The 138,035-nt window shown below is 48.7% G+C and overlaps 9 protein-coding genes across 22 annotated transcripts; 5 read left to right on the top strand and 4 right to left on the bottom strand.

The window, feature by feature from the left end:
* Positions 1-25,975: 25,975 nt before the first annotated feature.
* On the top strand, positions 25,976-36,642 carry LOC308039246 (epoxide hydrolase 1-like; the record flags this gene model as incomplete). The annotated part of the gene is made up of 10 exons (XM_080342418.1): positions 25,976-26,004; positions 27,259-27,282; positions 28,196-28,409; positions 29,145-29,325; positions 30,112-30,342; positions 30,723-30,852; positions 32,022-32,236; positions 34,939-35,047; positions 35,373-35,498; positions 36,441-36,642. 10 exons carry the CDS (start codon positions 25,976-25,978, stop codon positions 36,640-36,642), a joined length of 1,461 nt encoding a protein of 486 aa, XP_080198544.1.
* A 1,984-nt stretch (positions 36,643-38,626) lies between these two features.
* On the bottom strand, positions 38,627-40,087 carry MAD2L1BP (MAD2L1 binding protein; the record flags this gene model as incomplete). The annotated part of the gene is made up of 2 exons (XM_080342343.1): positions 38,627-39,157; positions 39,737-40,087. 2 exons carry the CDS (start codon positions 40,085-40,087, stop codon positions 38,627-38,629), a joined length of 882 nt encoding a protein of 293 aa, XP_080198469.1.
* A 1,361-nt stretch (positions 40,088-41,448) lies between these two features.
* Positions 41,449-52,514, top strand: GTPBP2 (GTP binding protein 2; the record flags this gene model as incomplete). 2 transcript variants are annotated; one of them, XM_080341711.1, is made up of 12 exons in its annotated part: positions 41,449-41,631; positions 43,966-43,992; positions 44,635-44,819; positions 45,125-45,233; positions 45,755-45,952; positions 46,231-46,405; positions 47,039-47,255; positions 47,710-47,845; positions 48,262-48,320; positions 49,221-49,392; positions 49,671-49,835; positions 50,246-52,514. In XM_080341711.1, 12 exons carry the CDS (start codon positions 41,449-41,451, stop codon positions 50,441-50,443), a joined length of 1,824 nt encoding a protein of 607 aa, XP_080197837.1. In that variant the 3' UTR covers positions 50,444-52,514. The 2 variants fall into 2 exon arrangements, with proteins under 2 accessions (XP_080197837.1, XP_080197836.1); XM_080341710.1 differs by having other exon boundaries at positions 47,036-47,255.
* Positions 52,515-53,678: 1,164 nt separating this feature from the next.
* Positions 53,679-64,331, bottom strand: POLH (DNA polymerase eta). Of its 2 annotated transcripts, XM_080342814.1 has the most exons (11): positions 64,176-64,331; positions 63,951-64,085; positions 63,657-63,868; positions 63,119-63,288; positions 59,789-59,892; positions 58,671-58,790; positions 57,927-58,050; positions 57,213-57,278; positions 56,383-56,546; positions 54,811-55,601; positions 53,679-53,912 (listed from the first exon to the last, which is right to left on the bottom strand). In XM_080342814.1, the coding sequence occupies exons 1-11, from the start codon at positions 64,310-64,312 to the stop codon at positions 53,902-53,904; spliced, it is 2,034 nt and encodes a 677-aa protein (XP_080198940.1). In that variant the 5' UTR covers positions 64,313-64,331; the 3' UTR covers positions 53,679-53,901. The 2 variants fall into 2 exon arrangements, with proteins under 2 accessions (XP_080198940.1, XP_080198939.1); XM_080342813.1 differs by lacking the exon at positions 53,679-53,912 and having other exon boundaries at positions 54,641-55,601.
* Positions 64,332-64,572: 241 nt separating this feature from the next.
* Positions 64,573-94,142, top strand: XPO5 (exportin 5). 11 transcript variants are annotated; one of them, XM_080342998.1, is made up of 33 exons: positions 64,573-64,689; positions 65,002-65,123; positions 65,706-65,778; positions 66,363-66,500; positions 66,820-67,002; positions 68,021-68,062; positions 68,933-68,959; positions 69,261-69,446; positions 70,133-70,209; positions 70,642-70,741; positions 72,045-72,128; positions 72,540-72,665; positions 72,904-72,994; positions 74,451-74,579; positions 75,339-75,454; positions 76,385-76,540; positions 76,969-77,010; positions 77,620-77,709; positions 79,041-79,240; positions 79,834-79,933; positions 80,752-80,933; positions 85,769-85,869; positions 86,940-87,036; positions 87,591-87,727; positions 88,341-88,438; positions 88,942-88,988; positions 89,177-89,271; positions 90,112-90,174; positions 90,649-90,731; positions 91,364-91,471; positions 91,651-91,788; positions 91,949-92,113; positions 92,452-94,142. In XM_080342998.1, the coding sequence occupies exons 1-33, from the start codon at positions 64,585-64,587 to the stop codon at positions 92,590-92,592; spliced, it is 3,642 nt and encodes a 1,213-aa protein (XP_080199124.1). In that variant the 5' UTR covers positions 64,573-64,584; the 3' UTR covers positions 92,593-94,142. The 11 variants fall into 11 exon arrangements, 10 of the variants coding, with proteins under 10 accessions (XP_080199124.1, XP_080199122.1, XP_080199127.1 ...); XM_080342996.1 differs by having other exon boundaries at positions 77,602-77,709; XR_013922031.1 differs by lacking the exon at positions 92,452-94,142 and having other exon boundaries at positions 77,602-77,709; positions 91,661-91,788; positions 91,949-92,089.
* A 1,893-nt stretch (positions 94,143-96,035) lies between these two features.
* Positions 96,036-99,589, bottom strand: POLR1C (RNA polymerase I and III subunit C). Its single transcript, XM_080342801.1, has 9 exons — positions 99,269-99,589; positions 99,109-99,180; positions 98,912-99,019; positions 98,277-98,409; positions 98,046-98,165; positions 97,664-97,816; positions 97,333-97,482; positions 96,666-96,782; positions 96,036-96,350 (listed from the first exon to the last, which is right to left on the bottom strand). Exons 1-9 carry the CDS (start codon positions 99,335-99,337, stop codon positions 96,232-96,234), a joined length of 1,041 nt encoding a protein of 346 aa, XP_080198927.1. The 5' UTR covers positions 99,338-99,589; the 3' UTR covers positions 96,036-96,231.
* A 60-nt stretch (positions 99,590-99,649) lies between these two features.
* On the top strand, positions 99,650-108,264 carry YIPF3 (Yip1 domain family member 3). 2 transcript variants are annotated; one of them, XR_013922009.1, is made up of 10 exons: positions 99,650-99,783; positions 99,869-100,075; positions 100,153-100,259; positions 101,505-101,550; positions 101,967-102,059; positions 102,389-102,520; positions 103,053-103,166; positions 103,632-103,755; positions 104,722-105,043; positions 108,129-108,264. XR_013922009.1 is itself a non-coding variant. In XM_080342324.1 (9 exons), the coding sequence occupies exons 1-9, from the start codon at positions 99,712-99,714 to the stop codon at positions 104,841-104,843; spliced, it is 1,017 nt and encodes a 338-aa protein (XP_080198450.1). In that variant the 5' UTR covers positions 99,650-99,711; the 3' UTR covers positions 104,844-105,207. The 2 variants fall into 2 exon arrangements, 1 of the variants encoding a protein (XP_080198450.1); XM_080342324.1 differs by lacking the exon at positions 108,129-108,264 and having other exon boundaries at positions 104,722-105,207.
* A 1,680-nt stretch (positions 108,265-109,944) lies between these two features.
* Positions 109,945-116,316, top strand: LRRC73 (leucine rich repeat containing 73). Its single transcript, XM_080342567.1, has 6 exons — positions 109,945-110,425; positions 110,904-111,064; positions 112,055-112,177; positions 113,380-113,480; positions 114,143-114,326; positions 115,939-116,316. Exons 1-6 carry the CDS (start codon positions 110,154-110,156, stop codon positions 116,007-116,009), a joined length of 912 nt encoding a protein of 303 aa, XP_080198693.1. The 5' UTR covers positions 109,945-110,153; the 3' UTR covers positions 116,010-116,316.
* A 1,676-nt stretch (positions 116,317-117,992) lies between these two features.
* On the bottom strand, positions 117,993-135,314 carry TJAP1 (tight junction associated protein 1). The gene is made up of 9 exons (XM_080342723.1): positions 135,235-135,314; positions 133,611-133,664; positions 131,540-131,698; positions 128,272-128,300; positions 126,970-127,131; positions 126,257-126,323; positions 124,417-124,524; positions 123,621-123,704; positions 117,993-121,966 (listed from the first exon to the last, which is right to left on the bottom strand). Exons 3-9 carry the CDS (start codon positions 131,663-131,665, stop codon positions 120,650-120,652), a joined length of 1,893 nt encoding a protein of 630 aa, XP_080198849.1. The 5' UTR covers positions 131,666-131,698; positions 133,611-133,664; positions 135,235-135,314; the 3' UTR covers positions 117,993-120,649.
* Positions 135,315-138,035: the final 2,721 nt, after the last annotated feature.

Here is a 138,035-nt window from a genome sequence, read left to right as displayed (position 1 = left end):
GGCTCTTCTTGGAGACCTGCTTCAGGGGGTCAAGGTGTCGTGCCCCAGCAGTGCACAGCAGCTCCTGTCTTTGCCCAGAACAATGCACGTACCCTTGTGCCAAACAGCTTCAGCTCCTCGCAGCTCCTCCATCTTTCTGGGTGAGAAATCGAACTTGGGTTCCCTCACACTCATCTTAGGGAAGGTAGTGAAGCTCACAAAACTATTTGCAGCATCAGAGTTAAGCACCTTGAAATACATGTAAGTTACTGCTGAAGTGCACAGGGGCTCCTGTATGCTTGCATGTCTTTACAAAACAATTGAAAATACTTTTACTGATGTAGTAGGAAATGAGCCCATCTTCCTTCATGTTCTTTAGTATATCTCATCTCAAGAGAAAGAAAAAATAATTATTAATCCATGTCATCATTTCTGCTGGTACAGAGTAAGAGGGCTGCCCTCAAAGTAGTCATGCAAAACAACTGCTGTACTATCTCAAGTGTCTGTTAGGCTGACACTGCTCGCAAGTTATACTGCTATTGGTCGTCCGGATCACTTCTTTGTACGGTGAGGACAGTCTGCAGTTAGTCCTGATGCATCAAGAAATAGATCACACAATCATAGAATACATTGGGTTGTAAGGGACCTTCAAAATTCATCTAGTCCAACCCCCCGGCCATGAGCAGGGACATCTTCAACTAGATCAGGTTGCTCAGAGCCCCATCCAACCTGGTCTGGAATGTCTGCAGGGATGGGGCATCTACCACCTCTCTGGGAAAACTGCTCCAGTGTTTTACCACCCTTATTGTAAAAAATTTCTTCCTCATGTCTAGTCTGAATTTCCCTTCTTTTATTTAAAAACATTACCCCTTGTCTTGCCACAACAGGCGCTGCTAAAAACTCTGTCCATCTTTCTAACAGGCTCCTTTTCAGTACTGAAAGGTAACAACAAGGTCTCCTTGGAGCCTCCTCCAGGCTGAACAACCTCAACTCTCTCAGCCTTTCCTCATAGGAGAGGTGTTCCAGCCTTCTGATCATCTTGGTGGCCTCCTCTGGCCTCTCTCCAACAGGTCCATGTCTTTCCTGTGCTGCAGGCTCCAGAGCTGGATGCAGCATGCCAGGTGGGCTCTCACTGGAACAGAGAGACAGAATCACCTTCCTCGACCTGTTGGCCACGCTCATTTTGATGCTGCCCGTATTGGCCTTCTAGGCTGAAGGTGCACATTGCCAGCTCATGTCCAATCTATCACCCAGATAGGGGTTATTCCTCCCAGGCATGAAGAATATAAACTCATTCCTCCCAGATGTGTTGAATATAAAGTCTGATTCTCCTCCCAATTATCTCAAAATTTCAGACTCTCTCTGGCTTCAGAAGCATTGCAGCTTTGAATCATTTTCATGCATGTAAGTTATTACTGTATAAGGCAAATAAGATAGTAAACAAGAAAGGAAAGTACGGGGGTTTTCTCAGTAAGGAAGATATGATAGATGGCTGCTTGACAGAAGGGGAGGAGATTGTGGATGACAAACAGTTGAACCAACTTCAAGAACTGCAAAGTGAAGCCTTGAGCTCGCTGAGCATAAAGCAAGGAACTGGAGCCAAGTAACAGTTTAACAGCAACAAAAGAGACAAGGGATGTCCCTACCTGGCACTTCCCTCTGTCTTGGAGATTGTACTAAATGTGACAAAACTCTTGGAATATTACAAACTGTTCGAAGAAAAGCGATGTAGGGCTTCTGGCTTGTCCGTTTTCTCCATTGGTGAGACCTGAGCTGGCTGTGAGCAGTCACTGGGAGACTTGGAGAAGAAGGGATGCAGGTGCAACATATGCCGTGGTCTGTGGTTCTCCACATCTGGAATCCCTGCAGTGGCTTCTCAGTAACAAGACAGCAAGAAATCAGGCTGGTAGTTCAGGGTGGAAACAGCTGTGCTGAGATAAAGGGGAAATCTGTGGGATAACTGTGACAAGCCTTTGCTTCCGTAGAAATTATCTTGGGCATAATCTTGGGCAGGCAATATGCCCAAAAAAGAAGCGGTTGTCCTGCTCGACTGAGGAAAGACAGGTGCAAGAGCCAAAGGGCTTTGTTGGTTTTGTGACTTGAAGTTTTCTGTGTCTAAGGTTTATTTCATGCTTTTCATCACTCCCCTAATAACACCTGTTCTCTTGACTGCTCTTGGCACCAGGGACAGATAGAGAGTTTACTGGGGTAAGAAGTACCAGTGTGCTGATTGTATCATCTTGCCTGGGCATCACATGAGTAGCTGTGACTCTTTCAGCTGGTAAGTGAACACACACATATTTCTTTGTGTTTTTCAGGTACCCAGAGGGGTGATATGCAGCCCTCTAACCTTGCACCCACCGTGCTGCCAGTCAAACTGCTGACAGTCTGAGCAGGAGGATGCAGTTGGGGAGCCCTGGGAAAGACAAAACAGCGTAGTGAGAAACTGCTGTGTAAGTTTAGTCCTGGCTGCAGTTAGGCTTCAGGAGGATTTAATCCATCAGTGTAGGTATTATCCACATTCCAAGCTGCCCATCATCCTAGTGTGTTGGCACTAGGGGTTAATATGTTCACAAATAACAAATACAGCTTTTTTTTAGACAACCTAAGCAAGGACAGGCACTGCATGAAAGATTGCCAAATTGTTTTGGTGGTTCCCTGGAAGTAGCTTGGTGACGATCATCCCTGATTTTTGCAGGTTCAGTTTTTAGGACTGACAATCATCTTGTCTCCACAAGCTGCAGTTGCTACAGTGAAATGGTGATGATGGGATGAGTGTTTCTGGCCAGCCGCTTGAGGGCCCAGAGCAGAAGCGAAGAAGTGGATCCAGGGGAGCTCTGGGATCAGAACAATTGGCATATCTCATTATTCTCATTAATTAAAGATTACTTTTTCAGAAACATCCTTCTTCTAGTAAGCTTTGCTCTTACCTAGGCAGAGCTTACTCTTGTTGGAGAGATCTGAGTCTCTCCCTTTGCCAGACAGAGATCACTGGCCTCTTCTCATGTCACTTTCCATAGTGATTGCTGTTTCCAACACCTTTTTTTCTTTTTTTCCTTGGGAAAACACTTCCCAGTCTGAAATTTCTGCTCAGTCTTAAGCACCTGCTTAGAGCTATTAACCTCTAAAAAAGTACAGGAGCCAGAGACCAACTCTGGTGGGGTGGGCGGCTTCAAATGACTGTCTGTGCCCTCGAAGCATCAAACACCCAGAGAGGTGTTTACATCCTCATCTCTGGGGCACTGACTCTTGTCAGCAGAGCTCAGCCATCCCCTCAGCAAGCTTTTGGCCTTTGTGTAGATTTACTCTTCCCACCTGCTGCTGAATTACTTTGTTTGAACAACCCAGCTGCGTCATGCTGACACTTTTGTGTGGTTTCTTTTCCCAGTGATAGACTGGAGCCAGGTAAATTAAATCTGAAAAGGAGAGAGAAAAAAGGCTCCCTGCACAGCATCTGCTTTGGAGTCTGTCCCTCCACATGCATCGTGTGGCCCTTGCCCAGCCAGCCTTGCAGTTGCACTAACAAAGGAGTTTTCCTCATTTTTACTGCAAAACTGAAAAATATGTTCTTTCTAGTTCTGGAGAAAAAGTTACTCCTCTGAAATTTCCAGCCTTTCATTCCTGCCTGCACTCAGTTCTGGGCAGAGATTGAGGAAATCTGAGATGACCCAGGAGAGGGAACAGCAGAGACCTCTGCCTAAACTGTTTGAATAGCTAATACCCTTTCCAAATACTGGCACCTGGGAATCCTCTAATGACTTGGATGGTGCTTTGGGTAGACTGAATATCTCCTTTCAGAAACAAAGATTATTATTATTATTTATTTATCTGCCCTAAATCTTACGAGCAGTTAGAAAGTAAGGCTTTCTTGTATTATATTCCCACCCCTATGCTGGATATCATGAGGCCAAAATGTGCTCTCATTTACTCTGATTTAACAACAAATGAAAGTCTATATTGGGGCAGATACTTCAGAATTACATCAAATTTTCAAAGAGCAAAATTTATCCCTATTCATTTAGTAAAATCTTGAAAACACACACTACCCATTCAGGAAGGAATTATATGTGAAAAATTTGAAATATTAAATGGATGTGTGCATCCAACATAGGTATTGAAAAGCTAAGTAATCATTTGTAACTGAGAGAAGGGTTGTCACTGAAAGAAGTAATAGACCACCCTGTAAAATGTATTTTATCCTGTGTTGGGAAATTGTTTTATTCAAATGAAACTTTATTGACATTTCTTTATTGACAGAGCCCCAGTAGGATAAATTTTTCCTTGTCTGCTTAGACATTCCTCCTTGATCTAAAGAGAGAAATGCAGTCTGTGGTTTCGTGGGCATGCATGAAGACTTTTCTTAATAACCTGAACCAGAGTCATAATCCTTTGAAATTCATTTCCTACCTCTCTCTATCTTGCCTTGATTTGTTTATCATTGTCTGCATCACTCCCAAAACCTGATTAACTCTATAAAATCATAATTTGTAGGCTTGAGACACACAGTTCCTTGCAGACTCCAGCCTTTCTTGGTTTGATCTCTTTTCCAGTTCTCTGATCTTTAAAAATGAAATAATTTATAGCAAAAAAATGAACAAGTAAATGCTGCAACTTTTGAGATTTTCCTTTACATGAGACTGGCTTACAACTGTAAAAGGCAATGGTGGAGGGTCACTCTGGATTTGTTCAGCACATAGCAGAGTTAATCCTCACCCCAGTCTCACTTGTGGTCTTTAGTCTGTACAGGAACACAAGTCATGTAACATATAATAATGACTATCAGCTTGCTTTCCTGCAGTAACTGTTACATTTGCTTTTGCTTCTACCAGCCTCTACCTCAGAATTTCTTTCAGCCCAGTGGCATCGGCCTTGTCCAGCAATGTCTGGAGGTCACTGTAGATCTGAAACAGGGAAGTTTCCACAACAGCGGTAAAAGAAACCACATGCCCAAGCCTCCACTGTGAGTTTGTCAATGCAGCAGCACAGCACTATGCCAATGGAAAATGGGGTGTGTCTCCCACAGTCAGTTGCTTGGGCATTATAGTCACCCACAGGGCAGTTTCATGCTCACAACCTTTGAGATATAGAGGTGCATCTGAACGGCGAGGTCTGGGACTGCTTTTCAGCTCAGAGACCCAAATATGCATGGCAATCATATCCTGCTTGCTTGTCAGGAGGCAATCCTGCTGTGTAACTGTCTGTCCTCCCTTCCCTTCCCTCCCTGCCAGGCTTCCTGGTTTCCATTGGAAAGATAACAGGATTGAGGGCAGGGAAGTGGGTGTTGTTGTGGACAGCCATAGTGTCTCTTATGGTTCACTTCAGACTAATAGCAACACATCACAAAGCTTGACTTGGGACAGTAGAATCACTGTGGGATGGGCTGTTGCCAACTTCTATACACCTGAGACATGCAAGCTCGGACTGCAGTGGTGCTTTTGAACCAAATTTCCTTTCCCAGAGAACCACCACAAGGCAACCTCAAGCACTGTTAGTTTTACAGCTACCACTAGCTGCGGGGGTGAGTTAAGGTGTAATTGTTTTGGGAAAGAGCTGCTCAGGTCAGTACTGACTGATCTGCATGTCTCACTTTAGGACTTCAGTGAGTGTCTGTGTGTAAAAGCTTAATCAGTTTCAAAATACAAAACAATTTAATATTTCCTTTTCATTTGACCACAGCTTTGTTTTTGCTCCTGTTAACCCAGAATCACACCTTGGCAGCTTGAGATCATTTGTCTTTGAAATTATGAGCCACAGCTGTATGAACTTGGCTGAGGGTAGGTGAAAGCTGCAGCCTATTTAAAAACATTGTGTACCTGATGTAAGCAGAAATAGGAGTTCAGGTAGGTTGTTAGATGTGTGTATTGCAGAGTAGTTAGAAGCATCATGCTAGGAAAAAAAGCTGAAGCTGGAAACTGAATCAGGATCTCATCTGTAGAGTATAAATGAGGAGCCACTGGGACAGTAGTTGCAGGAATGGCAGTAGAACAGTTGTGGTAAGGTTGGGTGTGATGCTTGATGTTTTACATGGAGAGGCAAAATTATAAACCAACAATATGAACTTGATGAGAAAGTTAAAGTGGTTGTGAGGTGGCTACATGATCTGAAGAAAAGCTGTAAGATAATATCATGGGAGATGATTAGAGCATGACCTGGGCTCTGGTCATTGCGAGTACCTCTCTCCCAAAGAAAGCTCACAGCTGCTCCACATTACTGACTAATGTGGACTCCTAAGGGGAGAGATGCCTCACAAATTACTTGTTGTGAGGCCACAACAGCACAGTTCAAACTCCCAAAGGACTTCTGGTTACAATTATATAACAATGCTAAAGTCTATTGAACTGATTGCTTAAGCCAGAAGTAATCTTGGCTGATGACTAGCTCCCTTGTATGCTGTGGAAATCCTATCTTGTAAACAGTCATAGACTTCGTACCCACCAGAGCAGCCCCTCTGCTCCCTCAGTAGTAAGAACATCAAGGCACTCAGCCCTACCCTAAAAGAATTGGTTTGGGAGAAAGCAGCATGCAAGAAATCTCTTTTCTGTTTAGTTTAAACAGTATCTCCTTTGGGTGCTATGAACAATTCCTGAATAGTAACACCATCATTTCTCCTCTCCTCCACTGTTTTTAAACTGAGAGATTCAATGCTAATAGAACCTGAAAGTAGCAAGGGAAGCTTTTGTTTGTGCATTTAGTAAATACATCTCTTTTAAAAATCATATTTTACAAGAATTCCTTCTTTGCAGGGTAATAACTGTAGAAAAGACCCAAGGTGGATGAGTAAATCTATCTCTCTCCTAGGTGCTGTGTTCCAGAAACAGATGTGAATTGTGTTCTATGGGTAACTCATGTTGATTTATTTTATCGTTACAGTGGTTGGGGTCAGAAAAATAATGGGTCTAGTGAAGGCAGCCGAGAAAGCAGGCCTGCGAAAGTAGGGAGCAGACAAGCAGCAAATGAGAATTTCACTTAAATTATTTTGTACAGCAAAAGCTTAGTAAACAGTGCCCTCTTTGTTCCACAAAGAAGAATGCATCCCTCTGAACCTTGCTGTTGCAAGAAGTAAGCAAAATTCTGGCTAAGAAGTATGCTGAAGAGATGCCAGCTGTTCAGCCTGACCTGCTTAATCTTTGTCGATTTGGAAATTCTGTGCAAGTCAGGACTCCTCCAGTCCAAAGTGGAGACCGCAACAAATATTTGAGCATAGACTTTTGTGTCCCTGCAGAGAGATGTAGCAGACATGGACATGTAAGCCTTTGCCAGCAGAAATAAAGAAGGGCTTTGACCATCTGTAGGAGCATCAGAACTGTATCTGCTTCAGATGCTCTTTCTTTTGAAAGGCTTTTGGAATTTGGAGCCTTTACAGGACCCAAATGCATCCAGTGAGATCTTCTTTCATTGTATTCCCTATGCCTCTATTAGAGTTCAGCCAGCCTTGTCACCAGCTGCAACTGTCTCTCCTAATTTTGGTAGCTACAAGAAGATGGGTCTTTTTGGAGAGTGCTCCTGATGGAAAGAAATGCAAAATGCAGAGGTGCCAGGGGCTAAGAGCAGAGTTTTCACACTCCAGGAAAACAGGAGGTTTCTGGCCTTGGAAACAACTCTGCCTGGGAAGGATCTGGAGGTAGCCTATTGCCCGGTGGTGTGGAGACGTGTGGCGGACAGGCTGCTCTTGGCATCGGAGATGGGGCAGCTCCTCTGCCTGGTGCACCCACACAGGTGCTGTAGGGGCCTCAGCTCCTCACAGTTCCAGGAACTGGAGGAAGAGGCAGCCAGGAGAAGCAAAGAAAACACAGACTGAATAATCAGGAAAAGAAGATAAACTGTTCTGAGTGGCAGCTGGCCTTTAGAGATCAGGCTGTGTAAATACCCCAAGAGCCTTCTGCATCATCCCTGGGAAGCCAGTCCCCAGAGAGGGACTCAGCTGGATCACCACACCACTCCACACTGGAGGTATGTTTACTTCTGCACAACCTGCAGTGTTTCCTGTGAGAACATTCCTCTGCTCATAACCAATATATGCTGACCTTTCAACAAGCAATGTTTCCTTTCTGTGTCTATACACATCTGTCCGTGCCAGAAAAAGCCTCCAAATAAATTATTTACTGCTCATTCTCTTCCAGGCACAGAAGACAGAGGTGCAGTCCAGTCCCACTTTTCCCACTGTCGAGTGGGAAGACAAGCCACCAAATAACAAGAGTCTTCATTTTGTTTTCCGCGCATAGGTGACATACAGTGTAGTTTCCATACCTGTATGTTCTTACACTGGAAGCAGTTTGTATGAAAAACTTACTTGGCGTAACTTTCAGCACCATATATACTTACATATCCACACTGATACTGTTGCAGTGGTCGAGATGTGTGAGTTGTGGAAGAAGAATGCAGCTTGCCAGCACAGGAACATTTCAGTGCCTGCTGCTGTCAATGTTGCTTCTGACTGTAATTGTGCAAACCATCAGTCAATGAATATTTAACAAAAGGTGTCACCAGTTTGCCCTTCTAATTGACCCTTAGGTCACTTTTGTGTCTATTATGTCCCTTTCTTTTTGTCCTTTGCTGTGTCTCCCTCTTCTCTCTCTGTCCCTACCCCAGGTTCCCAGCAATGCGCCTTGTTATCTTAATTTCTGCAATTCAGTTGTCCCGGTAAACTTGCCAGTGCTGGAGGCACACACTAGTTTTAGCACTGACTTTGACATGATTTACAGTGATCTTGGCAAAAGAACTGACCCCAGCCTGGAGCTGTGGGTTTCTTCATGAGACTCTATATAGGCCCCATGGGGCAGAGATGGCCCAAGGAGAGGAACAGCTGAAATTACTTACTATCAAACAGCTGCTTTGTAGAAGCTAAGGTTGAAACAACACTTAGGTGCCTTCCAGTCCTGCTTGGTGCTTGGGTTGTAGTTGTAGCAGTGAGACCTTTGGTCTTGCACCAACCAAACCCTTGGGCTCTCTTCCACTGTCCCTAGGCTGCAGTTTTCACCCTCTTCTCCCAGGCTTTTGGTACCTGTCATCACCTAACACCTGGCTCAGCAAAGGACCCATCTGACAGAAAGCTTTCAGTTGCTGATTTACTCTAGGAAATTAATAAATAAGAAACTCTTCCTACTACAGTCTACACTAACAACTTGTTGAGTGTATTGCAGTGCTATAGGCACACTGGGCTTGCTCCCTGGCACAGCCAACATCCCTGCTCTCAAGAAATAAAATGAAAAATGAGAAGAGACAGCAAGGAAGAAGAGAGAAGAAGTGCTCCATGGCAGGGATCTCCTGTCTCTCCAAAGCACACACATTACTTAGAGTGTTTATTTCATTCAGGTGAAAGGAGGTGGGGATTAACTGTTGTCTTTACAAGCAAGAGGCAGGTAGTAGAAACAAACCAGAGAGTGGAAAGCAAGTGTAAAGAAAGAACGAACTTGAATGTTCAGAAAAATAGGCAAAAGGGATGAATCACATGGTGAGTCCTGAGATCTGCTTCTGACCTTACTGTCGCACTCCTTAGTTCTCAGTGTCAGTTAAGGATCTGAGTCATCCTCTTGTTTATTGGTTGTTGATGGTGCCCCCAGGCTCTAAATGTGAACAGATAATTATTTGCATTTACTGCAGTACCAGGGAACTTCTGCTGTGGATCAGAATCTAATTGTTCTAGGAATACAAATAAACACAAAACACAAGACCAAAGGAAAAAAAAAAAAAGGGGCAAAATAGCTTTCAGTTTAAGTAGTTAAAAGAAAAAGCTGGAGAGAGAAAGCATTATCACCCCCTTTTCATGGATGGGAACTAGAGCATTAAGAGATCAAATAACTTGCCCAAAATCACAGTGAGGGTGGGCCAGGAAGTGAACCCAATCCCAATCCATCACGACCCCTTGCTTGCAATCCCATCTCTTCTTTGCGTAAGGACTCTGCTCCACCTATGCAGGGAATGTGGTCATTTAGCTACCAGGCAATAGTCTGAAAGGGGGCATAAAACTTGCATTTTTGGATGTAAGTTGTAGTCTTTTATAGGGTACAAGTACTAAACTTTGGAATTTCTTTAATAACTGATGCTGCTAATGACTGGCTACTCAATTCTGTGGACCTATGGGAACGACTCAATCAAATTATTCCTGTGTTTATACTCACTTGCACCTGTGGCTTGCCTAAATCTGACAAGTTACAGGAGGCACAATAACTATCTAAATACTAAGGTCAATGTTTTAGGACAGGAAAGCAGGGGAATTAAATACTTGGAAGAAAATTCTGGTTCGTGGTGTCTATTTTTAATGGAGGGATGGAAAAGACAGCTTGTTTTTCCAGTGGCTGAAGTGGTCATAGCCACTTGTTGTATTGCAGGTGGGCAGCGGGCAGGCAGCTGGTGGCTCCTGTGAGCCCATCAATTTGCCACTGTCATCACAGCTGCTGGAGATCCATTCCTGCATCCTGCCCTCTGTAAACAGCAGCTCATAACCACAAAGCACTGATCATCTCTGGTCCAGCATCAGCTTAGGGAGCCAGAGAGCTGCTTGCTGAAAGCTGCCTTCTGTTTGCTTGCAGACATGTCAATATTTACTGAGTGAGGCTCCACTTTTGCCCAGCTGGAGCATGACAGCTTTGCCACTCTTGCACTCAGTGGCCCTATCTTCCAGCATTAACATCAGGAGGTGATGAGTGACCAGGCTGGGCTGATAAATGAGAAGAGATCTGCAAACAGAGAAGAGCAAACACTTCCTGGGGGTGCTCAGGACACCTGCTGAGAAAGATGTTCCTTTTTTTTTTTTTTGCAAGGATCAGGTAGCATATGATGCTGTATCAGGTGAGACATGGGAAAGGTGCTGTTGGTGGTGTTGGGGAAGGCCCGGCTGCGAGCAGGTGTGCGCAGGGAGCTGTTAAGGTGTCCCTGCAGGGAAGACTCCGTGCAATCTCAGAGCTGTAGCCATGTCACTGGGCTTTCAGCCCAGCCCTGTGAGCACAACAGCCTGGAGCATGTGGCACAGAGGGAGGAAGGACAGTCCCTGAGCTGCACCAGCAGGTCTGACCCCCCTCTCCTGTTTCTGACTCTACAGGAGGTGGGGAAGGCAGGACACAGGATACACATGCAGGGAAGGTACCGTCACAGGCTGGAAGGCGATGAGCTCCAGCTGCAGTTCCTCAGTTACCAAATGTGTATGAGTGAGCCATTATATGCAAATAGAAATTGAGAGGCCAGTTTCTGCCATTAAGTCTTCAAGCTTAATTCACTGGGATTTCACAGGTGTTTGTGGATACTGTAGTGGTAGGTACATTACAACTAATGGTTTGAATTTGGCTGGAGCTTGCTGGCGTGTTCTGCTCTACGTTAGGCAGACAATAGCTCCCAGTGGTGGGGACTGGCTGAAGGGAGAGATCAGTAAACAGTAGAAAGGGCTTAGAGATACTGAGGGAGAATATTAAAAAAAAAAAGGATAAGCTGTTCAGTTTGGGCTGTTTCTTCTTGGTTAAGTTTTTTTCATCCCTCTCCTTCAGGGATGATGGAGAAAGGGGAAAGAAAGTAGATCACTGAAGAGTGAGCCTGTTTGTACTAAGGGACACAGGAGAATAAGTTATCTAGAAGTTGCCTGAAGCACCTTCAAAAATCCTTCGTAGGTGTCAATATGGGTGGGAGCATTTCTCTGAGGATTTATGAAAAAAGAGAGTGAGCAAGGAGGATGTGAGGAGAGGAAGACCAGCCATTATACAAGCAAGTCATGGGTCATGGCTTGATAAAACAGTGTGCAGAATAAGGGAGGCAAGGACAGACAGAATATTGAAAAAAAGGCTATGGACAATGAAAGGAAGGCAGGAAAAAGATACAAAAATGGGGAATAATGTGGTTTATGCACTGAGGAAAACGAGTTTGGCAGCTGAATTGTGTATAGGGTCAGGCAATGGCAGTAGCCTGTTCTGGGTTTTCTGATGGCAAGCTTTGCATCACAAATGGTTTAACGTGGCTTGGGACTAATGACCCAGTGGTTCAGATCTCCTTTTCCATTAGGGATGGGATGGTTCATCTCAGTGGGGCTCAGCATCCCACAGTGAAATGCTTATGTCTTATGATCACAGGGATTCATTTAAATGAATTTTTACAGAAAGGTCTCCCCATGAAACAAGCTGCCACAGCAAAGGGTAGGAGCAGGGCCATACTCAGTACTGTCCTCTGTAGAGCAGTGCAAGGCTGCAAGGATCCCTACCCTGCTACCCTGAGCTAGTAGAGCCTGGGGCAGACAGCAGCTGCACCAGGCCACATCCCAGGAGAAGGGTGAACAAGATCAGCCAACATCTGTTCCCCTTTAATCTCTTGTTCCTTTATGTTTTGGTATAGTGCTTTTGTGCGTAATGAGTTGCATGCTCTGGCACATCCCCAGCCGCTCTCCTGGATGGTTGTTCCTCAGGCAGGCAGTGCTGCTGGGACTGAAGGTTTCTCCAAGGCTGGGATACATCAGGAGATGGTGCAAGCTACAGACTCAAGTGGGTTTCTGATTGCCCAGCTCCTCCTGTTCCAGCAGACTCATCAGGATTCCCAGGGCTCACCAGACCCTATCAGGAAGAGGCTGAACTGTGCAAGTTGGTTTCCCCTCATGTCTCTGCTTCCAGTTGTTTTGATTACAAGGGGTTCATGTCAGGACAACCTCCAGGGCTTCCTTTCACCCACACCCCATTACACAGTTGGTGTCTGCATCTGCAGGGCCTGCTTGCCTGGAGCCACCAATGCTTTTAACCTCGTGCGTATGCCATTGAACATACTCAGTTGTGTTAGGCAAAATGGATAGAAGACAATAATGTAGTAACAGTCTTCCACAAAGGCCTTATGCTTTCTCAGCTTCCACCACTGCATCCAGAAGCTCACTGCAGTCCTGGGAAAGGAGCCAAAGATGGTCTCCTGCTGAAGAAAAGTCGTCACAGATACTCTGTGGCATCTCTCTCCATTTAACTCTCTGCTGAAAGAACTCATAAAGCAGCATCCAGGCCAGCAAAGTGGAGGGTGAATGCCCCTTGTGATACAAAGGATTCAGACAGATTTCAGGAGGGGAGGTGCTTTTCTTGCCAAATAATGTATGAAGCTCTAGAAAACTTCCTTCTCCCTTGCTGTTTGATGGCCTCCCTGTAACTTCTCCAGGCCAGGAAGCACAGGAGGATAATATTAATTAGCTTCCACCACTGACCCTTTTGAAACATGAGGACTAGGATCCATGCAGATATTTGTCATCCAGGAAATCACCATCAAGAGGACAGAACTTAGCTGAAGTAGTGGGGCCCCAGCTTCTGCATGGCAGCACACTGCAATCAGGAACAGTAAAACTGGCAGTATTGCACATGATAGAGCAGTTCATATGGGAAGGGGATGTCACGAATATGCAATGGGACAGATATTGGAGGCCCCTGAACTGAGAGCAGCTCCAAAGGATTGTGAAATGACCCTTCTGCATGTCTAGCTGTAAGACAAAGCTGGCTGGATCTATATTCCCAAAACTCAGAGCAAGGGAGGATGAATAAAGTGTGAGGCCCTAAGCGGAGCAGGCTGCTGGCTTCCAGATTTCTCAGACCAACACCATTTCACGCTGGCTAGTGTGTCTCTGCTTTGGTGCACACATTCTGCTCCTCTTTAAGTCAAAAGGGGAAAATGTAGGATAACGGCACCCTGCAGCTAAAGTAAAAGAATGAGAGAACACCTGGAAAGCTGAGCTGCTGCCCTGCTCACGCATCCAGGAGGCAGGAGCCAGCCATGGCTGTGACCTGTCAGTGATGCACCAGCAGGTATTTGGTCACTTTTTCCTCTCCCCATCTCTGTGCTAGGGGGACAATGCTGGACTTTCTCACATCTCCTCTCTTGGGGTCTGTGCAACAGGAAGGCACTTTCATGATAGGGGAGCACATACAGCCGTGGAAGCCATTGCTGTTCCACGGGTCGCTGTTCAAGGGCTCAACCCTTTTTTTTCTGTCACGTTCATAACAGCTTTATTTTCCATAAGCCAGTGAAAACAGAATATGATGAAATCAAGTAAAACTCTCTGCTTCTCACAAGAAAACAGCCTATGGGCAAGGAAGGACTTTAAAAAGCCAAGAAGTAACTGCCAGGAAAAACAAAACAGACTGCTGGAGGTGACTTCCCCTCCAGCTAGGGGGACCTCTGCCATCAGAGAACAGTTTGTATCTCCCTCTTCATGTCACTGCACAGGTCAAGTACTTGAAGGCGTTGCCAAATACCCTTTGCATGTTGCTTTGCAACAGTGAAACCTAAGGGTAGGAGATACTAGAAACCAACATGGAGCAATAAGCACTTCAGTACTGGTCTCCTTTCCCCTTCTTATCCTCAGCTAGGAGATACCAGTTTGGGAACCTGCAGAGGACACTGGTAAAGAACACATACATTGCTGGAAAAGCCATGGGTTAGTGCCCTCTATAGGAAAGTCACTTTGCTTTTTTTTTTTTCCCTAACAATTTCTTCTAAGTTTGCAGGATAGAAGCCTGTCTTACAGGCTTACATGCTCTGGATCCGAGCCATTGTGCCATGGAGGCATGAAAGCCTTTTGGGCACAGAGCTGCCCACACCAGCTACCCAGAATACGAGAAGAGAAATTTGTCCTCTTTCCTGGGAACCAGTGGTTCTCAAAACAAGTGAACACTCGCTTGGTTTGTTTTTGCTTGAACAGAGATCCAGGCTTGAATTGGTATTAGAGTGAAAACAAAAAGCTGTTTGCTCTTTGATTATGAATCTTTAACAGGAACCTGGAAACAGCAGGCTGTGAGGATAACACTCTAGCAGGGCCGGTGCATTAGTCTGCCTCCAGGTCTGAGGTAGGCTGATGTATTTGAGTGTTGACTTCTTGATCTCAGGGAAAAAAAATATTGCTGCAAACAGTAGGAAAGGGATCTGGTTAGCCATATTTGCAAACAAGCCCTCAGATAGGAAACAGTAGATTTGCCCATTTTTTTTTTAAAGACCTGCCATCATTGGTACAGTTCAGTCCTATAACAGGACTGTCAGAAGGTTAGGATTTTCTTTCTTAAATAAGAGGTCTGGGGAGGGGAGGAGGGGTTGCTGTCTTTCATTTTTTTCTGTTTGGAGTCTGGAGTCAGTTTAGTTATTTGAGCTCGTTTTGCTTCCCAAATTTTCAGGCTCCATCACACTTAGGGCATGCCTACCACAGCATCAGTGTTTAATTGCAGCATAGCAACTGAATATAAATTCTAACAATGATGAAGTAACAGCAAGACAGGCTTCCAGGAAGGCCAGTTAAGTCTAGTCAGGGGTCTGAGCAAGCTTGTTGGACCCCGCTGCTGCAGCTTCACTACTGTTGACATCCTAACTACTTGGAGCTATATGAGTCTCCCTGTGCAGCATTCCCTTCTCCAATTGCATTTTAAATAAGGAACATCTTGTGGATCCTTCTGCAAAGTCCTGGTGTAACTAGGTGCTCTGCACATTGGACAGGTCCAGAATTGCTCCTTTTCCAGGGCTCTCCAGTGGCCCCAAATCACCCCTACAGCTGCTAATCATTTCCCTTCAGGATTAGCTGAGCTTGCTCCATGTCTGCCTAGGGGCCAGGCACGTATGAAAATTCTGGGCGGCTTTCTGCAGTTGCAGGAAGCTCCGTGCAAGGAGCTGATTTTCATGCTGGCATGTTCCAAGGGCTGTTGTGGCCCCATCAGTGGCTAAAGGAGAAACAGGGAAGAAAGGGAGAATCTGGCATGGAGATGTTTGAATTTGGGTGCCAGGCAGATGATTAACAGCTGACTGAGGGAGAAGTGGGGAAAGAGATGGCTGTCAGCTAGATCAGTGTCACTCAGACTTCACCAGCAAGGGATACTGAGAAGGGAACGGGGCAGGAAAGCTGGGGGTGGTGAGGACTAGTAACTCCAAGACCTGCTCACTCAGTGCCACCAGGAAGCTGGATACAGGGCAGAAGTGCAGACTGGGCTTAGACAAGCAGACAGGAGATGCCACCCCTGTACTGTCCTGGTTTGTAACACTTGCTTTACATGCACTGTTAACCCCAGGCAGGCAAGCAGCTCCTACCAAATGATGCGCCGTGCCTCCACCTTAGCACCATTTTCTTGTGTTGTGCTGACAGCCGTACTTGGAGCCCCCTGAGAGCGCTGCCAAAGCTTTTCTCTTCCTCAGTAGAGGACAGTTGCTAACTTACCCTCAAATGCCACAGCTTTAGCTCTGCAGCTTAGCTCTGCCTTCAGCACTGGCACAGCATGATCCTGCCAACTATGTATGTTCCCAGGTTGCTAAATCTGCTCTTTGTCCTGAAAAGGCTCGGGCAGCACCAGCACTTGTGGTGCCACAGCTCTTATAGCTCGCTCCGTACATCCAGCTCACCCTGTCCTATCCTTCTTGGCCCCTTACTGGAATCATAGAATCACTTTGGTTGGAAAAGGCCCTCAAGATCATGGAGTTAAAGCGTTAACCTAACACTGTCACTAAACCATGTCCCGAAGAATCTCATCTACACATCTTTTAAACACCTCCAGGGATGGTGACTTCACCACTTCCTTGGGCAGCCTGTTCCAATGCCTGACAACCCTTTCCATGAATAAATTTTTCCTAATATCCAATCTAAAGACTCCTTAAACCTCTCTCCCACCTTGTCAGGCAGCTGGGGAGGGCTGCCTGCTCCTCTTCCATCATGGCCATCCCACAGGCCATTAGAGTTGCTCAGTTGTGTCCACACTGCATGGTGCCCTTGAGCCTCAGACCCCTTGAGTCCCTCTGGCACAACCATCCCAGCCCACAGCTCACTACTGGTTCATCAGCATGGCCAACACCTCATCGCCCACCATCATAAGACTCTGCTGTTGTGCTACAGTAGAAAAACCCATGCAGTGAGGAAGCCAAATCTGGACTGCAGAGCATGCAGGATTTCTGTGTGCCTTCTCCAGACCTGTCTAGACATGTAGGTGGCAGTTCGTGTCAATACTGTAAATCAGTGTTCCCTTCCATGCCTTGTTCTGGACACCAGCTCAGCATTTGCAGGAAGCCTGCCCTCCCCCTCCCCACCTGAAAAACAATTCTCCAGAATCAGGGAAAATGGGGATGTTTCCCATGGGCTGCCTCCAATTACTGTCATGCCTGGTCAAGGGCCCAAACTCCTGATTCCTTGGGAAGGTGGAAAAGCAGCCCTGCTTGAAACCAGTGTTGTTCTAGAGCACGGCAAAATATGTCATAGGCCAGCAGAGAAGAAAGGTTCTCTTTGAGACCATATATATTTTGAAAGTTGTGGATGGTGGAGAATAGTTTGAATTTCTTGGGAATTCTGACGCTTTTCCTGGAGGAATGACTTCTCTTTTTCAAAGGATTTCTTACTTCCTGGTACCCCTGCCTTCCTGCCCCCACAACACTCATGTATTTTACCCACTAGTGATCTCCTGATGATCACTTGGACCGAGCTGCTCTTCTTGATCAGAAGTCTCTAATTCTGGCCTGTACTATACTTACCAGGACAGAGCCTTGGTCTTTCATTAGAGGATCAGAATATGAATACCTCCAATTCACAGCCCAGTATCTCACAGGTAGGAAAAATACAACAGGAAGACCAGGCACATTTTCCTTGCCTCATTTCCACCAATTACTCATAGTTCTATCTTCCTTTATTATGCTGAATAATTTCTCTTCACTCTTCAAATATTTGGAGGCCTGGATCCTGCTCCTAATCAATCATCCCTTAGGGAAACTAGATTTTGCTTTTGCAATGTTTTTCTGCATAGTAACTCCAGGCTCCTAGTCATCTTTGTTTCTGTTCTTTGAGCTGTTTCTCGTTTGTCATGATTTTTCTGGTAATGCGGTTCCTGGAACCGAGTGCAATATTCCAGGTACAGGAGCCCTGCCTGTCCCAATGCATGTGTGATGTTGCCCTCAGGTGGTAACTCCAGAGAGAAGATGCAGCTTTAAAAAAACCCTCAGATATCTTCGGGACAGAGATTTGGAACTGCATGGAAGCTGCAGAAATGATAACTCTGCGCTTTCTTAAGTGATGCCTTTGTGAGAGAAACCAGGATTACACTGGATTTTTCTGGCTGTCCATCTACTCTAACTCTGCATTTTAAGTGTATTTCCCCATTTGGATGCTGCTGGGCTTAAAGAACAGCAGGAAGAATCTCAGCTTGAGTGAGCTACACACAGCTGAATGGGAATCCTAAAACCAGAGGCGCAGGAACTAACAGACTTTCACCATCAGCAACTTTATGAATACTAATTTTATTACTACAGCTACTTGGTCACATTTTTCACCAATTCTTTGGTCTCAAAATTATATGCATCATAAAATAAGATTTGCTTTCTTTATTACACCAGGTGTTCTGTAACTCCTAACTTATAATTCATATAAAGTCAGGAAAGGTGCTCAGAAAGTGACAAGAGTCTTAATTAAAGGTCAAAATAGAATTTCATTGTGCTTATCTCTCCTTTAACTCAACTATTGACAAAGCTAAGCCATCCTGCTCACTCATTCCCTTTTCCTATCACAGTCTCCGCTGTCCCAATTATTATAGTGCTGTTTTATTTTCTGCCTTTTCTACTCTTCTTTGTCCCTTTGTTGTGGAAGTGATCACACCTAACACCAATTTCAAGGTTGAGATACACAGCTGAGGTATTTAGGAATTATTATTATTATTATTGTTGTTGTTGTTATTATTATTATTGTTGTTGTTGTTGTTGTAGTATATACATTCCTCACCTATTTAATATGTGATGTTTTATTTTGGTTTTGCTTTGCTCTGCATTGAACTTCCTCTCTCAACACTGTGCTGTCTACAGAGATGCCCAGAGCTTTTCCCTGAGATCGGCTCTATTTCTGATGTTTTCTTTTAAACATTAGGTCACGGAAATATTTTTTTCCAGCTTCCCTTAACTTATACTGGCATACAGAAAGCTCCATTTGCCATCACTTTGTCCCGCTTATGTAACTTCTGGTTCATTTCTGCTACCACCAAATGCAAACACCCAAACATGCATTTCGTTTAAAAGAAGCAGCCTTTACTAGGGCCTTTTGAACTTTTTCCCAGTCATTTTGCATCTTACATAGATTTGGCGACGTCACAGAATGCTTCATCCTCTGAATGTGGTGCAGAAGTAAGTTGTGGTCTCACTGATGGCGCTGAAGATTTTGCTATTGAAACCAAAGAAGCTGGACTGCATCATTCTTGTCTGCTGTACATCTCAGCGCTGATCATGTGGGATGCCTTGCAACTCTTGTCAGTGCAATACTGCTAAGAATTGGATGTTTTCCTGGGGCTTTTTTCACAATTTCACTTTGGTTCCTTGCTTCCCACAGAACCAATGCTTGTACAATCACTTGGTGTGTCTATGTGTTCTCCCAGTAACTTTTTGATCTGTTTGCTTATTTCAACAACTTCAGCAAGCAGAGATTACAAAAATAGTTCTGAAAGGTGTTTCTACAGGTTTCATGAAAACTGTTTGCTTTGGGAAGTGCAGGGGGGAAGTTTATAAACATACCTAAAGAAAACGAAGTCCTAGAACAGTTCAGTTAGAAAGTTTCTGTGTTTGTACCTGGAAAATACAAATTCTTTATCTTTGCAAATAGTAGCTGTATTTTGCAAATACGTGTAGGAAATCAGGCTTTATTAGTTCTGCTGCTTGTGGAACTGCTTTTTAATCTTTGGCAAGGATTCGTCCTGCAAGCTGTTGTTGCCAAGTTTTCTTAATAGCCACTTGCAAAGGGCTTTATCCTTCTGCCTTTGGGAAGGACCAGTCAGTTACATATGCTGGGACTTGGCTTAGATAAGTCTTTCCAAGAATGCTATAAAGCTGGAGGAGAAAAAAAAATACACTTACAGATTTGTTGATAGAGTCTTGTTTACCATGTTCAGACTGATATCTTAAAATACAATAGCTAATTATTTTCCCAGCTGTATTTGTGGGTCCTCTTATAAGGTTCAAGATGCATAGAAGTATTTTATTTAGAAGAGATATCTGAAGTACTGGTGTTACATTATACCCAAATATCCCTGGTTTTCCAGACTAGCTGTTTTTAATGAAAAAAAGAAAATCATATCCTTATGTTAGAAATTCAGCTGATTCAGTCTTCATTTTCTCAATGCCTCTGGACCTGAGGAGCTTCTTCATGTTACTGTTGTTGTTGTTGTTGTTATACAATGTAGGCATAACAACTAATAATGGACAGTAGGAAAAAAACAGAGAATAATTATTTAGAAAGGAGGCCACAGAAGTATTTCGAAATAGCTAGCACAGCTCCCAAAGAGGAAGGAAATAACGCAGAAGACCTGAGCAGAAAATTTTCCAAATTTTCCAGTGAACTGAACACATAATGAGCCTGATTTCTCAAAAACTACATGTCCTCTTGCACGTCTCTTCAGGCCTGCAAAGCGGGGCTCACCCGCTGCAGCATCCCCTTGGCTGCCTCCTGTGCCCATTGTGGGAGCCCTGTGAGTGGCTGATGTCTCTCCAAAACCCATGCTCAGATTTGGGCTTCTCCTTTTCCCTTGGAAGCCCTTCTTTGTCAGAGGTTTGCTTGGCTTCGGGAAGTGGCCATGCAAATGCATGGCAGAGCAACAGGGCAGAGACAACTTGGTCCTCTCCCGCAACGCACCCACCCCTGCAGCCGCTGGGCACTGATGTCCACCAAAAGCAAGCCCAGGAGTTTGCCAGGGTAAGGATGGCAAAAAAGAACTTGGGATCTGGCCCATGATAATGGTCAGCATTACAGGATCCTCAGCAGTGGTCATTGCTACTGAGAAGGATGGAGATCATTCTGTGCCATTTCTTTTTGCCTCATCCAAACACCATAATTGCTTTTTTAGTTATACTAAATAAATTATTGAGAACAGACACCCCCACACACGCATACTGATTTATCTTCATTCTTTTGTTGAAGGTAAGGCCTTTGTTTCTGCCTCCAATGCTTCTGTCACTACACTAATGACAACTGACCCAGGATATTCTTTTCTATAAGATATTTATATCTATATTATCTTAAGACTACTCTCTCCCTCATGTGCCTTTGCTCAGTTGCATCCTTTTTTTTTTTTAATGGTTCTTGCTTCCTTTGTAAAATGATTATTTTACATGCCTTGGAGCAATGGTTGTGTGAGTACACACCACGCTCCTGAGACTTTAAGTCAACAAAAACTGCATAACTGTTCAGGGTTTTAAAACTGTATCTATACTGATTGTATGGAGTTTCCTTCTGAATAAGAAATTCCTCCTGTCCAGGGTGCTGGGACCTGGGTTAGCAGAGCCAAGCCCGCAAGCCCCTGCCACACTCACCAAAACTCCAGTGATGTACACAAGCCCGACAGGGCCCTGTCTCACATTATGCTCCAGGATGAACAGATGAATACTCCTAGTGTGCAGCACAGCAGGAGCCGTATCCCAGAACCCAGAAAGGACCCATACACCCACTTTTCTGTGCGCAGCTGGGTGCACATGTGGGGACCGTCACGTTCTGTGCACCCAGGCTCTGAGCACCTATTCCCCTTGCTTGCTGTCTGCCTCCTCTCACCAACATCCCCGAGATTATCCCTGGAGTATCAGCGACCTAAATACACTGTTTGGGACTTGAGAGTTGCTTTTGTTTTTTAATGTTGCTGAGTCTCTAAAACCAGCACACGTAACAAGCTGCCTGTTTCCAAGCAGCTGTTGTGTAACTTTGCTCCCCACCCCCAGAGATGTTGCCTGCCATTTAGTTAATGAGCTCGGTTTCACTGGGAAGTGCCTGAGGGAACCTCTTAGCTCCCTAATTAGCAACAGAAGGGGCCAGTTCTTGCTGGAGGTAGCACTGAAACATTTGTGAGGTCTCCTGAGAATAAGCAAGGCAGACAAGGGGCCACTTCCAGCTCAGAAAACACTAGTTTTTATTCAGCGTACAGTACAGAGAACTAAAGAGAAGGTGTGTGGGGGAAGGTACTTGCAGAAGAGGATGATGATGGGTTTTCTAGGTAAGAAAAGAGCATTTGTGAAGGGTGAGAAGGAGATCGGAGAGACTGGCCCTGGCCCTCCCCAGCTGTTCATGGCTCCTTGCAGTCTGAGTTTTATATAAGATATGGTGGAGCAGCACAGAGGCCTCGTGGGGTGGCTGCCCGTGGAGGCAGGAGCAAGGTGCTGCTGCCATCTGCTCTCAGAAGTTTGAGCTGGCTCTCATTAATAAGATTCAAGAATTAACAGCTTGGAAGCTCTTAGGAGCTCAGTGTTTCCTCCAAGGTCATGATCACTGAGGCTGAGCACAGAGCCTGCTATTCAGGGCTGGAGTAAACTTCGGTGGAAAACAAATCTCCCGTCTAACAGCTGGATGTCCTGAGACCTCACTGGGAAGGTGAAAACTTTGCTTACACATTGCAGGTAGGGTGATGTGCTTGGAGCTATTCCTTAATGTCCAGGACATAGACACACCTGGTAAGACCTCAGTTTTTTCCCATACAATCCCATTTCTGGGCAGGGCTTTTTTCATACAAAACCTATTGAGAAGAGGTCTTGGCTTGGACCTGTTGGGCCATGGGGACCATTCGCCTTTAGAAGTCATGGAGGGAAATACAGCATTCAACACCTTTGGCCTGCAGGACCAAAGATCCAGTCATGCAGAGAAAAGTCTCTGTAGCCTCAAGGACCTTCCTTAAAAGCAAACGGAGAATGTGGAGCTCAAAGACAAAGACCATGGAGCAAGCAGGGTTGCAGGAGCCTGAAGAAACACAGGGGAGATCTGAAGCTTCCAGATTTTGCCCTGCCCTGCAACACTACCTGCCAGCATCACACAGGTGGTGGCCACTGACCAAATAAAAAGCAGAAAGCTGGTCCCTGATATAAATCAGGAGGCCATATTAGTGAAGATCTGTTACTGAGCACAATTTGCTCTCTAGTAATATTCTTAAGACAGTGACTCTGATTTTGTTCATGCAAAAGGAAAATTATGCAGCAAAGCCCTCACACAGTAAGATGAATGGCAGAGCATTGCAGCTGGGCCATAAATCCCAGCAAGGGGCTTGCAGTAGCTCTAAAGGTCAGAATAATAATTTCTAAGTTGCTGCAGCATCTCAAGCTATAAAGGGGCTGTGTTCAAAGCTTTTATGCTCCACTCTTATGGAGCATTAGCTCATTTCATAACCAGAAGTCACCAGTTTTCCTCCCCATGTCTCAGGCTTCAATATGAATGGTATTTCTGAGGCTTGGATTATGATTGCATGCAATGGGCAGTGAGAAAAAAAAAGAACACAACAACAACAACAAAACCACAAAAAACACGCAGAAAGTCCAAAGTAGAAGGGGAAAAAAAGAAAAAAGCCCAAATAGAGGGATTAAAAACAAGTATCCTGTGAGCGCCTCTTTTCCACTAGAGGGCATCCAGGATTTGCAGAACTGCTGCTTGGCCTTTGGGTGCTTTCTCCAGCAGCAGGTCATGCTACGCCAGATTTAGGGAACGGGCCTGGGAGAGCTGGCAGGTTGTGTTGTGTTTGGCACTTCTTGCTTGTATCCAGCTGCTAAACAAGCTGAAAAAAATACATCATGGTAACACTTCCATGTGCACATTTTTTGTCATTGCTGTAGGGGTGATCCTGCAGATCAGTGACAAGAGCAAGAAAAAAACACAGGAAAAAAGCTCTGTTAATATATAATTTGTGCAATGGAAACATATGAAATTCCTTTATAAAATTATGCCAGTCATAAATGGACTGCAGGATGACAGCAATTGGAAGTTTAGACAGAAACACAATAGTGAAATATGGTATATGAAATGTTTTTCTCTCTTTTTTTTTCTTCTTTTTTTCCCCATGCCAGAATAGCAGCAGCAGAATCACAGCACTAGGACAGAAGCAGAAAACTTTCTATTGGTGCTCTGAGGAGGCTTTTTAAAAACGGGTTTGCTAAAACATCTGTCATTAAGGGAACCTGCCACACTGCAGGGAGATGCTCTGAGACACTTTTGCAGGTCCCTTCCTGCGGGATTCCCGTTTCCATTTATGTCATATGCATCGAAATCCCGTGGGAGGCGGTCTTCTTGTCTCCGGCAAGCAGTTTCTGCCTGGATTTGTGCATTTTGGCCACTAGAGGTTGTAAGAGAGAGAGGGGAAAAAAGCTTGTTTGCCACAGGCGAATCCCAGGGCAGGATTTCCTCTGGGATCCTTTGGTCTCTGCCCACCAGCAACTCACACAAAACTCCTGCACATACCCTGCATTTCAGCACATGGGATCGTGCTATCTCAGCTCTTTCAGATTTATCAGTGGGGTTTTGTTGGTTTTGTTGCCTTTTAGCCCCAGTGTCTTAACGGCCTTGGTGTCCCCTTATATCTTAAGCAAAAGCTGTTCTGATTCTCTCAAGTCTTCTAGACAGAGAGCAGCAATTTGTATCTTTTCTCTGCAGCTTTAACTATCTCTGCTGGCTCTTTTTCCACATTCCTAGTATAGATAATTTCACTCTTAGATGTTTAAGCCAAACTTTCTGCTGCCAGCCTTTGTGCTTTTTCCCAGTGCATGGTAAGAAATACAATATTCTCAAGGACTCTTTTATATGCTGGAGACATCACAATCTGGCATCTTACAGGAGTTTCTGCTACCTTCCGTGTGGGTTGTAATTATTTCTTTCTGTTGCTAATAATTCTCTAGTCTTCTGACTACCGTCCCTCTGCAATCAGGGATACCATCTTCCAAGAGGCCTCAAGAGAGATGTTTTTCTTTAGGAAATAGGACCTTAAAGTTAAGTAACCCCAGACAGACATAACCAGAAATAGCTATGGTGGAGCAATAAATGGAATTTTGACCAAATGAAGGATTTACAAGCTTTTCTTCCTGATGGCTCTTTGCAGTACCGTAGTAGTTGCATATGAACTCATGGAGTATGAGACCTGATCACCACAGATCTCACTGGTGATAATACTTCACTTTGGGCATTGCATGGAGATAGGAATCATTTCCTCTGGCAGTAAAAATGCAGCTGTTCCTGGAGTGAAGCACAGCAAGGACATTGAGCAACAGTTTAGGAAGAAGAAACCTTTATCCAGTAAGATTTTACTGACCATGGGGGAAATGCAATCTACTTCCCTGAATTAAAGCATTGATTTATGTGGAAAATGAAAAACTTAACTTTTCCTTTTTGTTTTGACTGCTGCAATTCCAGGTACACATGGAATAGAACCACACCATACGGAGGTTGGAAAGGACACCTAGAGGTCAGCTCATCCCTCCTCCTGCTCAGAGGAGGTCCAGGTAGGGCAGGTTGCTCAGTGCCTTGTTCCTGTCAAATTTCGAATGCCTCTGAAGACAGAGAACCCACATCCTCTCTGGGCTCCTGGCCCACTGTCTGAATACCTCCGTGGTGAACTAATTTCTCCTCATATATAACCAGAATTTCCCTGTTGCAATTTGTATCCTTTTGCCTTTCAGCTCTTGCTCCTCCAGGCTGCCTGGGTCCATTTTTCCAGCACTCTCTACTAGGTAGCTGTAGACAGCAGCCTGGTAGACAGTGTAGACAACAGTGTAGACAACAGCCTTCTCCAGGCTGAGCAAGCCCAGGTCCCTCTGTCTCTCCTCATACATCACGTACCCTAGTCCCCTGGCAGTTTGGTGGCTCTACACCACCAAGGGCGGGCTCACTCCAGTCTTTACCAGCAAGGCCAGAACTGGAGATAGTACTTCAGATGTGGTCTCACAAGTGCTGAACAGAGCAAAGGATCACTTCATTCAGCCTGCTGGATAACATGCGTGCTATATAGCCATGTAGGCAGCTGGTCTTTGCTGCAAGGGCACCTTTTTGGCTCAGGCTCAGCAGAACACCTCAGGCCAGTCTCCCTAGAGTTGCTTTCTTCGCATTTGGCATCCAGCCTGTGCTGGCACACAGGGCTATTCCCTCCCCATGCAGGACTTTGCATTGGCCTTTAACTTAATTTGCAAGTGCAAACTTAGGCAATAGGTGGCACTAATTGGATGATGTAGCTTGCATTGTCACCAGGAGAGCGTCACAGCCAAAGAGAAAGCCAGAGGAGGAGACACCTGGGTTGCTTTGCTCAGAGCAGCGGCCATTCAAGGAGGAGCAGACATGTGGCAGGAGTTCCTTCCAAATGCCTGGTGAGATCTCCTCGGCGTGGGGCAGAGAGACTCTGAAGAGAGCTCCCTGGGGCTGGGGTGGGAGAAAGCCCCTCTGGGGTCAACAAGCCATCAGAGGATGGCTGCATGTGGCTGAGTTCTCCCGAGCATTTGTGTGGAGGAGGTTTTATTAGACTGAGCCTTGTTTTGTGTTGCTCAGAGAGCCGCTTCTGGGACATGCTTGCTTTGTTAACAGTGCAAAGTTTGTGTTACTGCCATGATAACTGGTCACTAAACTCCAGGATGTAAGTGCAGGGGGCGTCTTATTTCCTGTTGCATAAGCTGCTCAGTCACCAGAGAGCTGGAGCCTGACACTGCTCTTAGGAGCCCTGTTCTTCCTTGTCTGGGAGGGGTTTAAGGAGATGATACATCCTTAAAAATCACACATAGGCTGTTTCACAGATCTTACCAAATTTCCTTGGTGACTGCTGGGGTCTCCAGTAGAGGCACTGGGTTCTGCACCACAGGCAGCAATAGGAAACCATACTAGGTAAAAAGAGACAGCCAACAGACTCCATTTTTCATGGAGTTTAATGTCCTTTTTTTTTTTTTTTTTGGTAGACTTGAGACTGTGCTTTTCTTGCAAGAGAATCTACCAGACTAAAAGAGAACCAAGGGGGATGTTTCATTTATCTTGCAGACAGATGGGATCTAGAAACTTCGGTATCCAGTCAGTAGTTAGGAGTAGCAAAGGTACAGCAGACCATTGAACTCTGCACAGGGAAAGGTTCCATCAGCCTCTCTTCTGGCCAGCACAACCGCACAACAAGTGTCAACCATGTGGCTGGCAGCAGAATAACCCTCGAGCTTCAAAGTCCCCTGCCAAGGCTGCGCACCTATCGCTGCACAGAAGTCACAATAAACTATTCTCTTGGCTGAAGCAACACAGCCGCTTGTAGTAGGAAACACTACAAGGACACCTACCCAGTTGTTTAGTGCCTTTTATCTAAATTGTGCGGAGGGAGGGAATATTATGGCAACAAATTATCTAGGTAAAACACAGCTCAGAAACACTGTCTCTTTGTGCAGAGACACTTGTTCTAAGCCCCTCTCTTTCTGTCCCATCCAAAAAGTAGGAAAAATAATAGCAGACGTTGTTGGGTGGCTAAACAGCTTGCTGTCCCATGGCTGGGCACTAAATGGTGCTAGCAGGTGACATTCTTTGCATCATCGCCTAGACAACACTATCAGACTCTAAGGATCTTCTTTTTTCTTTTCTTTTTCCCTCTTTTCTAGGGAGAGCCTGTTGTCCCGTATCAGGTGAGTAAAACAGCTCTTCTGGGATGAATTATCCACTTTTATCAGCACTCTGGTTGGGGCACAGCATAATCTCTTCGCTATTCCGTATGACAACAACAAAATCTTCATTCATGGACCCCTTGCAGCCCACCTGAAACAGCCCCAGACACCTCTACTAATCCCCAAGGGAAGCTGGAGAGCTTGAGGCACAGATCATAGGGATGGGAAGGTATTTAGGACTGATTGCTCAATCATTTGAATGACTTTGAAACATGCTACATGTCTGTTAAAACCAACTCTGGTGACTTAGCTGCCATGCCTCAAAAGAGTCTGAAACTTTGCTGTCTAGAACAGAAACAGGGACACTCAACAGACAAGGTGAGACACCCATGGAAAGCTATGGTGGAGAGCCAGTGTTGCCCTAAAAAATGACTTAATCTGTAGAGGAGCTATATATAAAGCACTGCCAAGAGGGGCACGCCCAGCACATCCAGATCTCCCCAGCAGCTGAAGACCCTTATCTCTGCTCCTGCTCCTCAGCCCATTCTGTCTGTGCAATTTTTATTCCTGGAGGAGTTCAGAGGAGTTCAGCTGCTACTATTGCATTCACTCCAGTACTTGCCTTAAAATAGACCACCCCATATCTTATTGACCTTGTACCCCAGGTCACCCTGGTTCACAAGGAGAGTGGCAAAGAATCCTTGTGATCAGCAAGTCCTTATCATCAAGGACTTGAGGTCTCTAGGAAGCACCGTTAGATGTAACCCTACCCCAGATCTTGTCTGTGACCTCCAAAAATAACAGAAAACCCCATACCCTGCTGACTCTATGGGATTTGTAGGCATTTGTCACTGCTCAGGCCCAACTGATGTGAACACATGCCTCAGCATAGTCCCTTCTGTTGTTGAACACAAAGAATTTTATGCCTCCCTAGGTCTTTTGAATTTTCTCAGAAGAATGCAATCCTGGTCCCTGTGGCTGCCCTGGGGGTTGGAGGGATGCTGGTTTGCTGGCTGAGGTCTAGACACAAGATCAAGACTCTTGAAATGGGAGATGGATGGTGGGGCTCAGGTGAAAGACCCCTGAAAGGGAAAGAAGATGAAAGTATCCGTCCTTTCAAGATTGAAACATCTGACAAAGAAATTGAGGTACTGGTGGCTGGGATGTAGGGAGGGGCAGAAAACTGTGAGATGGAGCTAGTCCATCACCCACCTTACTGCTTCAAGGTGATGTCTTGGGTGCACTTATATACACCAGTGCAGCTACCTAGCACCGATAGATGATGCTCTGGCTTAACACCCTTTATGAACAGGATTTGAGCTCAGATTCATTATAATGCCCCGTAAAGACTTTCTGAGACCACAGACCCTCCATGCAACCTGGGGCTGCTCCTGCAGAAATGTCACGCTTTGAGCAGCAGATTTTGACAGTGGGGAGTGGTGGAAGGGTGTCAGGACAGCAGTGGCACCAGTGGGGCATGACTGAGTGGCTTCCACAGGGGGAAGGGTTGGAAGGGTGAAGGGGGATAGGATCTTGACTGAGTTGCAGCACCTCTGTCCCTGCATGCCTGTCCCTAATTATCTGACTAACTAGCAGTGAGCAGCTGATGGTGCTGGCAAGTTCCTAGCACCAAAAACCCTAAAGTGGGTTGGCAGCAGGCAGGAGTAGGATCCAGTACTCCTGGGTGCTCTAGAGGAATTGATAACCTATAGAAAAATATATTCCCCTTATAAACAATTTAGGGGGTCATGCAGAGCACACAACTGCTTCAGGAGGGCTCCTGGTGTCCCAGATAGTGGCACAAAAGCTGGCAGAGCCAGGAAGGCCCATCCATGCCTGCCCTGGCAGCTGGCCAGCCTCACAAGAAGGGCTCTCCTCCACAGGACCTGCACCATCGCCTGGACCGGGCCCGCTATGCTCCACCACTGGAAGAGGCTGCCTTCCACTATGGCTTCAACTCTGACTACCTGCGGAAGGTGGTGGCCTACTGGAGGAACCAGTTTGACTGGCACAAGCAAGTGGAAGTCCTCAACAAATACCCCCATTTCCTAACCACCATTGAAGGTGAGGGGGTCTCTGTAGCTTCAGCAGGTCTTGATCTGAAATGCACAGGGAGAAGTGGCGGATTTAAGAGTTCAGTATATTTAAGACAACAGTATGCATAACAGCCTAGTGATATGAGTGAAATATCACTAGTGGAGGCTATATTATTAACAACCTTCTCTAGATTAAGACCATTACACAGTGGCAATGAGATTAGGTCTTCTTCAAGATGGACTGGCTCTGAACCCGTGCTAACTAATGATGAGGATTTCTTCTGCTATTGTTTTGAAGCCACCTTTGAAAATAGCAAAACTTTCTCTGACTCTGAGGCTAGAATTTCCACCACCTCCACCCACTTTAGCCAGGTGAGGTTAGCCAGACTTTAGATAAGTGATCTGCAGGTTAAACTGCTATCTTGCACTTACTTTTTCATGTTTCTCTTTTTATCACCCGTGTACTTTGTAATTTTGTCATGTTTTTGCATGTGTCTTACCTGCATTATGCCATTCATTCAAGCACAGCTCTACTTACATGCTGTGAGACCAGTTTCTCAGGATATGGATGCTCAGTGTCCTGTGACCCCAGTATCTGGGGCTGGGATCAATATCTCTGTCTGTATGAAAAAGATGAGACATAGATACAATGCCGGGCTTCCCCTTTTAGCTAGACATCTTCTTGCCATGGGCTGATTGTGTAATTTCTGCTATGAATGCTAATTACAGTTTTGCCACCCTCCTTCTTCAGAGTCCAGAGCAGAAACTGTGATGAAACCAGAGCTTTAATTTATCTGTCTTGGATGTGTGGCAGGGATCAATATCCATTTTATCCACGTGAAGCCGTCCTACGTCCCTCACGGTCGAGCTGTTCAACCTCTGCTGATGGTCCATGGCTGGCCTGGCTCCTTCTATGAGTTCTACAAGATCATCCCTCTGCTCACAGAGCCGGCCAAGCATGGCCTGACAGAGGGTGACGGGGTATTTGAGGTCATCTGCCCATCCATTCCAGGCTATGGCTTCTCGGAGGCACCACACCAGAAAGGTAAAGATGAAAAGACTCTGTTGGAATCACAAGGTTTTTGGAGAAACACCTTAGCCACCCCAGGTCCCCTGGGCACTGGAGTTTGTGAATGCAGATGCTTGGCTCTGCGCTAACACCCACGTGGCTGAGGCTCTGAGGCTGGCTGTGGAGATTTCGAAGGCAATGGCAACTGGAAGCCAGTTCTGCTTTCCACTTTCTCCACTTTTCACTGAATTTCCACCATCTTGTGTTCACTTTATTACCAAGGAGTTAGGCAGAGCAGCATAGCACGCTGTGCCTTAACACAGTAGCATACTCACGTGCCTCTGCCAGGCCATGATCCTTGGTCAGGGGATGAACACTAGGACAAATAGGTCTCCTGTGTTTATCTTTACGTACAGGCTTTGACACTGTAGCAGCTGCTCGTATATTTCATAAACTGATGAACAGATTGGGCTTCAAGGAATACTACCTACAAGGAGGAGACTGGGGATCTGCTATAACCACAAACATGGCCCAGATGCTGCCACAGTGAGTAGCAAAGGGAATCAGTGCAGAAAAGCTGCCTCTAGTTCTTGCCTTCTGCCTTCTGTTTGCCCTGCCTCTCAATCCCCTTCTGCTTTGCTTCCTCCAGGGACATCCCCACTCCTCTGCATTCAGTTGTATTCATATGCTTTGCATTGATATTAGCACAGTTCTCACGCGTCCCAAATTTCAGTGCTGTGTGGCTTCTCTTTCATTAGCTGTGGAAGTTAAATCTGCTGCAATTTCATTTGAGACCTCAAGGAGACAGATCATCATTCTAAATCAGGAAGGAGAGAAATTTTAAATTGGCAGGGAGAAAAAGGAGCTCAGCCCTTCAGCAGGTGAATAGTATAACAGAGTATAGGGCTTTCTTACCTAAAATACAGAGTTGAGACTGATCAGAAAAGAAACACAATACCTTCCTTAGAAGATGGCATCACAGATCATTGTTTAGCATTTAATGAAAAGTGGGCATTGCAGCCATGCTTAGGTTGGAGAACAGATAAAGTGGAAAGCTCTGAAAGCAGTTAGATTGCAGGCTGAGCAGCTCACTGTTCCCGGTTGCAGCTGTGCTTCACGGCACCCAGAGCACTGTGTCCACATGTGGTACACTCAAGCTTTTCAGAAAATAATCAATGCAGCCTGTTCTCTACAGCACAGAACACCACAAAATCAACAGCCGGAGCTACCAGGACGGATATGCCACGTGCAGAAACTGCGTAGCTAAAGCTAACAGCCTGCCAGTGGAACAGCTGGATGGAGATGGCACCAGTTGTACCATTTCTAACTCCCATAATTTTTTTTAATCATGATGAACCTAGGGCCTTTATGTATTTGGCTCAGTGAAATGCTTCTATCACAGCTCCAGTCAGACTTAAAGAGGGCAAATTCACGCTACACATGAGAAAAAAATTTATTATAATGAGGGTGGTAAAATATCAGAACAGGTTGCCCACAGAGTTGGTAGATGCCCTGTCCCTGGAGACATTCAAGGCCCGGCTGGATGGGGCTCTGAGCAACCTGATCTAGTTGAAGATGTCCCTACTCATGGCAGGGGGGGTGGACTGGATGATCTTTGAAGGTCCCTTCCAACCCAAACTATTCTATGATTTTCTAGGAAATTTGGAGACAGAAAATTGCTTGATTAAACCTTCTGTTCATTAACTTAATTTTAGATCTGTGAAAGGGCTTCACCTGAATATGGTCTTCATCACCATACAAGGTTTGGGAAGGATGATTTCTGTGATGCTTGGGGCTTATGTACCATGGCTCATAGGCCTCACTAGGGAAGATGTTCGACGTGTGTACCCTTTTGCCCAGAAGAACATATATAATATTCTGCGAGAGTCTGGATACTTACACATCCAAGCCACCAAACCAGACACTGCAGGTAATTAACCTTGTCTATATTGCTTTATGAACATTGTATACTAACTTCTTATGGTATATAAAAACTTATAATTGCACAAAGGCCAACCATGTTTGAAAAGCAATGAGTACTGGTGACTGAGTGCAAAACATGGGGACAAAGAACTGGGAAAAAGGTAGTCGAAAGGAACAGGTTAAAAATTATGGAGACTACAAATATCACTTTTCAAACAGCATGCCACTTTTATCATGCTCTTGGGGAAAGAACCTCTTTGCAAAATGCCTTTTAAAGTGAAGCACAGGGTCTTGAAATTGAATCTTCTAGACATAAATATGAGTGAAAACAAGAAAAATATAATAAGCAAGTGCAATGTGAAACAGGTAGACAAAGCTTTAACACCTGAAAAGACAGAAGGCAGATACAGTTAGTGAAGCCAGTAGATAAGGAGCCTGAAGAAAGATATGGCCATCTCAGAAAAATTAAATTAATTATTTGCCTCAATCCCCACTAGTGAGGATTATGGAGTGTTTCTTTATTGAAATAATCCGTCACCAGGAAAGACAGTGGAGCTGTCTCTGTCTGGTGTCAGATGTGGAGACCATAGAATGAATAGTGCATCATCCTGGCAATTCAGTGAAAAAGAAGAAACTCAGATTGAAATGTCAACTGATGCCTAGTCTGTTGCTTGAACTGATCACCATACCAAAGAAATAAAAGGAGACAAAATACCAGGCTGGGATTTTTTGTTGTTGTTTTGTTTGGTTTTCTAAGAGCCAAACAGTGAAGGTAGCCCCAGAAAGACAAAGACCAGTATGTTTAGTCTTTGATCAGAAAACTAGAAGAACTGTTTTAAAGAGGAGAATTGATTTACAGATGGTAAAATCACAGGGAAATCATGCTTCAAAAGTCAGAGCTCAGGCAGAATCAAAGAGCTGTGGATCCAGTAATGGAACATATTTCATTTCCAAAAAAGTTTTTTTGAGGTTCTTCCCCCAGTGTTCTTAAAGAAATTGAACTGCTTCAAGAAAAAAATTAAGTTCATGGATTAATAACTAGTCAACATGAGAATCCAAGCGCAGAAATAAGTAAGCAGGTTCCAGGGGAGGGACAGTATCACAAAAAACTGTGCTTGCACTTGTACATTTCAACATGGTCCAAATTTCTCTACAGATAAAAGTTAATGGTTAAGTGAAAATTTGGCAGCTTTCCAGGATTTAGTTTAACCTAGAGATAAATGTTTTTGCAACTCTCTGCACTTAAGTGACTGTTTCATTAAATGGACCAATAAAAACTGATGTCAACCAAGTCCAAAGCAATTTTAGTAGAATAATAAAATAACAATGGGCTCTAGTTTGGCTGCTGCCACATGAGAGAATCCATGAGTCATGGATAGCACTTTGAAATGTCAGCTAGCTCAGAGTTTAAGGCAATCTTAGAAACTCTTAAAAAAAAAAGCAAAAAGAGACCAAGACAGAACACTAAATACATTATATTCAGAATCTATTGCACTCCCATTTACCCTGTTTCATAAATATATTTTAGAATCAGAAGAATACAGGAAGGGGAGAAAAGGAAGACTGAAGTGACCAAGCAGCTTCCATACACACACTGTACATAGCCTAAGACTCTTTAACGTGAAAAAATAAGAGCAGGAATTTTATAGCACACAAAAATTGTGACATATAGAAAATGAATAGGGAAAAATGTTTTCCCTACTCAAGAAATATCTACATTATCAGTTTAAGTTCTCATTAGGCAGGCTTAAAGCAAAACTACAGTATTTTTACTCACCACAGGTTGTTGTACCTAAGATGTGGTACAGGTTGAATGACTAATAAGCTACAAACAAGACTGGTATTTCTGAGCATCTAATCTGTGGATATTGAATACAGTGGTTCAGAGGCAGCTTTCAGCCCAGAAAACACTCATCTCCAGACAAGTCATGTGCCAGCTGACACATCTTAGCCTGTCCTACCATTGCTGGTCAAAGCATTTACATGACTTCGATCTGCAGCAAATCACTCTAGGCTTGCCAGTGCAGGGAAGATGTTGTGCCAGTGCACAAACCTACTTTGCGTTAGCTACATCCACTATTAAATTGAGACTGTGTCATGATCATCTTCTACAAAGTCACTCAGTGCTTAAGTCACACTAAAATACACTGGAAAGCAGGCAACACTGACTATACTGTAAAACTACAGCCTAGGTTTCCCAAGGCAAACCTCTATCCCTACTGAAGTAATCCCTATCCCTCTTTTATGGGTAAGAACGCAAATCTGATATGCCACATACCTGCTGTGTTTATAATGTTAGTGTTCCCCAAAGGTAGGAACAGATAACAGATACACAATGCTCCACTGCTTAAATTAGATTAAAAGTGATGCACAGCACTCAGGGTCCTGGTTATCCGTAGTTTATCTGAAATTTATTTTCAGAGTGTAATCCCTTTAGACCTGAATTTGCTCACTCTGTCACACATTACCAAAAAGCCAACAGGACTTTCTCAGCTTTTTTTTGTATAGGAATTGCCTGAGTTTGTAGTGCTGTCAGTTACAGCTGGAATTCCATTGGGGTACAATTTGTCAAGAATATAATACTACCAGATCTAGTAGAAAACATACAGACTCTCTACGGAACTCTATTTGAAAACTCTGAAAGTTCAGTTTAACTTCTGAATTATTTCAGGCAACTGCAATCTCTCTCCTGTTCTCCTCCTGAATTAGGTTGTGGACTGAATGACTCCCCTGTGGGTCTTGCTGCATATATTTTGGAGAAATTCTCTACCTGGACAGATGATTCATTTCTGGACAGAGATGATGGAGCCTTGGAAAGGTAAGAAAACAGATGCTCTTTCACAAGAAGACTCATTAAAAGAATGAGTAATGATAACTAATGAGGAGACAAGTAAATGACTGGCCAGTCAAGGCTGAATTTCAAGGATGGAAGATTACACATGACAAGTAGTAGTTTAAACTTACAGCAACTGCCTGAAAACTACTGCTTCAGTACTGGCAGTTTTGCTCTGGGCACACAGATGCTGATTAATTTGCTGCTTCTCTGTGAAGAACAGAAGGAATAACGGTTCTTCAGGACATGAGGCCAATACAGTATATTGAGAAACAGCTTCCAATGAAATTTCTTCTTTCTCTCTCAACAGCAAATACTCTCTTGATGAGCTTTTGACCAATGTGATGATTTATTGGGTGACATCCTCCATTGTGTCCTCAATGCGATTCTACAAGGAGAACATGTCCAAATTCCCTGGTCCAGCTGCTGATCCCAGGTAATGAAGTGGTGGGTGCAAGACAGATTTTCAAATGAGATTGAACAACATTTGCCTGTATAAATATTTAAATCACCTAAAACAGCAAATTTAACTAGTTAAAAAAAAAATCCAAATTCTTATTTTCTTTTGATAAATATAGTTAAGGGTCATTTTTGTTTTGAGCCTATAATTTATTCAAGGTATCTTGTGGCCAAGACAATGCAGAAGACTTATCAAAGTATGTTCAGTCTTGTGTTCAAAATACAGGTCTACATACACTTGTTTAGTGATTAAGTAATCTGCAGCTCAGTTCAGTAAAAACAAAACAGAAAATCATGAGCATCTGTAAGAGAGAAGTTTAAACTGAATTAGGAAGGATATGGCTTACTGGTGGATAAACTAAGAACTATAAATGTAAGCACAAACTTGGGGAAGAAATTTGGAGAGCAGTACTTGAAAGCGCCTTCTAACAGCTGCTGGCTTTAAGATCACTGTAGGAGAGGCTGACCAGGAAAATGCTACTGAGCATTCTCCAAGTGATTGATTGTACAAATATGAGTCTCTTTCTTTGTAGACTGAATCAGTTTACCTTTCCTCTTGAGAGAGTCATTTCTTACACTGGCACCATAAATTCTAAAGTAAACATGAGCTAGCTCATTTCTGAATTTCACAAAAAGGTGTGGCATCTTGCCACATATCACAAAACCAGGTAAGCTTAAAAATCTGAGACACTTCAAGATTGAACTGTGGGCAAAATTGTCTCTAATTTATGTATCTTGGGTATAACATTCTTAAATTGAAGGAGATCCAAATACAAGTGAAGCTCTTCACCAGAGTACAGACCACAAAATAGGTTGCTGTGGGGAAACTTTTCCAGCTCTGACGGTTATCAAACCCAGAAGGCTTTTGTAGACTTTCCCCAGCCTTCTTTCAAAAATGCAGTTAACTTGTATCTTCTAGGCTTGGAGTACACGTTCCTACAGGGATTGCAGCTTTTCCTCAGGAGCTAACACATACGCCACGGACCTGGGCAAAGGATGTTTTCAAGAACATAGTCACTTACTCCTACATGCCACGGGGAGGTCATTTTGCTGCCTTTCAGGAACCAAAGCTTCTGGCACAAGACATCATGCACTTTGTCAGAAAGGTGGAACAGCTGTGAACCTGCAGTTTAGATACATAGAAGAGAAGCTGTTCTGCCACCGACAGAACCTTTACTGTGAGGCATTAAATAAACCCAGTGTAATCACATACAAAAGCCAGCATTTTATTTTGATAATGATTATAGTACTAACTTGTTAATTAAGCTCTAAAGAAAAAATAAGAGGCATCTTGTCTTCTTTCATTCCCGGCACCATATCATTGCTGCATTCATAGTTCAAGTATAACAGAATGTGTAAACAGTTTAATGCAGTAACATTGCACTCATTTGGGGAAGAGAGTAGAAAGGAATTGCCCCCCTGTTCCTCAGAACTAAGGCTTCTGTTCAAAAGCTTCTTTAAATACTTGGCTGCCAGCATTTTAAAATATGCATTACAAGCACCTTTGGTAGAAGTGTAAAGGGATTTGATCTCCTGAGTACAAACACTCCTACGTTCAAGTTATACTTCATTCAATGGAGCTGTGATTATATATTCAAGTGGGCAGCTGCACACAAGGCAGCTTTCTTCATTCTAGCAGTTTTTCCCCCCTAGCGCTACCTTTAGCAGTTACTACACATTGTAAACAGTTGTTAATGGATAATGAGGCAGAGACAGCATTCCTAGTGTTCTTCAAGCTCAAAAATATCAATTTCCTCATAGTTCTAGAATCTCATTCCATTCCAACACAAAGTTAAAATACACACCAAGTGTAGAGGGTTAGTTCAACCTTTGACCCATCTTTCAAAGGATATTTACCATCCCATCATGCAATTTTTGCTAGCAAGAAACTGCAAGCAACCTCACCACTGGTAGGCTCAAGTTTCTCTTCAAGCAGAATACAGCTATTCAGAGGCATTAAGCTCCTTGCATTACAGACACATACCCAGCTGACTGAAGATAAGTACAGCAGCTATCTGACACACTGCACTCTAAGGGCGTCTCTCCCTCCTTCCCTCTCCCACTCTGCACTAGACACCAGGCCAGAAGAAAGGGCTCAAGTTCTGCTTTCAAGTAGTACATTCTGACTGAGAACAGGAATTTGACAGGTAGAGATAGTGCTGAACTTGAACACACTCCCCTCACCTCTTCTTCACATTTCAGAAATATTTAGAATCTAAGACCTTAAGACTTCTAAGAGATATAGTAAGCAAGAATGAAACTTTGTTGTTGTTGTTTTAAGTGAGAGTAAGCTAGCATATTGGGGCAGAAGTCCTAACTTCCTCTGAAGAGGGTTAGAGCAGAAACTGCTCATTTTTCATTTTAACTGTATATCTGATTGTCAGGGCTGTTGGACTAAATACTAGTGAAAAAGGAAAATAGGAGGAAGTGCTGCCCTGCCTCTGCAGGACTGCTCAACCTCTTTTCATCACCACTACAAGACAGTGCTGGTACAAGGCCTCCCAGCTGCTGAGAGGTCCCACTCTTTGGATTATTAAGTAACTGAAACTGAGTTATGGGGAAGTCTAATGTTATCAAATAGATAGGCAAACACTTGAGTACTCAAGCCTGATCAGACTGCAGGGAAAGGTCTCCTTTCACAGGAAAAGGGTAGGTAAGAATGGTTATGTCCTTTATACTGAAGGCCAAGCTTATTAATAATCACATAAATTATCTAGAGTCCCAAACAAGCAGCCAATACTAGTAATGATTAGCAAAGAAGTGGCCACATTAAAACTCAGGAGAGAGAAGAGCATACCCAGTATTTGCCAGTTCAGTGAGTATATGGCAGGAAAGCTTTACTCCCACCACACTAATTCATCCCCTGTGCCACAACTCTGGTCCCTAAAGAATCACTGTGTCTGTGTGCAACTGTGCCTCAAAGGGTATTCGCTTTCAATGACTGAGATGAAGAGAGATGAACATAGTTGAGCTATGGGAAGGCAGCAGATGCCCTGAAGACATCCAGATAGAAAAGAATACGCAGTTACATTTGATAAAGTTATTATCACTTAAAGCAGCACCAAAGGTTATTCAATATTCCATTAAAGTTCTACAGAGCACAGGTCATTCATGAAATCCTTTGAGTGTGACTGGTGCTTGAAACCAGACATAGTCCTCCCAAGTAGAAGTTGCAGGCTGAGGAGGTGAGGCACTTAGGTTGATGTCTCCATCACAGGACAAGTTAACAGTTAGTTTCCTTCCTCGGGTCGGCACTTTATAGTTGAGCTTGGGCCGGAACCAATCAACACCACAATCACGGTGTCCTTGGAGCATCACAACAGTGTCTGTGACAGGCAGAGCCTTAAGTTCACTGAAGACATCCGCAACGAAGAGTGAGTGAAAAAGCTTGCGAACACAGGATGCGGTTTTCAGGCTCTCCTCAGCACTGCCCTCATAAATACCCTCCAAGTTGAGCTCATAGAGCTCCTTGGGGCTCATGACATTGCCTCCAAGTAGAATAAGAACTCGGGGAACCAGCGTCAAACTAAACATTACTTCCAAGTGCTGGAGCACTCCCTCCAGATCCATCAGCATCTGCTGGCATTTCTTGCTTGCCAGGTCCACAGAGGATGACTTCTTAATCACATCACCACCCTGTAAAACAAAATGAAAAAAGGTTAGGACATTTAATTATTGGGACAGTGTTCCGAAATTCAATGAATGGCCAAAGGGTTTTATGATCCTTTTAAGAGATATAGGTACCCACATACAGAATAAGGAAATCCAAGAGGAACACAAAATGCTTCTCTATAGCCACTCAGTTTGAACATGAGTTGCAGTGCTGATTAATTACCACAAGAATCAGAAGTCCCATCTTTTAAACATCAGCTATCCCTCTAAAACAACCTAACATTTATTTTTTCTTAGAGTTGTTTGAGTAACAAACAAAAGTGACACACTTTGAGCAGACAGTAGGTCAACAAGAAATAAACAGCAACTTCTTGAAACTTTCAACCACCTGACCTAAAATTACTAAAGCTATTTTTTTTAAGTGAAGTTCTGATAACACTTAAGGCTACAGCTACGAGCGTTTCACTTCAGACCCAGTTGAGAGGTTAAAACACGAGTCACTGAGCTAAAGCTGTGAGCTGACAGGCAAAACTCCAGCGGCGCGGCCGCCTCCGGGCCCAGGGCTCTCCCGGCCCCCTCCCGGCTCCCACCCGGCCCCCTGACCTGCGCCGCCCGCCGGCAGAAGTAGACGAGCTGCTCGTAGGGCAGCGGGAGCTGGTGCCGCTGGTGCAGAACGTGCTTGAGGAGCTCGCAGGCGAAGCGGCAGCAGCTCTCCCGGCTGACGGCGCCCGGGAACACCACGGACACCGAGGGGCAGGCCGCCGCCGGCCCGCTCCGCCGGGACCTCATCCCGCCACCGCGATCGAGAGCTGGCGGCGCCTCAACTATGAGGAGCGGGGACGCGGGAGAGGCCGCTCGGGTGGGAGCGGGAACCACCGTAACTCCGAGAGCCGCCATTTTCTGGCCAACGGTAGGCGACCGGCTGGGATTTGAATGGCCGCCGCGGGGCAGCATGGGAGTGGTGGTGGGCCTGTGCGGCGCGGCTTCCGGCGGCGCGGCTTCCGGCGGCGCAGGCGCTGTGTTTGATGATGGGGAGCGGGATGTCCGCCCGGCGGTTCGCCCCGCCCCGGCAGGAGGAGGTGCTGCGGGCAGCCCGGTCCTGGGGCGTGGGGCGAGCTGACTCCGTCCCCCCGCTGCTCCTGCCCCAGGCTTGGTAGCCGCGCGGGGGCCGTTGCCGGGGTGCTGGGTGGTGTTAACGGCCGCCGCGAGCCCGGGTGCCGTGAGGGCGGGTGCCTCTTGTAGGGCTGCCCAGGGGGCTCCGGAAAACAGATCCACTGGTTCCCCCACCTACGTGCGGGGCCCCGGCCAGCGCACTCCCGCGAAGTGCGCGGCACTGAGGAGGCAAAGCCGCCGCTGAGCTTCCTCCGCCCGGTAGCCGTGTTGGCTCCGGTCCCTGGCAGAGGAACCGCCTTCGCCCCGCGGCGGGGAGGCGGGGGCGTGCAGTGAGTGGGAGCTGCCGTGTTTGGAAACAACGTGGCCGCAGCCCCATTGGGTGCAGCCTCCAAAACACGGCGAGGGGCGGGCGGTCCCTGCCGGCGGGTGGCGGGACGAGCCGCTCCCCGGCGAGCTGGCTTTACAGCAGGCTCGGCTGCCTGTTGAAAGCGCCAGACAGCGTGAGAGCTTCACAAACACTAGTCAAGCGTGGCCCCCTTCCCCGGGGGTGCGGTGGAGAAAAACGAGGCTTCGTGGTGGTGGCGCTGGAGACTGGCAAAGCACACGGTGAGGGACGCGGGGCACGGCAGGAGGGGCTTTTGCTGTTGCCCGCCGTCAGCAGGAGCGTAAGGCGACCTTGGGGACAGCTGCGCACCGGGCTGCGGCCGCCGCCGTGTAGTTATGAGGTGCCTCCAATGCCAAACACCTTTACAAACACTCCGGCTCCCCGACGCCAGTCAGAACGGGTGCAGATAGTTCGCTGTCACTGAACAGGGAACCTGGGGCTCTGCCCCGTCGCAAAGCCTGTGAGCCGCCAAAGGGGAAGCCCGCGGGCACCGGCAGATCCTGGAGGGGAGGGCCGGGAGGGCGGCGTTGCCCGCCGCGGCCGCCAGGCGGCGCTCCACCCACCGGACTCCAACTCCCGCCCGCCCCCGCGGAGGGAGCCCGTACGGAGCGAGCGGGGTGCGCCGCGGAGCGCGCCGGGAGCGGTAGTTCCGGGCGGGCGCCTGGGAGCTGTAGGCGGGCGGGACTCGGTTTCCCGTGGCGCCGCGCGGCGGTTTCTGACGCGGGGGCCGGGGCAGCGGGGCCGGGGAGGGGAGCCCGGGCGGGGAGCGGGTGCCGAGCGGGCGCCGCACCAGGGCGGCGGGGCCGCGCCGCTCGCCATGGACTCCCGGGTGTCGGAGCTGTTCGGGGGCTGCTGCCGGCCGGCGGGCGGCGGGGCGGGCGGGGCGCTGCGGGGTCGCGGGGGGCCCGCGCCCGGCGGCGGCGGCGGCTCGAAAGCGAAGAAGAAGAGCGGGCGGAGCCGGGGGGGGAAGGCCAACAACCCGCCGTACCTGCCACCCGAGGTGAGCTTCCCCCGGCCGGGCCCATGGTCGCCGCGTCCCGTCAGCCGCGGAGGTGGGGGGGTCCCCCGCCCCGGGCCCTGGCGCCGCGGAGGCCCGAGCCGCTCCTGTCAGGGGCGGGGGGCGCTGCCGTTGCGGGGCTGGAGAGGGCGGAGGGAAGGTCGCCCCCGAGCCGCTCGGTGAGACGTGGGCTCGCTGCCCCGCACCCTGGCAGGTTTGGTGGTGGGTCAGGCTGGAGAGGCTTGTGAAGAGGCTCCGTCGAGGGTCCTGGCGGTGCTGGTGCAGGTTCGAGCCGGGGTCGGGCTGCCCGGCGGGGTCTCTGCAGCCGGCAGCCCCGGGAGTGGTGTGCCCGCCTGCCCTGGTCTCTGTGCTCGGGTTTGACGTGGCAGCGCGCAGTGTTTGTGTCCCCAGTGCCAGAGAGCTCCCTGCATGGTCCACCAAACCCTGCGCATCAGTAGCATCTCACTGCCTGACATCCATCTGTGGGTGCTTTACTGTCAGGGAGCTAAAGAGCTTCGGAAATAAAGCTTTGCTCAACTTGTAGTCACAAGCGTCCTGTTCACATCTTTCCCTGAGAGCTGATCTGGTGGGTGTAAGTCCCTTCCCAGCTGCCAAACTCATCGACGTAGCTCAGCAGGTTCTAGTGACTCCCTTCCCAGCTAATTTGGCAATTGTTTTCTTACATAGAAATGCAGACGGTACTAACGGAGTGCAACACGTTTGCCTCTTGCAGCGGGGAAAAAATGTCATTGGTAGTAAGTGGGTTTGTTGATCAGGCAGTTGGCACCATGCTAATATGACTGCCACTGTGGGGCATTACATTGCCCCAGAGTCAATTGCTTGGCTCCACTCAGTGAGCTTTCTGTAAAATGTATAAGAATCTGTGCTGGAGGGAGCAATTCCTCCACAAGGCAGGGCTGTGACACTTGGCAAGAAGGTAAAACAGTGCTTTGTTACTGTCAGATCTCCATGGGCAGGATTGTCCCCAGCAGCTGCTGTTTAGTTTTTGTTCCTTTCAGCTGGAGGCTGGACAGCCCCCTGTGGTTTCAGCACAGCTTCCTCTCCCCAGCTGCCCTCTGCAGTATGTGGCCTGGCAAGTCTAGGCTTGTTGCTTTTCTAGTCTCAGCTGACTTGAAAGAGACCCACCCCCTTATTTAGAGGACAGTGCAATATGTGAATGCAGTGTTCCTCCTAGAACTAAAAAACTGGCAGATGGTAAGAGAGGAAAGCCTTCCGCAAGTACGCTTTTCTCATTGCATAGCTCTGGTGCCTGAGAGCTGAGCTGACAATTCAGAACTTCCGTCTGTTGGCCTTTTGCCACCCTAAACACTGCTGTGGTTAGGAGCTGAGCTGTAAGGCAAGGAGAAGGCTGTTGCCTCTCCTGACATGCAAACTGGTGTCTGGAGGAAAAGGAAGTGCTTAGTGTTGGTAGCTTGATTTAGTCTGTCAGAGTACTTGGCTTCCTGCAGGCTCCAGCCCTTTCTCAGTGGTCCTTAGACTGAATCAGTGGGAAAGTTATTTCAATATGTTCTCTTCAGAAGCTGAAGCCTGTTGTAGTTGGAGTGGGCTTGACGAGTACCTGGGCCTTTCTGGTTTGGGCTGTGGCAATCCATTCTGGCTCCAGCCCTTCCTGGCAAAGTTCTCTTTAGCACGTTGTGCACAGCCAGCCACAATCAGGTCTGGGTCTCCAGAACTGCCAAGCCAGTGACCAGCTTGCTGGACTTGAAAGAAGTCAGTAGCTTGCTTCTTTATGTTTGTAGTCCTTCTCTCTTGCGGAGAGAAGATATGCAAGTATATGAGAAGATGTCAATGAAAAAATAATTGAGTGAGTGAGGGTATCAGTGTGCAGGATAGGAGACAGCAACTTTTGATCCCGGTCCTCTGATTCTGTGCACATTAGGTGGATGGAAGCTGCTGGGTAGGGTGGGAGTGGGATGCTGTGGGTGACAGTATAGGTCATGGATGGGTGACGTTTGATCATCTGCTGGCCTGTGCCTTTTTGAAACTGGAACTCTCTCTGTGACTGTTAGATGGCCCTATTCTTTACTGACAGTAAAACCCCCAAAAGCAGTATTACCCCCTGTGTCACTCTCTAGTTTTATCCTCTGGTTTTCATCATGTGGGATGCAAACAGCAGAAACAAACCTAAAGTAAGTTCCAGTTGAGCATAGGAATGAATGGCAGAAGAGGCTGTGACCTAACACAGTGTATTTCAGCCACTTTTCCTCTCTCTGAAACTACCAGCACGAGCTGTAGAGTATCTGGGCAGCTGATGCCTATAGCAGTTCCTGCTGGCACAACATCTAACCTTTCTGTCTTGTTTCATTCTCTGACCAGGCAGAAGATGGAAACATCGAGTACAAGGTGAGCCTTTTGAGCTTGCAAAAGGAGGTCTTCCTTCCAGAGGGTTATTTTGCAGTGAGTAACTTCACTGTCACAAGACAGCACATGGGGAGCATGTCCGAGGAAGAGACAGATATGTGGACACTGTACTAAGGAACTCTCAGTCATCTTTCATGCCTCCGTGCCTAGTAATACCCTGTATGATGAGCTGCAAGAGTTTCATCACAGTACTCATTTTTAGGAAACTGTTTTAGGAGATGAGACCCACTGCGTTTTTACTAAAATCTTCTTTTCAAGAGAGAGCTGCACGTGTCCCTGATAATAGTTTTTCACTTTCTTGTGGCTGTTATGCCCTTTGCACATACTTGGCTCCTGTGTCACAGATAGGTCCCACAGCACTTTCTTTACCCCCCCAGCAGGCAGTGTACAGATCCCTTTGGCAAGGTGCAGGCAAGTTCTGCTACCATATGTGGTACATTTGTGAAACCCTTTCTCACCTGTCCTACGGTTTCTGTGCAGACACTGACTTGGGCTGTGTTTTCTAGAGGTGGGTCAGAGTTGGGGGCATTGCTTCATGGTGTGGGGTTAGGGAGTTGCTAGCTTGGGCAATGGGATTCCCTCAGCATCCAGGCTGTGGCTATAACTACCCCCTCTGTTAAACAGCTAAAGCTAGTGAATCCCTCGCAATATCGCTTTGAGCACCTGGTGACACAGATGAAGTGGCGACTACAAGAAGGCCGAGGTGAGGCCGTCTATCAGATCGGCGTGGAGGACAATGGGCTGCTGGTGGGCCTCTCAGAGGAAGAGATGCGTGCCTCACTCAAGACACTGCGCCGTATGGCAGAGAAGTACGTGTTCCCTTTCATCTGCAAGACCCACAGGCATAAACAGCCTTCAGTAGAGAGGCTTGGCCCCAGGATTTCCCTGAGGAGCCGGTGGCTCCATTCTACAAGCGCTTGTATGACTAAAATTCCCTCATCGTGAGGCTCTGGAAATAGGAAGGCAGTTATAGGGCTTTTGGCTGGAAGCTGGAGGCTCCTTCCCTGCTGTCCCCAGCTTTCATCCCATTCACTTTGCCATCTGTTATTCTAGAGGCGCAAGAGCTGCTGAGTACAGGTGTGTGTCTCACTCCTTCCTTTCGTGTTTTTGGCAGAGTTGGAGCTGACATTACGGTGCTACGGGAAAGGGAAGTTGATTACGATAGTGACGTTCCAAGGAAGATAACGGAGGTGCTTGTCCGAAAGGTGCCTGACAACCAGCAGGTAGGGACCTGTGACTTGGCTGTCCTCTCCTGCTGGAGACTTGGAGACTTCATACAAGCAGCTTCCTTTTGGGATGGGAGCCCAAACCCTAAAGGCACTTTGTCATCTGCCCATAGCAGATGCTTTAAAGAGCTGCCAGAGGGAGACTTGATAATGCTTTTCATCTCCAAGATTGTGGTTGAGGAAGATACCAGTAGGGAAGATCGCCTGGATTAGAGGTGAAAAAATATTTCACTTCTACAGCAACAGTTCTGATGCAGGCCAGCGTGCAAACAAGGAAGGATTTAGAGTTCTTGCTGCAGCAAATCACCTTTTTTTCTGTTATCAAAGCCCGATGTGTCACATCACAACTCCTGGGCAGTGTTTTGATGGTAGTAAAAGCAGAATCTAAGCAAGATTACACTGCACAGTGTCCATCATGGAGAAAAGCTCCCTGAGGCACATCTCCACTGCTATGTAGTTTTCATGCACACCCAGCACAGCAATGGTTAAGTTTCGTGATTTCTCTGTTCTTCCTGTAGTTCTTAGACCTGCGAGTAGCTGTGCTGGGGAATGTGGACTCAGGGAAGTCAACCCTGTTGGGTGTCCTAACACAAGGAGAGCTGGACAACGGGCGGGGCAGAGCACGCCTCAACCTCTTCCGGCACCTCCATGAAATCCAATCAGGAAGAACATCAAGCATCAGCTTTGAGATCCTCGGCTTCAACAGCAAAGGAGAGGTGAGGGAGCGTGCTGCTGAACTCAAAAAGTTGGAGAACAGGACTGCCTTCCTGTTACAACTGTGAGTGGGACACAAGGGAAGAGAGGTGGTACAGTTCAGTGTCCCTTTAGCTGAACCTGAGTGCTACTTGCCTGTTTGCAATGGAAGTTGTTTCTTCCACCCATGGTGAATGATCTCTCCTCACTAATTCTGAGGTCAAAGTGAATAGATAAGAGCTGGCTTTTCTTCACTTGCCTGCTGGGGCTCCTTTTCTCACCAAGTCCTTATGTTCCTCAGGTGGTGAATTACAGTGACTCCCGAACAGCAGAAGAGATCTGTGAGAGTTCTTCCAAAATGATCACTTTCATTGACCTGGCTGGTCACCACAAGTATCTGAAAACAACCATCTTTGGCCTCACCAGCTACTGCCCAGACTTTGCTATGCTGGTGGTTAGTGCCAACACTGGCATTGGTGAGTGTTGCCTTGCCTGGGTGGATTGACAGCAGTGGAGAATGGAGGGAGTGGGTCCTTGTTAGCTGGGAACAGTAGTCAGAAAAAAAAATATTAGTTTGGAAGCATCTTTTGAGTTTTTGTAAGCCTTTGAGTGCCTGGGAGGGGAACAGAGCTGGGATCCTCTTACCAGCTGTACACCTCATTAAACTGTACCCTGGGCAGAGAGGCTTCATTTGGAATTTGAGGCAGTGTTAGGAAAAACAAAACAAAGCTAAACTAAAACTTTGACATATTCTTAGGGATGCTGAATCCTAAAGCCTTGTAAGAAGGCAGTTGGAGTTCTCCCACATCTTTCCTTGACATTTTTGTGGCTGTTTTCTGGCAAACTCTTGCCCAAGAATGAAAACTACTGCATCTTTCTGAAGCAAACAGATCAGTCACAAAAATTCTTGGTGATTTTTGTTTTTCTGAACTGATGTTTGGTTTTGTTTAAAATAATAGTTTTGCTTTTTCATTGCCTGATGAACTAAGCAGTTAGGGTGAAATCTCTTGAGTGGGCCTGTGGGAGAGCCAGAAGACATAGCTGTGCCAAATATAAGCAACAGTGGTGACTGCTAGTGCACCTACACTCTCACTTGTCTCCTGCAGCAGGCACAACGCGAGAGCACTTGGGCTTGGCCATGGCCCTCAAGGTCCCCTTCTTCATTGTAATCAGCAAAGTTGACTTGTGTTCAAAAGCCACTGTGGAACGGACAGTGAAGCAGCTGGAAAGAATACTGAAGCAGCCAGGCTGCAACAAGCTCCCCCTGCTTGTGAACTCAGATGACGATGCTGTTACAGCAGCACAGCAGTTTGCACAGTCTCCCAAGTAAGGGACTATTCCTTTCTTCTGCTGGGAGCAGGCAATTCAGATGGGGCTGCTGTGTGGAGCTGGGGAAGGTGGACCATGGCAGGGCAACCACATCTTGAACATTCTGGATTCTCATGAGTTTTCCTACCCTTGCTTTGTCCGAGAAGGCATTTTCACCTCCCAGGCCTTTTTCTGTGCTCTAGGAGCAGAAGGTGCCCAAGGCTGCACTGGAGTTACTTCTCCATGATAGAAGTGTGGGTTGGCAGGGGACTGGTGCCTTGACCAGCCACAGAGCCATGGGTTACTGCAGAGCTGTACCTAGCCCTAGCCCTAGTACCTGTGCCCTCCTACTCTGGAAATTTATCTTTGTAGTCTCTTTCTTCTTACTGGATTGGGTCAATCCAAAGTTCCAGCTACATTATGCAGCTGTGCTCTGGCATTCTGCTTATTCCTGTCTATTTGTGTCTGACAGCATCACCCCAATCTTCACACTGTCCAGTGTGTCTGGGGAGAACCTGGATCTCTTAAAAGTCTTCCTCAACATCCTCCCTCCACTTACCAACAGTAAAGAGCAGGAAGAACTAATGCAGCAACTCACAGAGTTTCAGGTATGTAAGTATAGTTTGCTTCTAGTTCTGGTACTGCACTCATTGCTGTGACGTGTGACAAACATCCCAGGGCTCTAGAAACTGTGGGAAGGGATGTGGTGACTCCAGGAGACTATCGTGAGACATTAAAGAGAGGACTCACTCCTTGTAAAAAGCCTCTTAGGCTGGGCTCTCTCCTAACCAAGGGATACCCATGTCAGGGATAAGATTGTTTCTCTGGTTGCCACTTAAAAGGCAGAGGTTCCTCTAATGGGCAGGTAAGTGGGAGCTGGCAAAACCTCCAACGTGGTGTCAACACCATCTGATGACCAGCAGAGAGCTCACCTCCCTCCACACAAGTAGCAAGCACCTTGTTCTCATTCTGGAGTGCTGTTTCACAGCTGTCTGAGCAGGTTATTCTTGTTGCCTTGCTGCAGGTCGATGAAATTTATACTGTGCCAGAGGTGGGGACTGTTGTGGGAGGAACTCTGTCAAGGTAAGTGAGGCCACAAGAGCGGGTGTGAATGGTGGCTGGAGTTCCCACAAGGTTAGAGTCACCAACCGCAGATGGACGCAGTGTGAGGCTCAGTCCTGACTGCTGCCAGGTGACTGACCAAGTGAGGGCAAAGCCCTCCAGGGTATTGAGTGGTGCCATAAGCAAACCATTGGTCATGTGGTAGCAAGCAGGGACTCTGCTCTAAACTTGCTGGATTAGGAATGGGACCTGTAGCGTGCTGAAGTAAGGTGTGCTGGCACCCAGAGTTGGCAGAGGTTATCCGTGATCCCAAGGCGTTGCTTTCCTCCTTCCTTAAGCAGGGGTAGGAAATGTAAAGACCAAGTCCTCTGATTCCAGCAGAGGTTAACTGCATGCTACCCCATGAGAAGGCATCTGTCATAGAATGGATTGATTTGGCAGGGACCTTAAACATCAGCTAGTTCCAATCCCCCTGCCATGGGCAGGAATACCTTCCATTAGACCAGGTTGCTCAAAGCCCCATCCAGCCTGGCCTTGAACACTTCCAGAGATGGGGCATTCACATATGTCCCTCAGTGTTTGGGAGTGATCAGAGCAGTTTGGCTACCAGCACATGCACACAAAGCAGGTGTCAGCTGCAGTCTCTCCAGCAGAAACAATGCAGTGTGGCAGAGCACTGGTGACAGAATGGCCCCTGTCTGAGGGATATCTGGTGTTCTTAGGAGTGATAGTGTAACTTTTGGTCCTGCTGTAGGAAATCCCTCGTCCCACCAGCTATGCATCCCTGTTAGTTAGTCCTGAGTAAGAGTCCAAAGACACTCACCTCCTTGGCCCTAGAGAGTTTGTGCAGGTTGATCTTGGAGAGTGAAATTTCTTCCTTGTCTCTTGATGAACTCTGTCCTGCTCCTCTGCTCTGGGCAGTGGGATCTGCCGAGAAGGGGAGAACCTGGTGGTTGGTCCCACTGACGACGGGAAGTTCCTTCGTCTGAAAGTGTGCAGTATCCAACGCAACCGCTCAGCCTGCCGTGTGCTGCGGGCTGGGCAGGCAGCCACACTGGCCCTCGGACCCTTCGACCGCTCCCTGCTGCGCAAGGTGAGTCCTGCTGTTGGCAGGTTGCTTGCTGGTCTGGTGAGCAAGACTGGAGGCTTCCCTGGAGATCCCCAATTGATAGGGTGGGAACAAAGTAGAGACTTTTGCAGGAAATTTACTGGAAGGAGAGGAAACGGCCAGGCTATGAAGCAGGATGAGTACAAGGCTGAGAATGGGATGCAAGCCCAAATCGCAGAGTGGAGATGTGTTTGTGGTTTGGGGGGTTGTGCAGAAGCAAGGGTACTGGCCCTAACTGGTCTGAGCTTTGGGTTGTTGTGCAGGGCATGGTCATGGTGAGCCCAGAAATGAACCCCACCATCTGCTCAGTGTTTGAAGCCGAGATCGTGCTTTTGTTCCATGCCACGACTTTCCGGAAGGGGTTTCAGGTGACGGTGCACGTGGGGAATGTGCGACAGACTGCTATTGTAGAGAAGATCCATGGAAAGGTAGGCATAGGAATAAAGAGGAGGAGGGTGGACCTCCCTGTGGGGCCCCTTGGGTAAAAGTAGGGGCTACTGGTACCTTGAGTAGCTCTGTCCCTTCCTAGGAGCATGCTCCACCCCTTTATCCTGCCCATTTGGTTGTTTTTCCTCCCAATATGTTAAAGAATTCCCTTGTCACAAAACAAGCTGCATGATGGACTACAGCAGAACTGTGAAGGGAGGTGAACTCTCCATTCTCCAGATCCCGTGTCTTCCTGTCTGCCCCTATGCATACAATAATGAGAAGAGCTCAAGGAACACAGTCTGAGGGAGGCAACCTGCTCATTTGCCTCATCTTCTTAGCATACACATGTACCTCCCCTGCATACATCAATATGGTAGATGGGTCTAAGCTCTCCTCTTTTTCTCGTCAGGACAAGCTGCGGACAGGAGAGAAGGCAGTCGTCCGTTTCAGGTTCATCAAGCATCCTGAATACTTGAAGATCGGAGCCAAGCTGCTTTTCCGTGAAGGAGTCACCAAAGGCATTGGGCATGTCACTGACCTCCAAGCCATCACCACCAAAGAAAACGGCCTGGAGGAGTCCCTGGGGCCTGGACAGCTGAGCTTCTGACTACAACTAGGTCAGAGAGATCTCCACTCACCAGCAAGCTGGGAGAAGGATGGAAGCTCCCGTGGCTCTCTGAACGATGCCTGGAGCTGCTGCTTTCCCGTTCTAGCGTGGGTGTCCCTCCTCCGCACCGTGGGATGGAGCCTGAGAGAGTTTCTTGCGTTCAGTGCCGTACCTGGAGCGAGTTAAGCATGTTCTCTGCATTGCCTGCAGCTTTTATTACCCTGCCCTCTTTCAGAATAGATCAGAGGCACCTGCAGACCTGGGCAGGCAAGTTCTGGCTTTGTTTACTGTTTGAAAATTATTGGTTGGGAGGAGCAGAACCCTTGAAGACTAGCAGTAAAGGGATATTTTGCCATCTCCGACACAAGATCTGGTTCCATTTCTGCTCTCTGAGCACTGGGTTGATAACAATCCTTTCTTGAGTTATCCTGCAGCATGTCCCTCTGGGCAGGGGATGGAAGAGGCCCTGCTACCCACAGCAGGAACTTGGTTGAACCTCTCAAAATGCATTCAGGACGCTTTTTAACCGTTTTAATCTTGGTTTGTGTGTTGGTTTTGCATTACTCCAATCTGAGTGTCTTACTGTTGGACAAGTGTCCTGTTCCCCACTCACATACACACTCCTTCAGCACCCTGCTTTCTGACTCCTGGGAAGCTGTGGCTGCTCCGAGTGGCACAGCTTCCCACTGTAACGGCACAAAAGCAGAGTTTGTACTCGCATCTGTTCCTTGCAGCACCTGGTCAAGTGGCCGTTCTGTGGAGCAGAGTGGGGCCTGGGCCTGTGCTGGCCTGGGCGGGTTATTTCCATGAATGTTTGGCTGACAGTGTCACCTGCATAGTGGCAGCAGTGGTTTGCAGTAGGCTCCCTGCTGTGGCTGTCCCAGGGCCCAGCCCAGCTTGCACCTCGCATGCTTGCCTTAACGTGTGAGGAGGACAGCCTGCATTACTGACACAACACCAGGTGACTTCTGATGTTTAGATGTGATTTGACAGTGGCGTGATTTTATTTGTTTCTCCTTGAGAAAGACTTATTTTTCTTTCCCATGCCACTGGGGTTTGTTGTCAGCGGAAAGCTGATGTTGCCGGCAAGGACTCTGTGCACAAAGAGCGGAGCATGTTTGTCTCCTGCTCACTGTCATGCAGCTCCCCTGTGGACTGTTACTCCAGGCTGCTCATAGCCTGGAGTGTGCAGCAGGGGCTGTACAGCTGTACATATGCTTTTGTTTGTATTGTTGACTGTTAGACCAAATGTGTCTGCTCTGTGCAACATGGCATGGTGGCCTGCCAGCCCTAACCAAAGAGAATGGCGAGGGCCTGTGATAGCACTTGGACACCCAAACAGCCCTTCTGCTGTCCTGAGAGCAAGTTCTGCTTCTGCGTAGCTGACACAGGCAGTGCCTGTGGGGCCACATGGCCTGTGGTCATCTGCGAATGTCTCGAAGCAGTGCACTCCACTGTGCTGGGCTCCAGCAAGCAGGTGGGGAGGTGGTAGCTGCACCCTGCGAAGAGCATGCTAAGGTGTGGGGAATGCTGTGAAATGGTGTATATGAAGAGATTCAGAGGCAGCTCAGGAGCGACCTGTCTCTTGTGGGGAGCACTGATCCAGCTGAAAATTGAAAATCTGTTTCTTCCGCATTGTCCCAGCAATGAAAAGGAGCCATTGGCTCAGGGTCGCTGTTCAAGCAGGATCACTCTTTCCATCCTGACAGTGGTCTGGGTGTTACAGTGACATTTTCTTTCACCCATGCCTGCAAGAGCGACAGGCCCAGCTGCCAGCAAGCTCTTCCCTTTGGTGCTAGTGGGTCACAAAGAAAGCTGTCTGGGGGGTGCAAACTGTTTGCAGCAGCCCTGGTGTTTTGTGCCCCAAAATGGGCACGGGGTTCTGTGACCTCTGAAATAGCTGATGGCTGGTCTCACCTCATCCCTGCCATCTGTGGCATGACTGTTCTTGGTGCCATGCTCTTCATAATTGCTGTTTTGTTGTCTTTAATTTTTCTAGTGCTTGGAGTTGTCCGTGTTCCCCAAGCATCTATATATAAATGTACAGAATAAAGATGTTTTATTGAGCTTGCTGGCTGAGTTGTACAATGAGCGAAGGTAGAGCTGTGCTCTTACCCTGCTGCCCTTGGAGCAGGGTCACGGTTAGAGATGGCTGCCCTTCACCCCCTTCCTAAGCTTCCTGCATTCAGTGCTATAAATACCATCCTGTGGCGTGGAAGGAATGCACGCACGCGGCTGTTTACAACCGGGCTCTCCTGGCTTATCTGAGCAAGCCTGAGTGTGCAGCCTGGGGTGACAGGCAGCCATGTCACCCTGAGCACAGCACTTGGGGCTGTTGTGGGCAGAACAGGCTGTGGTGAGTGCTTCCTCAAAGCCACAAATTCCCCCAGGCCTAATTAAAGGGATGCTTTTTAGGGCACACATCTAAGTGGTGGTTTGGTTTTAAAATAGCTTCAACCTGATCAAGGGGTCTGCAACTGCCTTCTCTCCCTGAAAACAGGTCATTCCCTTGGGACAAGCAGAGGCAGAATGGCTTCCCTGTGGAGGTGACTTGTGCCACTGAGGGGATTTGCTTGTTCTCAACTTGTTTTTGTGTCAGGTAGTGGCATCTGCAGAGTCCAGTCCTGCCAGACACCTAGGAAATGAGACATGCTGCTGTCACAGGAGCGTGAGGCAACCCTGCCAGACTGGTTTCTATTTCTCTTTACATGAGGACTTTGGGAAATTTGTCACTTTACAACATGAAGACTGTCATTAATGGGAGTGACTCTGTAATTTCTTCCCCAGCTGATTACCAGCAGAGCTACATGCACCAGAATGAGCTTCTTGTGCTTCCTGGAATCTCACAACTGTGTTGTCAAGTACTAGATGCCGCCTGGCAGCAACATAGCAGCTTCCCAGCACAGCTTGTCTGCTGAAAGAAGAGCAACTCAATAGCTACAAGGAGGATGGCACAGTTCAGGAAAGAAGGGGAAACAGCACATGCAAATGCAACTGCATTTTGCATCATTATTTGTTGCCTGAAAGGCTCTCGCCCTGCTCAGGGCGGGGGAGCATGCAGCTGATGAAACACTCTGTAAAGCACGTTTCCAAACTCCACCCAGCACTGCCTTGACGTGGCAGGTTCCTCCACACACACACACACACACCACCCACACCACCCCCCCAGTCCTAAAGCTGAGTTCAAATTATTGGCAGCAGCACTTCTGGAAAGAGGCCAGCAGGTTGCAGGCAGTGGTGTATTAGGGAGTTGAGCCCTGCCAGGCAGCTGAGGGCAAGCTCCTCTCTTGCCCTGGAGCCAGTCTCATACCTCTATGATATTCTGCTTTGTTGGCTCTGTTGAACATTGTGGAGCACTGGGGTAGCAACTCTGATGTGAACTGTGGCCCAGAGAGCTGAAGAAGTTATTTAGCAGAGCACAATCACAACAGATACCTGTCATCAAGTTGCATGTTGTATCACCAGGAGTCTGGGAAGGAGGAAAAATGTGGTTATACACGCTGTAATGGAGTAAAGCTTTCACAGAGAGCTGTGTGACATCCCTTCTCTAAAGACTCTAGCAGTGGACTGTTTATGTATCAATAGCAATTATCAGGAACTAGTGTTGCAATTTCAATAATCCCACCAACAAGTATGCTGCTGCAGCTCCAGCTTCCTCCGATCTCATTTGACAGGATCAGCCTTTCCCATGCACTCCAGAGCTGATGATAAGCATCATGCTAAGGCCTGCTACACAGGGAATTGCCAGGCTGTCTCTAACGAAAACCTTGAGGCCAAGGGGGGATAAAAATCAGTGTCTACCAGGTAGAGAGGGGAGAAGGAACCACAGGGCTTATAAGTTATACAGTAAGGGCAAGGCCTGCAACTGCAGCCAGAGGAGAACCACCATGAGATGAAGTCTTCCTACTAAGTGACTGGATAGGGGTTCAAGCCTAGACTTGGCTGGAGATTCCCTTGGATAAGCCACATACATAAAAAGCAGGATACACTGCCCATTTTTACAGCAGAAACAGCTGTAGGAACAGAATTACTATATGCTATAGAAATATCCATGGCAGGAGCTACAGGCGAGAGTACGAAGCAGCTGCTGGTAGCATCAAGCAGGCAGAGGCAGGCTCGCTGCCAGCAGCTAAACAGAGTACATCCAGCATCACATGCAATTCAAGACTTCCAGTTCTTCTTAGACTTGGGGTAGAGATAATTTATTTGTTTTTTCTGCATTAAAACCTGACAGGCAGTATAAAAACTTTTGAATGTATTTAGAAACACTGATTCTTTAAAAAGCACTGATTATCTAAAAACTCCTAGCATGGCTGGGAGTTAAGGAGGTAAACGCTTGAAGAAAAAGTCTAAAGTTCTTGTCACACCTTCTCTGGGGCATTTTGCACTAGATCCTGCTGGAGTCTTGGGCTTGTTCTTTGCCTTGGCAGGAGACCTGGGAGCTGGTGCTGAAGCTGTGGGAGCACTGGGCTCTAGGAAGGAGCTTTGCAGCTCCAGAGCAAAGTGGTAGTCCATGTGCTCCGGGAACTCCCACACCAGCACGAGCTGGCCACACTTCTCACAGTGCTGCTGGTCCCCTGGCGAGGCAGGAGGGAGCAGGGCAAGCTCTGGAGAGGGTGGTAAATTCTGGTCACTTCCCTCCATAGCTGGCTCTAATTTCAGAAAGGTCATGGAGCCGGGTGGAGTTGAAGGTGTTTGCATAGCATCAGACAGCGACTTTTCACAGGGAAGCCTCTTGTAAGGAGAAGTAGGGCTCCCATCTCTAGGACTCTGCTTCACAGGGGATTCCAGGTCACGCTGCACAGAGGCAAGTCCAACGCCATCTGTCCCTTGGTGCTCTGGTGAGCTGGGTACAGGTGGCTCTGCAGCAGTAGCGGCAGGTAGGCTGGTTGCTGCCACTGTCTGTGACTGCTGCCTTTCTGCCGCCTTTTGGAAGAATGACTCAATAGCGTTAGCTGGCTTCTGCCTAAGCTCTTTGCTTGGACTCCTGAAGAACTTGACCCTGGGCCTCTTAGAAGATGTGCTGTTTTGGCTGGCAGTGGCAGTGCCATCAGGCTGGGCATCATTCGTCAGGAAGGTGGCGATGCCTGCAGAGAGGAGCGTGGCAGGCTCTGAGAACTTGTTTGCTGAGAGAAGCACCGATATGAGCGGTGGAGACCTGCAAAGGACAGACCAACATCAACTCAGACACCAGCCTGGGAAGCAAGAAGTCTTTCAAGGTAAGACTTTAAGCAACATAAAATGTTCACAGATAGGGGAATTGCACTCTGGGTATCTGGCAAGGGATGAGAGAGATGCTTCCTCTGACAAAACGTTAGCATTGCTATCTCCAGAACAGTCTCACCGACACAGCAGGCTGCATTCGGCAGAGCAGAAAACCTCTTTGCAGAACAGCATTTCCCAAAGGAATGGGCACTGGAGCAGGGGCAGCCAGCTGCCAGCCTGGACTTTCAGTCCACCACAGGCTGGAGCTACTGTGAGAATCCCAGGCAAGGTGAGAGGGCCTTAGGGGAGCAGCAGCCTTGTCAGAGCCTAACAGACAGGACTTCCATGCCTTAGCTATGCCTCAGCCTCACTGCAGAGCAGGAGGAAGGAAGTAACGTTGAGTACAGGAGCTTGCGCACCTTAGTGATCCTTCCTGCCCCGATGGTGTCCTCCCAAAAAGCACGTTTGTCCTTAGGGGAGGAGAACAAGGCGTCACTAGTTTCTCCAGCCCAGGAAGGCAAAGACTGCCTCGCTCCAGCTGGACACCCCTCTGCCAGTAACAATCAGCTCCAAGTATGGAATTGAGAAGGCTCTGGCCAGATGTGGGGCAAGGTGGCTTTTCCTACCAGTCAGCATAATACTATCATTCCTTTCTGTAAGGTCCCCGGCTCATCCTGCAGCCCCTGCAGCAGAGCAACCCCCAACCATCACACAAACACCCCTTCTACACTCACCAGGCTGCCTGGTGAGCCCCAGCCATGTTGCAGGTTTGGATGAGGGCAAAGGCATCATTGCAAATCTTCTGGGCATCATAGCGCGTCAGAGCACAATGGCGTGACACCCGGGTGTCTCCCTCCATGCGGATGACCACCATCAGCTGCTTGGCCACTCGGTGGTTCTGTAGAGAGAAGAGGTAGTTGTGTTTCAAGCAAAACCAGCAGGAAAAGCCAAGGAGATGGCCTTGCTGCCCAGAACCTTGTGCTTATCAGCTACCACCTCCCAATGACGCTATGTGACAAGTGGCAGCTTGTCCTGCCTGGCCTGATCTCCAGGGGATGACATACAGGACAGCAAGCGCTTGTGCCATGCAGGATGGAAAGCAGTTAGTCCTTATTTTCCTCAAAAGACAGTTGTGCACCTTTTTATGCCCTCCCTGCAGTGATGAAGCTTGCAGATAAACCTCACCCTGGTCTGCAGTCTGCTGTCTGGATTTGAGCATATCACTTCCTCTTACAGCCTACAGCACAGGCAGAGCTACATCAGCAAAGGGCTTGAAAGAGAGATGGTGTGATCGCTTTCAGGTCCCTGCATCCTAAAGCATGGGACAAGGACCATCCTTAGCCCTGCTGTGTTGTGGGGCAAAACCATCCTTCCTGGCCAGGCTCCTGCACACCTCTTTTTTGGGGCACCTCAACACATAGGCACACATTTCAGGGCGAGCAGATTTTCTTCCCAACCACACACCACCCTCAGCCTCCTGCAAACAGCTCTCAGTGCAAACATGCTGTATGGTTTCCTGACAGCCAGCAGGGAAAAGGCTGTCCCCCTGCCACCCCCTCCTTACCTGGCTCCTGTCCTTGATCAGTCTGGATTCCAGCTCCAAGGCCAGCTGCAGGAGCCAGTGTTGCACCTGGACAAGACAGTGGTAACAGACAGGTTGGGCCTCTGCTCCCAGCACTGCCCCCAGCCCAGAGCAACACTCTGTGCATGGGGCAGTGCTGGAGAGGGATCAGACTGGGATGGACACAGACTATCACAAGGCCTCATGTCTTGAGTACTCCTGGAGAAATTGGACACTGGAGGGAGGGCACTGTAGATACCACACAGGTCCTGCAGCATTAGTGCTAGATTTTGCCAAGTAATCTGGGCCCCCTGCCCTGGATCTCTCTTGGTGTCTCCCTACAGCTCTGTGGGAACCTCTCCCAAGCTAACAGGTAAGGTGCACTCTCCCTCTTTCTTTGGGTTAGCTACCTTCTTTCTAGCAACCAAGTCCCTGAATCTTGGCACCATGAATACCTTTTGAACAATACAAGCCCACAGTTTCCCTCATGGAAATTACACCAAGGTTGGACCTCTTTGTGCAGGAGTTTGTCAATGCATTTCTGTCAAACAGGGATTTCCCCAGTTTCCCCAAATCACCTCCTTGCACTGAGCCCCCTAGGCTGAATTTTAGGACACCGTGGCACAAAAAATCAGCAGTTTTGCAAGCTAGTCTCATCTTATAGTGTTCTCTTCAGTGAAAAGGCCATGCCTTGTGCTAGGTGTAGGCTTCTTTTACCTCCTTCTGTGTGGCCAGGGCTGACCTCCCAGGGAAGTTCTTGCTGCAGCCAATGGACTGAGGCAGGTACCGGTTTTTGACAGGTTCATCTTCAATTCCTCTGCACAAGTTATACAGCCAAGACCTGAAAGCCACAGAGGAAGCAGGAGGTGAAGGCAGCCACAGACAGGCAGGCATCGCTGGGCAGCAAGTCAGCCTTCTGCTGAGCCATGCTTTCAGCTCTGTGCACGCTGTGACTCTGCCTCTCATCCCCACCTCTGCAGTTGCAGCCACAGCTGAACAGGCAGGCTTCCTTCAGGCCACAACTGCCTGTCAGCACAACTCCTCTGCCTCTTCTCCTGAAGTGGCAAGAGTTCAGCAGTCTGCAGGGCACCTCAGACGCTGCCCTGGGCCCAGAAGTGGTGTTTCAGGCTCCAGTCCAGCCTTATAATTTCCTCTGTAATGAGGCTGTTAGGCCTGCCTGCTTCCAAGCCTGCAGGGAGCCCTTCCACGGCTTGGCCCATCTTTACACGCTGTGGAGGAAGGCAGAGGAGCTGGCTGACAGGCAAAATATTATCCTGTGGAAGGTGCCTGGGAGCAGACAAGACTGGAAACCTGTTTGTAGGCCTGCCAGACCAATGCTTCTCAAAGATGTCACTCAAGTTTTACCTTCCAGCCATCCTAATCACAGCAGAACAACCTGTGACCAAAAGGAAGTCTTAGTTCCTGCCAAGAGCCAAGTTGTCGTGAGTGGTTTATCATTACCCAGTTTTGTCTCCAAAGTGAGTCTGGAGCTCTGTCTCACTGAACCGTGTCAGCTCCCCGATGTATTCCACTCCCAGGATGTCTGTGATGGCAGTGCCAAGCTTGCCTCCCAGGTTACGGCTACAGCAGAGAAAGAGAGAAACACAAATGAAGTATCACATGGAGATTATGCCAAATCTTTATGCAGCAGCTCCCCCTAGTTCAGGAGTGCTAGAAGCAGTCAGAAAATAGTAGGACAAAAGAGAGCACTTGGTGGTACATAATAGCTCTTTTGCTTGTGGAAAGGCACACAGGAGTTGCAGTGAGAACTGCTCCTTGGCTCACCAAGTTTCAGTGCATCTCCCTCAGCTCCATCTTGATCTCAAGCCATGCTCTGAAAAATGGCTCACAGGCTCCCTGCTTCCTGCTACACAGACAGGACCATTCTCCACCTATCTCCTCATCTCGAGATGAAAGGAGGACCAGGGTTCCATTCCTCTGGAGCAAAGGTGCTGGCAACTCTTCCTCACACCAGAGAAAGTACTTGGGCATAGTGCAGATGTTCAAAACCAAAGCACATCTGCTCTCTGAGAACACAGCTCTGTCGCTCATGCTGGGGCACCGCTACAGCCACCTTCCCCACAGTTGCTCCAGCTTATACCTGCGGACCCCAGCGGTCATCCTGAGCACAGCTCTACTGAGGGAAGGGCTGCCCAGAGGATGTTAGTGGCCTCTTCCATGGGGGTCCCTGCACCAGCAGGCTGCAGCTCCCCCTGAACTGCCACTCACAGCTGTGAGGGATTACTGGCAGGACTTCCTTTCCCTTTCTTGCAAGCATTGATGAGCTGTGGAGTTGAAAGCCTTTGCTTGTTGCTATCAATTAGCATCAAATTGCTCTCTGCTGAGTTGGCCAGGAGCAGTTTCCTACCCCCAAGTCACTTTAGTTCTGCTCACACAAGCAATGATGACAAACCAAGAGAAGCAAGTACCACAACAACAAAGACAAACAGGGCTCTCTTCCTGATAAAAATCTGGATTGCAGAAGCACAGCACCAGCACTTCAAATATGTGCTCTTGCCACAGAGCAGCTCAGCCTGAGCCCCAAGCTGCACAAAAGCTGGCAGCTCCCCAGTACTTACATGTTGCTGACGGGCAGTTGGCTGAAGAGCTGCGGGACAAATCGTGAAGATATGAGTGTCTGGCGGTTGGGCTTGTTTAACCCACAGGCCAGTTTTGCCAGTGTCTGTAACACAGAGGAGAGTGGAAACCCGTTATTACAAACTCTGCACCGGCTCTATTGTGGCTCAACCTAACAGCTCCTGCTGTATCACCTCTAAAGGCTGCCTTTGGAATAGCTGCAAGAAAGGACATGCAGGTTGCACCATTGCTTGCCCCCAGGTACCACCCACCTTGGGACCTGGCACAAACTGGCTGGGTGCTCTGAAAGCACTGCTGCTTCCAGACTTCTGGTTCTGCAAAGGGATGGACTCCTGCTCCAGGCAGCTTGGGGGATCTGGGTCTATCACCTGCTCTGGTTGGATTAGTTTTCATCAGGCAAGCATGCTAGAGCTTCCTGTAATCCTCCCCAGGCTACTTCTCTCACTATGTCTTGCTCCTTCATCTTCTATGTTTGTCTTGCTTTTTCTCAATGTCACTATTTTAATCTTCTCTCTGTGAGGTCCACAGCAGGATAAAGCTGCAAAAGCAAATCTGCAAAATACAGAAATGCTGGCCTGGAAGGGATTCTCTAGCCTATCTGCTATATAGCTTCCCCTCCCACTCTAATCTACAGTATCAAGAATACACAGACCAGCCTGAAATAAATTTAGCTGTGTGTTTTGTTCTTTTTTTAAACAAATGTAATAATTCCCTCTTTCACTGCTTTACCTCCTATAACTAAGGAAAATTTCCTTCCTGCCTGTTGAGCTATGATCTTTATTAACAGCCTGTTTTACAGGCTTACATGCATTCCCACTCTTTTCTACATAAAGTAGATACCTTTCCTTCAACTTTTCATATCTAGTCATTTTCCAGATGTCTAGTTATTGTTATTCTTTCACTGGAGACTTTTCTAAGTTTATCTGCACTGTTCATAAAGTCAAGTGCTGCAAGCTCAACCAATCACTGATTTCACAGGGAGAAATAATTTACTTTTTCTGACACCTTCTCCAATTTGCACATGCTGAAACAGGACTGGCTATTTCTACCAGAGCACTCACATTACTGACTCATCCTGCTGCTTGGCCACAAGTAACTCCAGGCTACATCTTGACTTACTATGACTTAGCCAAAAAGCCTGCTGGTTGCTTTTTTCCTATAAACCACTAAAACAGTCAGTGAGGAGCATAAGAAGCACTGCTTAGTGATTTCAGTCTGTTTCTGGGCTTTTGTAAGCCCAGAGTTTTCATCTCCAGTTTCACCACCCAGAACTCTCACAGCCTGGGCCCTTAGCCCCATCTGTGCTTAGCATCACCTGAATACCTACAACTGTTCCCTCTCTACAGGCTTCCTTGAAAATATTGGCTTCAAGCGCATCTCAGAGAGACCCCCAGGATCCCACTCTAAACATCCCAATTTCCATGTAAGTCATTGAGCAAAATTCTTATGGAAAACAATAATGTTTTCTTCAGCTAGACACACACCTTTCAGACAACCTCAGTCATGTCGTGTTTTGCTAGGGTTTCATCTTCGGCTTATGCAACTCAGAGCGAGGTGCATTAGAAACCTTAAGGTAAATACCTCACATCTGCAGTTTCCTGTGTACATTAGGCCACTCACACTGTCAAGGGGTCACATAAATGAGTTAGGCACAAGTGGTTCTTGACAAAACCATGCTGTTGTCTCATTTATTTAGTCTCATTTATCAGCTGGGTTCTGGTGGACTGTGAACAAGTTAGCTCACTAGGAAGAAAAGTCCCTCAGGAGAGTTTTCTTCAGGAAAAAATAGAGCTCAAATCAGGTAAACTTGAGTTTTAGGCAACAGTGGCTGTAGCAAGAGAATGGTTTTTAATTCCCAGTGACTTGGAGGAAGAATACCAGTTTGGTGCACTGAGGTGAGTCAGGTTGCTTTTCCTCTGTGGTCAGTCAGTCTTTACCCCCCTGTTTGCTATATTTTGGGTGATGCTCAGCCAGCTGCTGAGAGCAGCCACAGGAGCACTTGGTGCATGACAGCAGCTGCAGAAACAAACGGACTTTGATGCTGCAGCTATAGAGGGTTTCCTGCTGGGTGAAATGCAGAGTTGTTTGCTGAGAGCACCTACTACCTCTTCTGTTCTTTGCAAAAGGGGCTCATCTGTACAGTTATGACTTCAAAAATGCAGGCTCTGACCAAAACAGAAATAGGATAAAGACTAAATGGATGCTTTGGATCTTAAGGGAGACACATTTCATCTTAGACTGCTGCAGAAGCAACTGAAACTATTACCAGCAATACACAGGTACTGGAGCTAGTTCTGCACAGGATCACCTTGAGCAGACTATGATGCAGGGACAGCTGAGGAAGATCACTGGTACAGAAATTTCCAGTGAAAGGGATGTTCAACTTGCTTTTTTGCTCTCTTTAACCAATAATAACAGAGAACATTCCTGCTATCCCTACAGCTTCTCCCAGCTTCCATTAAGTTTCTATGCCAGCATTCTTATTTCTTTGTTTTAAAAGAAGCAAGGAAATGATGACGTACTGTGCTATCCCTGAAGAACTGTATATCTATACTAGCAAGCAAAATGCAAAGATTACCACATCAGAAGCCTACATATGGCTGTGCAGAACACACTATAGTGCTCTATAGGTACCAATCTTTTCTGCAAAGGTTGAAATAAGTGCTAGGTGCTCTCAGTAAACCACTCTGCATTTCACCCAGCAGGAAACCCTCTATAGCTGCAGCATCAAAGTCCGTTTGTTTCTGCAGCTGCTGTCATGCACCAAGTGCTCCTGTGGCTGCTCTCAGCAGCTGGCTGAGCATCACCCAAAATACAGCAAACAAGGGGGTAAAGACTGACTGACCATAAAGAGGAAAAGCAACCCAACTCACCTCAGCGCCACCAAGCTAGTATTTTTTTTCTCCAAGTCGCTGGAAATTTTTGTCAGTAAAAAACTATTCCCTGGCTACAGCCACCGTTGCCTAAAACTTGGGGTGGTGGTGATCTGTTTTAAGCTCTTTTCTTTTCCCCGAAGAAAACTCTTTTCAGGGACTTAAAACCTTTCTCTTCCTAGTGAGCTAACTTCTTAGAGTACACCAGGAACCCAGACAGTAAATGAATTAAACACTGACTGCGTAAGTCACATCTCTGGGAAAAGATTTCTTCCCCTTCCCAGATGTCCTATAATTTCCTTGAAAGCGTGCTCACATATGGCTGCATTCCCTGCTCAGCTCATCTTGCATAGGACATAGAAGAGTACATGGAAGACCATCTACAGCACGTTCTGATTCTGCTACTCAGAAGAAGTCAAGCTGATGTATTGCACATACCTTATTGTGTGAAATCCCAGCTGAACACCTGAATCCAGTGGCTGCTTCCACAGCCACCCTCATTTCTTCCACAATTACTGCACCCATGGTGAGCTGCAGGTCAGGACAGTCGGGGTTATCAAAAGACAATGACGCCAGCCACTCCTGCAAGCCACGCTGCCGCAGCTCCTCTGGAAAAGGGACACAAAGGGGATCAACGTTGGCGTTTCTTGCTGAGCCCAGCAAAGGGACTGGCAGCATCAGGGAGCCACGGGAAACAGCCACATGCTGCTCTATCTGCGTGCCAACAGCCAGGAGGAAAAGCAGGCACCCTAAAAGCCATTCAGCGGGGAAAACAGAGATCCCATTTACCGCGCTTTCACTTCGGGGGACACACAGCACCCCACCATCTGTTGATGTACGGGGGGTAAGAGTGACGGAGCGGGGGAGGGACGGCACAGGGGGAGCAGCATCACCTTGTGTGACCCCAAGCAAAAGCCGTTCGCGCCGCGGTACGCAAAGAGGCCGAAGCGCCGCGGGTCGCCGGTCCGGTGCGTACCCTTCCCGCCGGGCTGGGGACCGGGGTCGTCCGGCAGCCCCTGCACGAAGGTGGTGGGCAGCAGGGCGGCCGCCAAGGGGCGCCCCTGCAGCGCCCGCAGCCGCTCCCGCGCGCTGCCCGTCAGGTCCAGGTACGCCTCGTCGATGCTGGCCCGCTCGATGGCGGCGAAGCGCGACAGCACCTGCATCACCTCGGTGCTGGCCTCCCGGTACCTGCCGGGCGGCGGGCACAGCCTTCAGGCGCCACCCCGCGCAAAGGCTCCCCCCGCCACCGCCCACCCCCGGCCGCACTCACCGGGTGAGATCAGCCTTGCCCCGCGCCTGGGGCACCCGCGCCAGCGCCAGCTCGGGGCACAGCGCCCGCGCCTCCGACGCCCCCATCCCGCGGGTCACGCCGAAGGCGCGCGCCTCGTAGCTCACCGCGATGATCCTGCAAAGACACGGGCGGCGGCTGCAGGGAGGGCGCGGCCGCGGGTGGAAGGGGCCGCGGGTGGAAGGGGCCGCGGCCGCGGGCACCTACCCGCCGCCCTGCCACTCTTTGTACTGCACCACGGCGCAGGGGCGGCCGCGCAGCTGCGGGTCGAGGCGCTGCTCCACCTGCACGAAGAAGCAGTCCATATCCACCAGGGCCACCACGCGCTCCCGGCCCCGCGACATGTCCCGACCGGCGCTGGCGCCGCCGCCTCCCGCCCGGCCGTGGGCCCCGCCCCACGGGAGCGCATCCCCGCGCGGGGCACGCCGGGAGTTGCAGTTCTCCCGGGGAAGGCTCGCCGTGACGGCGCGCGGCGCACGCGCGCTCCCCCCCGCCGGCTCCGTCCCCGCGGCACATGCGCAGAGGCGCCGCGGTGCCGCGCGTGCGCCGCGTGCCGGCCGCCCCCTCCTCTCGCCCGTCGGTGGCCGGTGGCGCGGGCCCGGCCGGCGGCGCCGCCATGTCCGCCGAGCAGGTGAGCAGCCTCTGCGAGCAGCTGGTGAAGGCGGTGACGGTGATCATGGACCCGGCCTCCACGCAGCGATACCGCCTGGAGGCGCTAAAGGTACCCGGGCCGGGGAGGGGAGGCGCCGGGCTCCGGCCACGCGGGTGCCCCGTCCGCACGGCCCCGGGGCCCGCTCGGGCGCGGCGGGTGATGGGGGGTGTCCAGGCGGCTCCCGAGGCGCTGGAAGCCGTCGGGAAGCAGGGGAGGGCGGCGGGAGCTGCTCCTGCGCGGCGCCGAGGGGGCCGGGCGGATCTCCCCGGCGGGCCCCTCAGGAGCCGGGGCTGCGCCCCCCTGCCCAGCGCCCCGGTACCGGCCGCCCCGTGCCCGCCCCCGCGTTTTAACCGCGTGTGCCTGTCCGCGGTTCTTTCCCAGTTCTGCGAGGAGTTCAAGGAGAAGTGTCCCATCTGCGTGCCCTGCGGGCTGAAGCTCGCGGAGAAGACGCAGACGGCCATCGTCCGGCACTTCGGCCTGCAGATCCTGGAGCATGTGGTCAAGTACGGTCCCCTGCCCCGGGGAAGGGTGCCGGCCCCTGGCCATGCAGCCCCTGCCGCGGGCTCTGGGCCCCCTCGGGGCTTTCCGCTTCAGGGAGGCACGTTCAGGACACAGAGAATCTGCTCTGCAGCACGGGACGGCTGCTGTCCTGCTCTGTGCTGCTCTCTAAAAATGCTTGGGAAGGTTAATTCACCGAGCTCCAGGACACATTGACATCGCAAGATGTAAATAAGCGCGCAGGGTTATCAGTAGGTCTTTGCAGCATTCTCCATCGTTAGCCTCATGCTAACAAAGAGGCTTTGTAGTAGTTCAGTTCTGAGACTCTGCTCTCTCTGCCGCCTCTACAGACCTGGTGCTTTGTGCTTTTGCTGCTGCTTCTCATGTCTGTTGGCCTCAGTGGTGCATGCTGATTTGCTATCAGCAGTTTTTTAACTCAGCCTTTTCATTAAAGGGTTGGGCACTGGCAGAGTCAGTGAGCTGTAGTGTTCCTAGTTTAGGTGAAGAAGTGATAGTTCGTTGGGAAGTCAAGAGATCTTTCTGAATGTTTTGACTTGCTGTCTTTTTTTTTTTTAACTTTTGAACAGGTTCCGCTGGAACAATATGCCTCGCCTAGAAAAAGTTTATCTAAAGAACAATGTCATGGGCCTCATATCCAATGTAAGTACCTATTACTCCAGACTTTTTTCTGAAGCACAGTTCTTTCACTTGAAGATAGAAAGAAGGAGTGAAAAAGAAAAAAAGACTCCAGTTAGTTAGCACGGAGGACCTAAATTCAATTCTGCATTTCGTTACTTTCTTGCTGTGCATCCCTGGTTGTTCCAGTGCCTTTCTCTGTCTTGTAGTCAGGTTGATGACCATGTCGTCTCACAGGGAAGGAAGTTGTGAGGCTTGTATAACATGTATAAGGTACTTTTGCTTTTCGTAGGAGGAAATTCAGTAAATATGGATGTTCTTGTCTTTTGCAACAATACTCAAGTCATTATATTAGTTGTGTTTTCTCTGTCATTGTGCTTGTGACCAAGTAACCTTTTGAGGAAAATCCTTTTGGTTCCTGGAGTTTGCTGGCTACAGGTGCTTGGGAGGGTAGGAGTGTCATCCCAGGTAGCTGGGATGAAGAGCTACCCAATGTTGGTTCTGTTTTTTATTTTTTATTTGGAACATTTGCAACCACTGTGCCTCCTGGGTGAGAAACCCACGTCTTGTGTCTGTGGGTTTGTGTAACTGCCCCTTTCTTATCACAGGGAACTCAAAGTATTCTAGAGGAGGAAAGTCACATTAAGGGTGTTCTGTCTCGCATTGTGGTGGAGATGATCAAGCGTGAATGGCCTCAGCACTGGCCTGACATGCTAAAGGAGCTGGATACTCTCTCCAAGCAAGGGGTATGAAACACATCTGTCTGTTCTGTTCTGCTTGCACATATTGTGGGTTTCAGTGTTCCATCGTCCTGAGGAAAGCCTGACTGACTGACTCATGGTCAGCTGAGACAGGCTGATAATGGACTCAAAAATCCTTGTAAAATTAAGTTACTCTAGCAGATTATTTTAGCAGAGAGAGAATGCCATGCTCTTGTCTTGTTTTCCCAAGGTGTGACCTGTATCTTCATGCATGCTCATTTTCTCTCTGCACCTCTGAGCTGTCCTCTAGTGATTTTAATGTTTGAACTGTGCTGATGGAGTGTATTTCGTTCTGGAACATCAGGAAACTCAGACAGAACTGGTGATGTTCATCCTCCTACGTTTGGCGGAGGATGTGGTGACTTTTCAAACTCTGCCTACCCAACGGCGACGAGATATCCAGCAAACCCTCACCCAGAACATGGAGAAGATCTTCAGCTTCCTACTAACTACCCTGCAGCAGAACGTCAATAAGTACAGACGCATGGTAAGAGCCCCCTTTCCTTGGGTTCAGTCAGTGCTGGAGGTGTTTAGGAACCGGGGTACGACTCGTGAGTTGTTGGGGAAGCAAGTGCAAAAACTGTGTGAAATACATCACTGTTGCAGGGAGGTGGGGATCTGCTGTGGCTTGGGGAGCTGGTGCTGATCAGAGAGACTGATCACACCAGGTTGGCAGGGTTAGTGTTGATAGTTTGGATTTGCTAGTGTAAATGGCTTGCGTGGGTGCGTACCTTGTCTGTGCTGTTGGAATGCTCCGCTGACACTAGGGGTGTACGGCTCAGCAAAAGAAAGGTGTGGTTGTGGCAGAAATGGGTAGATTTGGGGTCATTTATGCAGCGCTCAGCAGTAAAGAGATGCCGTCCTGGGTTTGCATCTGCTCTCTTACGCTGCCGTGGTGTCTTTGTCGTGATGCACCAAAACACATGAGTTTTTGATGTCTCAGTATTGCATCTGGGCCTCTCTGGTCCTTTTCTCCAAGAGCTCAGATCAGGAAGCCCTTTTTTGTCAAGTTGTGAGGAATGCTCTTCCTTTTTGTGTAAAGAGACTTCGTTCCTGAATTCTTACATAGAGTCAGAGATGTGCGGGTTGGTCAAGGTGGAAGGTGAAGGCAAGTCTCTACCCCTGTCTCTTCCTGTGAGAAGGAAGTGGATTTGGGAGTGAAGCAAAACTGAGAAATCAATGTAGAAATAAGTTGTTTAGGTGTGTCTCTTATTCCTTTTTTTCCTGTGAATTAAAATCCAGATTTACACTAAGTGTGAAACTGTGAGGCAAAAAAAACCCATCTCCTGCCTGACTTCTGTTCATTTTCCTGATGCACTGGCAGGCTGAACGAAGCCACCTGTAGAGCAGACAGTTCTCTGTGCAGTTCGTGGTGGTGGGTGGGAGACCCTGGTGCATTTTGTAGTCTGGTTGAAATGCATTTCCAGGTAAGGTTTGAATTGCAATGCTTGAGGCTCTGAAGTGTGGCTGCTTCTGCTAACGGTGGAATCTTTCTGATTGGCAAGGTTGGAGCACCCCAGGAACAAGAAGCCCTCACCACTCCACAGGTTAGCGGATCTTTGGGATGTTTGTGCACAGGGTAAATTTTGAGGGTTGGGTGTTCAGTTACGTGTCTACACACTGAGACTGGGGGAAATGATGGACACTTCCCCAAGATCACGGTAGTCTGCAGTGCTAATAAGTATGCAGTTCTGGTGTGCTGGCTCAGTTATTAGATGTCTGGGATACAACCAGATTAACTTAAAACTACTGTACTGAATACAGTGATGGACAGAATTTCCAAACCAAAGCCTTGCAGCAGAAAGAAACACTTGTGGTGTCTTTGCATCTGAAAAACAAATCAAACCTGAGTGTCTGAGGGACTTGTTTTATAACAGCAGCAATGCGCTGCTTGCACCAAGTGTTTGGAGCTGGGAGTCAAGCTGTAAGCTCTTGCCTCGGCTCTCGCTCCAGCTGCCTTTCTGAACATGGACAAACCATTTTCAGACATCAATCTCAGGATGTAAAAGCCACCAGCATCTTTCACAGTCTGGCTTTTGGATGCAAGATGCTTTTAAAGGTCAAAACCTTCTTCCCTGGAAGCTTCCAGGAAGCAAAGAAATGCCTTTCCTTCTCGTCGCCTCTGTCTCCCTGGTGTCTGCTGACTGGAGTGTCATCTTTTGGATGAGAAGGAAATTGTGGCTTAACTTGCAATTCCAAGTCCTGGTGTCTTACCTGGCAGGGTGCTGCTGAGGTGGTTATGATGGCCACGGCAATGTCATGAGCAGCAGACTCTGTTGCGGCCTCTGTCACCAGGGAGCTGCTCTGTGAACCTGCTGCTTTCTGCCTGCATTCTGGAGAATAGGCACGTCCAGCAGTGGCTGGGTGCAAGTGTGTGCTTCAGTTGCTCACCCACCATCTCTTGTTTTCTTTTGCAGAAAACTGATCTGGCTCAGGAGACAAAGGTGAGTGGAGCTATGTGGGAGTTAGTGCATTAATGATTCGTAAGACTAAGATTACTTAGAATTAGGCTTTTCCCAGGCTTCGGAGTCTATTACTTGCAGTTCTCATTTACAGATGGATTTGTTCACCCATAATACAAGCTCCTTGAGAAGAGAGAAGTGAGAGGTGGCAGCAGAAGGGTCCAAGTCTCTCACTCTCTCAGGGTGGTTCCTGGTACTGTTCTCCTAGGAAGTGGATGGCTTTAGATGGGAATTTGTGTTTCTCTGTGTCTCTGACCTCTTGCCTCCTCCTCTCTGTTTGCAGGCCCAGGCAAACTGCCGTGTGGGGATAGCAGCACTCAACACTTTGGCTGGCTACATTGACTGGGTGGCCCTGAGCCACGTCACAGCAGACAACTGCAAGCTCTTGGAGATGTTGTGTCTGCTCCTAAACGAGCCTGAGCTCCAAATAGGAGCAGCAGAGTGTCTCCTGATTGCTGTCAGCAGGAAAGTGAGTTCTTCCTCCTCAGCTCCTCTGGCTCCCCTTTGTTTTCCTCCTATTCTCCTGTATAAATCTTCAGATTGAGCAGTGATATACTTGCACTTTTATTTAAGAAACAAAATTCAAATTTGGCCACTTTTGTGAGTGATATTGAGCGTGAATGTCATGCCAGCACAATACATACAGCAGTTGTTGGAACCTTCTCCAACTTCTGTGCTCACTTCTCGCAGTTTTGAAGTTGGAGGTCCCCATTGACTTTTTCCCCCACTTTCTACAACTGTGAAGTGGCAAATAGTGTCAGCAGCTGTGTCATCCGGCAGCTCAGAGAAATGACAGCACGATCTAAACAGGTGATTTCACCATTATGTTCACAAGCAGCTTAGTGTCAAACCTGAGTGTTTAGCAGCTGGCTTTAACTAGCCACTGTGCTGTGAAGAAGAGTTAATGTCTCAGGGCCAGTTTTTTGGTTTAAAGTTTCTGTGTTGAGATTGCTTGGGGAAATTTCTTGAGATCAGGAATACATTAGATTTTTTGACAAGTTTTTGCTGAAATAATTTGTGGACTGTAAGCTGCACCCCAGATGTAAGGACAACTGGAGATCTCCTGATTTCACTTGCAGATGGAAATAAATAGTTATGTAGGTGGGAATAAATAGTTGTGTTCTAATTGACACATTTGGTGTATTTTACATGTAGGGTAAGCTGGAGGATCGAAAGCCTCTGATGGTCTTGTTTGGAGACGTTGCCATGCACTACATTCTCTCCGCTGCCCAGTGAGTACCATCCTGCTGCTGTAATTTCACACAAAACTGCATACAAATGGCTTCACAGATGTGATTTGCAAAAGGTATTGCTGCTTAACTGCAGGAAGCTGGGGCTGGGTTAGGAGAGAATAAAATTGAACATTTCTTTTGCAAAACCTGAAAAACTGCGAGTTTTTTCAAATTCCTTAATTAAAGGACAAAGTGGTGTAAATATCCCAGCTTCCCCAGCTTTCTTTTTAGCCTGAAACTGATCAGGAGGGCCTCTTTCAGAGATTTTAGACGCTAGTAAAGCAGTACTACTTGATAATAGCAAAGAAAATTCCACTGCAATAAAATCAAATTGCTCTAGTCTCTTTTTATCTACAAGATAGATAGCAGTGTGCCTGGTACCTACAGCGTGAGTAACTGTGATCCTGTTTTTCTCTCTCCCCTCGCTCCCAGGACAGCAGATGGAGAAGGCCTGGTGGAGAAGCACTATGTTTTCTTGAAGAGACTTTGCCAAGTTTTGTGCGCGTTGGGCAGCCAGCTATGTGCGTTGCTAGTAAGTCTGTGCTAATACCAGCAGCAACCCTGACAAGGCTAGTTTTTAGGGCTTGGGGGTGAGGCAACCCTGATCTAGGGTAGGACCAGGGTTCTCCACACATTTGGAAAAGGCAGAAATGTCTCTGTTTGCAAGTCGGGTAACGATATCTTGCCAGCTCATAAGAATGTAGAATGGAGGGACCCTGACTGATTTCAGGCCTCTGCTGTCATCAAGAATCATCTCCTATGACCTCTGTAAAATGCTGAAGCTTCATTGAAAATTGCTCAAGTTGATTGCTGTCTACTGCTACAGAAAAACTACTTCAGGAAATTATTGCTGTGTTGGAAGCCTTTTAAATTTCCCTGCTAAAAATAACATAAAGAGTATACCTGTTTGTTCTACCAAGATTCCCTCAAGCTGAAGGAAGAAACAGGATTTGTTCCTGCTGTTGATTTTTCTGATGCTTTGTATCAATGCTGAGATGAAGATGCACACCGATACTTTGTGTACTGTGCTGGTTGCTGAATTCCCGCTCCCTCCATTCAGCACAGTGCTTATGCCAGGCAAGGTTTAGATTGGACATGAGGAAAAGGTTCTTCCCCCAGAGGGTGCTGGAGCACTGGAACAGGCTCTCCAGGGAGGTGTCACAGCCCCAAGCCTGACAGTGTTCAAGAAGAGACTAGACAAGCCCTCATGGTGTGAACTGTGGGGTTGTCCTGTGCAGGGACAGGAGTTGGACTTGATGATCCTTGTGGGTCCCTTCCAACTCAGGACATTCTATGATTCAATTATATGGTTACTGAAGTGCAGCAAAACCTTGAATTTATGGCTCCAGGCAAGACCTGTTTTCCTAACAAACTTCCCAGAAAGTTATCAGTAAGAGATGTCCATACATTAAATGCACAGAACATTTGGAGGAATAGGAGTGAAATAATCTGGGTGTACTTGTGAAATTCTGCAGTCATTAATTCCTCTGCTTTGATACTGCTGGGTGGACTTGACCCAGTAGGAGTAAAATTGTGCCTCATGGCAGCAGCAGCGGTTGTTAGGAATTTTATTTTAATGGAACTCTAGTGTCTGAGAAGTCACCCTTTTCAATGAGGATGTGCTGTCTCTAGCACCCCCAGGCTGATCACCAGACTTGTTACTCCTTAGGCTATACTGCTGTCAGAAAAAAATCAGGTTTTCATTTTTTTTTTTGTCTTGACTCCATTATCATCTGTGGCCTTGGATGTAGTGTTCCTGCGTTACCCAGAAACACACCAGTTGTGAGCACAGCATGACACAGTTTGCATTTTGTCTGAAATTGTCTTCCTAACAGGGCTCAGAGTGTGATGTGGAAACCCCAGCCAACTTTGGAAAATACCTCGATGCATTTTTAGCCTTCACAACCCATCCCAGCCAGGTATGTAAAGGACTGGAAGTCTCATGTATGTCTATGTAAGAATGCACATGTGCAGAACTGTGCTAACCTGCCGGAGACTGCAGAACTTCAGCTGCCTGATATTGCTCTCCAGGCTCTCCGTTTCAGCCAAAGACGTGGAAGGCAAAGTGGTTTCTCCTTCATTATCACCCCGTTAGGAACAGTGCCCGATACAGAGGTGCTGAGTAGAAAGTGCAGAATTTGCGATCAGCCCTAGTATTTAGCTAGAGACTTTCGGCATTCTGGAAGTTAAGGTTGTGCCTGCAGGGTGCCTTGGCCTGGCCTGAACCGTTGGTGTGATTTGCTATTGCCTTCTGGTAGAAAAACGTAGTGGTGGAGATTCCAGTACTGAAATCCTTCTCTGTTCCCCTGTTTTTCCTCTTCTCTCCCCAGTTTCTGCGCTCTTCCACCCAGATCACATGGGGAGCTCTCTTTCGGCATGAAGTTCTGTCTCACAACCCCTTGTTGCTGGCCATGATCCCCAAGTACCTCCGTGCATCTATGACCAACCTAGTGAAGGTATGGGATCGCTGTGGCCAGGGGAGTGTGAGAAGGGGCCGAGGTGAACATGGCCTGTGGATTGTGGGGGAGAAACTACATTTTTATTGAGTCTGCCAGAGAAATGATCCCCAGGCTGCCGAGCAAACAGCTCTATCTCAGCACTGTCTGCTCCTTGCCTTCGATCTTCATCTCCTTGGAGATGGTGTTAGGTGTGATAGGTGACCTCCCTTCCTGACATTGTCTGCTCTGTCTCCAGGTGGGCTTTCCTTCTAAAACAGACAGCCCCAGTTGTGAATACTCCCGCTTTGATTTTGACAGTGATGAGGACTTCAATGCCTTCTTCAACTGTAAGTTCCCATGACCCTGCGTGGAAGCTGTCATCTCTGCCTTTCCTCTTGTTTTCAGTTGCTGCCTGAGCATGGAGCCTACCATGTTGGCTTGCAGCTTCCATTTGTGTCTTGGCTCTTTCAGTCTGGATCCTGGAGTTAAATTACTTTAGGATTTTCCTGTGACAGCTCAGGAGTTTTGTTTTACTTACATTTGTTATTATTTTCCTTGCTGGCCAGGTAGGTGGCCAAGTAGCATTTGCTACCTAGTGTCAAAAAATATGCACCTCTTGGTCATGTAGAGGAGGAAATTAAACAGCCTGGAGTCATGCTCAGGTTAGGACAGGAAGGCAGCTTACAAGACTTCAAATGTCATTCCAGAAACAAAATCTGTGTTGGCCCTGCTAAGAAGCCTCAGTACCAATAGTAAAAGCTGAGCAATTAAAATAGCCAAATTTGACCATGATCTTAAACCAGCTAACTAGGAAACCCTGAGTATTAAGTTTTTTCTTTCTTTCTTTTTGTATTTTACTTCTCAAAAACTGAGGCTGGTTCTCAGTGGGTGGCATAGTTTAGTACTCACTTGGTGGCTGGGAGGATATATTTAATAAATCACTGAAATTATTAGTTTTGACATTTATGTTTGAAGATATTAGGTGTTACTTTTTTATTGCTTATTAGATAGTTTATTTTTTACTTATTGTAATAAATCTATTTGAATGGAAATAGAAAAGTAGCTAAATGCATAAAGCCAGAATTTGAAATAGCTTTAGCGAGTTAAATGATATTGAAAGTATTACAGATATCAGAAAATAAAACAGATTTGAAACACAAAATAAAATTACTTGATAAAACAACTTTTTTAAACAATGCAGGTTTTATCTGTAGTCAGCAGAGCTGATTCTTTCGTATGATCATGTACTGGAATATTTTAGAACAAAGGAAATTCCTGTTCTGTCCTTTGCTCTTCATATCTTTGAAATCAAATACAACACTTTTGGATTTTTTGAGTTCACATTAGTTAGTTAGTCTAGAATCTGAACTGGGTTAAGTTGAATAATCCAGAAAAAGTGTGTTTAGCTGAAGGAAGTGGTAGTTATACTGTTTTATCTGTCTCAGTATCTCAAGGTGTTTTGTAAGCAGCGAACATATAGTTTGAAGAATTTTTAAAATGATAAATAGAGGTTTAATTGTAGTAAATCTGGCTTTACCATAGATTTTCATAATTCATATTGCATTGTAATTGCACTTCTTTTTATGTTAATCCATCATCTTTTTAGTCCATTTAAATGGCTTTTAAAAGTTGCCCATCCTGTTACGCCTAGTTTACTGACTGTATGTCTGAGCTTACTACACAGCTATTGCCAGAGCAACAGTCCATAACGTTCCCAGGTCTGCAAAGCTGCAGGCGAGCTTTTGGGAAGGGAGCTTTTGTAACACCAGCTTGTTGCATGGTGTCTGATTTTTTTCACTGCAGCTTTCCGAGCCCAGCAAGGAGAGGTGATGAGGATGGCTTGTCGTCTGGACCCTCGAACAGGCTTCCAAATGGCTGGTGAATGGCTGAAGTACCAGCTGACAACTCCTGTTGATACCGGACCTATGAACTGTAAGTTACCTGGGTAAAAAAAAAGGGATATGAGGGTTGTTTTTTAATTCAAGCCAAGAAGAAACTTTTTTGCCTTTTTTTTTTTTTTTTTTTTTTTTAAGGGAAAGCCAGGACTCAACACTTAAGTTTTCAGGCTTTTAAGATCTTTGCAAATTAAAAGCAAATCAAACCCACCCCACCCCAAATTTAACCCTTTGCAGTCTATATATGGAATAGCCAAGGTAAAGCCACTGGCTCCTCTTTTCCCTCCCCCAGATCTCTGTGCAAAACAGATGGAGCTGTCACTCCAATGCAATTTTACAATTACGTGGGCTTTGTTATCTCCATAACATACTTTATTTTTGTCCAGGGAAGTTCTGCCAGTCTGGCAAATCCCTTTGTCAGTGACCTTGCTTTCCTCCCATGAAGGAAGGCCACATGGAGCTCTGCAAAGTCACACTGAGGGCAGTCTTGCCTGCAGTGCTGAGTCTGGGCATGTGGTCTCCCTCCTTTTCTTTTCCTTGCTGTGATTTGCTGATGTTGCTCCCCGTAGTATCTCAGAGATCGGATGTATGTCTCAGCAGCCCTCACTTGAATGAGGCAAATCACACAGGAGTACTTTAGTTGCTCCCAAGGCATCCCTGCTAGGCATCTGCAGGGATTGCTGTCTGACTAGAACACTTGTGAATGCTGAGGTGTTACAGTGCGGGTGTTTGTCAGCCGGGTGTTGTGCGTGGAAGGAGGAGCATCGTGAGAGCTCCAATGTTCTCTTCCTTTCAGCTAGGACAGGCGAAGGTCTCTGCTCCATCTTCTCTCCATCCTTTGCACAGTGGGATGCCATGACCTTCTTCTCAGAGAGCGTCATCAGCCAGATGTTTCGAACCCTGGATAAAGACGTATGTGTACCAGATGCTCATGCCTGCTCTCCTGACTTATTCTGGGTTGACACGAGTGGGTTTTTTTCAGCCATGTTGTCCTTGAAAAGGCTGTAGTAACTGGTTACCTCCATGCAAAAACCCAGATGGTTTGTTGAGTGATTCTTACGAGGAGTAGTGACCCTTCTTTAGAGGGGGCCAAACTCATACTGGCTTACTCTGTCAGGCATGTCTTGGTTCTGGGTGCTATGCCATGAGAAGTCACAAGAGAGCACTCAGGTGGCGTGCTTTGACATAGTGCCTTGCTAGAGAACAAGAGGACAGCTTAAGCACAAATTTCCTAAATTTATACTTCTAATTTTATTTTTAACTTTTAACTAAATGAAAGAAATTCATGCTCAGAGAGTGCAAGACCAGAAGTGATTTCCTTCTGCTTTTTGTTCAGCAACAGGCAAATCAGAAGGAAAGCATTTTCTTTCTCAGCCTAATGCAGACTAGCGTGATTATTTTTATTAGATTAGGCTGCTCATGCACTTGAGTTCATCATTCTAATCGCAGTAAAATAATTGTGTGGATTGATACAGTTGGCTAAGCGTAGAATCTGTTGGACAGAGTCAAGAGAACTGGGAGCCAAACCGAGAGGAAAATTGCCTTTCCCAGAGGTGCAAGCAATATTATGGGGGCTTGAGACTGGCATCTCAAAATCACCCTACCAATGACAATGCTGATGTCCTTTTTCCCTTCAGCAAGTGCACGTAGTGCACAATTAAACCGAGGTTTCTACTGCTTTTCTTTCTGCTTTGAGAACAGCTGTGTTCAGCTGAGAGGCCTGATAAGAGCAGCAGCTCCATGGCCTGGCTCTAGGAGTTGGAGGATGAGTACTACAGGCTGAAGTACTGAGTGTTGCATCCTTTCTTCTTTCCTTCTGCTTTCCCTTTTCTGCATCCGTAGGATATTCCAGTGAATGATGGCATAGATCTGCTGCAGCTTGTCCTTAATTTTGAAACAAAGGATCCTCTCATCCTGTCCTGTGTGCTCACCAATGTCTCTGCTCTCTTTCCATTTGTCACTTACCGGCCAGAGTACCTACCACAAGTGCTTTCCAAGGTAGGTACTTGCAGACCATGCAAAAATCAAGGAGGCATTGTATCAATCAGTCAAGGCCCTTGTATTACACTAAACTTCAGGAATTAATCCTGTAGGTGTTACTGTCACGGAAGAACTATTCTTTCGTGATGGGGAAAAATGAGACTGAGTCTTGTTCAAGAGGAAACCGTGTAAAATAACACAAATTTTGCAGTTCCTAGCCTTAAATCTGAACATTAAGTGTACACTCTGGCGAGTAAACACCATGTTTTCTTTCAAGGCCTCGCTGTGTTGATGAATCATCTGCCAACTTAGTCAATGGTTCTTCACTGATTTTAATGAAATTGCACTAAAGTCTTATGATCTATTCCTTGAGCTCAAAACACATGTGGGTGCTAGATACTTACAAATTAGATGAGGTTTTTGATTTTTCCTCCCCCTTTTCACAGCTCTTTGCTTCAGTTACCTTTGAAGTTATAGAAGAAAGTAAGGTATGTCTGAATTACTCTCTACTAATAAGCTGTAAGAATTGGATCAAATCCTATTCTGTTTGAGAGCATGCTGAGTCTGAAGACTCCGCTGTAGTAGTGTTCTCTAGTATAGGGCTGGGAAGTCTAGATATAACTGATCTGTTCTTGGCTGACATAGCCTAAAAAGCTTTGGCTCACATACTTAGGCAGCCACAGGTGTGGTCTCAGGCCAGTTCACTTAGTCCCAGAGTTTATGCTGGTCTTCCTGAGAGTGAAATCCCTTTGCTAGCTGTGGGTGCTCTTCAATGGGTGGTATATGTGGCTGTGAAGGATGGCTGTAAAACTGCCAGCTACCTAGGGAGTGCTTGGGGTCTTGAAATAGGGAGTAAGCTCCATAGCATCCACTCCCCTTGAACACAGCTTGTTTGAGTGTGCGTTTCTTGGGTTGGCTACTGCTCCAGGGGAAATTCGATTATTGCATGATTGTTTGGGGTGAGGGGTGTGGAAATGCTTTTTTGATCTGTACTCAACAGTGCAGAAAACTGTGTTTAATGCATTTGTTTCTTGAGGATACCCTGCGCTTGTCTGAACTTTTGTTTTATTGCATTGAAGTTTGTTGTGTCTGTCCAGGCTCCTAGAACTCGAGCAGTGAAGAATGTAAGAAGGCATGCATGCTCCTCAATCATAAAGATGTGTCGGGATTACCCTCAGCTTGTCCTGGTATGTAAATTCAACTCCATCATGAAGAGTCTTGCCTCAGTTTCAGCTAGATTTTGTGGGATCTTCAGCTTCCTTGGCTACAGCCTCTCTTTCTTCCAAGAAACATCCCTGCTGTGCAAATGGCAGCATTTTATTCCATGCACCTCCCTTCTTTTCCCCCGCCCCTGAAAAACCTTTTGGTTTATGATTTAAATGGTAAAGTGATGAGTTAAATGCAAAAGGGATGAGGAGGAGGATACAAGCAGCACTAGATTTGTTTTATTGGAATGTTTGCTGAATTTCCAGTTTGTCACTTGTGGTGATCTCAACTGATTCCTAAGCTGTAGACACTAGCAAAGACTAGTCTCCAGGTGTTCTTCTGTTACTTAACAGAATGTAGGAGCAAGAGGAGAGTATCTGTTTTCTGGATTAGCTTGAGAAAGTCAGAAAAAACAAACACATTTTAAATCCATGAGTCGGTGTTCTGTTTGGTTTTGCTGAACTGAACAGTCTGCATGCAACATGTGTAGCTCTGAACTGCTTTCTTTAGTGGCGCTTGTGTGGAGAGGCTCTAGGATTATTGGAGCACCATAAGACGTTGCTAGTTTAAACAAAGGCATTTTTTGAGGATGCTAATTAAGGTAATTTAGAGGTTCCAGTCTGCATTCTGCAATAGCTGCTAAGAACTAGGGCGTTTGTCTCAGTCCCACTCTACGTGTCCTTGAGCTACAGTTCTCTCTTGCCCATGGGCAGCCAGTCATCTTCACTGGAAGAGCCAGGGGCCCACATATGCCCCAAAATATGTTCAGATGACTTTGCTGAATGATGATTGCTAATGCTTTTACAAAGTTAAAGAAAGACACGGTTGCAACTAGTGTGGGGAGAAATTCAGCTGTTCCTGTGGAGATAGTGATAACCATAGGAATTGTTATTAACATAGTTGTGAGTGAAGAGGTGGAACAGTCCTAAGTCTGGCACTTGAGAGCCAAATGAGTGAGGTACTTTCTGCAAGCAAATAAAAGCACCAGCACTATTTTGAAGTGTGGCACTACTGTAAGGGATATGACTGCCTAGAAGAGAGGGATTTCCTCTGCTTATTTCAGTCACTCTGCAGACTAAAGTAAACTGGATGCAGGATGATGATAGAGGAGTGGGGAAGAAAAGCAGTTCTTTTAGACTGAACTTTCACAGAAACTTGAGACTGAGAAGGAAATGGCTATGTAGATAAAAGGTAACTTCGACATGCTCCTCCAGCTGTTCCATGTAGTACAGTATGCCCCACCTCTGCCTCCCCCAGCGGCCCTCCTCCACACCAAGTGCATAACGTTCTTCCACCTGGATGTGTTTTCTAGCCAAACTTTGAGATGTTGTACAACCACGTGAAGCAGCTGCTCTCCAATGAGCTACTTCTGACGCAGATGGAGAAGTGTGCTCTTATGGAGGCCCTTGTCCTCATCAGCAACCAGTTCAAGGACTACGAGCGGCAAAAAGCTTTCCTGGAGGAGCTCATGGCTCCTGTTGCTGGCTTGTGGCTCTCTCCAGAGATGCAGAGGTATGGGTCATTGTTCTGAGCTTTGAGCTGGAGATGTTGCAGAGGTAATATTGTGCACAATAAGGAAACATGCAAACCAAATGAGGGGGGCACCTCGTCACCTCCTGCGCTCTGGGCAGTTGTGGTAATAGCTCTTCTGCATTTTAGAAACTGCCAACTGAGTTTAAATGCTGTGTGTTGAAAATCACTGGGTAGGAGTTGTTTAAGATGATAGAGGAACACTTCCAAGAATCCTCAAAGCATTTGCAGAAGATTAGAAATAAAAGATGTTTTAGCTCATCTTCAGGACCAGGTAGGAAGCTGAGCTCTCCTTACTAAAGCTGAGGTGTCCTGCAGCATGCACAAGAGTTTACCAGCAGGGCTATCTTCATAAGAGATTCAAAGGTTATAGGTCCCCATGGCCCAAGAGAACTGGAGAGGTTTGGAGAGTGCACACGTCTCTGGTGCTTTTTATTATGTTCCTACGTATAGTGTAGACTAGCTTGTTTCTCTAGCCTGCTGTATTTGTTAAGACGTTTAATGCCAGTGCAAAGCTCTACTCAAATTCCCTGGTACAAACAATATTCCTTGTTGCTGTCTTTTGCTGCTGCCAGAGTCCTCTCGGATCCTGAAGCCTTTATCTCCTACGTGGGTGCAGACAACAAAATTGCCGATCCAGTCTTGGAAGATCCTAGTGGCCTGAACCGCTCTAGAGTGAGTATCATTACTAGAAGAGGTGTAATCCTTAGTGAGATGACACTTGCCTTCTTCCATCCCACATTGCTGTTGTGGTTACACACAAGATCTCTTCTGAACATCTGCTTCTTCAGGGTGTGGATCAGCAGAATAACAGGATGGCTTTTGCCTCTTTAAGCTATAGTAGCGAGCATGTAGGCCGTGCAAAACCATATTATTCAGCAGAGTGAAGCACACTGTTCCCTACTCTTGATGTGGCAGAGTTTAGTTTTGGAGGAGCAATTGGTTTACATGATTTTTGGAAACAGGTGCAGTGAAATGTGCTTTTTGAGCCAAGCAGTAGTGAAAGCATCATGCTGAGACTACAGCATGGAGTATAATTAAAATTAATCCTAGGAGATTTGTGTTGTTCAAGTTGTTAGTGAAATGTCTTCACTTCTTGGGCAGACTGCAAATGGAGTTGGTATCTTTAGGTCTGTAAAAGACACTGAAATGCAGTCCACAGAGCTGCACTTGTAATTTGGAGCTAATGCAGTTTGACCACTGTGTCATCACAGATCTCTGTATTTGTCCCAGCACATGAAGGACATGAGGAACTGATGGTGCAGACCCTTTCTCTTTGGAGGGTAACCTGCGTGGTTGCTTGCGTACTCATGAGACTGTATGCATTGATTGTTTGCTGTATTTTATTGGCAGCAAACCCACCAGAGTTTGTTCCTGTCACCAGATTAGGCTCAGTGTAGAGCGTTCTCTTTGAGATGGGGTGATGATGGGGTTTCTCTGTATTAAGGTCGTGCTCTGGCTGAGAAGCACTCTCTCCACATCTCTTGCTGCAGATAAGTTTTTGTGTCTACACCATTCTGGGAGTTGTGAAACGAGCTCGTTGGCCTGCTGATACTGAAGAGGCGAAAGCTGGAGGATTCCTGGTGGGTTACACACCCAGTGGAAATCCAATCTACCGTAATCCCTGCACTGAGCAGGTCCTGAAGCTTTTTGACAATTTACTCGCGCTTATAAGGTGGGTCAAGTTGACTTGAAATCATTTATGTTGACTTAATCTCTGAAAGCCAAACTGTGATAACGCTCAGGGCATGTTCTCCCAGTGAAGCCAGAGGGAACACAGGCTGGTGCAGATGCCCAAGTACTGTTCCTGACTGTTCACAGTGGGGAATGGCACTGGGCAAACTGAAGCCTTCTGAATGTTCGTTGGCCTGGCCTACAGGAGGCCATAAAAGCCAATGGGAGCTTGGGCTGGGGTTGTCTCCTCCACCTCCACTGCTATAAATCTGCCACCCAGTTAATCGTTTTTCAACTAACATCTCTGCTCTGCCCTCAGCCCCTGCAAGGCCACCTCTCCAGTCACCACCAGGGCAGTCCCAGCTCTCATCGCATCCTGTTTGCGTTGTTCTCTCATCAGTGTTAAATTAGGCTGGTTTTGCTGGACATGAACACCCCCTCCTGAAGCGCTGTCTGCTACTGAAATCTGTGGATGCATACTCTCAGGCTGTTGCTACCTTGCAGTGCCTCTCTGCACATCACTGGTGTTGTGTACATGTGGGGCAGCCAGAGGAGGGAGCAAGAGACGGCAAAAAAGGGGAATCCTGAATAACTCAGTTCCTAGAATTATTATGGAGGAATCTGTCTCATGGTAACTGCTGGCACTGAGATGTTGCCAGGCTGATGGGGCAATTTTGTAAGATAATGCTACATGTTAAGTACTTGAAAGCTAGAGGCTCTGTCCTTGGCAGGAGCCAAGGAGCTGTTGGGATAGAGCATTGTCATACCCACTTAGACTTTTCAGCTCCTAGGTCTGTGAGAAGAAGTGCCCTATTACTCAAGCTCTGTACAGTCAGGTATGTTTCGTAGTCACTGAGCTCAGGACTATGCTGCTTCTAGTGAGAAGCAACGTGCTGGACTGTTACGACAAGCACATGCTGCCTTGCCCACTGTCACTGTGCTTCTCATTGCCAAGCTCTGTAGCACACCAGGTGGTGCTCTGACCCGTCATCAGGGTTGAACCATCTTGTTATGGCTCTGCAGCTGTGCTTGAAGTGGTTTTGCCTTTTATCCTGGAAGGCTGAAGGTCCTGGTGATGAGCTTTTGAGAGAGGTTGGGTCGAGAAGAGTTGGCTGAGTAGAGGTAGCCTCATGTCATTTCTTCCAGAGCCTGGAATGTGCTCCATATTGTGGAAGAGCAACTAAACTAGTTCCCAAGGTCTGAACAGGCTGTAACGGATACACTTGTTGGTTGTGCAATTGCTGTTCTTGCCAGAACTTATGCCTTCTTAAAAACACTTGGGATTTCTGTTATAACAAGCCTAGGAAACTATTGTCAAACTGTCACTACCTGTAAAGACGCAGAAATTCTGTGTCTGTTTGTTTGCCACCTCCAGGAAAACGCATGAGCTGTGTTCTGTTGCCAGTTCTTCCTCATCTACATAAAGGAAGCGTCTCCCTGGCTGGTTTTGGAGATAATGTGTCTGTGGTGTTTGAGCATCTCCCTTGCAGAACAGAATCCTTTCTGATCACGTGGTAGTAACATACATGGAGTGGCCTGTACTTCACTCAGAGGTATCCAGGCTTTTCTTAAGGCTGGATGTTCCAACAAGAACCAATGAATGATGTATTAAGAGCAGTAGATCCTCCACTTCATACCTTTCTTGGCTGCTGCTGTAGAGGCCTCTTTGTCTGACAACTGCAAGCTCATAGTCTTTCAGTGCAAACGTTGATGCTTATGTCTTTCTGGAGAAGTTGGACTTTGTGCTATGGAGCTTCTGGTGTGTTTTTTTGCTGGCTTTTAGTGCCTTTTCCATGTGCTGCTTCCTCAGGTCCTCTTTAATATGGATTACACAAGAGAATATGGAATCTGTAGCAGCTTGTCAGCAGGCAGGGAAACTGCCTGTGTTGAGGATGCCTTCAGCAACATAGTTGCATTACTGTGCGGGGATGCATGCTTTTCTTAGCCCCGTGCCATTAGGCAGCTTTCTGTGGGGTTAAGCAAGGTCCATTGCTGCTCATGTGCTTATGCAGAAAGCAGATGTGGAAGTCCCCCCAGATGGTGTTACTGTGTGAGCAGATCTGCAAGCAGCAGCCACATGGATCTTACTGAGCAGCTGAACTGAACACCAGGCACCAGTATGCAAAAAAACAAAGGGTATTGAGCAGTTGGGTCTGCTGCTCTCTGGATGTTGTGTGGTGGTGGTCTGCTGTGTTTGCAGACAGAAGCAATGGAAGTTGCTAAGCCACTGGGTCTTTGCCAGGTTAAGTAGCTTGAGGGTGCATTGTGGATGAGACCAAAGAGCTGAGAGGAATGATAAGGAGTCGAGGTAAGAAGGAAAAATAAGGTAGTTTTGAGTGGCATAGACTGTGTGGTGTTTTCCCTGCCAGCCTATCTTTTTGTGCCTATCCATGTTTGTGTTGGTAGCTATATGTACTGAATGATTTTGAGGTTGCTTTGTTAACCACTGCTTGGACTTTTTGTGTGATGATACTTCTGTCCTCTGCGGTACCTCATTTCATCTAGGTGCTTTCTAGGTTCTGGCCTAAATTGTTGTGTCCTGAATTTAAACCCAAATCACGATCTCCTGCCACCTTTAGATTAAGGCGCATTTCTAGAGTCAGTAGCTGCATGAACTGATTAGCACAGCACCTTTATTGTGCTGGGATTTACTCGTGTTTTGTTAGAAATGGACTGGTCAGGCTCAGCAAGTGCTTTGCACAGAAAATGGCCTTATTGGAACTCCTCTTGATGAGAAGCTGACATTACCAAGGCATTAATGCCAGTGAAAGAATTGTTGGATAGATATGGATGCTGTAGACATTTTCAGGGTAGATGGCTCCAGCTTTAGGTCAAGATTCTTTAAGCTATCCTAAAGGACTCATCTTCTGGCCTTCAAGCCCATCTCTTTAGGCATCAGACACTCCTTCCAGCAGAGCTGTGACCATCACTGAAAAATACACTCCCCCAAGTTCTGCCATATCCTTTGCTTGTCTGTTCTAAGGCATAAATGTCTCTCGAATTTGATTTTTCCGTGTTCTCCTGTGTGTGGGTTGCCCAGGCGTGCTGTTCAGTGCTGAGAGTCTCAGCTGGAATGTGCCTAGGGGCTACATCTTCATCATATATGAGAGCTCTTGGATACTTTTTTAACTCCTGTGAGGTGCAGCTGATTAGCCATTTTCCCTTCATTACCACTGGGACCTTGCTAAAGGATTAATTAAGGGAGATCAGCCTGTGGGTGAACATCTGTTCTCCCAACTGTCAAACTTGAGAAAATGCTTCAAGGGCTCTGAAACAATGAAGGACAGGACCACAACTTCAAGGTGTGACTGTCTGACCCATCCTGCTGGGATTAGAGCAGTGGGATTTCAAGGTTCGCCCCTGCAATTGCACAGTCCTCATTGGCCCCATTGCCCTTCTGCCCAGCATGAGGCAAACCCAGCATTGGCATGAAGCAGGCAGGAGACATGCAAGAGGAGATTATTTTAGTAGCTAGGTTTCAGGATAGCTTCAAGCAGAAATACCGTTTTTTGAGTCAGCGGAACAAACTTTTGTGGAGGCTGGGCTGCTTTTCAGCCCTGCTTGGAAAAGTAAAACCAATTTGTGCCCCTTTTGAGGCCTGTTGCACAGTGTTAGATCCAGCCCAGAATGAGAGTATGAGTCATTAAGAAGTCATTTGTGTAGCTTTTTCTTATGAAACTTATATACTTGCCTTCCTCACGTGCAGTGAGCAGGGAAGTATTTAACACTTGCAGGGAGGAATTGGGTAGTTACTGTTTTGGAGCTAACCCAGGCTCTCTGCAAACTCAGGCAGACATCACTGCATCAGGGTTGCCAGGACTGTGAACAGAGGCCATAAAAAAAAAAAAAAAAGGAAAACAAGAAAAATTAATAAATCATTAAGACATGAGTGAAAGCTGAGACTCTGGAGAACATACCGAGGTCTGTCCATGCTCCCTTCCCCCAGCCATTCCCATGTACCCCCCTGCTTTGGGAAACGCTGCTCTAGGGGGAGATACTGAGTTGCCCTTGATCACCTCTAGCAGCAGGTACAATGGCATTGCAGTTTTGGAGGAGGCTGCAGGATTTGTGCTGTGTGCAGCTGGCGACACCCAGAGTGGAGGTCTGAGGTCTCAAAGGAGAGAGGTAGGTGAGAGAGACACCCCCTGCCAAGTCCAGCTCTGAGTGTCACTACCCTGGCTTAGAGGGGACCCATTTTGGCCTGGATGGCAAGAGCCGGCCACCCGTGGCTGAATTGGTATCCCTGGTGGAGAGCTGACCGTGCCTGTCCGGGGGGCACATGTGTCTGCCATGAGTAACATCTGATCGGACTGATGTTCTCCCTAGAGTCCCTCCGATGCCACCTGCCATTCTGGGGACTGTGACCCATCCCTGGGGGGCAGTGTGTGCATTTTGGAGCTGAAACAGCCCCTCCCTCTGCAGGGGCCTTAGGTGCAGAAGATCTTTTGAGATTACACGATCCTCATCTTGTCAGTTTTTAAAATACATTCTCTGATCCCTTTGGCCAAGCTAATAAGCTGTTGCCAGCATCAACTGGAGAATTGCTGGGAGTTTTTACTGCCAGTGCTTGCAAGGGGTGGGGTGAACCTCGAATAAGTGGAAGGGGCAGCCAGGAAATTCAGGACATGAGATGGAGTCACTCCATGTCTCTGTCAGGTCAGCTTCCCCAATATTTTTGCAGGTGGGGAAGGGGGATCCCATGCACACGTGCTTGGTCTCACCTTCCTCATCATCTGCCTCAGAGGAACTGTTCACAAGCTGAAGGAGAGGATCCCACTGTCAAGGGCAAAAGGGATTGACCCACATGAGTATAAACCAAGTGCTCTTCTGTTTCAGGACTCACAACAATCTCTACATGCCAGAGATGGTGGCTAGGCTCGGGGAAACGTTTGCAAAGGCCTTAGACATGCTGGAGGTGGAGAAGAATGCCATCCTAGGTAAGGGGCTTCTCTTCAGGAGGAATGTGTGGGTGGATTCTCAGAGGTATGTGAGGTGTAGTGGTCCATCAGTAGCAGTAGAAGTGAAGAAGGGTTGGAGAACCAGCTTCTTCATAGTATTTGCAGTTCAGCTGTGTTTTGAAAAAAAGGGTAAATAAGTTATTTGTCTCAGACAAATAGGTTTCTTCTGCATTAAATGAAGGGTACCATACCAAACTGCCTATCCCAGCTGGGTGGTGGTCTCTGCCATGTGGCATTTCAGGCTGGAGAGACGGGGGGTGGTGTAGAATTAGTGCTCAGCAGGATCCCTGATTGCTGGTACACAGACCTGTGCTGGAGGTCAAGAGCCAAGTACTCCAGTATGACCCTGTCATTTGTTTCCAAATGGTTATTAGAAAGAGGCTTTTGGAACCCTCTTAGAACAGCTTTGAGCTTGTGAACACAGAAGCCTTTCCAGCCAAGCAGAAGCGTGTGGCCTTGTGGATGAAGTGTGGACCATGACTCTGGAAACTGGGGTTTAATTACAGGTTCTGACAGGCAGTGAAGTATTTCAGGGAAGTTGCTTTGTCTTTCTTATCTCCATTTCCTATCTGTCAGTGCTTTCTTTACCTGTTTCCTGGGACCTATAAACTCTCTGAAGCACTCATATACAGCAGCAGGGCCTTTATCTCTGCTCTACAATTTCAAATATCATAGTTCAGCAGTAGCATGTGTCCTGAAAGACGTGAATACAAATCTGAAGGGGTGGGCTACTAGAGGAGCTGTGCAACTGTCAGCTTTGCCTCTGACTGGATTCTGATAGCTCCAGTAAGTTTTGCTTTGGAGAAATGAGGGGACTGTAACAACCTTAGTGGGAACACCTCTGCTCTGGCTGCAACCAGCCTGAACTTGCTTGACCTCTGAGGGGAGGTTCTGCCCCAGGGTTGCTGCACCTCTTCCCATTTGGCTGCACATTGCTCTTGCCAGGCACTTCCCCCTCTGCCATTAGGCTGGCTGGTGCCTGCCCAGCACATTCTGAAGGTGCACTGTGCTTTCTCATTAATATAGCTGAAGCTTATTCTTTCCCACAGGTCTCCCTCAGCCTCTGCTGGAGCTTTATGACTCCCCTGTTTACAAAACGGTCTTAGAAAGGATGCAGGGCTTCTTTTGTACCCTCTACGACAACTGGTAAGAGCACCAGATATCCCCCACACAATCCAGCATTGCACAGCTGGAGCAGTAGGCTACTGCTGGCTGCTGACTTCTTCTAGAGTTAGGCTTTTTCTGTGAGCTGTGTCCTGTAATATCCAAGTATGAATTGCAGTGGTGAACTATAATCGGTTGTTGTAACCTACCACATACACATGTAACACAGTCACTGGGAAAAGGACCTCAAAATGTGGATCTGCTTTTAGCTCTTCTGCAGTTAGGTAGTCAGATTGGAGCACTTACCTGATATCCTGACCTAATTTGTCTATTTGCCACTTTTAATTATGTGTTAGGATACATAAGCACTTGAAAATGCATTTTAGTGCTTAAATACTTAATTCATTGTCCAGGTATCCCAAAAAAAAAAAAAAAAAAAAAAAGGAGAAAAAGAGATTGTGTTTAAATTCCTCTCTATATTTAAGAACATGGCAACCATGTAATCTCAAGATGATAGGTGCTTGCAGCCTTTGCAGGCCAGAGGCATGGTACCTGTTATCTAGCAGACTTGCAACTAACTTGTTTTTTTGTTAAAGTTTCCACATCCTGGGAAATGCAGGCCCCTCCATGCAACAAGATTTCTACACCGTTGATTGTCTCGCCACCCAGCTCCTCAGCTCAGCTTTCACCAACCTCAACAACATTCCTGACTACAGACTGCGTCCCATGCTCCGTATCCTTCCATCACCAACTCAGGCCAGCTAGGGAGGTTTTGAGCACGTAAACTGAAAATGTGGTGGCTTCTGAGCATCGTTTTCAGTATGGCCACGCCAAAGAAGGGTGATTGAGGAGGTGAACAAATGGATACACCTGGTGTGGATGAGGTGTGAGTCTAAGAGGGCATGAGCAGAAACAGCAGTGCATGGGTCAGAGAGAATAAATGCAAGGATTTATGTGGTCCTGAAAGCACCAGGAGAGATGGGTAGTACCTTCTGGGGGGCAAAGGGGTTGGATAGTGTAGGAGCTTGGCAGTAGGGTGTCTGACTAGACTTTGTGTTTGTGTGGGAGACCATCTAGGGTTTCCAGCCTGCTTTCCAGGGCTGAACATTCAGTTTCATAGCTAGAAAGTGGGCACTATGTGCCCTCAGCTGAACTGCCAGGGGAAGGGGCTGAATCTCTGCTTGCTATGTAGAGATGCCAGTAGTTAATTTAGGGCTGTGAGAAAATGGGCTTTGAGGTGCCTGTTGCTTGACTTCCCAGTGGATCAGTTGGTTTGGGTGGTGTGCTGCAGTCTCCCCAGCAGCTGGCCATATGTGCTGGGTCTCTTCCTTAGCTGGTCTGTGCAGGTGTGTTTGTGAAGCCCTTGGTACTCTCTTGCCCTCCGGAATACTACGAAACCTTTGTCTGCCCCATGCTGGGACCACTCTTTACCTATCTGCACATGGTAAGAAAACAGCTTGTTTGATGCCTGTTCTTGGCAGCCCAGACTCCACGTAGCAACTGGCAGCAACATGTGAGAACATCTGTCTCTCCAAAGCCAGCGGAGACAAGGGCAGAGCCTCGATGCGTAATCATTTTCATGTTGTTTAGGAGGCTTTTGTGGTACATGGAACCCTGGCTGTTGCACAGCACTCCTTGCTGTGAATTCAGACCTGTGGATATCAGCTCCTCAGCCTTCAGCCCTGAGAATTTTTGTGGGTGTTTGGGTTTTTTTTGCCAGTGTCCCCTCATTTTCCTGACAGCTCACTCTGATTTCTGCAGCCAGCACAGCCACAGCATCTTTAGCACAGTTGGTAGCAGTTTTTGTCCTATTCAAAATGGGGCTTGGCAAGCACTGTATTTAAAGTTCTTGGGCTTCTATCAGCAGCCATCACTTGGTCATCTTTACATGGGTGTCCAGCATGGCTCCTTAGGAAGGTATTGAATCTTCCCTTTTGTCTTGAACAGAGGTTGTCTCAGAAATGGCAGGTGATCAACCAGCGAAGCATGCTCTGGTAAGCTTTCACCCCTTGATATGAAAGAGGGAAATGAGGAGTGGGATGGAGCTCAGGCCCTTTGCCCAGGGAACAGCCCTGGCAGCAGAAGGCTGGAAAAGACTGTGTTTACCCTGACTGTGACTCACTCCCTGTGCTCGGGCAGAGGAGATACTGACTCCCTTCACATTAAAACCTGTTCTCCTCAGTGAGGATGATGCTGCAGATGACAACCCCGAGTCTCAGGAGATGCTTGAGGAACAGCTGGTCAGGCTGCTGACCCGAGAAGTCATGGATCTCATCAGTAAGTGAAATCAATCTAGGTCCTCTGGGATGTTTGGGAAGTTTGCCTGGAGAGGACAACAGGAATTTCCAATATGCAGTAAAATTTTACTATAATGACCAGTAGTATTTAACATAATCCTTAGAAGCCAGGTGTGAAACAGTTAAGCCTGCCAAAATCTTCGCTAAAACCTAGTAAAAGATCAATTTAAAACCTTCAGAAGAGTGTTTTCTTTCTTCCCTTTAGCACTCTATGGTTTTGGCAGTTTCCTTTTAGGAGTACCATCCTCCTTTGGAATCTGGGCTCTCCTTTTCCATGCCGTAGAGCGCAGTATGGGACATTGATTTGTGGACAACCTCAGTGTAGAGCAGTTTCCGTGCTGGCAATTGCCATGTCTCTAGTGAGACAGAAAGGAAGAGTCCCCTCCCCCAGGCAATCTCCTTTGTGTTCCCTTTTTCCAACATAGTGTTTTTACCAGTGTTGCATTGAGAGCAGAGAGGCTGGGAAAATTGACTCTGCATAGAGATTACAGGTCCTCAGCCTTCTATCTCCTTTCTTGATCTGCCTCAGTGCTGCTCTTCTCAGGTCCTAGGCTTCAAATGGGTTTGCTGTTCCTGGTTCTCAGTAGTCTGAAGCAGCCATCATGCAGCAGGTTCCACTGTGGGAGGATGCTGTGGGTGGGGTCTTTCAGCCTTCCAGGTATAGTGCAGTATTTGGCTTTTTTACTGGGCTTTCAGATTCTTCATATACTGGGTAAGAGCTGGGGGAGCTGTGAGCCCATCAGAGTCTGTAGGATAATCTGCATGTTCTGAAGTAGCATCTTCCCTTTTCTGTTCTTCTGACCTGCAACTGCTTTTGCAGCTGTTTGCTGTGTTTCCAAGAAAGGTGTTGACCATAACACTACTGCTGCTGTAGATGGAGACGGTGAGTAAATGCCCACCTTTGCCTTTCCTCCTCCCCTTGGTGTGTGCAAGCACTTTCCCATTTCTTAAGAGGGCGAGGCTGGTCTGTTGCTGGAAGTTCTGTGTGAGGGGTATAGGTGTGGTACAAAGCTTTCAGCTCTGTTCTGGCCAGTGTGTCTGGGGGACACAGAAAAGCCACATCTAGCCTGGGAACAAATGTGCTGTAGAGTTCACAGGTAGCATGTTGGAGCAGCTGATTCTTCAGGTATCAAGAAGAGGGGGATGTGCAGAGCCTTCCTGAGAGCTTGGAGGAGGCTAGTTGGGTGCCCTTCCTGCACCCACAAAGGGTGGGGGCTTTCTGCATGAAGAGAGAGATGTCCAGCAAGCTGTGCCAGCATACTTACTCTGTGTGCTGTCTCCTCACTGCCAGCTTAGTTCTCGCTGTGTCTCCCTCAGGATGCTGTGTTCACAGTGCTGCCTTTTCTCTGCTCTGCAGATGATGAGGCGATGGTCACAGAGGTGACTCCCCCTGCCAGTGCAGAGCTCACTGAGCTTGGAAAGTGCCTGACGAAGCAGGAGGTAAGAGCACACACTCTGACTTCTTCCATCCTTTCTTTGTACTCCTTATCACACCAGCCAGCTGCCGCTACAGAGATGCAGGCCGCTGGGGCATCACCAGTGTGACAATCTTCTCTTGTGAACATATATGATTTTTAAGGACAGCCCTGCACATTCAGCCCCCAAGGTGCTCCCTGGCTCTGCCTCCATCCTGAGTGCCCATCTTTGTGAGGAAGAACTTCACTCAGCAGCTCTTTTTTTTTTTTTTCTTCCTGTAAAATCTGGCAGATTTAACACAACCCACTACACACAGTACCTTCATCCTGATACCTCTGTAGTCCTCCTCTCCTATGGGCACCTCAGCAGCTCCGGCATAAGCTTTTGCACTGACTTGAGAGTAGCAGCGGATGGGAGTCCCTGGGTGATGAAGAGAGCGGGTTTGCCTGATGTTGGTTCCTTATGGCTATGATGGTGCCCACTGGGTGCCTTTGAGCACCTTCATCTGGGGCAGCAGCAGCATGCAGGATTCTCAGAAGACAGCCCTTAGGAGCTGCTGCAGAGTCCCTGGATTGCTTCTTGGCTCCCTTAATGTATGAACCCTGGAGATGGGGAATAGTTCCTCTGACTGGTTTCCCTCTCTACCTTTTTTTCAGGACGTTTGCACTGCAGTGCTGATCACTGCCTTCACATCCCTCTCCTGGAAGGACACCTTGTCCTGCCAAAGAACCACAACACAGCTTTGCTGGCCTCTGCTCAAACAGGTACCTCTGGGAGGAAAAGGGATTAGTTCTGACAGGGTTGGGAGAGGAAGCTCTGAATGTTGCAGGAAGCACAGCTGCTTCACTCCTGGGCACCTTCTCTCTCAGGAAGACCGAGCTGCTGCAGAAAGGCAGTCAGGCATCAGTATCCTGCTTCCATGCTGACACTGCCTCTTCCCCAGGTGCTTCCAGGAAACCTCCTGCCTGATGCTGTGTCCTGGTTTTTCATAAGTGTGCTGAAGGGCTTACAGATACATGGGCAGCACGATGGCTGCATGGCAGCTCTTGTCCACCTGGCTTTCCAGATCTACGAGGCCTTGGTGAGAAATTCTGCTCTTTGTCCAGATGCCAGGTTGGCTGGGGAGTGGTAGAAAACTAATCCCATGCCTGCTTGGGTAGGGGCAGAAGATCTGATGGCCCCCCCGGGAGGGCAGGGCTGCTCTTCCAGCAGAGCTTTGTGAACTGTACTTCTCCTTGCAGCGCCCTCGCTACACTGAGCTGAAGGCAGTGATGGAGCAGATCCCAGACATCCACAGGGACTCTTTGGAGCAGTTTGATTCAAAGCTTCTCAACCCAACACCACAAAAGGTAGCAGACAAGCGCCGGAAGGATCATTTCAAGCGCCTCATCGCAGGTTGCATCGAGGTAGGTGATATCCTGGAGGAAAATGTATTTGTTCCGTTTCACACCTCTGTCCTGCAGAAGTCTGCTAGGTGGCTCCTGGACTTTTGTGAGGATGGTGGCATTGGAGTCTGGTACACTAAGTTAAAAGCTGGGAAGCTGGTGCAGAGGTGGTTACCCCAATGCCCTGGCACTTGGGAATGACCAGGCCTGAGATTTCCAAAAATGCAAGCAAGGGGTGTGGGCCTCAGGATTGCTCAGAATCTGGGGTCTGCCTCTGATCTGCAACCAGGCTGCTTCTGAGCTGAGTCTGGAGGTATGAAGGCAGTAATGACTGATGCCTGTCTGTCTGTCCCCTGCAGAAGCCCCTTGGGGAGCAGTTCCGCAAGGAAGTTCATATCCGGAACCTCCCATCTCTCTTCAAAAAGGTGAAGCCATTACTGGGGACGGATATGCTAGAAAATGAGGATGGAGAGGGCCTCACTGCACTCTTTGAGCCCTGAGCCTGGGATGCTGCAACCATTTCCTCACCTACCTTATATTTTGTCTCTCCTGGTAGTAAGCACATTAGATTCTCCTTGTCATTGCCTCCACAAGCGTTCATCTGAATAAAGACCCTTACGGGTCCTGTCCCGTTCTCGCTACACTGGGACGGGGCCTGTGGTGGCATTTGAACCAGTCTATTAAGCTTTCCCTGATTCCTTCCCCTGCCCTCCATTGGATGAGCATCTTCAGACCTCTGCTTCTCTGCAAGGTGGGAGCTGAGCCCATAGACTCTGTTAGGTAAAGCCTGGTCATCCTGCAGCCTTGGGTCACTCTTGCTCCACTTCTTTATCCCTTGAGGTTTAGGATTAACTCAAAAGGCAGAGTAGTGCACCAGGTGAAAAGGGGCTACTCTAATCTTCCTCTGGGTGCTAGTAGCCAGGCTTTGCAGGGAACACATCAGACACTCCTGTCATGCCTATCAACACCTGTCCCCAGCGGACTGGTATTCTGATGAATCCGTTTCCCTCCAGGACGCTGGGCCTTGGGCTGAGGGCTGTGTGCCAGGTAGCCTAGTAGTGCTCTAGGATCTCCCTTGAGATCAGCCTTTTTAAGGTGCAGCTGCTCTCTAGAAGGAGGCAGACACTGTCATACCTATATATACATATATATGTATATATAAATGATCATACAGCTTGTTCTACCCAGAGCCAAATGGAAGGCTTTTACTTAATGCCAGCCTTTCTTGGACATCTCTCAGGGGGAGCAGGACAGATTTTTTTTTTTTTAATTATTTTTTCTTTTTGCCATGCCCTGTAGACTAGAATGTGGCCAGCACAGGGTACACAAAGTCTGGACCAATACCTGAAGCACCTGCAAACCAAAAGGGATCTCCTCACCCTGTTGCTGTGGAGGTGGCAGTAGCCCATGTTTTTACCCAGTCTGGTACTTCTTGGAGAATTGCATGGTGGGGCAGGAGGGGTGGGGTTTATACTGCAGTTTACAGGGGGGAGCCAGGTCAGAAACCGGGTTTTAGATGAGGTGGGACTCTACCAAACCACTCCAGTCTGCAAAACTGGTTCTTCTTACTGACAACTGGTTCGCTCACTCTATCCTAGTGTTAGTCCAGGAGCTGGGAGGGTCTGTCCAGAGCTAGCTGGCAGTTTTGCCATCCAGGAGACAGAGCAAGTAATAAATGGTGGCAGGTGGAGAAGGTGGTGTCTCCACTTGGTCAGGCTGGACAGAAAAGCTGGGGTTGGGAGGGGTGGGAGTGCAGAAAGGAAGAGCAGGCCTTGAGAATCCACTCACCCTCCTGCCCCTGCTGTTCCACCAGCACCCTCCACTTTCCTCCTGGCCTAAACTTTTTAAACCTCTGAGCTAACATGGCTCCTGGCTCTAGCACAGGCTGGGTGTATTTATTGTGTTGTGAGATTTTTAACATTCTGTGACTTCATGCTAGACACAAGGGGGTTTTTTTAAATGGTTTTTAGAACCTTTTTTTGTAGGAATGTTTAAATCCGAAGCTGTCTCTGAACTGGTTGTTACACCTCTGAATGTCAGTAAAGCTATTCCAGTTTCATACCCATGGTGTCATGTTTAATTTTTATTATCTGTTGCAGTAAGACCTGGGACCTCTGCTGTGCCCAGGCTGGCTTCCTAAGGATTGTTCAGCTCTTTAGAAATCCTAAGGATTCCAGCTACCAAAAAGAGAGCACTTTTGCTGGTAGTCAACATACATGATCAAGGAGGGTATGAACCATTCCAGGCTACATCATTAAATCCAACAGCAAGGGGCAAATTGCATTTTAAAGTGTTTATATGTCGCTCACAGCTGGTTTATATTAATTCCACAACAGCAGCTAGATTCCAGTTTACAGCCTGCCAGGTACATGTTGTCAAAGCAAAAAGGTATGTCTATTCCAGGGTCTGACCCATAAGCAATACGGGAAATATGCAAAGCCATAGCACAGAAAGGTGCATATGCTACTAAAGTAGTCTCCAAGCACAACCCCAGCTACTGCTAGGAGGAACAGTGTCCTGTGATAGCACTGGAGTTCAGCCGTACCTCCCTCAGCTGACTTTTTCATTAACATAGGAAGGTGATGTAGTGATTGCCTTCTGTCTGTCCCCCTCACCTGATGAAGGTTGCACAAAAGGTCTCTCTTACAACAACAGCAGAAGCCTTTAAAGAGGTGGGCCTCAGCAACAATGTTTTTGTTACAAAGCCTTTCTCCAAGGCCCTAGTTGTAATCCAGCTCAGCACAGAAGCTGCTTGAGCTTGCTTAAACTGAAAGGATCCAGCCAGAAGTTTCTATCTCTCAAATGGGATTAACACCTAAAGGATGTTTACAGTATAAATAACTACAACCTGGTGAAACAGACAGAGAACAAGCATGATTTGCTGCACTATATTCAAGCACCGCAGTGAGGACTGACTTAAGCAACTGGGACACACCAGTACGCCCAGTCATTCTCTGAAGTTCAAGTTCCTTCATCAGCTTGTCCAGAGACTTTCACAAGCCAAGACATACCCAGTGCTGACTAACAGAAGTGCTCATCACTGAGACTAACTTCCAAGTTTTCCCAGGCTTCTAAAGCCTTTGACTGTCACTTCCCCTCCACCATCCAGTTCTGCTTCAAGGTCAGCCCAAAGTACATTCAGTCACTGAAAGGGAGAACAGAGCAGTCACATCTAACACCTGGGAAGACATAGCTTACCTTCAGCTATTTTAAAAGGGACAGTCAGTCCTTACAAAATATGTTTTTAAACTCCACCTTTGTTCAGAGAAGCCTAGTACTGTATCGTAGAATCATCAAATGGTTTGGGCTGGAAGGGACAAAGCCCATCTAGTCCAACCCCCTGCTGTAGGCAGGGACATCTTTCAGTAGGTCAGGTTGCTCAAAGCCCCATCCAACCTGACCTGCAATACTTCCAGGGGTGGTGCATCCACAACTTCTTTAGGCAACCTGTTCCACCATCTCACTACCACCCTCATTGTAAGAGAAGGCTTATGTCCAATCTAAGTCTTCCAGTTTAAAACCATTGCCCCTTGTCTTGTTACTACAGGCACTGGGGAGAAGTCTTTCTCCCATGCCCTCTTTCTATATTGAAAGGCCACAGTGAGGTCTCCTGGAGCCTTCTCTTCTCCAGGCTGAACAACCCCAACTCTCAGCCTTTCTTTGTAGGAGAGGTGTCCCAGCCCTCCAACAGTACAGCCTTTTATCTACCACATAAACGACCCCAGAGCTGGTTTGAGACACCTGTAATTCAGTCCTACAGTGATACTGACTTGTTAAATCTCCCTGACCTGCTGCAAAGTGCTTTACTACACTGCCATATCAGTCCTTTTCACATACCACATGCAATCTAAAATAAATGCTATTATTCATCTTTGGACCTGCTGCCACTTTGTTCTCTGTGTACAATAGTCTCACAATTGTGAACAGCACAGAAGTCAACAGCTGTAAAGAAAAGCTTTTATTTTAGTGCATCTCCTCATTTAGGCTCTTTACCAAGAGAAAACAAATTCAGAGATGGTCCTAGGACTCTTAACAAGCCCATCTCAAACCTCTTGCCTATGGAAGAGGCATCACCCCTGCAGGCAGTGCAGGAAGCCCAGAACAGCAGTGCAGGGATACGCTCCCCAGCTACAGCCTGGTCACTCCAGAGGCACAGAGTCCAGCTCATTCAGGAAGCGCTGACACTTTCCCATCAGGATCTTGATGGCTTCACTCACCAGCACATCTGGAGGCAAGATGCCCGTCGACTCCACTGAAACTGCACAGAGACATCAGTCAGCACAGCCACTATGCAGCTTCAGCCTACAGCTGGCTCCAGCATTCCTGTCCCTTGTTTTCCCTTACACCACACTTCTGACAAGCTAGATCTTCACAGCCACAGAGAAGTTACATTTGCCAGCAGGAAGTACAAACACATTAAATCCCAAAGCAACAGCAAACTACAACCTCAGTAGCTACCCACTGGAACACAAATGTATGAAGGCTGATGATGCGAGTGGAAAGAGGGAGGCAGAGACCCAGTTTGCACAAACCACAGCAAGGCTCTATGTTCTGTGGCAAATGGGGCACTTACAGATGTAATGGTTTCGCACTCTTGCTAGGCGCACAAGGTTTTTCAGATTGTCGTGACGGAAAACTTCTCTGCTGAACGTGTCTAACCGTGCATTGGCTACTCTTGCCACCTTTTTTCCTAAAGGAAAACAAGATGAAACAAGAAGGGTTCCTGCAGCAGCAGGTGCTGTTACCCTTCAAACATGCACTCCCCATCAGCAAAGGCAGCAAAACCACAAATACAGAGAATTAGCACATCCCCAATGTGAAAATCCAACCGGTCAGAACTGGTTTTCTTGAACAGTTCCAACCCAAACACAAAGCTTGTGTGTACCCCTGAGCAGGACACAAGAAGCCTTCTCCACATGTAGCTGCTGTAAAGAGCAAGCTCACCACCCAACCTCACAGACAACTGAACAGTACTGGAAGCTGCAGTCAGCAGCTGCAGGGCTCTGCAGACAGGCACCCGGTGCCTCAGCATTTCAGGGAGAACTCAGTTCAGCCCCCAACACATCTGCATGTGACAGCCACTCATCCATAAAACCAGGCTCAGAATAGCATGAATGGTTTCCGATCAGCAAGACAACATCACAACGTGCTTTTGTCTCTAGAAGGTTCGGCTCTACTCTCTAATCAGTCTCTGCTAAGGCTTGTAAGGAAAAAGGCGCTTCTGAGCAGGAAAAAAGTACCCTTGATTTTCTGGATCTCAATGACTCCAGGGGAAAAGCATTTCTGCAATGTCTCAGCTGCTTCATCCTCAATAGGCTGCAGGAGAGTAATGTCAGGAAGCAGTCGATAACTAGCCGTGGCCACTGGAGAAAACTTGGCATGATCTTTACCTGCATGAAGAGTTAAGAGTTAAGGATGAGGGCAGACCTCAGGGAATGAGAGTGCAAGGATGCTGGGGCCTAAAGTTCCAGGGGGAAAGCCAGCTCTCCACCCTTCCCCTTCTTCATACAGCTGTGCCCTAGTCCACACACTCACACTCCTCCTCCCACTGCCCCAGGACCCACAACTCACCTATACCCTTGACACAGTGCATAAGCACATCTATTTCCTGGCCAGGTCGCAACAGTGCAATGAGGATGTCATCGTGAACAGGTCGGAAGTCAGCATCTGGAAAGAGGTCTGTCTGATTCCCCAGGGGCACCCATGTCATATGTTTACTGTACACTGCAAAGAGAAACCACGAGCATCAGCCAGCTGCTGGCTCAAAACAGGTTGCTGACCTGTACAGGACTGGAGATGGCAAACAGTAAGTTTAGCAGAATGAGGGAACTGGCTTCCTCTGCTCACAGGGCTGAGAGAACACACCAAATCCTGTCTCTCAAAACCAAAAAAAAAAAAAACCAAACAAAAAAACCCCCCAAAAAACAGTGCTTATTTTTAGGAGAGATCTTACCTTTGTGATTGAAATATAGTTCATGAGGATCAGATGATTCCTTGGCTGCCTGAGGGTTTCGGCTGCATTTTATTTTCAGCTGGAACTGCAAAGTATCAATTTCTGTGCCTTCTTCATCTCCTGGGAAGGGGAGAACAGCATGAGGCTCTACAGAATGACATTTCTGCTCAGTCTATGTGACCCTGCTTTGCAGGAAACCTTCAATATTTCTGTTTGATCCAAAACTCTTACCTTGATTTCTATATTCAAAAAGTCGAGGGTCAGCCCGGATAGGGATGAGACCCAAGCGATGAGCCAGAATTTCATCCTGTACAATGGATGTATTGTTGTACACAAAGACTTTCTCTACAGCCATCGTTGGTACCTCAGGGAGACAACGAATCAAGTCAATATAAGATGACATTTGAGCTAATGCCAACAGAATATCCATCTAGAGTGTCCCTTCTATCCCATAATCACCTTACAGACCCTTCAGTGGTATTTCTAACAAACCAGGATACCCAGTATACCCTTGCACCCAATAACATACCCCATTCCCTGTGTTTTTTTTTTTTAAACAAATAATCACAAGGATGGAAGGGCAGGCTGATCAACAGACACCACCAAGAGCACCTTTAAGAGCAACCAGCACTATCGCTCACGCTACCAAGTCCCCAGCTCTCTCTGAGCTCCTGTCACACCTGCTGAACCAATTCGCACTTCTCTTCCAAACACAGATGCTACCTGGAAGGGCTGATACAGGCCGAACCCTCCCCGTTCCCCACGACTCAGGCACCCCTGCTCCTAGGCCAGCACCCCAAGGCCTTCCCCGCAGCTCCCCGCAGAGCCGCGGTCCCTCTGCCCCGACCCGGCCGCCCGCACGGTACCTCGGCCAGCAGGATGCGGCGGAAGGCGTTGGCGATGGCGGCGTCGATGCCCACCATGTCGAACTCCAGCGCGCCCTCCTCCTCGCGGATTATGTCCACGCGGAACGCCTGCACGGACCACGCGCTGCGGGTCACGCCGGGCGCCACGCATGGGACCCGACTGCCCCCACCGCCACCCGCCGGCAGCGCTCACCCACCTCTTCGAAGCGCCGCTGATCCCAGGCGTCCTCGTAGCCAGGGTAGTTGCCGGGGAAGTCGGTGGTGTGGACCTGCGAGGAGGCGAACAGGTGGGGCCGTGAGGGCGGTCGGGGCCGCGAGTGGGGAGCCAGGCGCTCCCCCGCATCCCGCCCCACTCACGTTGCGGACGCCGAACTCGCCCAGCACCACGCGGTCCCGCATCGTGTCCGTGATCCCCTCGGCCGCCATGGCCGCCGCCGCCCGCGGGGGGTGACGGGGGCGGTGCGCCCCGCCACGTGACGGGCTTCCGTCCGCCCACGCGTGGCAGTCACCGCGCCCGGGGAGGGTGGCGCTCCCCCCCCGCCGCCGCCGGCCGGCCCGGAGCGCCTGCCCCAGCGCATTGCTCACAACCGCCTCGCCATCCCCTGTCGCTGGCCGCTCGTCCGCCTATCCCGCTACGCCCTTCCTTCCCCGTCCTGCGCCACACACAAGATGGCGGCGGCACCCATCCGCCCTCACGCAGCTTCGCGAGAGTTGGGACCCTCCGCCGGGAACGTCACATCCGGTTGCTCCGCCGCTGGGGAGCGGCGGCGGCCAGCGCGGCGCGGCCCGGACCGGACACCATGTCCGCGCCGGCGGCGGGCGGCGGCAGGAGCGGCGCCGCCGACTGGGGCGGCTTCGAGGACAACATGCAGGTGGGGCCAGGTCGGGCCAGGGGTGGCGGCGGCGGTGCTGCGGGGCCGGGCCGAGCGGGCGCTGACGCTGTCTGCCCCGGTGCAGGGTGGCGGCTCCGCCGTCATTGACATGGAGAACATGGACGACACGTCGGGCTCCAGCTTCGAGGACATGGGGGAGATGCACCAGCGCATGAAGGAGGAGGAGGAAGACGAGGCGGAGGGCGAGACGGGGGCCGCCGAGGAGGAGGACGGGGAGTTCCTGGGCATGAAGGGGCTGCGGGGGCAGCTGGGCCGGCAGGTGGCTGACCAGGTGAGTGAGGCCTCCGGCCGCCCCAGCCCCGGGGGCCCTCGCCGGCCCTCCCGCTGCCAGCTCCGTTCTCTCTGCAGATGTGGCAGGTGGGGAAGAGACAAGCTTCCCGGGCCTTCAGCCTCTATGCCAACATCGACATCCTCCGGCCCTACTTCGACGTGGAGCCTGTCCAAGTTCGTGCTAGGTGAGCAGGGCCTGGCTTGGTGCAACCGTGTCCTGGGTGCGTCATGCGCAGCATTGCCGGAGGGCGAGGGAGGTGGTTGTCCCACTCTGCTCCACACTGATGCGGCCTCACCTGGAGCACTGTGTGCAGTCCTGGGTGCCACAGGATAAAAAAATAAATGAAGCTACCGGGGAATGTCCAGAGGAGGGCCAAGTAGTTGGTGAAGGGTTTGGAGAGGAAGCCGTACGAGTAGCAGCTAAAGTCACTTGGTTTGTTCAGCCCGGAGGAGACGGAGGGAGACCTCATGGTGGTCTACAGCTTCCTCACAAGGGGAGAAGGGGCAGGCACCGAACTCTTCTCTTTAGTCACCAATGACAGAACCCAAGGGAATGGCAGGAAGATGTGCCAGGGGAGGTTTAGGTTGGACATTAGGAAAATGTTCTTTCCCTAGAGGGTGCTGGAGCACTGGAACAGACTCCCCAGGGAGCTGTCACAGCCCCAAGCCTGACAGTGTTCACGAAGAGAATGGACAACGCACTCAGACACATGATGTGAACTGTGGGGTTGTCCTGTGCAGGGACAGGAGTTGGACTCAGTGAGCCTCGTGGATCCCTTTCAACTCAGAACATTGTATGATTCTATGATCTCTACCACGGAGCATAGGGGAACAGAGAGCTGGCCGCTTCTTGCTGGTGAGAGGCTGGCTGTCTCCCCAAAGCGAGCAAGCTGGGGTGGGCTGCCACTCTTGTAGAAAGGCTCAGATAGGGGGAAGCACACTGTGCTTTGTTCCAGTGTCCTCAATGATGTCCGCCAGGTGGACTGGCTGCCCTGCTACCCAGCATTGCTGCTCTGGGCAGAAAAAAGGGCTTTGGGGCATCTTCAGCCTTTTACTAGTCAGCTGTGTTATGGAGCTTCTGTTGGGTTTGCAACACAGTTGCATATGAAAAGGCAAAGTTTTGTCAGGCTGGATGAAGAAAGGTGCCTTTTCCTTCCTGCTGTTCTGTCAGTGGTCTCTTATCCCTGAGTGGATCTCTAAATGTTTTAACTTAATCCCCCCTGGCAAAGTTGAATTGTTGACAGTAAGGTTTTTCTACTTTAGTTACCTTATGTGACCCTTTAGAAGGAATCTCTGTCCCCCGAGGCCTGTGACCTCAGCAGAAAACAGTGATCACAGGCATATGGAATGTTTTACTTCTGAAGCATTTTGTTAACCATCCTTTTGTACTCCCTGCTGCTGATGTCATTCCTTGCTTTGCTGTGATGCAGACTGCTGGAGTCCATGATTCCTGTGAAGATGATTAATTTTCCACAGGTGAGTTCCCATTTGCTGAATCAGATTCCGTGGCCCAAGTGAGTGTCCCACAGATACTTTGTAAAACTTAAGTTCTTACTAACATGGTTTAATTGAGTTTGTTAGGCGTTCATCACCATGAACATGTCAGTAAACCCTTTTCTGTGGTTGTTCCAAACCCCATTCTGCTACCTTTAGTACTGGTACAGTTCTAGACCTCTAGATTTCACTTATCCCATTTCTGCATCCTGTTCAACGCCACTTTGACTCCTCATCATGCAACCCCTATTCTGCCTGGCTTCTGCCAGCAGTGGCTGTTACTTCTCAGGTGGACCGTTGATAAACGTAATCCAAGGCACTTCTCATATTGCTTGGGGAGGGCAGCCTGGTGTTCAGGAGCACTAACCAAACCTTCCCTGATCTGTCTTCTCTTGTAGAAGATTGCAGGCGAGCTTTATGGACCCCTCATGCTGGTTTTCACGCTGGTGGCCATCCTTTTGCATGGGATGAAGACCTCAGACACCATCATTGTACGTCAGGTCTCAGTGATAAGTTGTGGTTTGACTGGGGCTCTGGATTGCTATAAGAATTCTAGAAAGAGAGAAGAAACCTCTTCCATGACTGAATAGCATCTTGCTGAAAAGAAGATTGATTTGAGGAAGAGCCTGTTGGTTTGGGGGTGGGAGGAATGATGCTTCGGAAAGTCTTGATGCTGGGGTAAAGGTCACATGGCACCCTGGATGCTACTAGCCACCTATTTGATAATGCTGGGAAAGGCTCTTGGAACTCTCCATGGTGGAATTTGGGTGCCAGCAGGTCACTTCTTTGAGTCTTCCTCATCCTGATGCTGTCTCCACAGAGGGAAGGCACACTGATGGGCACGGCAATTGGCACCTGCTTCGGTTACTGGCTGGGTGTCTCCTCTTTCATCTACTTCCTGGCATATCTGTGCAATGCCCAAATCACGATGGTGCAGATGCTGTCGCTGTTGGTACGTACAGATGGTGTTGTCCCAAGGTGTGGGTTGGCTGCACAAGGTGTTCCAACATGAGGGTGGCCTGTAATCTTTTCCCAGAGAATAGGAAAAGTCCTTGTTAAATTGGTGTTCCCAGGTGGAACAGCCTGGAATTCCAGGATGCTCTCCTGACCTGCCTCAGCCCAGGCACAGCAATAGCTAAAGGAGGCAATTCTTTTGTGCAGGTCTCCTGCTTTGCACTTCCTGATTTGAGAACCTGGTGTTAAAAAAAACCCAAAACAAAACAGAAGATTCCAATTTCTCTGGCATCAGAAGCTCTTTCCACTGTTTCCCAAGTTGTTGTAATCTCTGACATCCCTGTGAATCCTTCGGACAGATTATCTGGGTGTGAGCTGCTGTTACGATTGCTGTGCCAGTTGACTCTTTGGCATCGAATGAGTGAAGTGTTGCCTTAGTGAAGCATTGCAGGAATATGCTGCTTGTGCTCTGATCAATGGCCCTTTGTGTGGGACTGACGCTTGTGACATGAAGATTTTTGTTTTGTCAGGGCTATGGCCTTTTTGGACACTGCATCACTCTCTTTGTCACCTATAATATTCACTTCCACTCCCTCTTCTACATCTTCTGGTTGGGTGTTGGTGGACTCTCTACACTACGAATGGTAAGAGACAGGCAGCCTGGGGCCCTCCTATTCTGGGGACAAAAAAGGGAGGGAAGCATTGTTTGCTTTCTGTTCCTTGAGCTAGGCAGTTCATTTCACAACGAGTCAGGCTGCTGTGAACAACAGCCTGATGCTCTGGGGTCATTTGGCCACTGGTGTGTGGAGGTGACGCTTGGCTTAATATCCTCACACATTCTGACAGCTGCAGGTTTGCTCCCTTGCAGCACCAGCTGCTGTGGAGAGCCATGCCTGAGCATCCAGAACTCTTGACAAGACTGGGCAAGGCTCACCTACATGAAACAAAGTCAGATTACTCTGAACTTGGTGATGCAAACTGCAAGAAAGGGTCTGAGCAATGTTTCCCCTGGCTCTTGCTACTTGGCCAATCCTCGTGTGTGCTCCTGACTGCAGTGCCAGTGGCACAGGTAGCAGCTACCTTGTCTCTAATCTCCACCTCTGTCCTAGGTTGCTGTGCTGGTGTCACGCACCGTGGGGCACACCCAGCGGCTCATCCTGTGTGGGACCCTCGCTGCTCTGCATATGCTTTTCCTCCTCTATCTGCACTTTGCTTATCACAAGGTGGTAGAAGGTAAGCAAGGGAGATATGAAGACATATTCTGTTGGATATGGGGGAAGAGGGAGCTGCTTTTTGTTCTCTCTGAAAGGATGGACAGTTTGGATCTGACCTGAGCGCATCTGTGCCATTTGCAACCCAAGTGAGACCAGCACAAGCTTTATTAGAAGAAGCTGTCAAAGTATGGCAGCAGGTAGATGTGGGGTAGTCTCTGTGCACTGAGTTTTAGTACTTACAGTACTTAAGACCTAAGTTGTGAGGTACGAAGCTTGTTCTTTCCCCACAAATTAAGTGTTACAGCACTGACTGTTCTTGCATGCAGATGTCCAGTCCCTTCCTGAATCTTGCTGAAGTCAGATTGCTTTTCTCTTATCAGGAAATATGTCATAAGTCTTTCTCCTACTTTGTGTAACATGTTTGTAACTTTTTTTTTTTTTTAATCGTATCTTGTACAACACTGATAACAGAAGCTGCAACTTTGCCAGTTAGTGCTGTTTACCAGGCTCTATATATTCAGGTCCCCTTTTTTTTTAAAAAAGCAAGCCCTTTTCTGAGTTTAGGCAGCCAGATCTGTTTGTTCATGGTGTTGCAGCTGGGGTTACAGCATAGCAAGAAGTCCTTTTAGATGTAAATACTGTTCTTTCCTGGATTTGTTCTTATGGTGAAGGTTCTGAGCCCTGATCTGCATCTTTTCAGCAGATTAAATAGAAAATTGCAGGGTATGTGTTCCTTTCAAGAACATGCAGTTTCCCTGTCCCAAGGACAAGCTCTGATCTATATCATGTAGTCTGTGGATGGAGATGTTTATTGCTATTCATTTTTTGGGCCTAGATGTCTCCTCCCATTGGCTCCAAATGCTTTACATATCTTGGGTCCTGCCACCACCAGCCATTACCTGACCAGAAAGAAAAGCAAGCAGAGACATGCCATCTGCATCTGAACTAACCCTTGCCACTTTCCCCTTTTCTCTGTTCCCTTCAGGTATCCTGGACACATTGGAAGGACCCAACATGCCGCCCTTTCAGAGAGTTGCCAGAGACATTCCTGTTGTTTCCAATCCTGTTTTGAACACAACGGCCAAAGCTGTTGCATTGACCCTGTAGTTTCACAAACTTGGACTTGCTTCCTTCACTACTTTTGGGGCTGCATAGGGCCATGATAACCTGCTGCCTCTTAGGAACTGGACAGCACAGCAGGAAGAAGACTTAGTTTTGTTTTTCTGGACCTGTCCTTTGGGTTGCAGTTTTGGGCAGCTGAGTGGACTGGACCTCACTCAGAAGAACCACGCTCGTCTCCCACCCAGGTCAGGGCTGTCAGGAGTAGAGTGGTTCTGTTGCCTGCATGTTTAGCTGGGATTTCCCAGCACAGTTGTCCCTTACCCCTATTTCCGCTTGCTGATGTAACCCCAGGGCTATCTGCCCTGTTCCTGTCCTGAAGAGGGAAGAAGTAAATTGATGTTGGTGCTGAGTGATGTCTTATGTTTGAGCCTACTTGAGTAATGGGAAAGTGGTGTTTGGTCTCTGTGCCTTTATCTGACCTGTTCTAGACTCAAAGCAGGATTCTTTGTAATTTTCTGCTGTCCTACTTCAAATGTGTTGTCATACGTGGCCTGTCTTGGGCCCCTTTTCCATAGCCCAAAAGGTACAGAACTTTGATTTCTCTGGAGATTTTCAGGACCAGCATGATGTTTAACTACATTTTCTTCCTTGTCATGTTCCAGATTGATCACACTCTTTCCACTTGGTCCAAGCTGCTACATCACCTCACTGTCTCTTCTCCTGTGTACGTCAGAAATACATCTGTCCCATGCTTCCACAACACCTATTGTTCTTATCACCCTTCTGCCTGTGTTGCTCTGTGGGACAGTACTTCTGACTGCAGGGACAGTGTGTTTGTGCATGGTCTTCTGTGGATATTTCTGCTGAAGAGGCCAGTTCACCACAGCTCGCCCTCTTGCAGCTTGCTCTCATGTCTCCCAGCTGTGGGTCTGTCGCCCCCTTGCTCTGAGCAGGAATGGCATCCTGCTCCCCCAGACACACAGGCTGCTGTGCACTGTCTGGCTTTTCAAGCCGAGTCTAGACCTTATTTCTGAAAGGACTCCTGGAGCCTTGAGAGTGTCTGGCAAACTTTTCTCCAGTGTTTCCCTTAAACAAGGGGAGAAACGAGGGAATGTAGACAGTAACAGAGTTGACAGATTTCTCTCCAGCATACTGATGGCAGGAAAGCTCCAGCAAGGATGGGGAAGCAGAGCAGCCCAGCCTAGGCTTACTTGCACTGCAGTAACTCACAGGTGCGTAGTGCAGATGGAGCCTTCCCTCGCTGCTCTAACTTGTACTGGTCCAATAATGGAAAGCTGTAAGCTGGTATTTTGCTTTCACCTTCTCTCTCTTCTCGCTATAGTTCTGGATGACTAGGGGAGAGGAACCACTCCTCATAGAAGTTCATCCTTAAGCTCAGACTGGAAAAAAATAGTTTCCTGTCTTGATGTACCCACAAGTTATCTGTGCACGAGGCAGAGAGCATGTCAGCACAGCACTCTTTGGCCCCTTGATTATATTAGTGGGGGAGGATGCAGCTGTAGTGGCATTAGGACTGGAGCCAAGGTGCAATGAAAGATAGTGCCAGCTACTGTCAGCAGGCTGGACATCTGCTTCAGTTAAAACAAAAATGTCCCCGGATGGGACTTGCACATTTTCACAGACCTACTTTCCACTGTTTGCTTATTCCTGAGTTCATAATTTCTTCCCCTTCCAAAAGCAAGAAGCTTGTCTGCTAACAAACACATATGTAGTAGACATGTTCTCTCTTTTCCTACCCGCAGCCACTTGCACCTTGGGAAACTTATTTTGGCTAAAGAACACTACTCATAGCAATTTGGGAGAATCATTTTGAGCTGGTAGTCCCTCACATTTTTTGGACCAAATGAACCACTTCAAGCTTGCAGAATTTCCATTACTTTCCAGCTTGGCAAAATGGAAGTGTTAGTTTGTAATGCTGCACAACTCTGGTATTTCCCTCTTTATAACGCCATGGGAGGTTGGTTTCTAATTTGCGCTTCTTGCCCTGGCAGCCTATAATGGGTTTGTTTCTCTTGGTGCAAATTTTCCAAGCACAGGCAGAGGGAAAGGAAAGGAGAAAGAGACAATTGTCCCTAGAATTAAGTCCAGCCAAGAAGAAATGTCATTCTGTGCCAAACACCATCACTGCTGCTCTACAGACACTGCAAGAGAAAGGCTGTACTCCCCTCCCACACCTAGCTAAATCAGAGGGATGAAGCTGCACCCTGTGTTTTCACTCGAAGCATGGGAGAGAGCAGTAAGCAAATGCTTCATGCTTCCCCTCTGCAGCTTGTGTGTCATGTCAGCTGGGGACAGATGACCAGGGTGACAACCAACCACCCTCTTGGGAGCTGTGGGGCTTGCTCTGCTCTGGTTCTTCAGCATTGATTAATTCTCTGTGCAGCAGCAGCTGGAAGCTGAATTGCTCTGTACTGCCAGAAATTCAGCACTTGGCTGAGAGCTTCAGCATCCCTTTTGCTGACAGAGAGGGATGCACTTCTGCAGAGAAACGCATGCATGCTGCAGTTCCAGGGAGCATGATAATCACACAGCCCTAGTAAAGTCCTTGTGGAAGGGCACCTCTCAGTGCTTACTCAGGTCCTCTAGTTATCAGGACAAACCTTACAGCCCTACATGCCAGATTATCTCTGCCTTTGTTTCCTGCTGTGGCTCTTGCAGCAAATCTAAATTAATTTTCTCCCTCCTCCCTTGCAGCAGATCTGAAATAATTTCCCCCATCACCTCCCCCTTTTGAGGAAGGGTAGCTTTGTGAGAACTGTGTAAGCCTCTTTTTATTAAAGCTGAAATAAACATATGAAGCTATCAGATTAAAAAGAGGAAGATAAAATGTATATTGAAGTATCTATGACATCCTTTTCTCCTCTGCAGTACCTGGGAGTCCAACCCTACTTACAGTCCATCCTTGTTGCACTGTCATCTTAGTTGTGTTTTGGGTTACCAGCAGGCTGTTTCTTCTCCCATTCCTGTGTCTAGTCTCACTTGAGCTGCTCCTCATCCACTGTTTTTCTCTGTTTATGTGTTTGCTCTTGATAGCATCAGTCTAGAGAGCCAGCTCTCATTCCTTGTACCCCCAGCAGGTAAGCAATAAACTACCTTCCTCATACCTGCTGGGTAACTACACATGGCAAGGAAGCAATATCTAGTTCTGCATAAAATACCACTCCCAAATTCCCCTCTGCATAGCTCTTAATTAGGTTTAGTGAATCAAAGCTCTAACCATTAGCTCCTGTGCCACTTTTCCCAACATATTTGAGCATAAAGCAAGGTAGGATGCTTGTCTCCTCAATGTGCTCTTGCTCCTTACAACAGGCAGTGAAGATTCCAGCACCAGGGCACCTTCATCAGCGCTTCTGCTGTCAATTGAAGTGGGACATGTCCCAGGGGCTCTTCACCAAACACCTCTCTAAAAATAGCCTGTTTAATGAAGCATGGGTTAATTAGCGCCTGGAGGTAATTGTGAGGTAAAACTGAGTGCAGTCTTACCGTCCACCTATACAAATCAGCAGCTGGTATTTCCTTGGTCACTCCCTTGCCCACCACTCTGACATCCAGCCTCTGCCCCTCGCAGCCCCACAATAAGTAGGATCCTGTTCTCACCTGTACCATGTAACCTGACCTTACAGATCAGTTGTTCCTCTGTTGAAAGCCATCACCTGTACTACTGCTCATTGCTCACAGCTGCTGCTCACATCCCAGTGCAGGTGTGTTGCCAGGGCAGTGGTCTGGTCTTGGCACAGCTTGAAGGTACAGTATCAAGCCCATGCATCCCTGTGCAACAGGGAAACAGAGAGAGGTGTGTAGACAACTCTAGCGAACAGCAAAGGATTACTCAAAGGGCATGGTGATGCCTACACTATAAATAGATGATGCAGCCAAAGTCTTAAAGCTGACATGTGAGTAGAGCTGCTTCTCTGTAGCTCCCTTTGTCTCTTCCAGGACCTAACATGCAAACCTGAGCTCAGGTGACCTGCTCCTCCATTTCAGTGGAGGAGAATTGCTTCACATTCCGCCCCGCCCCCCCCATCCTATTTTTCCCCTCAGTTTCCATCACCTCTCTCCTACCTGGCCTGCAAACCAAGCAGAGGAGCCTGGGTTTGACCCTGAGTTACCCGCTGGACTGGAATTCACTTCAGCACTGCTATATGCAGCAGCTAGATTAGTTACGTGCAGAAAGCTGCCTACTTAGGCGGTTTAACCTAATTTCCACATCACTGGCTTCGTTTTTCAGCTGAGTGGAGTTGCAAACGCAGAGGCCCTGCTTCCTATTTCTCTCGGAGTACAGGATTACCCAACAGGGGGAGAGAGGGGACAAATCCCTCTGATCCATGCCCATGAATTAGCAAGGCAAACCCCTCTTGCCGCAGGTCAGGCTGAAAGTGAAGCCTGCAGCATTTCCCCACCCTCCACCTTTCACCAGCTGCGTCCCAGCACCAGGTCCACAAGCCCTGGGCCATGAGAAGCAGTTCACACCAACCTCAGCTGAAAGCCACCGGTCCAGGCTTGAGGTGTTGTGGATTTAAGCACAGGTATCACCTAAACTGTCAGAAGACTGCTGCCCTTCACACCAAGAACACCATGGACCAGCGGCTTCAGCCCCCTGCCCAGGCAGGAGTGGGGTGGCAGGGACAGCCCTTCCCAGGGGCTTCACCCACCCACCCTCTCCTCCTGCAATCCTCCGTGCCGGGGATGCAGCCGCCACCAGCCTTACCCCGCCATCGCCTCAGGGTGCCGGACAGGAACCGGCTTCACCCCTCACGGGCTTCGAGCGGCACCGGAGCCCAATATGGCGAGAGGGAAGGTCGGGTGGGGTGGGAAGTCCGTCCCCGCACGCAACATTCCGCGAAGAGGCGGCCCCGCCCGGCGGGGGGCCGAGGGGGGCCGAGGGGAGGGTGGCGGCGGAGCCCGCCCCGGGCGGGAGGAGGGCCTGGAGCGGCGCCGGGGAGGAGGCGGGGCGGCCCCGCAGGTGCGGGCGGGGCGGGGAGCGGCGGGGCTGCCCGGCACCCGCCTGGCGCTGCTGGTGCGGCGCGGCCCCGCGGAGCTCAGAGCCCGGCGCCGGTCCGGATTAGCCCCCGCCAATGGCTCCCCCAGGTCTCCCCGCCCGCGGAGGGGCGGCGGCCCCGCCGGGTGAAGCGGGGCGGCCCGGCGGCCGCCGGTGAGGCTGGGCGGTGACGCCCCCGGGGCCACAGCGGGCCGGGACTGCCCGGCGGCAGCGGCGGCGGCGGCGTTGGCGCCCGCCCCGGCCCGCAGCGCTCAGCGCGGCTTCCCCCCGGCGTCCAGCCGCCGCGACGGGATCGGCGGGCGGCGGCAGGCGGCTGCTCCCCGAACGGGGGGAAGATGCTGCCGGGGTCTATCCAGATCTCCGGGGAGACGCTGTCGGGGGCGGAGATCCGGGACATCTGCGAGAGCCTGCGGGAGAACTCGGTGCGGCTGCTGTCCCTGCGCGGCTGCCAGCTCTCTGAGCGCGACTTCGGGCACGTCTGCCGGGGGGCGGCCGAGTCCCGCTCCCTGGCCCAGCTCAACCTCAACCTGGGCATCGTCTCCAACATCAACCGCGTCAAGCAGCTGGCCGAGGCCCTGAAGACAAACCGCTCCGTCCAGTCTCTCTTGTGAGTACAGCGGGGCATGGGGCTGCGGGGGTGCCTGCCCCCCCCTCCCCGGGCGGGGACGGGTCTTTCGGGGGTTTGCGGATCCGGGCCAGCCCCTGAATTTAAATCTTGACGGAGGAAAAACGCCCTTGAGGTTGCAGAGAGTCATCTTTCGCCCTTCACGCGGCTCGGGGGAGCCACTTCTGCCCCCACCAGCTGGGCACGGCCATGGCTTTCCCTCCTGACCTCTCCAACCGGGGCTGCTCGGGTGGCAGGGGCTGCCCCTGCCCCGCTGGCATCCCCGGCACCCCTTACCCGGCTGGGAGAGAAGGGCTGCTGTAGTGGCCAGGTGACCCCCATAGCAGAGGCTTCCCATTGCTTTTTCCCCTCATGGGGCTAGGATTTGTCATCCACCCCATTTTTTCTCCTCCCTCCCCGCTGGGTTGGTTTAGGCACCAGGAAGAAGGCTGCTTGGTAATTTTCCCTTTTACCTGCACAGCCTCCATGGGAGCCCCCTGACAGATGCAGGCTTGGCCCTCCTGAACCCTGCTCTCTCCATCCACCCCTCACTGGTGGCTCTGGATCTAGGAGACTGCATGCTGGGCGATGAAGGCATCAACCTTATCTGTGGGCTCCTGCCACCTGACGGGGCCAAGTCTGGTAAGCACCAGGGGCTGTGGGCTGCACAATGACCAGTGAAGCTTCATGTGGAGCAAATGCATGCAGCGTAAATCCTCAGCCCTCGAGGAGGCAGGCTTTCTAGCTCGTCTGGGATGAGGAATTTCTTTCCCCGACTTAGTTAAGCAGAAATCCAAGCAACAGAGGAGTGGTTCTCTTGAGCAGGCATGGGCTTTATGCTATTGATCTGTCCTGCTGGCAGTTTAGAGCTCAGGGACTAACAGGTTGCTTCTGTTTCATGACAAGAGCATTTGAAACTGGAGGAGGGGGCTGCTTGGACTTTGAATTTATTATTTTGCATTTGTGTGTTGATAATGACAGTGGATAAATACATGGTGTGTCCCCCACCTTAGCACTTGGCTTTATTGTCGGTCCCTGCTTGTGGGTGCTCTGAGTGTGGAGTTGCAGATGACCTTTGCAGATGATCTTTGGTGGTCAGAGGCCAGTGGGCCAGTTAAGCTGAGAGATGGCATGTGCTGAGGTAACACCACCCCTCTCTCCTGACTCTCAAAGTGCTTTCCACCTCTCCCCAGCACCTTCTCCTCTGTGTGCGCACAGTGACACTGATGCTGTTATCTCTGCTGGCCCACGTCCCCCAGTGTAGGCTGCAGAGCCTACTGTCCCCATTATCCTCTCTCCAACCTGTCACTTTCTGCCACCCCATTGTCCTGGTCAGTCACCTCGCGTACCACTTACTTGTTTCCATCCTGTTTGCTATTTAGAGTAAGCAGGACATAGGCTAGGAGAGCAGAAAAATGGGGTAGTCACAGCATGGGCAAATGAAGGGCTACTGCTGAATACTGAAATATTTCATTGATGAGTGAAAGATGTTGACAGTTGTCAGAGAAAACCAAACCTTTTAGCCCTTCAGAGTACAGGGGATATGACTCAAAACTGCTCTGATTAGCTGGACTAGTTCCCCTGGGACTGCTTTGGTGACCCTAAGGCTCTGGTTTGGCTTCTCTCCTCCAGGCCTTAAAGAGCTGACGCTGAGCGCCAACCCAGGCGTCACAAGCAAAGGCTGGGGACGCCTGGCCATTGCAGTGGCTCACAGCTCACAGCTCCGTGTGCTGAACCTGGACTACAACCCCCTAGGTAAGCTGGGGAGCCAAGGAGCAGGGGATGCTGCACTCCTGCCTCTCAGTGTTTGTGCGATTTGTGTTTATAGGTGGCTGGGGGCTGAGCTCTGGAGGGGCAGTAAAGCTTCACCAGTAGGATGGGGCAGTTTCTTGCATGGGTTCCTTCTAATCCTCAGCAGTGAGTTTGTCCTGCCAGGTGCCTTTGGATGTGGGGAAAGCCAGCCTTGCCACGTGCCCTGACGGGGAGGTGCAGGAAGGAGGTTGTACCTTGCCCACTCCATCGCCTTTGTTGTCACATTTGGCCCTCCATGTCTCCCCCGTTCCCGAAGCCCTGGGCACCCATGCTGGCTTGGAAGATGCAGTGTGTCTCTGCGCTCCCTCCTTCCTCTTCCTGATGGAGTAGGGAGGAGGAGGAGAAGAGCCTGGCACTGGTTGTCATGGAAACCAACTCTCTCCAGCTCTGCTGCAAGGTGGTGAGGAGGAGACCAGGCCATGCCTCCCCTGAGCATCAGCTGGGCGCTGCCCTCTTCACCCAGTCTGGAAACAGAGCCTCCCCCAAGCCCTGTCTGTCTGACCAGGTACCTCCTCTTGGGCACAAAAGGCCTCGGAGTGTTACCTGACAGTAGTCTGTATTTTTTTCCAAAAGGAGGTGTCACAGTTGTACAGTATCTTGGCAGTCTCTGGGGAATGTCAGGTGAATATGCTGGAGTGCTGCCTCTTCACCAGCATCTCTCTTTAATGCTCCTGGTCCTGCTGCATCCACCCCCAAAAGTCTGCCCCCTTTCCAGGGTGGCAGTCTGTCAGCTGGTGCGGGGTCCTCTGTCTGGCTCCAAGCTCCCCCTAGAGTGGTGTATTTGGCTCCTTATTCTGTGTCTGTGATGTCTTACAGGGACTGTTTAAAGGCCCTCACATCCTTGAGTAGGAAGGAGATTTGGGCACACATAATTCCTCGGGGAATAAAATCAATTCCACTGTGTTCCTTCATGTTCCCCCTGATTATTAGTGAGTGCTCCCATAACCACAAAATGGTGCATGTTTACCTTGTCTCTTTTCTCAGTTACCAGCTTCCATCCCCCTCCAGGTAACTGAGATCTGGAGGTTGCTAATGGCAGAAATACTGAGAGGATGTTTCTGTGACAGCCGTGGGCCCATGAAGCCATGTGGTATGACATGGAGGAAGGCAAGCACTGCTGACAGCCCTGGTTGCTTCTCCCACAGGTGACCAGGTAGCAGGGATGCTTGCTGTGGCTGTGGCCTCCAGTCGAACCCTTGAAGTTCTGGACTTGGAGGGAACGGGACTTACCAACCAGTCAGCCCAGGTATGAGAGCCTACAATTATGTTGCAGCATCACTGACACTGAGGTCCTGGCTGTCTATAGAGGCCCTAGGACATGTACCTGCTTCCATCTCCATCCCTGTGTCCACATGGACCTGCTCCTCTCCCTGCACCCGGGGGTGCTGTTGCTTTTCTCTGGCCCGTTGTGTTCAGCCACAGGAGGAGCTCATAAGCCACAGTTCTGACGCAGGGCTCCTGGATCTCCCTAAAGTCAGAAGGGAGAAACATGTGGATCAAGTTGTAGTTTGGTTTTCTTGGGAGAAGTAAGAGGTCAGGCTTGTGATTGAGGATCAGAGCTAAAGCTCTGTGGACAGGGAGGGACCAAGGCTTGGTAGCACAGGGTCTTTTCTCAGAGCCCCAGTGCCCAGAGGTAAGAGGGGACTAGCTTGGATATGTGGAAGCAACAGGGTGGAGAGCAGTCTCCTCCCTAGATAGCGCCAGGAAATCCAGGCTCAGCTCTTCCCATAGAAAGATGGGAAGCCCTCGGACTCTCAGCCTGGCGAAGGGAGGTAAAAGCCAAGGGAAAGCAGAAGTAAGAAGAGGAGGGCTTGAGTTTGCAGGGAGACAGATCTTTGACCCTCTTACTGCTCAACCCAGCTGCTGTTTGTGCTGCTTGTCAGCCTGTTTATCTCACTCTCCGCCCAGACCTTGCTGGACATGGTAGAGAATTACCCCACAGCCCTACGGACACTCATCCTGGCGGAGAACAACATTAGTCCTGAGCTGCAGCAGCAGATCTCTGACCTGCTTTCAGAGGGTGAGGAAGAGGAGGAGACAGAAGCTCGTGAAGTCGCAGCCAGGGAGAAGAACCCTTGGATCTGCCAGAACAGTAAGGACCTGGGCTGCTGGTGGGGACTGACAGGCAGGAATAGGGGTGTCTGGGGTGTTTCCAGTGCCACTAGTCTCTCACGATGGGGTTGGTGAATGGTTTCTGTCCCTCCTCATGATCCAGACAGCCTCCAGACGCGACCTTCGCATTGCCGTGGAATAGTGTTGGGCTGAGCTGTGTTTGGAAAGGCAGCCTCCAAGGGCAATGCAGCTGCTGCAGGGTGGAAGCGGTACCTCAGAGGCCTTTTCCCTGATGCTGCAGGAACAAAATCTTTGTCCAAAGTCTTAAAACTCCAGGGCAAGAGCGGTAAAGCTCTCAGGGGCCTTTGCCAGGTATCCTAGCCAAAACTCATGTCATTCCTTACTGCTTCCAAAAAATCCTGCAATCTGCACAGCATCAGCTATTCCTCTCTCTGTCACAAACATGTGAGGGGTTAGCCAGGCACCAAAGCCTGTCTAGGCAGGAAAAACAACCCAAAAAAAGGTATATTATGGAGATAGCAGTAGCCTGTTGTGTATTGTTGGTATTTATGATGTTGTATATTGTCATGCCTACCTTGTGATTCTGCTGGTTTGGGGATTTGGTTTGTGGTTTGTTTATTTTGTTTGTTGGGTTTTTTTGTTTTGGTTTGGTTTGGTTTGTTGTGGTTTTTATATTTTTATTTTTAGTTGTCCTTCCCTTTTTCCAGTTCCAGTATCAGACTAGCAGCAAAGCAGCACAACCACTGCCTGGGCCTCAAAACTTCTGGATCCTTATTTATTAGAGTCATAAAAATCCTTTACTGACATCTCTGGCTAAGTTTTGGATCCAGTTCCAAGAAATTGGTCCCCAAAACAGAGATCCCACTCAGCAGTTCTGAATATGTAGGACTCTGGATCTGAAGCATGCAGGCACTAAAGATCTCTCCCACTCACATCCAGGAAAAAGCAGATTTTTCTCTGTTTAGAAAGGCTTCTGGATGGGAAACTGGTACCCTGCTGAGTTTCTTACTTGCTATGCGCGCCCATCCTCCTTGCAGCTGATTCACTTGGTGGGGGGAGGCTTGCAGCATTCCTGGCCGGTTCTCTGTGCTGTTGCAGAGCAAGCAAGCTGCCCTCGCCTTTCTGAGGTAGGCAGGGGAGGGCTGCACAAACCCTCCATTCATGCAGCGGAGAGAGTCAGGATTTCCAGGCCTCCGCTGCCCTAAAATGGCTGCTTGCCCCCTGTGTTCCCTGCTCTGGGGTTCGGTTGGCTTGCAGTCTGCCAGCCCATCCCACCTGGACATTGTGTCTGTAGCTGAAAACACTTGGTGAATGCAGATTTAAAGGTGTGTGCAGGGCTGGGTAAGGGCAGCACAACCAGTATCACCTGCAAGTGTACATGGGGAGGGTTCAGAGCTGATGCTGCCCTCGACAGCCAAGATAACAAACACAGATCCCCACTCTGGCCTCTTGCTTCTGTCTCTGCCTTCCCCCCTCCCCAAACATCAATTCTGTTCTGCTTCATGGCCAGAGTAGACCTCATTACTATTTAATCTCACAACCACCCTGCAGTGCTCACCTCTGGATCTGCAGCACAGCTCCAAGCTCTCTGCCAGCCCGAACGGCTCATGGTTTTCTTCCTCTCGCCACAGATTCCAGCTCCCAGATGGTCCTGATGACGTCAGGTCTCGGTGACAGCCTCTTAGCAGAAACAGAAATGTAGCTGGGCTACCCCCTGCTTCTGCCGAGAAGGGGACCGCGCTTGCTGGGGGAGTGTGAGTCTACCAGCCCTCCTGCCTTTGGCGGGCTGCTCCAGTCACCTCCTCACGCATTTCACGTCCCGTTGATGCCTCCCTTGGCGCTCTGAGCGCTGGAGCCTGGTCTGAGCAAATCTCTACACGCGTCTCTGTGTTTGTCACACGCCCTGTCAGCCGCTTGTGATTGTCCAGTCGCTGCATGTGTCGCTCACGCTGCCCTGCCTCCCCCCGCGCCCGGCTGTGCCTGCAGGGCACAGGCTGTATTTATTCAGATGTGTATAAGAGATGTTCTTTCTATGGCTTGTACTGCTGTCGCGATGAGAGTTTTATAAAGGTCACAGACGTTGCACCACTCGTGGCAGCGTGAGCCTCCGTCACTCCCGTCCCGCGATGGGGCAGGCGCCGCTGGGTACAGGCAGCTGCCTGGAGCCGGCGGGAGCTGTGCTGGGGCTCGGGTCCCGGCAGAGGGCAGCAGCCCCCTGCTCTGCTGCCCGCCCGCATCTTGCAGGGGCAGGTTTTCCCTGGTCCTGGAGGTCGGTCGGTCATAGCCAAATGCTCTGTCCTCCAGGCCTCCCCCCAGCCCAGGAGGGAGAGGGCTGCACTAGGGCCTATCTGCAGGGAGCTTGGCACCAGCCCTGCACCCTCGGGTGAAGGCTTCAGCCCACACCAGTGTTGCAGGTTTCACTGCTCAGCCAAGCGCCCTTTGCCAGAGGTAGGCAAGAAGATCGTGTTTCAAGGCTTGGATCAGGCTGGAAAATTAAATTGTGGCAGCAGCTGCTACTCAAGGGAACACAGAATAAAATAATTAATTATGGGAACAATGAAACAAGAAACTCTTCCTGTGCTACACTTTGTATACACCTAGGTCAGAAGGGCACAGGCAGCATAACTTGGGAGATGGAGGGAATTTCATCACAGCCCTCTGACCTTTGCAGCATCACTCAACACGATAAGGAAATGCTTCCAAGTGTGCATATTGATATCCTACAGGAACTCCCTCTCTAAGACTTCCTGTCAGGGGTGTCTTATCAACCTGTTCTCCCTCCTCACACAAATTAAAAAAAACACAAAATACTGACACTAGAATTGTAAAACTCCTATAGACTCCAGAGAGGAGCAATGTTACATGTTCCTACATAACTCAGGTTCTGAAATGGAGAACTAAAACTCTCACACATTTGTGAGAGCTGGGGTTTCAAGAAAACCAACAACTATTAAAGGGATTAGCTACATCTCATCCTAGATCACCACATGGAGATCTGTGCCAAGACAGGCCAGCCAGCAAAATACTTGAAATGAGGTACGCAGCATTTACAATGTAACACTGAGAGTGGTTACAGCACAACAGGCTCCACTGTAGCCTTTTTCACAGAACAAGCCTCGCCTTTACAGCCTTCAATTAAGGAGAAAATTGCACGCAGGATTTAAACAGGCAACTCCAGGAAACGTTAATAAACAATCTGCCTGATTTTTAAGCCCCTGTCAGCTTCTGAGTCAAAAGTGACACAAGTGCTCCTATGAATGGCAGATTCTGGTCTGCAGGCTTGGTCTGAGCTGACCATCTGCATTCAGACCCAGAGGGCAGTTTCCAGAGCATGGATACGATTACAGACGTAAAACACCGCTCATCCCACACATCACTCCGTGACTGCGCCTCTTCTCCAACACAGACGACTTAATTCACACAAACACCTTGAACCAGGCTGCTGCTAAAGTGGGCACTCGCGATCACCAGTGAATTCAGAGCCCCCTGGAAAGCCTAGAGGTCACAAAATCACTCTCCCTGGAAGAGCTAGTGGGTGGCACACGTAGTTCAGCAATCTTGGGACATTGTACCACGAGAGGCTCTGCTCCCTGACATGCTCAGGATTGCTCTGGTCTGGGTCTTAACCAACAGAAAGAATGCTATAGCCATTGCCACATACTTTTAAAATAGTTTATTTCTGCTCTTAAAATATACATCAGTTTGAAAATTTCAGAAAAAAAACACCTTAGTTACAGATTAACAGTCTGGAGTTGGGACACTGAAAGTAGGGTCAGCTCAAGGCCCCAGAGCCAATCCTGCTGGAGGTGAGCAGGAGTGCAGAGGGCAGGCACCGTGCCCATCGGGAGAGGGCTCTGCTCCTCTTGAGGCCACCACTCCCCCTCGGCCTCTGCCAGCAGCCCGATGCTGTGAAGCAGAAGCATCTGGTGAGGCACTGGGCATGCCTCTGCCACCCCCCATTTCTCCACTGTTTTCCTTTTAAGCCTACCTTGACCAAAAGCAGATGGAAGCTGGCTCTGCCCAGCACCATCAGCACCAGCTACTCCAGCAAGAGAAGGTCTTGTCCCCTGACCAGCACACCAGGATTCAGGGGAGATGGGGTGGAGCCCTGAGGGGCAATGCCTCCCCCGCTGCCCAAGTGGCTGTGCTGTCCCACAGGCAGGCCACCAGCAGCCTCAGAGCCAGAGCCCCTCACTCAGTGAGCATCTGCTCCCAGGTGATGTCCATGAGGCAGGAGCGGGCAGCTGCTGCAGATGCAAGCCCTCAGCAACACTGGAGAACAGAAGAAATGCAGCAGTGGAGTGGCTGATGAAAGCAAATGCAGGGACCCCACCACCATGTTCAGGACAGGGGAGACAAACATCCTGCAGGCTCAGAGATGGCTCCTGCTCTCAGCACCAGCCTGTTTGCAAAGGTATCAAGCAAAATACTGTAGTGAAATACTGAGTCCCACCTTGCTGCCAGGTGGCAACCAGCTCCACAACTGTTTGAGGTGGGAAACAAGGCGAGTGTGTAGGTGGCGGCTCCAGCCACAGTACATAAAGCTACCTACATAGCCACCAGAAAGGCCTGCAGCTCCCTTTCATGGGCCCTGCAGCCTCCAGGCTCGAGCTGAAGCCCCAGCTGCAAGCCCTTTGCAGAGATGGGTTTGGAGAGGGAAGCAGGGCCCCCAGGCAGCTCTTGGCTGCACATCTTGCTGTAAGCACAAGAACGGGAGCTCCCTCCCAGACAGGGGGCTGGTCTCCTACAGCCCAGTGAAGAGCCCTCATTGAGAAAGGTGGGAGGACAACACAAACCCAACTCAAAAACCAGACAGCAGGCTGGGGACAGCCAGTGGGGCTTGAGGGGGGCACGGCGCAGGGAACCAGGCTATTCTCTGCGTCGCATCCCCACAGGAGCCAAAAAACACCAGACAGACAAGGGCACAGGACAAAAATAAAACAGGACACCTGGGCTTTTTAAGCCCTCAAAAAAAATACCTACATCTACAGACCTCTGCCCATCCCTCCCCCCTAAGACACCAAGCACACAAGACTGAGAAGAAAAGTCACACAATATCACACTACACTAGGAAAAACACACAGAGAGGACCCACCTAGGTGGGGAGGCCCCAGAGAGAGCCTGGAGCTCCCCAAGAGAAGGGGGTGTGAGGAGACCCTGGCAAAGGGCTGCTGCCAAACTGTGAGGTAGTGCGTCTGGAGGGAGCAGCGCCTCAACGCGCTGCCCTTGCATCCCTGCCGGCCCCGCACCAAGCCCTGCCCAGAAAAGCCCAGCAGCATCCTTCACACCTTGCTCGCCCGAGGTGAGACCTTGTTCTCGAGTCTGGAGGGGTTGCTGCAGGCAGGAGGGCCAGGATCAGAGGGAAGTGCAGCTCTGAGAGCTGAACCACCTCAACACACCCTCAACACAGGCATCAGACTGGCTGCCAACAGCTGTCTCTGTTTATGCAGGGTGGGGAGAAAGAAAAAACAATACACCCCAAAACCAAAGGCTTGGAAAGAAGAAAGAAGCCCACCCAAGAGCAAAGCATCAGCACCATTCAAACAAAACAACAGCACAGGGAGTGGGGGAAGAGGTGTGAAGGAGGAGACACACAAACACAAACCCCAGCGCCTTGCAGGCAGTGCCTCCCCAAACCACCTCATCAGACGGCACCTGTGTCCCACGCCACAGCACCCCTGCGTTGCCCCAGTGGGGGCCGGGAGCGGGAACGAAGCAATGTGGACCTGCAGAGGCAGATTTTGGAGAACCACACAGTAGGCAGCTGGGGAAAACAAAACCTAGCAGGAAAATGAGACACCAGCAATCCCAGCACATCCCCAGAGGCATGCAGCCACCCCCTGGGAGAGTCCTCCTGCCCCACTCACAGCCCCTGGGGGCTCCCAGGGAATCAGACACCACCATGCAGGCATGCTGCCCTGTTGGCACATGTTAAAAGAGAGCAGAGCAGCTGCGGGCAATCATTGTGAGAGCACCCAGGGCCTCAGGTACCTGAGTGGGAAAGGGGAAGGAAGATGCGAGCGTAAAGAGGCACAGGCACCAGGACAAGGGGTACCAAGAACGAGCTCTGGTACAGGCACCAGTGTGAGGCTGTGAAGAGAGCTGCGAGTGTGCCTGGGCAGTGGGCATGCTTCTGCACAGTGTGTATGCTAGTACTGTGGGTCTGAGGTGCCAGGGAAGGGGGACCTCAGCTCTTTCAGGTAGCAAAAGAAGAGAATAAATACAAAAATTGAGAGCAGAGCCCCCCCAGGAGGAGGGTACTAAGGGAGGTTTCTCCCTCAGAAGGTGGAGAGATGGAGGCATTCCACAGCTCTGCAGTGTGTGGCTGCTTTTTGCCCTGCCTCAGCTGAGAAGGTTGCCCTGCTCCTGGGCTTGCGTCAGACTGTCCTTGCGATGTAAGTGGTGGACCCCCATCCTCTTGGGGCTGCGGTGTGGCCGACTGAAGGGAGGCTTGACCCTGCCTTCTCCACTTTCCTCTTGGGCACCTCCTTGGTTGATCTCCTTGCTTCCCTGGAGCAACATTTCTCTCTCCTCCGCTGGGCTCTCAGGCAAGCCAAGGTCCACATAGTCCTTGTGCTTCTCTGGTGAGGGGCTTCCAGGCTCAGCAGCGCCTCCACCACTTTCCTGCAACAGCTTCTGGGCTTCATCCTGGGAGAAATCTGTACCATAGTCTGAGGAGAAATGGCTCCTGCGGGCTCTGGACTCGGTGCTGTCTGTGTCCACACTTGACTCCCGGCTCACAGTCCAGCTGCAGCTCTGTGCAGACTCCTCACCATCCGAGTAAGCTGAGGCTGCCCTACCCAGCTCCTGCATGGAGCGGCTGAACCTCTTCTGGAGGTCGGGGGCTGTGTCACGGCTGAAAGCTGTGCGGTTCATCAGCACCCGCTCTGAGGTGGGAGGTGCCTTGTCCACAAACATACGCTGCCAGTTGGCCAGCAGGTCCTCCTCGGAGCTGGCAGAGCTGGCGAAGGCGCTCGGGATTTGGGGAGGGCTGCTGAAGGGGCTGCTCTGTGAAGAGCCGTGAGCCCTGGCTGTTTTGGGGGACTGCTGACAGGAACAGCTGGAGGTCGAACGGCGTCCTTCCGAGGCAGGGCTGTTGGGGAGCGTCCGGTGCCTGTCGCAGCTCTCATCTTCGCTCTGTACCAGGCTGAGGGAGATGGCCTGGCGCGTAGCATATGTACAGTTGGGCAGGGGGCTGTTCTTTGGGATCCTTACCTTGTCCTCAGAGAACTCAATCACTTTGCGCCCAGGGTACATAGGATGGGGAGGTGAGGGTGTAGGGTATGGGCTTAGCTTCTCGAAGGCAGGCACCTCCTCTGGCACACTTTCCACACTGCTCTGCGGCTTGCAACCACCATTCTGCTGTTTCCCCGCATCTCCTCCCTCCTTCCTCACCTGCCCTGCGCTGTTGCAGGCATCAGGAGGGGCTCCACTCATGTCCACATGCACAAAGACATCCTCAGCCATGGGACAGCTGCCGCTGCTAGACTTGGCTGAATTCAGAACCAGAGATTCTGGTTTCTCCAAGACTCTGGCAATGACTGAGGTGGGCACAACATCAGATGGAGACAAGGTGTGGGTTGTCTCTTGACCAGGGCCTGCAGACTCCTGTGTGCTGTGCAAATGCTTATTGACCATGTCCTGCAGCTCATAGGGAAGCTAAGGAGAAGAAAAGAGACATTAGAATGGTGGTGCACACAAGCCATCTAGTTCCAAATAATGTGCCTTTTCCAATCAACCTTCATGGTTACACTTTGTACTCCTTATCTTGACCTTAACATTCACCTACCTTGCCTGAGAAGGGTATATGTTTCCAAAGCAAACCTGCCCCACGAGGGACTAACAAGGCTCTCTAGCTGTAACAGCACTCATGTTCCTAGGCGGTGGCTCACAGGCCACGTTTCATGAAGAAAACAGGCTCAGTCCCCCATGCCTGTGAGCTGAGAGACAAGGGCCAGGAAGGGGTCTATTGATCTGTGGAAAATTAGCTGGTGGTTGCACTGAAGTGACTCAACAGCCTCCAGTGCTGGGATCAGCAGTGCTCCCCAAATGTGGTAATTGCAGCCGTGCTGCCTTGGCAGCCTGCCTGCCAACCAGAATCGATGCTTTCCCTTGTTCCCACCAACTCCACCACCTCATCCCACTTCCTTGCTCTGTCCATTTCAGAGAGGCAAACAAGGGCTTTACTACCATAGCCGCAGGACTGGGGTCTCAACAGAGGGTAAGCACTGTTCTTTGTCCTGCAAATGAGCACTACTGCTCTCCTCATCACCCTGCCAAGCTGCCCTCACCATGGTCACCACAACCGTGCACAGCACAGCATGAAGTAGAGAACAGAGCTCCACAAGCCACTCAGTGTCTCATCACAGCCAGAAGGAAACTGCATCCAAGGCTGGGGACACAGGCCAACCTGCATGACAACAGCTGGCTGTGAAGCAGACTGCACAGCTGCTCAGCACTACACCCCCTCCAGTGGCAGCTACTTGGGACGTGGCGCTCTGGGGGGCAGAATTCAAAGCTCCAGGGAGGGGAGACAGCTGGGAGAGAGGTCAAGGTTACCCCAGCAGTAACTGATACACTGACCTCAAGAGTGCTAATTTGAGACACAATGGGGGAGGGTGACATATTGGTCACCTGCTAAGTTAAAAAAGAAAAGCATATGGTTTTGCTTAGAGGAACATTAGGCGGGATGGAGACTAGGGGTATGGCAAAGAGAGGGCTGGGGTAAGGACCTGAAGGACACTTCCAACAAAAGAAGTGATTCACTGATGCGAAAGACCTAAACTCCATCTTTGCTCATCCTGAAGGCAGGATGAGCTGAACATATCCCACAAGGGGGAGTGTGAGATGGTACCAACTTCTCCCATTCGAGAAGCCTAAAAGACACCCTGAATGCTGCCTCCCACATTTCTCCTCAAAGTAAGAAGTGAAGCAAGGCCAGACTACTGCTGTTTGACTCCTTATCAGGCAGCATGGCCCTTCCATGTGGCCAGGTGAGGAATAGAAGAGGACAGAGCAGGGTAAGAGAGAGGTCTGTCTTCCTGCCAGCTCCCATCAGGCACCCAGCAGGCTATCAAATTCAAGGTTATTGTGCTTTTTATAACAGCTCCTGGCTGAGCTGTGAAACAGAGCTGGCGTGAAAGAGGAGATGGCAGAGGCTCTGTGCTGCCTTGGGAGTTGGAGTGGGAACAGGAGCCCCCCCAGACCTCTATCTGAGGCTGAAGGATGAGAGGCTGACAGCCCTGTAGAGAATGCAAGATGCAGGCAGAGACTATGAGCCCTTCTTCCCCACCTCAGCAGGACTGCTACTCACATCAGCAAATTTGTGGTTCCTGAAGTGGGACTTGTTACACTTGAGCAGCTGTACCGCAAGGTTACAGTCCTGTCGATAGCGTTCCTGCAAGAAAGGGCACAGGTGTGCAACAGTGTCAGACTGGCCTGATCTCTTACTCGAAAAGGTGCCACCTGACCGAACAGAAGCAGGAGGAGGCATCTAATGAATCACTCATGAATGCACCTGCCATTCCCTTCTCCCCACATCCCAATGTATTTTCTTACGATTCAGCCAAGCTCTCCCTTTCAAATCCAGCCCTTGCTCCAGACATATACCCTGTCAGGGTATCACCCCTTCTCCCTCTGGAGATTTTAATACTCTCCACAAGTCCTACCAGATTTGCTATCCCATCCCAGAACTCTCAGACACACCTGAAGACACTGCCTGATGTCAGGCATCTTGCAGACAGACAGGCTGGAGGGAGTTGAGAGCAGTTAACAGAAACAAGCACTGGATTCAGGAACTTCTACAGTAATGGTGTAGAAAAGGCATCAGCTCCCTCCCAGCTCTAGAGTAAATGACCCCCTTGTTGCTACAGCCTGGACTCAGGTCAGACTCTGAGCTCAAAAGAGCAAATACATCAAACTTGAAGATCAGGTCTTCCTTGCTCAACCCCTCAGACCCTTTTCTGTTTGTCTGTCCCTACTGTTGTGTACAGCTCCCATACTTTCATACACACTGAAGTAATTCACATGCTCCTTTACACTAATGACCTTGAACAACAGGGAAAGCCCATACCTCACACTTCCACAGACATTTGCAAACTGACACTTACATTGAGTTCCTCCAGCTTATTGATGGTGGTTTTGGCATCAAGCAATTTATTAGTGAGCTCTACAATCTCCCAGTCCAACGTCTTGCGGTCCATCTCTGCCTTTTTAATCTGAGATGCAAGAACACCAGGTGTAAAACTCTGCAGCCCAGAAGAACCTGGCTTTCCCACCCACCTCAGCCCAAGCATAGCACAATGACATGTTTAGCTGGGATACAAAAACTTTCAGACAGACAGACAAGGGGGACAGCCTCGTTCTTCACCAAGGGAGTGACTCCAAAGGCCAAATGGAGCCAGCCACTCTGCAAGTTACAGAGACAACAGGTTGAGTTTGAACCTCCTTAAAGAAGTACCTCTTCTTGCAGCAGAACAATGTTTCCTCTCTACTCTGGTTCACATGGTGCCAGGTGGAAAGCTAGTGGGTTTGAGTGATCAGTACCATCCTGTCACTGGCAGCAAAGATCTCTGAGCCTGTCATACCCACCCTTCTTTTCTGAGGCAACAGAACGAGAACACTGCCCATAAGGATCCAGCAGTCAACACTGAATGGAAAAAATGTTATATTGGCAGGGAGAGGCACCATCCTAAAAGAGTTTAAGCCTTGCTCTAGTAAGAAAAAGGACCTGTGTATATTTATCTGGAGCTCAGTTAATGCTCTCTCTAAAGCAGGCAATCTTGCCTCTTTAGACTCCGTAACAGTTGAGGTACAGGGCCAACAGAGACCTAGATGTAACAACAGAGAGAGAAACAGCTCAGAACAACCAAGACACCCCTATCTCAAGAAGTTCTTCCAACACTGCCCAAGGGTGCTCTGAGGCTGTGGCCATCAGGGCCCAGCTGTGCATCAGGGGTACAGCACAGCAACACACAAAGGGTTAGCAGAGAACAACGCTTCCCACATACATAGTCTCTTCAGGCACTAGCACAATAGTATTAACCCAAGAAATTCAAGTGCTAGAACCAAAGAAATCTCATCCTAGGCTTCATGGAGGTAATCAGCACCTCAGCTGTTCGACTTGCCTGCTCACAGCCCAGAAGTGGAAGGAAAGGGAGCAAACAAAGCTCACAGCCATCCACATCTTGTGCAGTGCCACAGCTTATGGGCACCACTTCCCAACACACCATGCTCCAGCAGGCCCAGAGTCAAGCACTCTTGAGCTGGAGCACTGCAAGCTGGGACCTGCTGCATCTGCGGGCAGCTGCTGGATACCAGGTGAGCCCTTGGCTGGACGAGGGCTGGGGCCCCTCCATCTGGGATGGTGTGTGTGGGGCTGACAATGAAACCAACAGGCTGAAACATGTAAAGAGGAGAAAGAAAAAAACACACAAACGAAAAGACGCAACTGCAAAAATCCAGCTTTGGCTGAGAGAGGCCTGAGAGGTGAGTGCGCCCAGCGTGTGCCAGCAGCAGCGTGGGGAGGAGAAAGAGAAAGAGAGAGAGAAAGGGGGAGGGAGAGAAAAGAAACAGCCATGAGTGTTATGAATGCACACCACAGACATACACGCACATTGGCTCTGCTCTGACCACCCCCATCCTCCCAGGATGACCACCCCAAGACCAGCTGACACATCGCTGGCACTTTGAGAGGGACTGAAGCAACACGACGGAATACCATGCAGTTATGTTGTGGGGAACCAAAGCTCACGTGCCAAGTAGGGGCTCAGTAAATCAGGAAAACACTTAATGACACCAGCTGGAACAGGGAGTAGATGGCCATGGCCAGAATCTCACCCCTCACCCACTGCCACTTCTGCTGGGTAAAGACAGGGCCCCTTCCCCCATCTGTTAGGACACATGGGTCTCTTCTACCTCTTCTCTGTAGTGACTTGATAGGCCACTTACCAGGGCGTGCAGCTTCTCCTCCAGGTCTTGGTTGGTTCTCTGTGAAGCAGTGTAGCTGTTCTGCAACCTACAGGAAAAAGATTGTATACAAGGGAATGGATCTCAGGCATCTACTCAAGTCCCCTTCATAGGTGCCAAGCAAACCACCAACTCCACAACTCCAGAAAGACCGGTACTAAGACAACCAGCCATACTAGCTACGTGTCACCTCTGCCACATAATGGCCTTCAGATTCCAGGTTACTGGAGGCAAGATGAAGTTGGCTGCATGAAAGGATCTCGCAGGGAAGGGTGTGAATGACTTTGGAGGGCTCCTCTGAGCTATGGCACATACAAGCATGTGACCAGTGACTGGCACTGATTTTTAACTGAGGTACTTCTCAGGTAAAGTGGTGACATATTTTCTTACAGTCACCAGTGGCTCTTTTTGCACATATGGGGTAACCATCTGAGCTCAATCCTGCCTTACACCCAAGAGGTGAAAAATCCCCTGTTGTTGTCATCCCCTCTCACTGACAGCATTCCTACACCATACCCTGGAAGAATTAATAGCTGCAGAGACTGTAACTCCCCTACAGTCTGGGGGTGCACCTTTCTGAGGATGCAGCGTGCCTTTTATTTACACAACAGGGCACAGCCTGCTCACGCCAGCTGAGGGAGTCCTTGGTGAGAAGGATCTCTCCAACTCTACCCCTCTCATTTTCTTTTTCATACCTACGGAACTTGTCCTTGAATTTCTCCAGCTCCTCACGGTTCTGGCCCAGCTCCATCTCCAGGTAGTCCTGACCTGACTCCAGCTCTCTCTCCATTGCCTCCATTTTGTTAGTCACATATGTCAGCCGTCGGCGCAGCTCCTCATTCTCATGCTGCAGTAGCCTGTGGCACACAGGAACAAGGTACCACTGAGTGCACAAGGGGTGCTCCACACCAGCACCCCCACCCCACTACCCTGCTCTCAGGCCCAAGACCCCACACAGGGACCTCACACAGGGAGTTAGGAACCAAAATGGCAGGAGACTCCAACACAGGCAGTGAGAGGTGGATCTATGTCAGGAGAGGGAGACTCAAAGTCTCCTGGAGCAGGGGCAGAGCAGCACAAGCCAGCTGGCCAGCCATGGCTCCCAGCACCCTCTCAGGTTACAGTGCCTGGATAAAGCCCGCTTGCCAGATGAGATGCACAGCTACAGTGTCCCTCACTGGTGAATGAAACTCTCTCAATAATTTATACCAGTCCAGGTTAGAAGAGTTGAAGGCAAAAAGTGTAAAATCATCTTCTCCTCCCCTGAAACTGTTCAAAAGCCCTCACGCCTTTAATACATGGTGGAAAGAGGATTTGATAAAGCCTTAAGCCCAGAAGCAGAGGTGGTGGGGTGCATTTACAGATGTGATCACAGCTGCCAGTCAACACCATTCCAACACAAACTGCTCCATTCCTCCCCAGCCAGGACATGCCTGGTGGTCAGAGGGATTTCCTGTTGTTTTTCATTCCTTTGTGCTAAGTTGCTCAGAGAAAGCTGGGGACACAGCTTCCCTCTGGCAGTGTAAGCTTTCTGCTCACTCTGGCTTGGACCTCAGTGCTAGCAGCTGTCTGTGTCCTGCACCACCACTGGCAAAGGGCTCAGCTCTCATCCTCAGTCAGCAGCAGGCCTCTAAATACTGCTTCTGGTGGCTTACACTGAAATAGTGGCAACAACAAGAAGGGTTTAAAAAAAGCACTAGTCTCTCCACCTGCATTAGACTTCATCTCCTACTTTCTTTCACACCCACCAACTCCTCTGCTTGCAACTGCACCAGGGGCCTATGTTTCCTCCCACTCCAGAGGGAGAGACATGCAAGGCAGAGATTGGCAAGGCCCAGACTAAATCTCTGCCCACATGGCCCCAAGAAGATTGAAGATCTAAGAGAAGCCTGCAGGGCCAGTCAGCTTTGCTCTGCAGGTGGCACAGGCAGGATGTGAGGAATCAGCACCCACACAGTTGCAGTATGACAGGCATAAAGGGGGAGCAGGACACTTACTTCATCCTTTCTGCATCCGTCAAGGGTTCCTGCACAGGGAAGAAAACAGCTGTGAGATTCTTTCAGAGGAGGAGCTGGTCTCTCACACTGTCCTAAAGGGCAGATTCGTGTTTGCTAGACCCTACCTGTGACTGTTCCTCACCTGCTCTTGACAGGTCATGTTAGGCAAGGTTAGAGCTGCTAGAATCTGTACACAGTGCTTAGCTGTCGGATATCAAGGTAGACTGTGTGCTCTGGTTCAGGGCAGAAGAGCTAGACTAGAAACCATCACACAAGTTAGCTAACTTTACTTACACACAGCGCAATCTCAGCATCTCTTGTTAACATTGTCACCTCAGCTGGTGTTTCAGCTTCCTCCCTCCACATGCACAGTTAATGGGTAGCAGGAATCTCACAGGCCAGCAGACACTGAGGATTAAATTGTCACCACAGCAATCAAAACACCCGTGAAGCCCCACAAAAGAACAAGAGAGAATAATTTGGGAGCTGAAAAATGTGTCTACCATTTACACCACTCACATTGTGCTATGAAAAAGGTTTCTTTCTGCTGACCTGAAACCAGCCACTGTAACTATTCTAGGACACCAGAAGAAACACCAAAGGTCAGAAAAGCCTGGAAAAGAAATGAATGTTCTGGGCAAGATCCCCAGAGACGGCTAGAGCAGGGACCTGCAGAACAAGGAGACACAGCACAGTGACAAGAGCACACAGCTCAGCTATCCTTACTGCCTTTGCAATCTCCACATTTAACCTGTGAGATGGCTGCTACCTGCCAGCATGGCCGGGAGAGATTTAATAAGCACTACAAGCAACTGTATTTTCTGTGAAAGCCCCAGACTGTGATCATTCTCACAAAGTCCAAGCTGCCCATGGGTTATTTTTGGTGCTTGGTACCAGCAGCACTGCACAAACCCAAAGTGCTGCCATACTTTAGATCACGGACGTCAGGCTCATTTTCACCGGGGGCCACATCAGCCTCGCGGTTGCCTTCAAAGGGCCGAATGTAATTTTTTTTACGTTTATACAGTACAGTCCTAAAATTCAGCTGAATGGACCTGTACTATATAAATGTAAAAAAAAATTACATTCGGCCCTTTGAAGGCAACCGCGAGGCTGATGTGGCCCCCGGTGAAAATGAGTCCGACACCCCTGCTTTAGATTGTCCATTAGGTGTCATAGCCAGCTCTGGGCTGAGAAGCCATGCCACAGACAGTTGTGGATGAGGCAACCAACCACCCCAGAGCTGGCCCTAAGACATCAAAGGGCTGCTTGCTTCATCAATTCAGTCCTTACCACCTGCATACATCCGCCTGTGCCTAAAGGCAAAGCATCAATCCATTCTTTTCTTACATCCTGACCTCACGTGGCAATCGGCTAATTCATGCAGAATTACCTAGCAACTGCCTCCTCTAACCCCACAAATACACATTCAGCAGACACTAGGGACCAGGCAAAGGTGATAATGAGATTCCTATTAAAATGAGGCGATGGCCCCAAATCAGGCTGGAGAAAAAAGGAGAAGGCTTACAAAGACCTTGAACAGCCATCATACAAAGATCCCATACCCCAAGACAGCCAGGTACAGGGCACACACAAAGTCCAGGGAGCATCCCAACACCTCCTGACAACACAACAGAGCTGTCTGCTTGCTGCCTCACAGCCTGGAGGGTCTCCAACCTGCCTGGGAAGTCTGCAGTGGGGAAAACAGCACCAGCTCCTGCCTTCCTAACTCCTGGAGCCAAAGGGAAGCTGATTTCTCCCAGGAAGATACACCAAATTTGTAGCACAGCCATGAGTGGTCCCCACAAGAGAGCAGCTTCTGGTGACTAAACACCCACAGCATTAGGTCTGGGGGCCTGCTCTCACTCTCCCCACTGGCATTACAGACTAGATGAGATCCAGGTGGGGGCTTTGGCCTTTGTGAGACCCCTGTCTGCAAGCCGGTAGCCCTGGCACCTACCTTGTTGAGTGCCAGGCTGAAGGAAGGGGAGGATCTAGGTGGGGCAGGCCCCTCCTCCCGACTCCAGCGTGTTGGAGTGGAGAAGGATCCTTTCTCTGGGTAGTTCAGCTCCACTGTACGCTTCTGCCCACGTTTAGCACACAGATGGTGTGGCTGTAATAGCCGTGAACAGGAACTGCTTTCATCCCTTCTGCCCTCTGCACTGCTCTTCCATGGAGACAGTGAGTGCTGCTGCCCAGAGGATGTCCCTGCCAGCCCCAGGTCTGTCAGCTGCTGCAGCTCATACTGATCTACTACCCTCCTCTCCAAGGAAAGGAGTTTTTCCTTACTGTCCTTCCTCCCAAGGACCGGTTTCTTTCTTAGTCTGGAAGCTCTGTCAGCCTCCCCGGCACACGAAGCCACTCCCCGTCCCTCACATTTCTTTTCTGCTTTTCTTCTGCTTGAGCAGGAGGATCTTTCAGTTGCATGCTTGGTTTTGACCCCTTGCAGGTGACCTTTCCCTTGGCCTTCTGGCATGGAGCTCCTGGACAAGAGGGGAGAGTTCTGGTCTTGTTCTGCTCCCCTGGTCTCTCCCAGTGAGCGCAAGCGGATGGGACTCAGCACCCGCTGGGTAATCTCATCCAGGAATTTGGAGAACTGCAGCTTTTCCTCTGTGATCTTCTCCCTGCGCTTGACAGAGTCAGCAGCACTGCTGCTGCTGTGCTCTAGTGAGTGCTTCTCCCTGCGGTTGAGGCAGAGCTGAGGATCACTTTTCTTGCACGAGCCACGGCCACGGGAAAGTGTCTCTACTGAGCGGGACTTGCGTAAGCTCTCAGGGCATGGGCCTGTCATGTTGGTTTGCTTCAGGATCCCTTTGAGTGGCAGGTGTGGAGAGGACGCCCGAAACTTCCTTGGTGTCAGGACTTCAGGAGGCTCTTTAAACATAAGTGAACGTTCCAGGCTTCTGCTCTTGAAAGAGCAAGTGGGATGGTGTCTTTCATCTTCAGACACCACAACTGTATCCATGCTACGGCTCACAAATTTGCTGAGGTGCCCACGACCGCGATTTGGGCATCGCTTCCCACTTCGCTGCCCCATCTTCCCACCACGTGGAAGTGCTGGTGAGACAGTCTGGCTCTTGACGTTCAACTCTCCTCTGCACCCTGTCACTTCCTTCTCACTGCTGGACTCCAGGGACCACGATGAGGACAAGTTCAGGTTGCAAACCTCAAACCCCTCTGCCTGCTTGAGCTGGCCTGCCTTGGTGTAACTAAACCCTGTTTGCAGCTGCAATGGTGTTAAGCCCTTTGCCACCCGGCAAGCCGTTACCTGACTCTGCTCGGCCAAGATCACTCCATCCTGGTCGTCACGAATGATGGGTACCTCATGGCGGATCTCGCGATGCTGCGGGGGTGCCTTGCGGTAAGGCTTCTTCGATGGAGCTGTGCTCGACATCCTCCCACCTGCGTGGCTCTGAAAGCGGGTTACCTACCAACAGCAGAAAGTGCACAGAAGAGAGAGTCACGGGTGCTCCATTGAACCCTAGCAGTGACCCAGCAGGAATTCGGCTCCTCTGGAGTCTCAGAGCAGGTCCCCATGCAGAGTGATAATAGAGCACGGAAAGGATGTGGCCACAAGCCTTGAGTGGTAGCTGCAGGAGAGGGAGCAAAGTAAGAGGTAGCTGTGTCCTTCTCCCAGCCAGTGAGAGCAGAGGGCTGGCACATCCTCTCCCCCCTCTACACACGCTCACTCACGTAGTTCGTGTGTGTCCAGATTATATATAGCAAACGAGAACAGACCTCACAGCAGCATATTGATTAGGCTCTTTAGGAAAGGCCTTTTCCAATATGGAAACTGCAAGCCTCACAGGCACCAGTGACAGCTGGAGCAGGAGTTATTGATCATGTGCTGTCACTGTCAACAGGGACTATGTGGGAGGAGACTCCAGCCATTAAAGAGCTCAAACCCAGAAGTTTCTGGCTTACACTGGAATCCCAATGGAGCAGACCACAGGAGGATTGTCAGAAGGAGGTACTGTACCATTACAACTGCTCAGCCTGTCACAAAAGACAAATACCACCCACAAGTCACAGGTGGCATCAAATTAGGGAGCAATGCCATTGACTTTGGTCTGTAAGGCCAGATTTTGCAACATGTAGCAGTAACGCCAGCAGGAAGACCAGACTAGTCCCTTTACCCCAGCTGTGCTAGGCAGGATTCTTCCTGCTGCAGGAGCAGTAGCGGTACAAGAGCAGAAAACAAGGTAGAAGGAAAGCAGCTATCTTGTACAAATGGAATAATCTCCTTCCTTTCCACTACTTTGGGACTGCAGTGGAGGGTAGAAAGACTTCTCCCCAGGCAGCCAGATTTTCAGCCGCCTCATTGTACATAGGACAAGAAGTCTCGCAGATGCCAAGTAGTCCCTGCAGAGCCTGATACCAGACTTTCCCCAAGGACAACATATGCATCATTCACAGTCCCCCTATAGTTGGGGTAAGCAGCCATTTCTCATTCGCCTTTCCTTTCCTGGATCCTAACACTGATCAAGCCCAGCATCTCTGCAATCCTCAGCACCTGACCTGCAGCACTTCCAAGTGCAGGACCTGCATTAACTCAGATCACCCTCTCCCTTCTTCTATAGGCAGGGCCATTTGACTCCCATTCACTTACCTTCAAGGTAGTCAATGGATACCACTGGGCTGATGACCTAGCAGACTTAATTTGCTTTGTGTTTTGGCCAGTGGAGTTTTGCATGTTGTCTAAATGGAGTTCTGAGAATTCTCTCCAACTCTTATCCACTCTTTCCTAGCTGCATCTTTTTGACACTTAAAACTGAGTCCCCTGGGAGGACTGGCAAGTGTGAGGTGACTGCACCAAGCACAGAGTAGCTCCAAGCGACACCAGACTTTGCACTTCACAGGAACATTTGCAAGCTGTCCTCCACTCTGCTAAAAACACAGGCTCACAAAAGCTTCTCATGCCTTTCCACAGACATGAACAACTTCCTAGGACTAACCTGTAAATCTCCACCATCAGAATGCTGGAAACTTCCCCCAGCTGCAGTCATTCCCTCAAGGTCCCTTCTCCTAAGAAGACTCAAGTAGGTGAAGAGATCTCTAATACTTCAGAAAAATCACATCCAGTACACCAAATGCACATTTCCACTGCATCCCCAAGCAAAACAGATGGGTCTGACTTGCTGGAAAGACATTTCTCTTCTTTAAAGAGAAATGCTGAAATCCTGACCAGAAGCAGCCTTGTCAACACCCCACCATCAAACAGGTGATCTAGGGGACCCTTATGTCAATTCCTGCCAGGCTAAGGACAGGAGATGCATGTGGATATATCCCCAGCTGAAATGACAACAATTTCTCTAGCCCATGAAGGGCTGAGCACTTACCAGCCTGGGCTCAAATTCGAAGCCTCATGAAGCAGGGACACTCACTCAGATGACCTGAAGAAGAGAAACAAATAGCTTAGCATCCACCAAAACAGCCAGTTTGAAATCTCACCCCATAAATATGTAAGGAATAGGGAATGTTTATAACCAAAGACAATTGGATGGTACTCTCACTCTAGGTACCTGCCTCAACCCACATCAGATCTTCTGAAAGTAAATGAAATTAGCTTGGGATGGTTGGGCCACATAGCCTGGCAAGAGCTGGAAAGGCACCTGGCAAGGACATGTCCAAGGCACTCAGGCAACTGGGACCACACACTCAAAATTCATGAAGCAATAGCTTCAAGGAAACCTTGGTTCCAGGAAGGACTAAACAAACCTCCTGTGAAATGGGACCCTCCCAACAAATCTTCCCTGCTACCACAGCGGGATGCTAACTGTGAAGTCTTTGGTACAGAAGCTTGGTAATGCTAACAATTACCTCATCCATTCTTTTAAGTGTATGCTTCTCACCTACAAATGAGTTGGCAATTATCAGACTCTTATTTGAGCCAAAACATTCCACCCTTGTACCTACAGCTGTGATAACCCATACCTTTACAAGAGGAAGGCAAGCTACTCTGACTTCCAGCAAGCAGCATACCATGCTCTACCTTGCCGCTCATACGTTTCTTTGAAATAGTGTCCAGTCAACTAGGGATCCAACACAAGTTCAGAAACAACCTTCCTCTCTGTTCAAAGCCTAGGGTACCCATCACTACAAGAAGAGAGCTGAGTTGATCTGGGAGCCAGCTGTAAGAGCATAGCTCTGTGGCCACCACTGCCACTGGCATGAAAGACCACAGTAGAGCCTCGCCTTCCCTGGTGCACTTTTGCTGCTGTGCTGCTTTTTCCCAGTCAATGGCACCAAGCCCTGGGAGGTGGGACAGGCCTGCAGGGTGTGGAGCAGTTGTACACGCACAGGGAGAGCCAGATTGAAGGTGAATGGAACAGGCAGGCAACCAGGGCCACGCAAACTCAAGGTTTGCCAAAACAAACTGAAGAGGTGCCCTAGTGCTGGCCCTGCCCCAACAAGCTGTCTGGCCCCTTTCCTTACTACAATGCTACAGTCGGGTCTCAACTAGCACAGGAAAAAACAGCTTCATAACAGCATAACTGCTCTGCAGGGCAAACTGTAAAGTATGGGGGGAGAAAGAGAGAGAAAGGGAGAACGTACGCCTCCAGGAAGGACCAGACCAGCATAGTTTGAATCTGCTTTTCCATCAACTTCTATCAGGAGCTGGTTCAGCATCAAGGCAAAACCACCAGCCATATGGGCTGGCAGACAAGCAGCAGCTTCCAGGAACAGCTGCATCCATGGGTCCACACACGTTTCCATTGCAGAGGTGTTCAAAACAAACACGCCAAAGGCCTCCCTCTTTCTCACCACACAGTTCCTCAGGCTCAGACAGGACTGTCCTGCTTCCTACCCCAGAGCCAGGAATTATGCTACCCGCCATCTCATCCCCACCTACCTGGAAAAGATACCAGGATTTGAAACCTACCCTCAAGATCTGAGACTTTCCAGAAACACTTAAATAATCACAGTGCCTCCAGGCAATTTTCCCCTCAAACAAGGACTTACAGATTCAAACTGACGACGTGTCCAAACATTTCTGGCCGCTCGTCTGCAAATCAGCTTTCTCCTGTCAGCATCCAGCAGCATCTGGCCAACAGCTCCTGAAACATGAGAAAGGAAACTTGATGTCAGTCACCTATCAGCACAACACATGGAAACAGCCTGGCTTGCGCAAAGCAACCCACAGCCAGGAGTCAGCAGCAAACTGCTGCACCATGAGGCTACTACCTCATGCCAGGACCCCCCATTGAAATAAGCTCCTTGTCTTCACTGTCTCCCTGAAAAGGAAGGTCTTTTAACCATCTCTCCACTGAGTAGGATGCCTGTGCAGACCAGTAACTGACCTCTGAAAGGCAGCTGTTTTTTCTAGTTGGCTCCAGGGGTCACTGCTTCCCCACCAGCTCTCCTGTCCAATATCCAGAATCCAGCTTCTGTCATTCTGCTCCAACCACCATGCCACAGCAAGGCTGGTTATTTTTTCTACAGAATTCCCTGTCCTGATCAGCACAGTTAAGCCTTCCTTGCCTAGAATACCTGAGCATCCTTTGCTACCACAGAGAGAGAATTCCAAGGTGGCTCAATTCACCTCCGTTCAGAGCACTCTCTGCAGGCACTCTCTGCAGGACAGACCTTGTGCTCCAAGGCAGAAAAGGATATAGGTAATATCCAGAAATAGAATAAGGCACTAATTCTTCTCACCATGCTATTCACAAGCCTGTCTCTGAAGGAGCTTGCTCTGGAGTCCACATTCTGACTACCCTGGAGAAGCTCAGCTTTAGCCTGAAGCTACAAGTAGGAGGTAGCTCTTGAGCTATTCTAATTAGCACTGTAATACAAGAGGAAACTTAACCTCCTGCTTCCTTTTATCTACTCTTTCCATCTCTCATCAGTAATGTTCCTTAACATTTACAGTCCTCTTCCTTGCAGGGTAGTGTCTGCAGTAGCTCCAATTCTACTGTCTTCTGGCTACTACCCACTGTAGTTCCAGCCTCATTTCTGAGCTCAGTGACAGTTACAGCTTCACTGGAATGGCTCATTGACAGCTACGAGGCTTGGGCTCACACTCAGCAGCATCAGCAATAGTCACGTCTTCCAGGCAAACAGACATGAACACACAAAGGGTCAGAAGGCTGCAGTGGAAACCTAACAATTTGCTTTGTTAATGAAAAAAGCTGAGGATTCCTCCACCCCTTCACAAAGACGAAACACACACAACCTCTTTCCTCTTCACAGTGAGAGTGCAGTGACAGAGCACAGCTGCACAGGCAGCATGCAAGCTTGACTCTAGCTGTTTTTTACCAGAGAGCATCCCTCAGTGCAAAACCCACTTGCAGAGTAGCTATGTTTCTATGAGATCCAAGAAATGCAAAACCTTCACCATACACCAGGAACAGACGTGATTTAGCACAGAATTGCTTACGACTATTCTGTACAGGGCCACAGAACTAACAGTCACTTGGCACGCATGCAAAACCACAACACTCCCTGTTAGCATCACTTTGTCTCCAGTAACAAGAAGGAGGTCCACAGCATACAAAAAAGGTCCCAAAAGGAACCCTTTGGAAAAAGAGAGGGAAAGCACTGAATAAAAAAACCAAACCAAACCAAAACAACAAAACACACATTTGTAGGCACCTGCTGTCTTCCTGATACTTGGCAAGTCCCTTGAGGCCTGAGGTACCTAATACTTAGCTTTGGTTCTAGGATGCACCCAGTTTCTGCCTGCTTGCTGTTGCAGGGAATGTTCAGCTGCTGCAAAGAGGGAGAAGACTTGCAGGGTTTTCCTCATCATCACCTCCTCTTGCATTGCTGTTTCTGACCTTACAAAGCAGTCTGCTTACCAGAATTCACAGTCAGCAATCTCCCTTCCTCAACAGAAATGTAGTGATTACGTTGCAGAGAATGTTTCTTAATTCAGGCACTGTGTCATCTTTCCATCCTTTTCATCTTAAAAGCAGCATTTCTTTAACCTCGCTTTTAATTCAGAAAGATAAACTTGTATGACATGGAAATTACATGCCAAAACACAATCACCATCACATTTGTTTCTAATGCAACACTACAAAACATTCATTGGCTATCACAGAGTCAACATACTCCAAAAAACTCCAAATGCAATACTGACATGTAAAAAAAACAAACAAACAAAAAATGCTGCTACTGTCCTGTGCCCCATATCTGATCACCACAGCTAAGCTAGGGTTTTCAGTCTGCGTGGGCCAACCTATACTCCAAATGCATATCCAACATAGGACATTGGCACATCCTGCTTTAGGAGGCAACAATGTCTCTTCTCTAGCATCATGAGAAGCAAATGCAAGACAGACTTGTCCAGTTGCCTTCCCGTGCTAATGGACAGAGGCACCTTCAGCCTCCACATGTCTTAAACCATACTACGTGAGGAGCTGCTGCAGTAAACCCGATCAAGACAACTGACCAGCAAGATGGATGATGCAATAACTGCATCAAGAGGTCTTGTCCAGGGCAGGCAAGCAAGCTGTGTGAAGCTAAAAGCAGCACCTGTAGACTGCTGGCACTGATTACGATGGAAAAGGACTGCAAGGCTATTAAAGGACATTTTAACATTTAATGAGATCTTTTCATTCAGAGAAGGCATCTCAATTAAAAGCACATTTAGACCCATTATGCTGCTGGCTACTTTGAAGCTCGTTTTAAAATAAAAGGATGACAGCTCCTAGTGCAGAAACTCGCATCTCAGTTCTGCTTGTATGTTAACGCTCACAATTCAGATCTGAGTAATAGCATTATAGTGACTCCTGGATTAAAATTGAGTTTCAGGAGGATTA

Source organism: Nesoenas mayeri (assembly GCF_963082525.1).
Source record: "Nesoenas mayeri genome assembly, chromosome: 3".
In the NCBI taxonomy this organism is placed as follows: Eukaryota; Metazoa; Chordata; class Aves; order Columbiformes; family Columbidae; genus Nesoenas; species Nesoenas mayeri.
This window is presented reverse-complemented; position numbering and strand designations above follow the sequence as displayed.

Bases quoted from the DNA above. Each gene is read 5' to 3' on its own strand.
- XPO5 (XM_080342993.1), top strand. From the start codon at position 64,585: ATGTCCGCCGAGCAGGTGAGCAGCCTCTGCGAGCAGCTGGTGAAGGCG. The intron at 68,960-69,260 runs GTGAGTGGAGCT...CTCTGTTTGCAG, and splicing joins ATCTGGCTCAGGAGACAAAG to GCCCAGGCAAACTGCCGTGT. The intron at 72,666-72,903 runs GTATGGGATCGC...CTCTGTCTCCAG, and splicing joins CTATGACCAACCTAGTGAAG to GTGGGCTTTCCTTCTAAAAC.
- TJAP1 (XM_080342723.1), bottom strand. From the start codon at position 131,665: ATGTCGAGCACAGCTCCATCGAAGAAGCCTTACCGCAAGGCACCCCCG. The intron at 126,324-126,969 runs GTATGAAAAAGA...TTTTTCCTGTAG, and splicing joins TTCAAGGACAAGTTCCGTAG to GTTGCAGAACAGCTACACTG. The intron at 123,705-124,416 runs GTAAGTGTCAGT...CCTTTCTTGCAG, and splicing joins ATAAGCTGGAGGAACTCAAT to GAACGCTATCGACAGGACTG.
- POLR1C (XM_080342801.1), bottom strand. From the start codon at position 99,337: ATGGCGGCCGAGGGGATCACGGACACGATGCGGGACCGCGTGGTGCTG. The intron at 99,020-99,108 runs GTGGGTGAGCGC...TGGTCCGTGCAG, and splicing joins ATCAGCGGCGCTTCGAAGAG to GCGTTCCGCGTGGACATAAT. The intron at 98,166-98,276 runs GTAAGAGTTTTG...TCCCCTTCCCAG, and splicing joins TTTTGAATATAGAAATCAAG to GAGATGAAGAAGGCACAGAA.
- YIPF3 (XM_080342324.1), top strand. From the start codon at position 99,712: ATGTCCGCGCCGGCGGCGGGCGGCGGCAGGAGCGGCGCCGCCGACTGG. The intron at 99,784-99,868 runs GTGGGGCCAGGT...GCCCCGGTGCAG, and splicing joins GCTTCGAGGACAACATGCAG to GGTGGCGGCTCCGCCGTCAT. The intron at 100,260-101,504 runs GTGAGCAGGGCC...GCTGTGATGCAG, and splicing joins CCTGTCCAAGTTCGTGCTAG to ACTGCTGGAGTCCATGATTC.
- LRRC73 (XM_080342567.1), top strand. From the start codon at position 110,154: ATGCTGCCGGGGTCTATCCAGATCTCCGGGGAGACGCTGTCGGGGGCG. The intron at 110,426-110,903 runs GTGAGTACAGCG...TTACCTGCACAG, and splicing joins CGCTCCGTCCAGTCTCTCTT to CCTCCATGGGAGCCCCCTGA. The intron at 112,178-113,379 runs GTAAGCTGGGGA...CTTCTCCCACAG, and splicing joins CCTGGACTACAACCCCCTAG to GTGACCAGGTAGCAGGGATG.
- POLH (XM_080342813.1), bottom strand. From the start codon at position 64,312: ATGTCGCGGGGCCGGGAGCGCGTGGTGGCCCTGGTGGATATGGACTGC. The intron at 63,869-63,950 runs GTGAGTGCGGCC...GCCGCCCGGCAG, and splicing joins GGCAAGGCTGATCTCACCCG to GTACCGGGAGGCCAGCACCG. The intron at 59,893-63,118 runs GTATGTGCAATA...TCTGTGTTACAG, and splicing joins CTGGGATTTCACACAATAAG to ACACTGGCAAAACTGGCCTG.